This window comes from Siphateles boraxobius, unplaced genomic scaffold, assembly GCF_051911475.1.
Source record: "Siphateles boraxobius isolate OS27281-9 unplaced genomic scaffold, OSU_SipBor_1 9, whole genome shotgun sequence".
Taxonomy (NCBI): Eukaryota; Metazoa; Chordata; class Actinopteri; order Cypriniformes; family Leuciscidae; genus Siphateles; species Siphateles boraxobius.
This window is the reverse complement of record NW_027509219.1, coordinates 26,739,477-26,883,655: the sequence shown is the minus strand read 5'-3', so window position 1 is coordinate 26,883,655 and position 144,179 is coordinate 26,739,477. Positions and strand designations below refer to the sequence as shown.

The 144,179-nt window shown below is 40.6% G+C and overlaps 2 protein-coding genes across 3 annotated transcripts in view; one reads left to right on the top strand and one right to left on the bottom strand.

The window, feature by feature from the left end:
* Positions 1-64,927: 64,927 nt before the first annotated feature.
* skia (v-ski avian sarcoma viral oncogene homolog a) lies at positions 64,928-133,470 on the bottom strand. The gene is made up of 7 exons (XM_077222816.1): positions 131,935-133,470; positions 77,541-77,660; positions 76,895-77,010; positions 75,845-76,122; positions 71,258-71,586; positions 70,397-70,627; positions 64,928-68,882 (listed from the first exon to the last, which is right to left on the bottom strand). Exons 1-7 carry the CDS (start codon positions 132,844-132,846, stop codon positions 68,685-68,687), a joined length of 2,184 nt encoding a protein of 727 aa, XP_077078931.1. The 5' UTR covers positions 132,847-133,470; the 3' UTR covers positions 64,928-68,684.
* Positions 133,471-142,077: 8,607 nt separating this feature from the next.
* The window catches only part of LOC143732121 (uncharacterized), an 11,028-nt gene continuing 8,926 nt past the window's right edge, over positions 142,078-144,179 (top strand). For both annotated transcript variants that reach the window (XM_077222823.1, XM_077222822.1), the window contains exons 1-2: positions 142,078-142,307; positions 142,433-142,565. In XM_077222823.1, coding sequence (XP_077078938.1) covers positions 142,147-142,307; positions 142,433-142,565 — 294 coding nt within the window. In that variant the 5' untranslated portion in view covers positions 142,078-142,146. The remainder of the gene's footprint in view (positions 142,308-142,432; positions 142,566-144,179) is intronic.

Sequence of the window (144,179 nt, the reverse complement as noted above, 5' to 3'; positions counted from 1 at the left end):
AGTTTTACACACAGACCCTGCAGATGCACCTCCACAGTGAGTTACGATCAGTTCAGTATAGTGACTCTCCTCCTTTCCGTTCTTTCCATCCTACGTGAGACTGACTCAATCTTACAGCATGAAGGAGTATCAAAATAAACAGAGCAGACAGATGGCCTCTCCTCCAACATTTTAGCATGCCATACAGAGAATTTAAACCGCCAACTTGTTCCTAAATTACTCTTACAACCACATATGAGCTGATAAACTTTAGAGACAGACTGCCATAGAATGAGTATTTACACTAAAATACCTAAATGGTTTGGATAGTTGAAGGTGCTGAAGTTGTGTTAATGGCACTTTCTATGAATTGTGTTCGAATAGGTGCCTGAAAACTCTTTTCTTTTTCAACAAATGGTCTATAAAAAAAGGAGCTGCTTACCTTTAGAAAATGATGATCGCCAGCCTTCAATTTTTTTTTAACCAATAAACATTAAATAACAACATTAAACAGATTACATTTACACAGATCAAAAAAACAGAAAGGTTTCCGCATTTATACGAAATTAAGCTATCATCACCTTAGAAGCTGGCTAGTTTGGGACAAAATGTTTGTTTACAAATAAATTCACATTTGCCAGAAATGAAAGACTAAAACGATTTGTTCGACCATATTTTCTTAATTAGCAATCACCATCGCACACCTGCAGGTGATAGGTGCAAGGAAATCCCGCACACTATCATATTTTCTTACAATAACTTGAGTAACATGGTTCTATCTATCTATCTATCTATCTATCTATCTATCTATCTATCTATCTATCTATCTATCTATCTATCTATCTATCTATCTATCTACCTGAATACATCTCAAGTAAAACGGTCTAAAATGGCAGGAGGAAACAGATGTTTATCTAACATATCTATAGTTCTCAAAAAAGAAAACAAAAATATGCAGTTTCCTGAGAAAGGAAACAAGGCACTGCGTCCTCTAGAGGACACTATCGGGAACGTCTGGCAGGCAGGCCTGAGGTCTGCCTAAGTCAGAACAGAGCATGGAGGAACCAAAGAGAAGGTATCCTAGTAATGGGGAAGGTACCACTCCACGTTAGCCCCTGCAGTTGGGGGATCATCCCGAGCTCTCTCCTGAAAGCAGAGGACCTACTTACAGAACACCGAAGGGGAGGCCAAAGCTCGACCAAGTTATCTATCCCCGGAGCACACAAGGAAACTGCATGCTTATGGGGCCCGAGTGGGGGAGGCAGTTTCTACTTTGCTGCTTACACAAGGGAGCCGCTTGCTTAAGAACCCACTAAAGGGGAGGCAGCTACAACCTTGCGAATATGCTAAAGTTTGCATTACAAGCGAACTACCTATAATAAACCCCAAACACTGGGGGATGCAGTTACTACTTCATAAGTGAGCCACCTACTTAATGGACCCACATGAGTGGGGGCAGCTACAATGAGGGAACTTTCTACTTAGGAAACCCTAATTCTGGGGGAGCAGCTCCACCTCATATTGCACCTCACCCACATACTCACAAAAGTTCCTTACCGGACCTAACAGAAGGCAGTGTGTGCTATCAAAACACACTCCACCTGTTACCATATTAGTTCGGTTTCAGAAAAACCTCTGTCACCCGCCAAAGTTTCAGCTACTTACATGTTTCAAGTGATACGCCATATTTGAGTTCAATGAATGATAGGCAAATGTTTCGATTTCATAATGTTAACAATCTGTCCGTTACAGCCTGCGTGATTTCACAAATTTCTGGAAGGGTTTTTTCTGTGACTAAACGACCAACGACCTTTGGTCAACCAAGCCTCTTCTAATCAACTAACGGTTAGTCGACCATTATGGGGCAGCCCTAGAAAGAAGAGAGAACAGAAAAGACAAAGCTCCTTACCTACCTCTGTAGAACATTTTGCGAATGCATCCTACCCAGCACATCCAGCCTCTTCAAAGAGTCGAAGGCCACCCAAACACCCAAACGTCCGACATCCGTAGAGAATAGGGACGATGCGAACTTAGCTTTACATTGAGAAATCCTCACAGTGCGCGCATTCAGCTCCGTCGAAAGCACCAGACCCCCACGCTTCTTGAAAACGCTTGCCAGAGAGTTTCTTCATGATATTCACGTTCACATGTATGCAACCAAATGGATCCTGATGACAAAGAAAATTTATGACGTCTTATACAGGTGGCGTTTTATGCTCACGGTCACACCCGTAGTGACATAACGGACTGTCACCGGCCAATAACATTGTTGCGTTTTAAACACGTGCTTCAAACACCAGTCATGCTGGAGGCTTTCACCATAGTGTCCTCTAGAGGACACAGTGTGAGTTCCCATTCGGAAGGGAATGAAGTTAAATGTCATATTTAGTTCATTGTAATTACTGTGCTAAATAAACCTCAAATTCAGCTATATACTGTATATGATCAACAAACCTCAGGTTTATTGGTCAATCTAGTCTGGTTTTCTGGGTTTTTCAAGGTTTTGGGCACTTGTCAGCTGGTTAGGCTGGTATATCTCCTGGCGACCAGATAAATCAGCTGAACACCTGCTTCTGTAGGCTAGTAGAGTAGCTAAATCATAAACCAGCTAAGACTAATAAACCAGTTTAGGATAAATAAATTAATATACTGTACTTTTATCAAGCAAACAAGAAACTTCAGTGGCAACCGGTCCGGTCACTAATTATTTTTTTAGTTTTACAACCCAATTGCACAATGTCTTTTTGTTGAAGGATCTTTACAACGGCTCAGTTGCAGTGTGGGTTTGTGGAAACCCGAAGTCAGTACTTGGACAGGACTGAATGAGTGAGAATGTTGGTTTTCAGGGTGCTGCTGGGGTTTTAATGACTGTTTTTGTGCAATATCTGGCAGTGCTCAGTGTTCTCAGGTGGAGTTTAACCAGCCTTGTGTCACATCAGAAAGGTTTTTGGAGACAGGTGGTGTGGGATGGAGGTGTTCGATCCCTGTTTCCTCGAGAACAGAGACGCCCTGTGTTTCAGCAGCATCTGGACAAAATCAAACTAGGCCATACAGTGAGAGACCGAGGGCCTGAAAGAGAGCGAGGCCTCCACTTCCTTACAAATGGCTGCCGCTTTGCCACGGTCACTGTAGGTAAAGCATAGTTCAACAGGAAATTGAATTATAAGGGACAGAAATCATTGCACTCTGGCTAAACACTCCACCATGTTTTGTCTGCGGATGTATTAAAAAGCATGGCAGAACATGTTTTTGGACAGTCAGTGAGAAATGTCAGACTGACATGTTAGCTTTAATCCAAGGCAGACGTCGATTGTTTAATGATTTCCCAAACATGGTCTCGCATAGCAGATTAATTGCGCTGATTTTTGGCTCTGCGCTGTACCACATAAAGAGAAGGAGACATTTTCCCACAGTCTTGTATAACACCGGCCTATACAATTTCCACATGACAGCTACATGTGAGAGGCCTATCATTAAGCCAAGCACTATTTCCATGTTCACTGTCTCTAAATGTCAACATCTTTGGATTCTCAAGGCAGTTCTTTAACAATGACAGCTGTCAAATCTTTACGAATTAGAATGTCACGTTCAGCCTCTTGTTTGTCTCCTCCTGTTGTCATGGAGACAGAGATTTTACAAAGCATCTAATTCTTTGGAAGGTTTCCTGAGCACATCATATGAAAATTATATATTTGTTTAGCTAAATAATATTAAGCTTAATAAATTAATGATGACAACACATGAACTATTGCATTGCATAGTGTTTATTTTTGAGTGAGTCAACAGTCCAGAGATAATTGTACATGTCTATAAAATGTGTTTATCCCAAGACCTCTTTATGCCTTCCTTAAATTCACCCAAAAATACATTTTGACATCATTTACTCACCCTCATGCCATTCCAACCTGTATTTTTGCTTCAGTGGAACACTAAAGAAGATATTTTGAAGAATGTTTCAAAAGCAAACATTTTGTCCATACAGGACAATAAAAGTCATTGGGCTGCAAGATTTCCATTACACGAGAGTAGATGTTAAAACTTCATGCTGATTTGTACTCGGCTTTCGCCAAGATAAGCACCGACTAAGACATAGCTTTACAGTAACCTATGCTTCTCCATCCATTTACGCTTCTTTCCATATGGTGATGTAAATCTCCTTCTGTCTAGTGTTAACACGCATCAGCACACACAACGGCTGCAACAACAGTGCGGTCCCCGCATGACAACCGTCTGGATTGAGCTGAGTAGGGGACATCTCTAGGGTCTTCAAGTGGGCACCTTCCGTCCTCAGTGTTTTGTCGACTAGCCCACGACACCTCAAGAGGGCTCGACAGTGACTCTGGCGTCCCAGAGTCACCCCCCTCCGTCCCCCACTCAACTCAGCCCAGCTTACTGACCTCTACATCCCTCCTGCTGCTGAGACCTAACCACAATCTCACAATCTCTCCGCAACCCAACCATACGCGCCAACCCGTTTGGGTAAGGCTGTTGAGCCCCACTGGTGCGTTAATATGCAGTTTCAGTGGCAACGGTTCCGTATGGCATACCACCTACCGCAAAACACAATATCTGCCCAACCACCCATCATTCACGCAATATACACAGGAAAGTAATGACTGTAAATACTATACAACCTATACAAATAAACCAACAGACTCTTCAAGTTTTTAAGAATTCTACCAAACCGTAGCATGGCGGCCTGTACACAGCCAGCTAGAATCTTTCCGTCTCAACCACAGCCATTTGCTGCTCCTTTCTGCTGCTTCAAATAAGTTCTTTACTGTGCGACGCAACTCTTGGCCACTGAATCCGACGTCTCTGAGGAACCGGGTTGTAGAGTGTGCCACAAAACCTCGACAACCCACTTCCACTGGATAAACCTGGACTCTCCATCCTCGCTGTTCTGCTTCAGTGGCCAGATGAGCATACCACAGTTTCTTCCTCTCATATGCCTCATCTACCGCATCCTCCCATGGCACTGTTAACTCTATCAGTTGAACAATGCGTGCTAATCCAGACCACAAAACAATATCTGGTCGTAGGTTAGTGGTGGCAATCTCAGGTGGAAAAATAAGCCATTGATCAAGATCAGCCAGCATCTTCCAGTCCCTAGCAGCTTCCAGTTGTCCTGGACGAGAATTGGTGTTAGCACCTTTTCTTGGTGGTTGCTCGCCTCGGCGGAGGAATATTGTCTTCTGCGTGTAATGTTTTGCTAGAACAGGCGGCAACTTATTGGTCATACTATGCTTGCCTTCCAGTGCTAAAGCCAAACATCGCAATACTTGGTCATGGCGCCAAGTAAACCGACCTTGGCTAAGAGCCACCTTACACCCTGTCAAAATGTGCCTTAATGTGGCAGGTGATGAACACAAAGGACAAGAGGGATCCTCTCCTACCCAGAGCTTTAGGTTCTGCGGTGATGGGAGAACATCATATGTTGACCTAATAAGGAAACTGATCCTACTCTCTTCCATTGACCAAAGGTCTTGCCAGCCCATTTTATGTTGTTCCACACTCTCCCATCTCATCCACTCTCCCTGCTTGGCCTGGGAAATGGCCGTTATACATCTCATCCTCTCCTCCTGCTTTCGCACCTCGTTGACTACCAGGTTCCTCCTTTGAGCTGGGCCTGCCTTGTGCCATTTAGGAGGAGCTAAACTGAGCCCAAAACCCCCTCTTCCATGCTGTACCTGTCCCACGATATCCCCAATTTGAAGGTCAGCCTTTGCCTCTACTACAGATTTCTTTGCTGACCACTTTCTACCAGTTTTTACCACAGGGGCTGCCTCCCTTACACATTTGTCGCGTGACTCTGCTAAAGTCATTTCATGTCTGACCTTGGCACACTTAAACTCCTCGGTTAAAGCAGAGACTGGCAGCTGCAATACTCCTTTACTATAAAGTCCCACTCTGCTGAGGCAGCGTGGAACTCCCAACCATTTCCTGATGTATGAACTTATTAACGCTTCCAGCTTATCCACTGTTGTCAAATAAACCTCGTACTCAGTCAGTGGCCACAGCAACCTTGTAGTAAGCCAAACTGAAAGCACCAGGGTTTTAGTTTGCCTGGTAGAGCACAGCTGTTTATGCTCTTCAACCCTTTCACTGCTTGTCGTCTAACTTCTCCCACTCGAACTGTGTCCTTTAGATCCCCATCATACCATCTCCCAAGACTCTTCACTGGCTTCTCAGAAACTGTTGGTATTGCCTCACCATTAATGAAGAATGTTTTATCTACTACCTTTCCTTTAACTATCGAGATGCTCCTTGATTTAGAGGGCTTAAATTGCATTCGTGCCCATTCGATATTATCTGTTAACTTCCCCAATAACCGATTAGTGCAGGCTACTGTTGTAGTCATGGTTGTCATGTCATCCATGTATGCTCTGATTGGTGGTAGTCGCATCCCAGAAGCCAAGCGCTCTCCTCCTACTACCCATCTTGATGCCCAAATGATTACTTCCATTGCCATGGTAAAAGCCAGTGGAGAAACGGTGCAACAACATTTGACCTGGACATGGATTAGCATATGGAAACATTTTTGAAAATATTTTCTTTTGCATCCCACAGCAGAAAGAAAGTCATACAAGTTTGGACTGACATGAGGGTGAGTAAATAATGACAGACATTTTTGGGCAAATATTCCATTAAGTACCTTATGAGAAGCTGAATACTGAATAGATATGGATATGTAAACATGGGTGGTTGAATGTTAATGTGCTCATGGTTGTGATGTTATTACCATGACGATTTCTGATTGACTTGTTTTGGCAGCTTATTTTCCATCAATGGGTGGACTGGGGAGTCAGCTTTGCCTTGTGAATGGTAAATCAGTTGTTCTCAAATGTTTTTACTTCAGGGACCAAATATTACAGTTACATTTGTATTGGACCTAAATTTGTTTATTTTACTAAAAATAAATTAAAATTTCCATAAAATGGGATGAAGGCATGCCATGCAACCTGTCAGTTGATGGATGAATTTGTGGCAAATACCACAGATTTTGATTGGATGCATAGCCTGTGATATCAACAATATATTTTCCATTTAAAAAGCTGATAACTATAAAGATTGTTTTAGTTATCGTCCTTGGTGTGAACTGGCCTTTGGTCTGTTTATTTTCTGTCTACATTTATATGGTTGGTTGCATTTTATGATTTGCATTGTTTATGCGACCCATTTTTGAAAACCACTGTGTCAGAGTCTTTCTGCACTGTTCATTCAACTTTTATTTCAAAGGAGCAAGGAAAACATTCTTTCTAAACTTTGTGAATAAGGTGGTGTATCTCTTAACAGACAGGCAGACATTAGTTATTCAGAGAGTGGAAAGGGGTGTCCTATCCTTGACTTGTGTGAGCCCTTTTCCCGAATACTGAATGAGAATGGAAGCGCATTTGCCTAATCAGCAGAAATCAGACCGTGTTCACCCACAGCTGCTGCGCGCTGCATGCAGAAGAGACCAGACTGGGTTTGCTCGCCTTTAAATCAAAGCAAAGTAAGCAAGACACTTTTGTCTTTTGTATGTCTTTCAGCCCTCTGGCTCACTTTAATCTGATAACCTGATCAAGACCTGCCTCTCACTTTAATGGAACCCCTATGATCATCTCCCAAGGCACCCTGGGATTTGTAGTCAGCACTCCTTTGACATCGTCTTTGAATGTTGCTGTTGTCCCCAGACTTCCTCTGCACAGTAACAGGATGAGGTTAATGAATAGCAAAGTGAATTAGTCCCAGTGGATACGGATTCCCTATTGGGTTGCTTCTCTCATTCTCTCTTCCTCACTCACACACAAGCAGAAGCACCTTCTCTTTTGTACCACTCAACTGTGCAGAAGATTGAGACACGTTGTTGTCCCAAAGAGGCTGATTACTCTAGCTGTAACCCAGGGGATGACTCTGTCCTCGGCCAGGAAACCAGGATGGGAGAAGTGACAGGAAGTTGGGAAGGGGGCCACTAGCTAATTAATTACAAGTGATCTTGTGGGAATATGGAGCCTAAATGCAAGTCATCTCCCTAGATGAGTGTGTGTACGTGTGAGAGAAGTGTGTGTTATAACCACACAGGTCCCTGCCCTGTGAAGGGATGCAGTTAACAGTTTGAGCCCAGGGCACCTTGCAAACCAGTGGCTGAGGGGGTTCCGGAGCAAAGCTGTGCTCTGTAAATGATGCAGATGCCAGATGTACCACAGCTTGCTTCCTGTTTAACCTTATTCTGGTGAAGTCCTTTATGCTTTATAATCTTCTGTCTATAGTTAACCCTCAACTGGCAGAGTTTTCAAATAAACATATGATAAACATATTAAACATCCGCTTTTCTTTAAATGTATAAATATTTTTCATATTTTTCAAACGTATTATTTATTATTTCTTCTGTATTAGATATTTAATTCTAAATATTGTACATTTACAAACTATTAAGCATTATAGAAGTCATTTTAAAAGTAAAAATGGTGTTATTAGGTAATGTTCCCATGGGAATATTTCTGAATGAACAGAAATTAATCTAATAAACCAAGAGTAAAAATAAGCACTTTTAACCCTCTACTGCACACCTTTTAGTCTTTTGGGGATATTTACTTGATAATAAAGTCAATAACTTTATATATTTTTGACCACCCCTACAAAATATTATTTTGTTGATTTACTATATTAAAGTCAAGAAAAAGGCCAGGATGCAAGGGCATTACAAAAGTCATCTGATTATATGATAGATACTTATTTTTCCTTCATTCATGAATTTCTTTGAATTTTTTTTATATAGATTACAGAAACCCTTGTTATTACCGACACGATATGCTCACGGCGAAGAAATGTTTAGTTCTTTGCTAAGAATCCAATTACCTTTGCAGCGATATGCTGTCAACAAACATCCCGGCGCTGTCCATGCTGCTGAGAGCGACGAATGAAGCGACGAATGAATGTTTAGATGAATATGTAAATATGTGCTGCACGCTTTTCAAAATAAACACAACAAAAATTACAGTGGTGAGAAAACAGCAGTTAAGAAAGCATCTGATCATCAACAGAAGAGGTAATTAAAATTACGCTGTTACACTGTAAAATTCCAAGGCTTATATAGTATAGATTATATAGTATATATTTGAGATTTTAGACTATATAGTTCTGGCTATGTGAGACTATAGTTTGAATTAATCCCTTTTCTTTGCATGACAGATTGACATTACAGAATAGCTATTTTGGCATTATTCTGAACAACACTGTATAAGCATTAGTTGCATGTGTCATAGAATGGAAGAGAGGCTCATGGGAGATTGTGTAAACATCACATCCTTTCGATTTTCCCGGGAAAAACGTCCAGAGTCCTTCACGTAAAAATCAGTCTACAGGCTTTCATTGACATCATACGATGAGAGGGAACGACTCATTTTTTAAAGTTTCTTTATAAGCTGTTCACACTTCTGCAATAAAAAGGAGATAATACATGAAGATTCTTACATATAGCTCCTTTAACAGTTATATATTTTGAAATATTTTCTAAATATATTTGTAGTTATGTTAGTGTATTGCTCTACTGCATTAAAAATCCCTAATTAAACAATTATATTTTTCCTATATACATGTTTATATAGCAATTGCACAAAGGCAGTTGATGGTAGCAGTTGACTCCCATAGTAGGAAAAAAATAGTATACCATATATATATATATATAGTATATATATATATATATATAGTATATAGTATATATATAGTATATAGTAATAGGCTACCGTCAACTCTCTGGTTACCAACATTCTCCAAAATATCTTACTTTGTGTTCAACAAAAGAATGAAACTCAAACAGGTTTGAAACAACTTGAGGGTGAGTAATTTATGACAGAATTTATGTTTTTGGGTGAACTATTCCTTTAAGCAACAAAATCATATTTTCTTGGGTTGGCCAAAAGTTGAAAAAAATCAATCAAAAATCAAAATCAGGGAAATGTTCATTTTTTTAAAATGAAAATCTAAAAGCTCTACTGTATTTATTTGCTCTATTACTTTGTGAAGACTAAACAAATAAAGTTGGCTCTCAGTTTATTAATTAATTTCTGTTCATATGCTCTGAGGAAGCTTTCAAAAGCAAAATAGAGGCCTACCATCTTTCCTATTTTCGAGAAAGGCACAAAGAAAGGCATTCCTTGGCACATAGTACAAATAAATACATGTGTACACACACAGAGATAGATTTTATGCAGACTGCCACACTAGTCCTTGGCGCACAGTTCTAATACATGCATGCTCGAAGGCTTGTCACTCTTCTTGTTGTGGTTGGTGTCTCAGAGCTTTGATGAGAGTTAATCTTCTGATTTTCACACACATACGCTCCTCAAATCTCTACTATACAGCCTCCTGCTGTGGCACCAGACTGTGTGTGTGTGTGTGTTTATGTGGTTGTATGCAGGTGTCTGCTGTCTGTACAGGTGTTTCATTAGTGATTAAAACTGCAGAATAAAGTAAAATAAAGTCATTTTTTACAACTTAAAAAGTTTTAAACCTCAAGGAAACAATAGTATTTTAACAAATATGTTAAAACTCAAGATATTATTAGTGACCCAGTGCTAAGTGACCCAGTTTCATAGCTTAAAACATTCTCCTACATTTGCATAAGCCATGACTTCCTCCTGCGCAAGACACATAGTTATACATCATCGCACCATAAGCCCCTCCTACTGGCATTCAGTCAGTAGCGTAAACGGCTGGCATTTTCCTACACTGGATATGATCGTTGCGTTGCGTCAAAAGCAAATAGAACGCATTATAATCAGTGATGCTTTCTACACTGGATAAAGTATACAGATATACTAACAGTGGCCATTTACTGAAATGCGTCACAAAAATTAACCGACACTCAGCGTATACTTGCCTCACCTCGATAAACAAAGCATCAAGCTTCATCAGTTTCCTTGCTTTTCATCGTTTTTGGGAGAAGTCACGCTGTGAGAAATAAGCCTTAAATTTACCTTAGAAGAAGAAACGCGATGCGACGCGCAGCTTAATCCAGCAGAGGATTTTTTTCTGATGAGTAAGTCATTTATTCTTACATTAGTTAACTTTTAACATTAGTTAAACTTGTACACATTTTAGTAGCTGGACTTTCCCCAAACAATATTGCTAGATTTAATGGGATAGTTACCCCATTATTTACTCATCTTCAAGCTTCAAACTTTCAGATGAATACAATCGGAGTTACAGGTCCTTCTCAAAAAATTAGCATATTGTGATAAAGTTCATTATTTTCCATAATGTAATGATAAAAATTAAACTTTCATATATTTTAGATTCATTGCACACCAACTGAAATATTTCAAGTCTTTTATTGTTTTAATACTGATGATTTTGGCATACAGCTCATGAAAACCCAAAATTCCTATCTCAAAAAATTAGCATATCATGAAAAGGTTCTCTAAACAAGCTATTAACCTAATCATCTGAATCAACTAATTAACTCTAAACACCTGCAAAAGATTCCTTAGGCTTTTAAAAACTCCCAGCCTGTTTCATTACTCAAAACTGCAATCATGGGTAAGACTGCCGACCTGACTGCTGTCCAGAAGGCCATCATTGACACCCTCAAGCAAGAGGGTAAGACACAGAAAGAAATTGCGGCGTGGCATCGAGCCAATCAGCCTGTGGCACTGCTGAGGTGTTATGGAGGCCCAGGATGCTTCGATAGCTGCCTTAAGCTCATCCAGAGTTTTGGGTCTTGCGTCTCTCAACTTTCTCTTCACAATATCCCACAGATTCTCTATGGGGTTCAGGTCAGGAGAGTTGGCAGGCCAATTGAGCACAGTAATAGCATGGTCAGTAAACCATTTACCAGTGGTTTTGGCACTGTGAGCAGGTGCCAGGTCGTGCTGAAAAATGAAATCTTCATCTCCATAAAGCTTTTCAGCAGATGGAAGCATGAAGTGCTCCAAAATCTCCTTATAGCTAGCTGCATTGACCCTGCCCTTGATAAAACACAGTGGACCAACACCAGCAGCTGACATGGCACCCCAGACCATCACTGACTGTGGGTACTCCAGTGCTGCTTCTCTGTAGCCCAGGTCAGGCGCTTCTGCCGCTGTTACTGGTTCAAAAGTGGCTTGACCTGGGGAATGCGGCACCTGTAGCCCAATTCCTGCACACGCCTGTGCACGGTGGCTCTGGATGTTTCTACCCCAGACTCAGTCCACTGCTTCCGCAGGTCCCCCAAGGTCTGGAAGCGTCCTTCTCCACAATCTTCCTCAGGGTCCGGTCACCTCTTCTCGTTGTGCAGCGTTTTTTGCCACACTTTTTCCTTCCCACAGACTTCCCACTGAGGTGCCTTGATTCAGCACTCTGGGAACAGCCTATTTGTTCAGAAATTTATTTCTGTCTTACCCTCTTGCTTGAGGGTGTCAATGATGGCCTTCTGGACAGCAGTCAGGTCGGCAGTCTTACCCATGATTGCGGGTTTGAGTACTGAAACAGGCTGGGAGTTTTTAAAAGCCTCAGGAATCTTTTGCAGGTGTTTAGAGTTAATTAGTTGATTCAGATGATTAGGTTAATAGCTCGTTTAGAGACCCTTTTCATGATATGCTAATTTTTTGAGACAGGAATTTTGGGTTTTCATGAGCTGTATGCCAAAACCATCAGTATTAAAACAATAAAAGACCTGAAATATTTCAGTTGGTGTGCAATGAATCTAAAATATATGAAAGTTTAATTTTTATCATTACATTATGGAAAATAATGAACTTTATCACAATATGCTAATTTTTTGAGAAGGACCTGTATATTAAAAAAGGTCCTGGTTAATCAAAGCTTTATAATGGCAGTGAATGGGAGCCCAAACTTTGAAGTCCAAAAAAGTGTATCCATCCATCATAAAAGTAATCCACACGGGTTCGGGGGGTTAATAGATAGATAGATTTTATTTGTCATTGAGAGGAAATTTGTTTATAATAAAGGCCTTCTGAAGCGAAGCGATTTGTTTGTGTGAGAAGAAAAATCTATATTTAAAACATTATTAGCTATAATAACTAGCTTCCGGCAGGTGACCATACACATAGTGCGCAAGTCGGCTGGCACCACAAGAGTAACCCCTGACGCGATGATGTCTGATGTAGGAGTAGGCTATCATAAGCTTAGGGCTGTGCAACAAACTCAAACTCCTCTTCTCTTATATCGAAATCCTCAGACATTTCTCTTTAAAATTTCTCATTTTAGACTTCTAATTCGTGGCCAGTGTTTTGTTTTGCTCTATCCTCAGCTCTTCCGCGTATCGTCATTTCCTCATGCGTTGGGTCAGAAGTCATTTTTTGCTGCAAATCGATGCATGCAACCGTCCGTTATAGCAAGTTATAGGCAAGGCAAGGCAAGGCAAGGCAAGTTTATTTATATAGCACATTTCATACACAGTGGGGATTCAAAGTGCTTTACATAGAAGAAATGGGACTGGTTTGATCTGTTCATATTTTCTGGTTCTGCTCAGAATCCTGGCAGCAGCGTTCTGTATGAGCTGCTACTGTCTTATGGTGTTTTTAGGAAGGCCAGTGAGGAGTCCATTACAATAATCCACCCTACTGGTGATGAAAGCATGCATAAGTTTCTCTAAGTCTTGACTGGAAACAAAGCATCTAATTGCATTATAGCTAATCAAGTTTTAAATATAGACATTTTTCTTACAAAAACCCATCAAAGCAAATATCAATTAATTGATTTATTTATGTTACAGTGACCAGAGATGAGACCTGCTGACTTTCACATGAGGGTCAGCATGAAGGTTAAAAATAACCGTTTTTTTCACATTTTTTTTTTTTTGTGTGTGTGTGAAAAAAACTTTATTAACATTAAGTGAACCTCAAGGAACATTAAAAAAATCTATTTCATGACCCCTTTAATACTTTTATGTGGCACTAGAGATTGGAGCGGAAGACTACTGAAATTCAGCATTGTCATCACAGGAATCCAATACATTTTAAAATATAATAAAAGAGTGAACAGTTCATTTAAATTGTAATAATATTTTACAATATTACTGTTTTACTGTCCTAAAATTTACAAAATAAATGCAGTCTTACTAAGCTTAAAAGACTTCTTTCAAAAACAGTACGGTAGTGTAAATGTCATGGGAGCTCCAGATCTGGCGAGGGCTGCAGCGAGGCGAATGCTGTCACATAAGTTCTTTAGGGAGACCGAGGGGTCAAGGTTTGGCCAACAATGACCCCGTTTTCTCTGATGTGTCTGCAGCTTCTGGCAATCACATTCTGCCATGTGCCTGTTATTTACTGCTGCTAACATTTTGTAGTCTATAATAATGGCCTGTTCTCCCTCTTTTGCTCAGTGTCTCTGTTTCCAAAGAGGGACTCTTCTTTTTCTACTATAAGCAGATGGAAAGAAACAGATAGACACAGATCTATTTTCAGCTCTTCTCTGCTCCCTCTTCATTATAATTCCCTGTGATAAGACGTAGACCATTCTGAATGGCCATTTCTAAAGGCAGAGTATTCCAGGAGTCGATAACTAGAAGCAGATCAGAAGATCTGGCCAATGTTTGATGTGTAACGGATTCAAACACAGCTCTGTGTATTTGAGACTGGGCTTAGGGGCACTGGCTTAATAAAAATCCAAAGTGGACCCCAAAGACATATTCACATACACACTCTTTCCTTCAACATCGCAGCTCTCAGTGTATCGGTAACAAGGTTGAAATCCTCTCCAACCCTCTTGGTTTTTGGTCTGTGGTTTAAGAAGCTCCTTCACAGCAGCAGCTCATTTTTTAAAGGGTTAGTTCACCCCAAAAATATAAATTGTGTCATCATTTACTCACCCTCATGTCATTCCAAACCTGTATGAGTTTCTGTTGAACATAAAAGAAGATATTTTGTAGAAGGCTGGTAACCAAAGAGTTATGTAATATTTTGTCCATTCAATGGAAAAATCAAAACTCTTTGGTTACCAGCATTTTTCAAAATGTCTTCTTTTATGTTCCACAGTTTTCATTTTTAAGGTGTACTATCCCTTTAAACTAGAAACTCCTCGGAGAGGGACCTGTCAGTTTTGTGAAAAACACAATTACCGTAATTAGCATTATGCGTTCAGCCCTTCTACACTGTCATAATTTATGACAGCACAATATCTAATCGATTCCAAGATGAATGGGCAGCTGTGTCTCGTTACTGAAACGAAATTAATGCTAAATACATGCTGTCTGTTCTTACAGCCGATAAATGCTGCAGTTCGCTTTCAGGTCCTTTTGTGTCCTTTTGACTTCCTAAGTGCCGTGTAGAGCACTCTAGGACATTTAGTACTCATCTGTTGCTCTATTTGTATGACAGAATAGGTGTTTCCTCTTTGTGGATTGTGACCACTGAATATGTCTTTCTACAGTGCTTGATATGAATGCAAACTGTTAGTCTTGTCTAAGAGCTGAAACTAGCTGTATTTTCCGCCAAGATGGAAGGTCTGGCGGTGGAGAGAGACTTGTCCACAGCAGTCATCTCTGCACTATGGGGCATCACAGATGGCTCTCATTTTCTCCTCTCATCCCTTTGGCTCTGGGGAGGTGGATGCCTTCATTTAAGATGGACAGACAGCAACAAAAAAAAAAAAAAATAGAAGCTGAGAATGATGTGTCCATGACCATCTTGTCATCTTGTTCATTTATGTCTTTTGAAAATGAACAATAGGAAAAGAAGGTTTGGGGCAGAGGAAGGGAGGGCTGGGGTGCCATCTCAAGGTTTCCTTCTTGTTCTTTCTGTCGAAGCTGTTTGAGAGCTGCCATCTCCTGTCATTCGTATAAAATTAGGCCTTTTCATTATGAGTCAGGGTTATGAAAGACAGCTGGAATCATTTTTGCTTGATTTCTGTGTTCCTGAGGGACAGTGGGTGGCGTGAATAAACTATCAACGCTTTAAAAGAGATAGGAAACAGGATAATGAAAGAGAACTAGCTACAGGTAATGTCACTTCTCCCTGAGCCACCTAGTGAGTTCAGAGACTGAGCGTCAATGGAAAAGATGACTTTGGCTACAAGTAGATTTGATGTTAAATCCAATTGTACCATTTTTTATTAAAGCTTAAAATGTTTTTCATTTAACTAAACAGCATAACTATATATTCTCAAGGATTTGGACAAATGTAAGTCAATTCAATAAGAAAAGAGTTTTCGGAGGTGTATAAAGAGGTACCTCTTTATAATGAATTTTTAATTAAGTAGGCCCCTTCATTATATAATTTAATTATAGTATATATATATATATATATATATATATATATATATATATATATATATTCTTGTTTTTTATTAGCTGCTTAGTTCAATTAGCAAAATTTAAATTAGCAAAAAATCAAAGCCCCATTGTTTTGTGTAAAAATATATGGAATGGTCGTAGATGATCTGTCCTTTTAAAAGTCAAACTAAAATGTGGCACAAGACACAGCCTGCAGTCAGTACAAACACAGTCTGTCCAGCCTTGCAGTTCTTTAAAGGATGGATCAGCTTGGCAGATCACCATCATTCTCTTCTGGAGCCACCACAGGTCCCTCGCCAACTCTGCCCTGATCACAGGAGGTTTGCCTGGGACTACAGGCGGGTCAGAAGGATCTAACTGTACTAGGAGGGATAGCAGGCGTCCCTGGGGCCCAGGAGGGTCCGATGAGGGCCCGATGAGGATCATAAGAGATACTCACAGATGCCAGCTTGTTCATGGAGGGGGCATAGACTGCAACCACAACCCCCCTGGCATGACCATAGGCATTTTGACGGGGCACCGAGCTGCTCCATCTGTTCCGGAGAATCGAGCTCTGTGTTCAGAGCAGAGAATGGAGCTTAACATGCCTATTCTGAGACACATCAGATTCCATCCCTGTCTTGCATGGCAGAATGCCAGTTTAGCACCAGGCCTGACAGACAGACCATGACCGAGGGCGATGTCCTATGTTACTTGTTCACATGAATCTGCTAACAAGTTCACAGGGCAGTGAGGATTTGTTTGCTGTTGATAGTGCTAAATACATCTTTGTTGAAAAGGCAAATGGACTAGGAAAGAAAAACACAAAGTTTTGTTAAAAATTTTAAGGAATTTAGAAAAATTTAAATCATTATATAGTCAACCCACTTTGTTCCAAAATATGACTCCTTTGTGGAGGTATATTTTAGAAGAATATCTGTTAATGAGACTAGCAATATCTGATACGTAAATGATTAATTTTCAATAAATTGGTTGCTCTGGTTCAGAAAACTGGACTGAATAATTGATTATCGAATCAGTCTGATCTTGTTTAACCATCCAGACCCACTGAAGTGGAAGATTATTTAAGAATACCTAACATTTTCTTGGTATGGACTGCTTTTAAACAGCACGTGCATCCCTTTTTCATGTATTGTATATAAAGCGACAAATTATTTAAACTTTCTTCTTTTGTTTTCCCACATAAGTCAAACAGGTTTGGAACGGCATGAATTACGAAATGTCTTCTTTTTTTTGTACTAAACTTTTAATTACAAAAAGAAACATCAAGCGTAGCATCAGCAGGTCACGTTAGTCAAGCTCGCATCAGCTGATTCTCACCTGATCCACATCTACCTATATGAATATGACGCCTATCACTGTATACATATATAAGCTCCTTCAGTATTATCAGCAGCTATCGCGTTTTGACGATAGTGGTCTGACAGAAAAGCTGATAAGTGACTGGCAATTTCAGCCCAGGCTCATTGGAAAAATGTACCTGTGGCAACATTTTTGCAAAACGCAAAATATGTTGCGTCGTGCACGTTTCGCGACAGTTTCAAAGTGAAATGGCCAATGAGTGTGGCGCTAAAAGCTAATCCCCAAACCTATCCGATAGTGTAAACAGTAGCAAAAGTGACATACAAACGTAATTGTAACCATGGCATTTTAGCTTGTTTTTGAACTCTTGTCTTTGAGCTCTTTTGTCGTGACTCATCTTTCACGGGATTCATAGCCACGCTCACCCTATCACAAGTAGGCTACAATTCTGTCGCTTGTCGCGGACGTCGCTCAAATGACTCTGGGCACAATTGGATAGACCTAAAACCAATCAGAGCGATGAAGGAGATGACGTACAAGTCTGCTTCAACGTCGCTGCACTATCATCATTGTGTAAAGCCCCCCTCAACGTTTGTGATTGATGCCTCGATTTGGAAAAATTGGAAATCGACTTGAATGGAATCTTGGCTAGATGGACTTGCAGAGCAAATCTCAAATTTGCCGGAAGTTCGTCAGGGTTTTCCCAGGCTATCTCTAGTGTTCATTTCTGTTGGAAACTGCAGTCATTTGTACGTATTGGTACGTATTTTGCATTTTGCAAAAATGTTGCCACAGGTAGGCTACATTTTTCCAATGAGCCTGTGTTGGCCAATTTAATTATTTTTACTTGAATAAAACACATTTAAATTACAGTCTTTTAGTTGCTGCCATCTGCTCTCTGATTTGATGACTATTCTGAGCCAGCCATCTTTAAACCCATATTTGCACACATATACTGTATGCATAAGTATAAAGACACACACACACACGCACGCACGCACACACACACACACACACACACACACACACACACACACACACACACACACACACACACACACACACACACACACACACACACACACACACACACACACACACACACACACACACACACACACACACACACCTTTCAACTCCATCCAGGTGGACAGGATGGAGCATGTCGTGGCTTGGAATGCAAAGGTAACAGAGAGAAAAAAAAAACATGTTCCTTTTCCCAGCCCAAAGTAACACCATTTACCACCCAGAAGCTCTTGGCTTTTTTTAATATATATTTTTTGGAAGTAGCTGTCAAAAATGACCTCAGTTTTAAGGCAGCTTTAAAGAAATATTTCAGTAATTACTGTGGGAACCCTCAAATGTTTTTAAAATGATGTGGCCATGACAGTTTCCCAAAGAACAGTTGATTAACTATTTATGTTACAACATGAGCGGAGAGGAATAAAAAAAATGTAAGCTTTACGGCCAATTTAGGACCAGTTTTCGACTGAAATGTGGAATTCAGGTGAATTATTTTTCACACTTCCTACTGTCAAAGTATAATTATAAGACGCAGATGACAGAGTGCTATAGAAGAAGTATGTGTCTGTTAATGAGGTGCTCTTGATTTGTATTATTCTCTTAGTTTTGTTGTATTTATGTATATAATTGGTCAGTAGTGGTTATGAATTGTCATTCTCGCAGTTAACGTTGACTTCCCCAATAAGGGTTATGCAAAAATACATATTTTCAAAACTAACTTGGTTTGACTAATTAGTTTTAAGATTGTGAATAATTATGCATAAAGAATAATTTTGCAAGTTTAAGATTTTAACTGAATGCAAGTGAATGCTTTTCTTATGGATTTCAAGATTTGTAGAACTTGACATGTTGGTTGTCATGCACTTACACTATCATTCCAAAAATTTTATGGTTGGTAATATTTTTTAATGTTTTGAAAGAAGACTCTTACGCTCAAAAAGGCTGCATTTATTTGATCAAAAATATGTTAAAAAAATTACAAAATACTCAATTTTAATATAATTTGAAATTTAAAAAAAATCTGTAAGGGCAAGGCTGAATTTTCAGCATCATTTCTCCAGTCTTCAGTATCACATGACCCTTCAGAAATCATTCTAATATGCTGATTTGGTGCACAAGAAACATTTCTTATTATCAATGTTGAAAACAGTTGTTCTGGTTAAAATTTTTGTGGATACCGTGATACTTTTTAAAAAATCATTTGATGAATAAAGTTCAAAAGAACATCATTTATTTACAAATGCAAATCTTTCGTAAAATTATAACGTCTCGGTTACGTATGTAACCCTCGTTCCCTGAGTAGGGAACGGAGACATTCCGTCGTGGCGACAAATGGGGTTTCACTTAGAAAGCCTATCAACTTCGAGTATACAAAACGAGCCAATGGCAAGGAAATGCCATGGGTCTGCGGAATTTGAATGGTGCAACTCCGCCCCACCTCGTGGGTATAAAAGGAGGACGCCGGCAACATGCAGATATGTTTCTTCGCAGAGGAGCCAAGAATGAACTCGGGCGATCCCCGTGGTACAGCGGAAGTGGCAGGAAGATGGAACGTCTCCGTTCCCTACTCAGGGAATGAGAGTTACAAACGTAACCGAGACGTTCCCTTTCGTTGTCACAACGGTTCCGTCGTGATGATGAATGGGGTTCCAGTCTAATCACGCCACCTTCACAGCTGTCTTCCAGTGCCCTGAGTAAGTCTGATCTTCCTGTCGTGAGACTGGCATGGATGAAGGACTCCTACTTAACACAGGAATACCAAGGTACACTGGGAAGCATATCTCATATCTCAGAGGAAATATGCAAATAATGCCAACCCGGGGGTGGCAAGGTGGCTTTCCAAGGAAAAGACACATGCTCAGAGAGGCTTACAGTGGAAATACACATGTGGGGGTCGCCCAGAGGGGGGACCATGCACACGGAGGCACCTAGCCAACGCGCAGGCAATAGACACTGGTGTCGACATCAGCAGTGCTAAAGGAACTCAGGGCTTGTCGGGGAAGCTCACCTGAGGGAACGTATCCAGTCCATGGAGTGGAATGGCGAGCAAGCGAAGACACCTGAGCGGGTCCTTGTACTGGCTGGTTGAAGCGAGTACATGAGAGGACACTGGAGATTGTAGAATCTGGCGAATGTGTTGGGTGTCGCCCAGCCTGCAGCTCTGCAGATGTCTGTTAGCGAGGTGCCATGCGCTTGAGCCCAAGAGTAAGCCACACTTGGCTGTCACACCAAGGGGGCACGGTCGACCTTGCTGCTGGTATGCCAAAGCAATGGCGTCCACTATCCAGTGAGACAACCTTTGCTTGGAGTGAGCCTTTCCCTTCAGCTTCCCACCATAACAAACAAAGAGCTGGTATGAGGTCCTGAAACACTGCGTTCTGTCTACATAGGTGCGGAGAGCGCATACTGGACAGAGCAGTGCCAAGGCTGGGTCTGCCACCTCCGGGGGCAGCGTTTGCAGGTTCACCACCTGATCTCAAAAGGGAGTGGTGGGAACCTTGGGCACATATCCAGGCCGGGGTCTCAGGATCACGTGAGAGTAGGCTGGCCCTGAATTCCATGCATGCTTTGTCAACGGAAAATGTGTGCAGTCCCCTGCCCTCTTGATGGAGGCCAATGCAACCAGGAGCACTGTCTTCATTGACTGGAACTTAAGCTCCACTGATTGCAGAGGCTCGAAGGGAGCACTCTGCAGGGCAGTTAGAACTACTGAGAGGTCCCAAGAGGGAACAAGAGGAGGGCGAGGAGGATTCAGTCTCCTCGCTCCCCTCAGGAACCTGACGATCAGTTCTTGCTTTCCTACGGACTTACCCTCGACTGCGTCATGATGAGCGGCGATAGCAGCGACATATACTTTCAGGGTGGAGGGAGACAGCCTTCGCTCCAACCCATCTTGCAGGAAGCAAAGCACGAGACTAATCAGGCATCTCCGGGGGTCTTCTCGGTGAGAAGAACTACAGTTGACGAAGAGTTTTCACTTCAACGCGTAGGCATGTCGCGTGGACGATGCTCTAGGTGAAGTGATGGTTGCCACCGCCGTTGATGGTAGGGTGCTCAAACCTGCCTCGTCACATCAAGGAGCAACACGTGGAGGTTCCAAAGATCGGGACGAGGGTGCCACGGGGTGCCCCGTCCCTGAGAAAGAAGGTCCTTCCTCAGAGGAATTGGCCAGGGAGGTGCTGTCGCGAGGAGTACAAGTTTGGAGAACCAGGTCCAGGTGGGCCAGTGAGGCGCAACCAAAATGACTTGCTCCTCGTCCTCTCTGATCTTGCACAGGGCCTATGCAAGAAGGCTCACTGGGGGAAACGCAAATTTGCAGCAGCCAGCTGTGCACCAGTGCGTCCGTGCCAAGTGAACCCTCGGTCAGGGAGTAAAACAGGGTGCAATGGGTCGAGTCGGGGGAGGCAAACAGGTCTACCTGTGCGTCCTCGAACTGGTCCCAAATCAGCTGAACCGAATGGGGATGGAGTCGCCATTCTCCAGGGAGGGGCTGAAGCCGTGAGAGCTCGTCGGCTGTACAGTTCAGGGCTCCGGGGATATAAATGGCTCGAAGCGACTTCAGATGCTTCTGACTCCATAGGAGGAGGTGGCGGGCGAGTTGCGGCATACAGTGGGAGCGTAGACCACCTTGACAATTTTGTATTGTCTGATCGGACTAGTACGTGTTGACCCTTGAGCAGCGCAGGAAAGTGGTGCAGAGTACCGTACTGCCAGTACTGCGAGGCAATTGACAATTGACATGCCAAAGGCGCTGGGATCCTGTACAGGAGCCTTGGACAGGACCCCAAGCTGCATGGACATGGCGACCCTGTTGATTTCGATACCGAGAAAAGAGATCCTCTGCACAGGGCAGAGTTTGCTCTTCTCCCAGTTGACCCGAAGGCCCAGACGATCTAGTTGCCGGAGTACTAGGTCCCTGTGTTCGCAAACCTGGTCTCGAGAGTGAGCTAGTATCAGCCATTCGTCGAGATAGTTCAGGATGCAAACCCTGTGTTCCCGTAGAGGAACAAAGGCTGCCTTGACGACCTTCGTGAAGACGCGAGGAGAAGGGCTAGCCCGAATGGGAGAACCGCATACTGGTATGCCTGCCCCTCGAAAGCAAACCGCAGGAACGGTCTGTGTCGAGGCAAAGCTCATTAAAGAGCCCTGGGTCAGTCCTGCCCTCGTGCATGTCCCTGAGCATCTGGGCCTGGTAGACCAGCCCAATGGCCATGGCATGCAGTGAGGTGGCTGCCTATCCTGTGGCTCTATAGGAGTTCGCCACAAGCATAGACAAAAAACTATAGGCTTCGGACGGGTGCTTAGGGTTGCGCTGAGAAGAAGCACTCTGAGTACACAGTAGCATCGCAACAGAGCGTTCAACCGGGGGAACCCCAGAGTACCCATGGGCAGCGGCCCCGTCAAGGGGAGGAAAGGCGGAGGAGATCAATGAGGGATTGCGGGAATCGACATGGGGGTCTTCCACGATTTCGAGATCTCCTCATGCACATCCAGGAAGAAAGGTATTGGGGTTGGACGCCGACGGGTGTCAGCGGTCGCACCCAAAAACCAATCGTCCAGCAGCGAGCGCTCAGGACAGGGTGGAGGGTTCCACTCTAATCCGATGCTCGCGGCGTCCCGGGAAAGCATCTCAGGCCGCCATCTCAGGATCCGACTAGACAGATGCCATATGCACACCCGAAGGTGGCAGCACTGTCGAATCTTCACTTCCTGAAGATTCTTACCCGCCCTGTGATGCTGCGATGGACATCAGACCCGATTCTGGAACTCTGGAATTTGAAAGTTCTTTTTCTTGTTTTTAAATCACTAAATGGTCAAGGACCTCTCTATATACCAGAGATGTTTGAAACATATAGCCCCTCAAGATCACTTAGATCAGCTGGAAAACTCCAACTGGCACAATCCAGCACTCGTACTAAGCAGGGAGAGGCAGCCTTTAGCTGTTATGCGGTCCGTCTTTGGAACCGTCTTCCTATAGACATTAAGACCTCTCCCACTAACTCCATTTTTAAATCCAGACTAAAAACAAAACTTTTCTATGATGCCTTCTACTAACTTTCCCTTGTATTTATATTTATTTTTATTTTGTGACAAAATGTGACATTTTAATTAGTTTTAACTATATCTTAATTGTTATGATTATGTAAAGCACATTGGGCTACCATACTGTGTATAAAATGGGGCTATATCAATAAACCTGAACTTGAACTTGAACTTGGAACATCATAGGAAACCTGCGGGGGGTCCGAAGACGGGCCCGCGGGCATCCCGTGATCACTCACAGGTTGCGTCAGTGAAGAGGGGGGCGTGGGCCGAGGATGAATCGTCAGCGTTTTGTTCCACACCATCACCCTCAGGTCACCCTGGCCATCATCCGAAGTACCACCTCTCGTGGAGGGTGTAGATCGGGGTGTGGATGAGAGGACTCTCTCTCTAACGAGATCATCGAGTCTCAACTCGACCGTAATGACGCGATGGTCATGTTCCCACCAGTGCTCGAAGTGGGGCGGTACTCACCGGTACGCAGTACCGGCACTTCTACATTTTACTCTTAAGCGTACCTGCACTTTTTCTTGCGTACCGCTACTTCTCACATGTAGCCGGTACTTGTCCACTGACAGAAAAGGCGCCAGTGTCACGCCCGTTGATATACTTCGTTTGCAGTGCGTATGCAGTGCGTATTTTTTCCGCACCCATGTTAACAGGTTCGAGCTTTCACACAGCACGCGCATTTGGTCCGTCAATGCACTCCTGGTGCTGGGCGTATACAGCAGTGCAGAGATCGTTCCGAGTCTATTTTTGCTGTGCTGCACGCGGTGAATTAAAGTTACAGCTCAGGGTTCGTGACAATGCAAGAGAGTACCGGCACCTTTCTTTTCCCACTTCAAGGACTGGTTCCCACAGAGAGAACACGAGTCATCCACGAGCGCTGCTCTAGCGTGATCAATGCCCAAACACGCAGAACAGCGATCATGTCCATCAGATTCAGAAATAAGTCTACCGCAACCAGAAGTGCACGGGCAAGGCATCTTTAAAAAGACTTGCTGCGTGCAAAGCTTTTGTGAGATGAAAACTCCACGGATGTTAAAGCGCCCAGGGAGAAACACACTCACTGGCAGACCACTGCACAGATCAGCAGGCAGTGTGCACTCGCTGGAGATCACCGTCACACCAACACCGGAGAGTCGCTCGTCTCATAGCTGACAGTTGATCAGAGATGGCTTGTGAAATGAAGAGATGCTCTTGGCTCGGAAGCGAAAACATATCTGCATGTTGCCAGCGTCCTCCTTTTATACCCACGAGGGGGGGCGGATTTGCGCCATGCAAAGTCCGCAGACCCATGGCATTTCCTTGCTACTGGCTCGTTTTGTATACTCGAAGTTGATAGGCTCTCTAAGCAAAACCCCATTCGTCGTCACGACGGAACTCGTAGTGACAACGAAAGGGAACTATTTTCACAGCCACTTTACTTAATCTGTGCTGAATAAAAGTATTAATTTAAAAAAGAAATCTTAGAAACCCTGGACTTTTGAACTGTTGTGTAAATGTATGTGACCACAAAATACACCACAGTTCTCATGCAAGTAAACATGTGTGCATATAAATGAGAGTTAAACCCCCGGCAGTCCCAGACTAAAATGCATGTTTGAGCTGTTTTAACTGAAACCAACTTGCACTGGCATATCTTAAAAAATGTCAGTGCCGTTGTTTTGTCTCAAGATGTTTTTTTTTCTAAGGTACATTTATAAAACCTACTTAAATGTCTAATGTAAACTAAGGCCTAATCCTGGCTTAATCTAAGCCTTGTCTATGAAACCAGGCCAAAGAGTATATCAGATGTTCATGGAAAAAGGAACAGGATGCAGTCATTTATCTTGCTAAGACAGTTAAAGAGAACACAAGGCCTCGGGTGCATGAGAGAGCGGAAATGAAAGGGGGGCTTTCTCATCTTCATTCATTGTACAATATTAATATATATGAATCATATATCATATAGTAGCCTACTAATGTTCTCTCTGACCCGTATAGTTGTCTGTGTAATTTTTTAGTATTTGTTCTAAATGTTGCCACTGCTCCACGGCGGGCAAAAGTAGAGTAGCGTTGCATATCCCTGTTGTGCCTGTGGGTGTAGTGTGACCTTTGCCCTCTCGCAACGGTGCTGTGGCTGGCGAGCTCCTCAGGGACTCGAATGGAGTCGCATTCATTACGCCTCAGTGCTTAATTAGCTGTTTAACGCAGCCGAGTGGAGAGCAAGCTGTTACTACTCACCACAGGAGGAGCTGTCTGCCCTTCACATTTATCAACACACTGCTTTTCTTTTTACTTTCCTTTCCTTTCTTTTTTGTAACACAGTTTCTTCTGTCTAGTCAGCTCTTATTAAAGCAAGCCAGGCCTGACTGTACTTACTAAACTGATAATTACCTCATTAGATCTTTTAAATTTCTGCTTAAAAAGTCTGTTTCTAGCGTGCAAGCAAGCGTCTGTGCAGCCCTGCAGCATTTATCCTCTCAGTTTCATCTGGCTTTGAATAGACAAACAAACATAGAATGGTTGATTGATTTCGTATTGACAGTCTTTGTTACTGCTTGCCATTGTTACAGCTGCAGATCAATCGCACATATCAGACAGAAATCAGTCCAGCCGACATCCCAGTCAGATACACACAACACAAAACTGATAGCTTTTATGTATACTGCTTAGTTTATGTATTTCAGTGATCAAATCACCTTTAGATTAAAGTGACTGGATCTGAGCGCTTCCATTGTAAACAACTTGTCAAGACCTGATTGTATGTGAACATTGGCTTTGGCGAGAAAATGAAATGTTACACTGCAGTTGGCGAGTCATTTCTAAAAGCACTGAAACATATTACATGTTTTAAAATGAACTGTAAGGATTATAGTACGACTTCTGTAAGCGATACGAGTAATTCACATCAAAGACATAAACATAATGAGGAAAACATCTGTTGCAACTTGTGCATAAGTGTGCATGTGTGTGTGTTTAAGAACCTGTAATCAGACCCTTAACTCAGTACTTAGTTGAAGCACCTTTGATTACAGCATCAAATTATTTCGTATATGATTGATTTAATATCATATTGTTAGATGCAGGCATGTGGGTTACTTTAAAATCAATAATTAAGATCATTTTTACTGTAGAAAAAAGGAATTTGGTAAGGTAATAATGAGTCTTCTTTGCGTCTTATTGAGAAATGTCCTTTCAGCTGTTTAGAGCAATCTTCTTTTCAGAAAATGCAGATGTTCTTTTACTACAACTCAAACAAATGTGATCTTTATTGAGTTAGAATTGAACCTGTCAATTCTGTAATGCTTGTTAATAAAACACACTACTGAATAGCTGCCAGTTTGGAACACTCTAATGAAGTGCAAAGCACCTGCCTGAAGGGAATCTGACTTTTAGAGTTTGTTTCCAGGGAAACTATAGATTACAGAATGTTGATATCTGTTTGTAGGTTGAATAGAGTGTACTGAGCAATTCAGCATCCTAAAGTAAAAACGAGAGACAGAAATATGCATAGGTGATGTGTATAATGTTTTTTTCATACATTTTTCGTGATGCAAAATGACAGACAGCACTATCAAAAAATTGTTTGTTTAAGCATTCTGAAAGGCTCAACCAATGCCACGAGTTTGGGGCAGTCAGTGGGACTATATTTTTGAACAACCAATGGCAGAGGGGAAGAATGTGAAGCTGTTGTTATATTTGCTGTGGAACTTACACACTCCTGTGGACTTAAGTTTTTAAGGACAGGTATAAAGCCCCTTTCAAACCTTATCTGAGAAATCAGAAAGATCTAAAGACACAGAGAGAAAATGGCTTAAAGTCCACAATCTAATCCAAGATCTCTGAGTAAAGTTGCAAAAATGTAACAATTTAAGTGTTGTCACTTTGATATTGAAGTATGAAGAAGTTGTATGACGTAATAATTCCCAAACCTGGAGTATCTGTTTACTTGAATGACTTGATTTCCAGGCAATGGAGTGGCAACAGTGGAGATGAGAGCTGATCTGTGTTTAGAAAGCTGGAAGTCTGTGTATGTCGACCTTGTGACTACAAGATCCCACTTAACTTTTGTTTGTATATGTGTGCTTGTATTAGAGGGGAGTGTATGTGTCTCTCTGGTCCAAACCTTCCAAATCAATACATTGTGTGTTTGTAAGAAAACAACTTAAACTAGCCGGTTTCCTGGTGTTAGCTGGTTTAGATGAGTGCTAGTGGGAGACAACCTGGCTTGTATTTTTATTACTATTATTATATGTGTTTAGTTTGCAAATATTTTATTTTATTTTTTACATTGGAAGTGCTTTTTTTAGTGTTCCAACATAGCTAGCATGCAATAAAATATAGGCTACACCAAGAAAAGGTGGGTGTCTTAATGTGGCATAATTGTATTTACACAGGAATCACAATTGAGGGAAGCAATCTATCATGTACCTGAATGTTACTTTTTTGACGTTGCACCTGTGAGCTTCAGGGCAAAACAAACCTAACGCTGTTTTTAGGCAACACCCATGTTCTTCTTCTCTTTTTTTCTTTTTCTTTTTTTGTTTGTCTGCTACAAATAACAAGTACAACTGGATTCCTCTGAGAGAGATTTATTTGAGAAGTTTTTTAAATGTAAATGGACTGAAATAAAAATTGATTGTGCTCTGTCACAGATAAGCATGACACACACTCTCTAAAACAGCAGTGTTCATCATGCTTGCGCACACTACAACATCTCCTAAAATGCTTTACAATATCTACAACGTGTTTGTCATTAAATAACTTAAAAAGAAAAGTAACATGCTAAATCTTTGAAAATGTGACTCCGATAGTATTGCTTAATTTTGACAAATAACATTTCTTAACTTGTTACATGAAAAAGTCTATGTAACATGGCTTACTTGTGGTTATAAATTCAGTATATACACTACAACAGATTTTTTTCACATATAAAGCAGAAGGTAGTCTTTCTAATCCTATCCCATAAAATATGCTTTCTTGTAGGTATTATAACCTACTTTTATTTTCAATGCTTAAGATTACAGAACTCATGAATACTGACACCCACAATGTTGTGATGGGAACAGTAAATCCCTCAGCGGTGCCTCACCCGAGAATCAAACAGGCACGATGCCAGTTCCCAACGGCCGGCACATGGGAACACATCTGAAGCCTCAATAGTTGACAGCCAACCACACCTTCATTTGTGAAGGACATGGTCCTGTGAGAGCCATTAGCCTCGAGGAGGAGAAAGACAATGGCTGTGACAGCGCACTGTTGGGATCCAAGTATTGAATAGTAGTCTAATATGAGCTGAATGTGATTATACAGTGTAGTGTGACAGATAGAGGTGTGAAAAGGTAAAAGAAGCCGAGCTTTTCTGTCTCCGGTCAGCAGACTGTCAGTGGAACTGAAAAGAAGTGCATAACTGCTATTAAATCACTTTCTGTCAAGCTGCTTGTGTTTAAAGACAGCAAAATAGAATCACCATTCCCATGTGTGACAGACATCTCAGCAAGGAATAGCCGTCAAGTCACAGTCTCAATCAACTATAGGCCCGATATAGTCCGGCTATGAGTAACGAGCTTCTAGCCAAAATAAGCTTGAATTTGGTTACATGTCGTTTTTGCCAAAATATCTTGTGAGATGTATAATATTCCATCATGTAAGCAAAGTCAAAAGTGATTACAAGGTGTTTGGTTTCATTTCTTTTACATGTTCTATGCGTAGTCTGTGTGTCTATTCTTGGGCTATGGTTAGACCTCTATTAAATTTTTACTGACCCAAAGTTTGCCTTGTTTTAGCCTAGACGTCAGGGCTGTGTTTGGACGGCTATTAGACATCTTTTAATTGCAAAATTGCTTGCTGGGATGAAGGTACGCTAGCAGCTAATGGAGTGACATAAGTGCATGTGCCTGTGAATGCATGATCATATTGAGTGACCAGGCATTCTGATACAATCAGGACAATCCTGATTTCATCCTAACAGAGTTGCCGTTTGTCCTGATAATTATTCTTAGCTTTAGTTTGATTGCTATAAATAAACTTACATCACTGACTTCTTCTCTAATGAGATGTAGAGTCTTAAATACCAAGAGTGGGTGGGTCATGTACTTTGACCCATTTTTGAATGGTATGATGACTATACAAAAAAACTACTTATCTTCTCCTCACAATATTGAGATAAGTTGACAACATCAGTTGTGAACATGCATAATTTTGCAAATGACAATTTTTTTTCTGGACACTCATTTTATTGGCTCCCATTTCAAGTAATCAAATATACAATTTACAATAAGGTCTCATTTGTTAACATTAGTTAATGCATTAAAGGGGTGGTATAATGCCCCTTTTTACAATATGTAAAAACAGTTTCTGTTGTCCCCAGAGTTTGTATGTGAAGTTTTAGCTCAAAATACCCCACAGATTTTGTTTTTTTACAGCATGTTAAAATTGTCCCTTTTGAGGGTCAGTAAAAAGCGCATTGTTTGGTGTGTGTCCCTTTAAAAGCAAATGAGCTGCTGCTCCCGGCACAGAGGGCGGAGCTTCAAGGGATAAGCACCAAAATGTCAGAAACAGTTCTGCCTTTTATGTTTAAACTGAAGTCGGACAATGATGGAGAGACTCAAGAAGAAGTGACAACATGTAGAATGCAACAGGACGTTTCTGAATGGTTAGTTGATGAATTTGTGTTGCTGATGTGGAGTTAACTATCTTCAATTAGCATATTCTGTCATAATATCTATAAAATCACTTGTGTGGGAACTGTTGTAAGATGCCTACAGAGTGACATGCTATTGCATTTGTGTTATGTACTGTATTGCATGTGAAAAGTCGGATACAAAAGCTTGAGCAGACTCACAAATGCGCTCTACAACAACTCTGCCTCATATCAACACTGTTTGCGTGTCCCCAGGGGTTTATGTAAATTTTAGGGTTAGGATGTCACTAACCCGGGAGGAATGTTGTGTAGTCCCTACCAGCCTTTTGTTGTAGTCCTTAAAAAACAATTTATTTAAAAGCAAAATATTCCTTTGCTTTGAACTTTGAGCGTTTTAGGGAAATTAAACTAACAATGACCAACATATTTTTACAGAGCATTTGTTAACCTTTGTTGATGTTACTTAATAAAAATGTTCATGTTATTTCACAGTGCTTTAACTAATGCTAACAAATACAACTGTTGATCTTAAAAATGTCTGAGTAAATGTAGGAGATTAATACATGCTGTAGACGCATTCTTCGTTAGATCATGTTAACTAATGTAAGTAACTAATGTGTAATAAATTAAACCTTATTGTAAAGTGTTACCTAAATATCTCACTCTCTTTTTCTGGAAATCATTTCCATTGCCACTCATCTTTTTAAAAATGTATTAAAAGGGGAATATAAAGAAACTGAAGCTGATGTTTGCTTTGTTTTCACTTTGATTGGTAAAACTTTGCATTATCATTGACACTCTTTTCTTAGCTGTCTGATTTTAAATTAATAAGCAAGCATATAAATAAAAAATAAATCAAAGTGTATATTTAGCATGTATATATATTAAGTGCCCATGAAGAAAAGATGTCAGTTTTGAAAAGATTAACTGTTTTCAAAGAGGGAAGTGATTTTTCTGGACATATTTCAGTGATATCTGTCAGGTAACAGGGACAATTAAAAGATCATGCCAAGTATCTCAGCCAGTCACATTCAACCTGCTAGCCGCTGTTTATTAAAGGCAGCTGATAATTTAAGTGTCATCGCTTACAGATGGTCTCCACGCTGTCATCTGATAGAACGCTTCAGATCGGCACCTCTACTGCAGCTGTCAGTCACCATAGTTTACTGTAGGCATTTGTGGCCAAGTGGAAATTGATTTATGAATAAGGGTTATTAGAGAGAGTCTCTCATACTCTCAGGAAGAGGGAGGGGAGGAAAAGGCAGATGTAAGGGTCGGATGTGTGTGTGTGTTTGTGTGTTTGTGTGTGTGTGTGTGTGTGTGTGTGTGCGTGCGTGCGTGCGTGCGTGCGTGTGTGCGTGCGTGCGTGTGTGCGTGCATTCATGCGTGTGTGCGTGCGTGCGTGTGTGTGTTCTGCCTGAGGGTGACTTGGGGGTGGGGTCATGATTTGAGAAATGTCTAGAGTAGCGTTTCTCAACGGGGGCGGTACCGCCCCCTTGGGGGCGTTTGGACAGTGTCGGGGGGCGTTGGGAACGAGGCAGCTGAGAGGGGGGCGCTCAGGCACAAATGGGGGGCGTTATGTCTGACTGTGGCACTATATACTCACTGTTATTATCACAACTTTTTTAAGCCTCTGACAACACATACAATGTTAATTTGAATGCATGGGCGTTTTAGGTACAGCATTGATTTCCACGCTGCTGCTCAAATCCATTCCACCTTCATTCGGAGTCCCACCAGGCCAGACGATCTAATACGCACGTGCAGTCCCAAGCGCGAGTCTCAGGTTCCTATGAGAATATTAATATAAAATATCATATCGTAGAACATGTAGCCTACCGGTATATGAAATAGTAGCCTAGGCGTCATTTAGCCTACAGGGCGGGTTTGAAACACTTTTAAAACATCTCGCGGCACGGATGTACCAATACAAATAAAACATATCCAGTTAACTAGCAGCATTCGTTTCATTCGTTTGTTAAATAAGAGACGATCTAGCGCTGAAATGTGTTGTCTTCACTCGGACGCGCACTTCAGTCCGTTACGGAAAGTGAAAGTCTCCCTAAAAGATGTAAGAAATAAAAAAGCGAAACGGATGTATACTATTTTTGAATCCCTTTCTTTTTGGATTTTTTTGTAATGTTTCCCCTTATAGTTTTTTTTTCTTTCTGTCTATTGTTTCTTTGATGCTATTATGAATGTAATAGATATAATACTATGTGATCCTCCGTATGTGTATGTTATATATTGTTCTTGTTATGCAATAAAAAAAAGAGAAAAAAAAAAGAAAGTGAATCAGGACATCATCACATCTTTGTATACATTTTTATTTATTTACATCAGTAAGCTAACGTTACAAGACATCGTCTTTCAAAACATTACCTGCGCAAAAGAAAAAAAAAAGAATGAATGAGTCATTCGCACTTTTGAAAATGCCCTTCCGAATGCGTCTCTGTCCGACATAATTCCATAGCGTCCATGTTTTAATGTAAAATAAAATTATGTCTGTGTTAATTAATTAATATTTAAATGTTGCTAGTAGCCCACTCTGACTTGTCCCGGCTAGTTACCGGCAAATTATCTCCATGGCAACGCTTAAAAACAAATGCCGCAGCCGGCAGAGTGGTAGAAAGAATGTGTCCAATCAAAATGTACACAAGCTTCGCGGTTTAAGATTAATGTGTCCAATCAAAATGCACACAATCACGTAAACTAAAACAATTTTGACATCAAAACACATTTAAACATCATGGCGGAAAACAAGAAGAAGTGCAGACAGTATAGTGTCGAGTTTATTAAATATGGATTTATTCCCTCACCCACGAACATCCAGCTCCCTATGTGCCTGCTTTGCCAGCAGGTTTTTTCTAACGAGGCAATGAAACCGTCCCGTCTTAAGGAGCACCTTACTAAAATTCAGGCATCCAAGGATCGCTGTCGGCTGAAAACCTCTCCATCTCCGCTGTAAAGCGGATGCGCCTTTAGAGAGAAATGCACCTTTCATACGGGTATTTGCTTTCGATCAGATTTTTTTAGTTTAAAAGTGGACATTTCAATATAGGTAGGCTATATTTTGTTTGTTCATATTTGAGACGCGCTCCAGTTCATCAAAGTGCGCCTGATAGTTTGATTTTATTTACAAAAGCACATTTTCTTGTTATTGTGAGTTTAAATAAAAGTTGCAAATTATGTTTTTTTTTTTTGTATGACCAGAAATTATATAGCTAGTATTTTCAGTTGTTTCCACTGTTGATAGGAAAATGCACGTGATCGTGCCTGCATGCAGCAAGCGCCACACTCCGCACACACACTTGGATATGCGTAAACATCTTGTGTTTATTTGTGATAATCTTACTACTAACTACTAACTTGTATTGTGAGAGACATTTGAAGAATTGCTTTGTTGTTCTTCTTTTTTTTTGGATAAAAGCGTCTTCTACATAGCCCAAATGTAATAATAATAATGGTAATAATGGTAATTATTATTATTTGCGTTTATAACTATAAATTAGTTAACTGAAGACATAATATGTTAACCGACGCCTCGGTTGAAAACATCTCAACTTTTCAGAATGCCGCAAGTGCACAGCAAGTCATAATGACAAAACCCATCTGATCAGCTTCGGCCTTTCCGTAACAACATCGAACGCTCGGCCGGACAGCTGATCATAGCTGTACAGGGCAGGTTTTGTTTTTCTCATCTCCATAAATATATCTACTAGTAAAGCTAATGCAAGGGCTAGAAATCAATCAATCCTTTGTATCAAATGCAATGAATCCTCGTCATCATGTCATGGAGAGCGCAGTTCATGCTTTCTTAGCAACAACAGACGGGAGCGCAAGCGCTTGTGGAAAGGAGAAAACGATGCGGCCCTTATGTACACTTATTAGGTGTACTTTAGTAATTCAGAATAAGACAAAAGCACGGTTTTGAAAATGGATATACTGACTCAATACATAAATGTTTCACAATTTAAATACTTAAAGTTACGGATTTCATAATAATAATAATGATAATTATAATTTTAAGAAGAAAATAAGGACGTCAATCATACACATTATTATTGTTTTTATTATTATTATTATAACAGAATGATAATCAGCATACATTCAATAAAGACATTTAGCCCTTTTTTGGTGGTGGTGGGGGGCGGTCAGGGTTCTGGATCTTGGAAAGGGGGCGCTGGGCCAAAAAAGGTTGAGAACCACTGGTCTAGAGTCTGGTCATTATTTACAGCTGTCATTTTTAGAACTGACGTGATGAATGAAAAATATTTCAATTTGTCATGAAGTTGACTATGTTAGTGTATTGAACTATATTGAGCCCTTGAGTAAGACACTTAACCCTAAGTTGCTCCAAGGGGACTGTTCATATAATAAGTGTAATGTGATATATGGATAAATTATTTGGTAAATGTCTACTATTTCAGGCAATAAACAGCATCTCTGCATAATAGTGAATGTTATGATGTAGTATTGATCCTGTCCTGGTCGCCCTATACATTATGAATAATAGTGTGAAAAAAATTCACCTTTTAAAAATGTCTTCCATAGTATCCAGATCTGTTAAAGTAAACAACTGTGAGCATATCTGAGTCAGCATTTGATTTAAGAGACACATCTGAAAGAATCTGCTTCCTTGAGAAGCAGACATTCTCACCTGATCTGGTAAGGACAACAGACAGGTGCAATTATATCTGATAATGAGTCCCTGAAGAAACACGAGGAGAATAGAGGACCAGACATCACTGCTGATCATATTTCTGACCCACATTCTCACAATACCCTTGTACATTTACCTTTTCTGAGCAATGTATGCAGACAGGTATTGAAAGCACACAAAAAAGAGCATTATTAATGAACACTTGAGAAAGACCTGAGATCACTGTACATGTAACAGTTCAGAGCGATAGAGATGAACTTGGTGATTATATATCCTCTGATTGTGTGTCTGCAGGAACCTGAAAGCTTAGGACAAAAATGAGATATAGCCGTTCTCACACAATATTTCAATACGTTTGATAACTATCATCTCTACAGGGAGTTGTGCTGTCTATATAGAGAGATTTACAGTATATGTGCATATTTAATGAGTCTGACCTTCTTAGACACTTTTCTGCTCTCTTCTGAGTTTTGTACATTAGGGATGTTACTTACTTACTGTAGTTGTGGCACGATCACTTTAAAGATCTGTATTGATGTTAATGTGACTGTGGCGACCCCTGTTAAATGAAGCGGGTAACACAAATAAAACCAGTCTAGTGTTTACACTCACACGAGCTGCATGTGTATTACTCGACACTCTACACTTACCTATGCCTCATGGTTCCCTACAGAAATGAAAGCTTTAGCTTAAGTTCTGTCAGGAAGACTCAATCAGTGCGTCATGCATTACCTCATTCCTATCCAATCAGGTGTTAACAGTCACAGTATAACAGTCACAGTATAAAAGGTTGGTACTTACACTTGTCTGAGTTCGCAGATGCTGACGCTGCCATTCACCTCCATCCTCCCCAACCACCACCAAGATGGTACCTTCCCCTCCATTCTCCCCATCACCACCACCAGGATGGTCCCTTCCTTACCTCCAGGGGGTCGGCTGCGCCCCCGCCTTCATCTCAGGCGGGACATGCAGATTCAGCTAACCTCGCTTTGCTCGCTAAGGACGGGGCCTACGCCAAAGAACTTATAGATTTATGCTTGCTGAGCTGTCAATAAATGTATACAGCTTTTCAATTAATCTCCCGAGTCTTTCTGGTAGAACTAAAAGGCTGTGACAATCAGCTTCCATCTTTTTTTATCCTTGGCAGCAGTGCTTCGCCCCATGATAGATGTAGTGCTTTTAGTTCGTTTTTAGTGCTTTCAGTCCTCCTCTTTGGCCTTCCTTGCTTCCTTTTCACAGGTGGTCTCCAACTCATAGAAACTTTTGAGATAAGGTTCAGGTCAATCCAAAGGCCATGTCCAAGCCATTTAATCCTAAAATGCTTGATCTCTATCACCACACTGCAAGTTTGTCTTCTTATATAACTCAGCATTTGAGATCTTCTCTGGCCAGAAGATGTTGCAAATCCTCCTCAGGCAATTGTTGTGGAATACCTCAATATTCTTCTTGCCACTCTTAAGTACACTGCAACATTCTGACCCATGCAACAGAACACATTTTACATTGCTAAGGCTGTACTGTGCAGATTTCCAGAAGGGCTGGGGTCTAGCGAATGCACTGCAGGCTTTACTTAGTCTTGGTTTAATGTCCTTAGCTGCAGCATTGTCCTTGCTCAACAGACTGCCAAGGTTGATGAACTTCTCGACATCTTCAAGTGAAATTCCATTCAGAATGATGGGTTCACCAGATCTTACGTTGATGCACATCATTTGGGTTTTGGTGGTGTTTGTATTGAGGCCTATTTTCTTGGCAAAGTTGTCCAGACTGTCAGTCTATACTTCTTCACCTCCTTATCTTTGGATTTGTAGGCTTTTTTTCTTTTCTTTTTTTACATTAGGGATGTAAATGGATGTACATATACTAAAAATTCTGTCTGATATTAATCAACTATTTTCAGGTAATGGCAAATAAGCAATAAATTATAAATATATAAATTGTTTTAAAGTTTTGACACATTAAAATTAAACAACATACTATTTTGTCAATCCTAAAGATTAAGCGCATCTCGGGAACTGCACTCCAATGGTTCAAGTCTTACCTCTCAGGTAGGTCCTTTAGGGTGTCGTGGAGGGGTGTGGCATCTAAGACCCACATCTAACTACTGGGGTGCCTCAGGGCTCAGTGCTTGGGCCACTCCTCTTCTCCATCTACATGACATCACTAGGATCTGTGATTCAGAAACATGGCTTTTCCTATCGCTGCTACGCTGATGACACACAACTCTACCTCTCATTCCAGCCTGACAATCCGACGGTAGCTGCTCGTATCTCAGCCTGCCTGACAGACATTTCTGGCTGGATGAAGGACCACCACCTTCAGCTAAACCTTGCGAAGACAGAGCTACTTGTGGTCCCGACCAAACCAACACATCATCACAACTTCTCCATTCAGCTAGGCTCATCATCCATAGCTCCATCAAGGTCAGCCAGGAACCTTAGGGTTGTAATTGATTATCAATTGAGCTTCACAGACCACATTGCTAGAATTGCCCGGTCATGTAGATTTGCCTTATACAACATTAGGAGGATCAGGCCCTTCCTAACAGAACATGCTACACAACTCCTTGTCCAAGCACTTGCTCTATTCAGACTGGACTATTGTAATGCTCTCCTGGCTGGTCTTCCAGCTTGCTCTGTCAAACCTCTGCAACTGAACCAGAATTCTGCAGATAGAGTGGTCTTTAATGAGCCGAAGAGAGCACACGTCACTCCTCTCCTCACAAAATGGCACTGGTTGTCAGTTGCCGCTCACATTAAATTCAAGTCACTGACGTTTGCCTACAGAACAACCACTGGCACTGCTCCATTTTACCTAAACTCATTACTTCAGACGTATGTGCCATCCAGAGACTTGCTCTCTGCAAGCGAATGTCGTCTTGTGGTACCATCTCAAAGAGGCACAAAATCTCTTTCTCTGACCTTTACCATGACTGTTCCCTGTTGGTGGAATGATCTGCCTAACTCAACCAGAGCTGCTGAGTCCGTAGCCACTTCCAAGAAACTGCTGAAGACGCATCTTTTTCGGCAGCACTTGATCCAGTAATACTAACACTTTCTCTTCTCTTCTATTTTCATTTATTAAAAAAAAGGGGGAAAAAAGACTGTGTTAGATTAAACTGAGAGGGGTTATAGCAATTAAATATTGTCATCCTACTGTTAGTTTAACTGTTTCTATTGTTCTCATTTGTAAGTCGCTTTGATTAAAAGCGTCTGCTAACTGAATAAATGTAAATCTAAATACATTTTGTCTAAATAAATGATATTTTAAAAATGCTAAAAACTATAATAATCAATCATTTTAAATGCCACAAGTGAATTTAGGCATCATAACAATTTACAGTATATAAACATTTATATTCATTTAGAGATTTGCTAAAGATTACATTTAACAGTGTCAATAAAATATATTAGTATTTTTAACTGTAATTAAACATTAAATTAGATGACGTTAGATAATGGAAAATGTAAATTAATTGTAAAAATAAGGGAAATGAGCATACACAATTAAATATCCAAAAACAAATATCAACAATACCTATACATTTAAAAATCTCTACAATAGCTGTATCCCGTCTCTGAGCTACCTTACATTCCAAAGCATACATTACCAATCAGATGATCTTTTCCTTCACTTTTCATTCTCAGCAGGGATATCACTCAATCTCATTTGCATAAGGAGAGTCAAGCTCAGCTTCTTAGAGCAGCGGGAAATTGGACGCTTCTATACTCTCTGTGGCTGTCGTACAAAAATCACTGTGGCAGAAAAATCTGATAATTTAATAAGATCAGGCCTCAATTATAAACGTTGCGTACGCACAAAAGAAGGTTCGCCGCTCTCTATGCAATAATTGGTATTTATAAAAAGCAAACTTGACGGTAAAATGTGCGGTCCTTCACGCAAGCTCTGACCCAGGTGTACGCACAAAAACGGGTGAAATGAGAAATGGCGACACCGTCGGCAGATGGAAGAAACACGTGAAAGTGTGTGAAACTGTAGACCGTTGTGTAAAATAAATGGCAATACTGCCTCTCATAAATAACACGAAGACTTCACAACGCAAGTCTTACAATTAAAAGCCTACACGAACGCCCGTTTGATCGATCTGCAACCGAAATGCAAATTAACACATAGGGTGAATTGCCCTAATGTGGGACACTGCCTAATGTGGGACACCTAAGGTCTAGTGTTTGTAGGTCCCCCATAAAGACATGAATGACTGTGAAACTATGGGTGAGACAAACCTGTGGTGTCATGTGATCAAAATCACATGACCTCTCAAATGTCCAATCATATTTGAGGGTGGAGCAATCATCAAACAGGAGACACCTTGTGTGAAAACTCTATGAAGGTTAATGACAGAGAGTTTTAACAAATTTGATGTTAAGGAGTTAAATAGATTCTAAACAAAGCAATCCTGCTACTTTTTAGCCTAATATGCTTATGAAATGTTTGTCCATCAAAAAATAGTGTAACTTTATGTGTATAAACTATATATTTTATATTTTTATCAAATTTCCTAGTGTCCTACATTAGGAAAGGTGGCTTCCAAATCCGGGACAGCATGATCAGCCTAATGTGGGACAGTACTTCAATGAGTCCAAAATGTGTGGTGGGGCATGGTTTAATTTTTTTTTGTTTTAATTTTAATACAAATATTAATAATGTTTATATTAGACAAATCTTAACTAAAGAAAAAAAAATCACCTTAGGCATTGATGAAATGGAAACAGGATTTTCATTACCCTTTTTCAGATTCTGTGATCAGATATGAATAAATATGTAATTCCTAATAAATAAGTCAAAGAAACTCACTTTAAAATAATATTATTATCCATATATAATATATATATATATATATATATATATATATATATATACTATTATTATCCAATATTAATATTATCCATGTAATGATTTTATCAGTAAGTTTAAAGAAGGGGTTTCTCCATTATGCTGTTTTTGTAAAGAGGAAACAGAAACAATTGTACATTTATTTTTTTAGTTGTAAATATACCAATTTATTTTGGTCCAAAGTTTCTCTGTTTATTTGTTAGGTGTTTTAGAAATTCATCACTATAACTGATATAATGGTCTTGTTTATGGATTGTGATACTGGTTTACTGGAAATGGATAATATAACTAAAAATGTTGTTATTTTACATGTTTCATCCATTCATACCAAGACAATTACTTAACTAAGATTTAAAAAAGAATCTAAAATAAAATAAGATTACGGTATACTATTCTACATGTAATGTGATTTTTGGTCTTTTAACATAGATTTTTCAGTGTCCCATATTGGGAACACAACTGTCCCACATTAGGAAGCTGCAGATTTTCTCAGACAACTCGCAATAAGAGCACTAATATGTTTATAATTTCTCTTATGAATGGGTTATCTGAATTTTCCCTTTTGATTTGATTAGGACACATACTGGGGTTTTTAAAAAGGTATTGGGTGTGGATATAATGTTTTGGTTACACATTGCAATATGTCACAGAAGTCTGAATTGCAAAAAATGTCCCACATTAGGGCAATTCACCCTATTTGCAAAAAGAAAAGTGAAATATATTCTGCAATAATATTGGCATGTTATACAATTCATCCCCATAAATAAGATGATAAACAGAACGAAATAATGTACAAAACTGATATTCTCGCCGATGTGTCCGTCTGGCGGAGCAGATATAGATGCAATTAGATAGTCAGTCAGATAGATAGATAATTAGGGAGATAGATAGATAGATAGATAGATAGATAGATAGATAGATAGATAGATAGATAGATAGATAGATAGATAGATAGATAGATAGATAGATAGATAGATGTAGGCCTATTATTTGTCCACTGGGGAAAGTTGTTTTCATAGTAAAAATGTCTTTTTTAAATGTCAGTGTCCCCTTTCCCCCACCCGTGGCAGACACACTCTGGCGATTTTTTGCCTCGACTTTGATGTCCGACCATTTCTTTTCTATTTCGGCCACAGTCCGAGGTTGTGAGGCTACAGCATTTACGGCGTCTGCAACCTTTTGCCACTCAAATGCCTTTTTGGCATTAGTAATGCCCACACCGTGCCCTCCAAACAACATGTTTCTCCTCTTTTCCACCTCGCCAACGATAACGTCTCGGTTACGTATGTAACCCTCGTTCCCTGAGTAGGGAACGGAGACGTTACGTCGGATGACGACGAATGGGGGTTTCGCCTAGAAAGCCAATCATCTTCGTGTATTACAAAACGAGCCAATGGCGATGAAATGCCATGGGTTTGCGGAATTTGCATAGCGTATCTCCGCCCCACCGCGTGGGTATAAAAGGAGGACGCCAGCAACATGCAGATATGTCTTCGCTGAGGAGCCGAGACTGAATTCAGGCGTCTACCCAGCGGTACAGCGGAAGTGGCAGGGAGACGTAACGTCTCCGTTCCCTACTCAGGGAACGAGGGTTACAAATTGAACCGAGACGTACCCTTTCATAGTCACTCCGAGTTACGTCGGATGACGACGAATGGGGGTCCCCGTGAAATCACGCCACCTTCACGTTGTCTTCCAGTGCCCTGCGAAAGTCTGACCCCCCTGTCGTGATACTGGCACGGACGAAGGAGTCCTACTTAACACAGGAATACCAAGGTACACTGGGAAGCATATCTCAGAGGAGATATGCCGCAGCATGCCTACCCGTAGGGAGCACTTAAGAACACACATATGGCCGGAGGGCTTCATATGGAGGAACGCTGGAGTGACCAGCCCGGGGGGTGGCAACTTTCAACTCCAGGAGTGGCAAGGTGGCTTGCCAAGGGAAAGACACATGCTCAAGGAGGCTTACAGTGGAAATACACATGTGGGGGTTACTCAGGGAGGAACCATGCACACGGAGGCACCTAGCCGACGCACAGGCAATAGACACTGGCGCCAGCGTCAACAGTGCTGGTGGAACTCAGGGCTTCAGAGAGGAAGGCTCATCTGAGGAATAATCGCACGTATCCAGTCCGTTGAGTGGAATGGCGAGCAAGCGAAGACACCTGAGCGGGTCCAGTACTAGCTGACTGAAGCGAGTACACGAGAGGACACAGGCTCCACTCGGAGATTATAAAATCTGGCGAATGTGTTGGGTGTCGCCCACCCTGCAGCTCTACAGATGTCTGCCAGCGAGGCGCCATGCGCTAGAGCCCAAGAGGAAGCCACACTCCGGGTGGAGTGGGCTGTCACACCAAGGGGGCACGGTCGGCCTTGCTGTTGGTAAGCCAAAGCAATGGTGTCCACTATCCAGTGGGACAACCTCTGCTTTGAGAGAGCCTTTCCCTTCAGTCTCCCACCATAACAGACAAAGAGCTGGTCTGAGGTCCTGAAACACTGCGTCCTGTCTACGTAGGCACGGAGAGCGCGTACTGGACAGAGCAGTGCCAAGGCTGGGTCTGCCTCCTCCAGGGGCAGCGATTGCAGGTTCACCGCCTGGTCCCGGAAGGGAGTGGTGGGAACCTTGGGCACATAACCAGGCCGGGGTCTCAGGATCACTTGAGATTGACTGGGCCCGAATTCCAGGCACGCTTCGTCAACGGAGAATGCGTGCAGGTCTCCAACCCTCTTGATGGAGGCCAATGCAACCAGGAGCGCTGTCTTTATAGACAGGAATTTAAGCTCAACTGATTGCAGAGGCTCAAAGGGAGGCCTCTGTAAGGCATTTAACACCACAGAGAGGTCCCAAGAGGGAAAGAGAGGAGGACGAAGAGGATTCAGTCTCCTCGCTCCTCTCAGGAACCTGACGATCAGGTCGTGCTTCCCCAGAGACTTACCTTCAACTGCTTCGTGATATGCGGCGATAGCGGCCACATACACCTTCAGGGTGGAGGGAGACAGCCTTCGCTCCAGCCCATCTTGCAGGAAGGAAAGCACGTCAGGGATCGGGCATCTCCTGGGGTCTTCTCGGCGAGAAGAGCACCAGTTGACGAAGAGGTTCCACTTCGACGCATATACATGTCTCCTGGACGATGCTCTAGCGGAAGTGATGGTAGCCGCCACCTCAGGTGGCAGGGTACTCAAACCTGCCTCGTCCCGTCCAGGAGCCACACGTGGAGCCTCCAAAGATCGGGTCGAGGGTGCCAGAGGGTGCCCCGTCTCTGAGAAAGGAGATCCTTCCTCAGAGGAGTTGGCCAAGGAGTGGCTGTCGCGAGGAGTATCAGTTCGGAGAACCAGGTCTGGGCGGGCCAGTACGGCGCGACCAGAATGACCTGCTCCTCGTCCTCCTTGATCTTGCACAGGGTCCGTGCGAGAAGGCTCACTGGGGGAAACGCATATTTGCGTAGGCCCCGCGGCCAGCTGTGCGCCAGTGCATCCGTTCCGAGGGTGCCCTCGGACAGGGAGTAATACAGGGCGCAATGGGATGAGTCGTGGGAGGCAAACAGGTCTATCTGTGCGTCCCCGAACTGGTCCTAGATCAGCTGGACCGACTGGGGATGGAGTCGCCATTTGCCGGGGACGGGTCAAAACCGTGACAGCTCGTCGGCTGCAAAGTTCCGATCTACCGGAATGTAGATAGCACGAAGGGACCTCAGGTGCTTCTGACTCCATAAGAGGAGGTGGCATGCGAGTTGCGACATACGGCGGGAGCGTAGACCACCCTGACGGTTGATGTACGCTACTGTCGCGGTATTATCTGAACAGACTAGGACGGGTTGACCCTTGAGCAAGGTGCGGAAACGGTGCAGGGCAAGGCGTACTGCCAGCAACTCGAGGCAATTGACATGCAGAAGGCGCTGGGGTCCTGTCCAGGAGCCCGCGGCAGCATGTCCGTTGCACATGGCGCCCCAGCCCGTGGAAGAGGCATCTGTGGAGACAACAACATGCCTGGAAACTCGTTCTAGGGGAACACCGGCCCGTAGAAAGCTAAGGTTCCTCCACGGGGTGAAGGTCTGACGGCAGGTCTGAGTTACTGGAACTCGGAGCGTGCCATGATGCCATGCCCACCTTGGGACTCGATCGCGAAGCCATAGCTGAAGCGGTCTCATATGAAGCAATCCGAGCGGCGTTGCCGCGGCTGCAGATGCCATATGCCCCACGAGCCTCTGAAACAATTTCAGTGGGACCGCACTCTTGCCATCGAACTGTCGAAGACAAGTCAGCAGTGATTGTGCGCTGGCTCGTAAGCTGCGCGGACATAGCGACCGAGTCGATCTCCATACCGAGAAAAGAGATCCTCTGCACGGGGCCTCACAACTCTTCTCCCAGTTGACCCGAAGGCCCAGACGGGCTAGGTGCCGGAGCACTAGGTCTCTGTGTTCGCAAACCTGATCTCGAGAGTGAGCTAATATTAGCCAGTCGTAAATATTTACGACCTTCGAAAAGACGCGAGGAGACAGAGCCAGCCCGAATGGGAGAACCGCATACTGGTATGCCTGCCCCTCGAAAAGCAAACCGCAGAAACGGTCTGTGTCGAGGTAAGATGGAGACATGAAAGTAAGCGTCCTTAAGGTCTATCGCTGCAAACCAATCCTGTGGCCGCACGCATTCGAAAATGCGTTTGGCCGTGAGCATCTTGAACGGCAGCCTGTGAAGGGAGCGGTTCAAGACGTGCAGATCCAGGATCGGCCGTAACCCACCGGTCTTCTTGGGGACAATGAAGTAGGGGCTGTAAAACAATGACTTCATCTCGGCTGGAGGGACAGTCTCGATTGCACCCTTCGCCAGCAGGGTAGCAACCTCCGCTCTCATGATAGGGGCATTGCCACCGACCATAGTGAAGTGAACTCCCCTGATAAGGGGGGGGGGAGACCTCGCGAACTGAATCGCATAGCTGAGCCTGATAGTTCGGGCGACCCAGCGGGACAGGCTGGGAAGCTCTAACCAAGCTGCCAGAAACTGAACCAGCGGGGTCATGCGAACCACAGGCGGTGGGGCGGAGATACGCTATGCAAATTCCGCAGACCCATGGCATTTCATCGCCATTGGCTCGTTTTGTAATACACGAAGATGATTGGCTTTCTAGGCGAAACCCCCATTCGTCGTCATCCGACGTAACTCGGAGTGACTACGAAAGGGAACTTCTACTTCACATTGAGTGAAGTTTAATTTTTTTTGATTTCCTCTCTGTGTTTGCCATGATTTCGCAATCGATGAATATTAACTTGTGGGTGTTTCACGAACTATTTATGGGCAACTATGGGCGTGACATGAAGCCGCAAAAGCTGCGCTACATTTAGAATTTATTGTGATTTATTAAGGGAAAAATGCGTAGGATGTGCGTGCGCACGGTTTTATAAATCCGAATGTTTCTGTGCGTACGCACGTCCTATGTTTCATCGATACGCCACTTCTGACGTAAATCCTACGCAAAGTTTTATAAATGAGGCCCCTGGTGTTTAGGGATATGATTAATATTATATTAATGCAGGTGTGCTAGCATTTTCCCTTCAACCGTACAAACACAAACACACACAGAAACACACCATGCAGATATTCTTCTCCCTCGCCAGCCACCTCATCTTTGAGACATTAACCTCTAAACACTCAGCCCAAGTTATGTCTGACAATATAAAAGCACTCAACTCAGCTAAATTCAAATCCACTCGACAGCATGGACTAACTAGCTTAGTGTGTTTGACAGCAAGGGCTGAAACCACCATAGACACTGAAGGGAATTTGATTCCTTAGTTTCCCCTCAAGTGGAGACAGAAATAATATTATTAGGCTACAGTGCTGTATTTAAGTAATATTAAGATGTTATATAAAGCTTATAGACTATTAATGTAAAGGTTTACATAATAATAATTATTATTATTATAATTAATACTACAGATACCATGGCATACGGGTTGTGTAAAAGTAATGCAGGTGATGCACACTACAGCATAAGCTTTCAAAACTCTTTTTTTCTGTTGAACGCAACAATAGAGAGAGAAAATTAAAATCTAAAGATTGTTTTTGTGTCTTTTACGTATGTTTCCAATGTAATTTTTGTATTCATATATATATATATATATTATATTTGTTCATTGAAATAATCTCAAAAATCTTTATAAAATATACGTAAAAATATACGCTGGCTGATCACTTTTGCACTCTATAGCTGATTCTTTATGCGCTCTATAGCTGAATGAAGCTTTAAATGTGCCGCCCCCAATCTTAAATATATGGCAACATTCTTGGTGACTGTCTGTTTGAGAGGCCATTTATTCACTTATATGACTGTCTCTCAGTGTAGAGAATCAGTCTACCTTTTGAATCGATGCCCACATGTTCATGTAGGAGTATGACATTGTTATCTATGTGCTTAACTTCACATATTCAAACATCAAGTGTTCATTGAAAGGAGCAGAGCACCACTCATTTGCGATAGAGGGATGACTTGTCTGTCTTTCCTGCTCTCAATAAAGCAGGGAGGGCCGGGACTCGGTTTGAGAACCCACTCTCCCTCTCTCACACTTTTTGATGTCTATCTGTCTCGCTGTCTTACACACACAAAGTCCCACAGGCACTTATATCCACTCATATGGTGGGTGTAGTTGAATTTTGGCCATTTTGGAGTAGATTTTAAATGCAAAGAGGTGGTGACTTGCCTCTGCCCTCCTCCACTGTTTTTTGGGCGTGTGTGGGATGGACAGTCACATCTTTAAAGACCTTACATTGCAATAGGGGAGTGTGATGATGATGTCATAGCTCTTGTTCCCACATGCAGGGCTGTATTTATGAATTCTAAAAGCCCTGACTGCATATTATGCTGCGCTCCTTACTTATTTAAATGTAAGGTGGCAATGTGGCCTGATGGACGGGCACGTTGAGATATATATTGAAATATTCAATATTAATATTATATTAAATATAGATATTATATTACAAATAGGTGGATATTAAACAAATTTCTACCAATACTATCCTACCTTTTATCCTCCTTCCACGACGACACTTTACTTGAGTAATCCGCACAAATCACAAACTTGCTTATTTTAGTTCGACGAGCCCCCAATTGTTACACTCCTACTGTAAGTAAGGAGTAACAATAAAGGAGGAAATAAGGCGTTTAGACAGTTACAATAATTCTTTATTTTCTCAAGAACTCTTAATACGCCGCGACGCCAACACTCGCTCGGTCCTGGCCAGGGATCGACAAGGTAGAAAGGAACGCTCTCCCGAGGATGCCAAACAGGACAGCTCTTAAAGGACGGCCACACCTGTCCGCCCGGTGTCACCAATCCGCCTGATCAGCTACTCCTCACAACTCCACAGTGCACCTGTAGAGGGAGCATACACACACCACACACAAACAAACACAGAGGAAAAGCACAAAGCCCAGCCGTAACCAGATGCATAAATTAAATCAAATTACATTAATATATTTTTATATATTTTTTATGCTATATTTTGATGTAAAATACAGTATATTGAACCCTACAATGATCCTGCTGGACCTGTTGTATGCAAGACAAACAGTTATTCAACACTCTAAACACAAAAGGCTGTATATCTCTATTGATTATGGAAACTGATGCTGGAACATTATCTATGTTCATGAACATAATTCCCAACACTCTGCATGACACAGGCATGGATCAAATATGTCTCTCTGACAGCTTCGTGGCACCAACTGACTTGGACTGCATTATTTATATCTCCGAGTTATGCATAGGATGGGATCAATTAATAGATATCTCTAATGATAACAACTCTAGGGATTGAAAGATAATGCTTATAGCTCATCAATACCTGTCACTCATTGGCTCTAGATCCAATTTATCAGTTTGTTATAAAGTCACCATGAGCTCAGTCCATTGTGTTCATTGACTAACTGACTAAAGCTTTAAAACAAACGTTATTTCACATGCTGTCAAGAGTAGGTGTAGTGGAGGATGCTTGGCTTGTTTTGTTATAACGAGACTGTCACTGTATGCTTGATTATTTTGCATTTAGGCACCTTCATTTTTTATATTCATTGTTGTAATGAGAATCATTGATGCAAATGTTTGTTTTATATACACATAGTCATTGCCGTTTTTGAAATGCACAGTAAGTATGTGGTTTATGCTTCAATATAAAAGATACCAACAATGTCATGCTAGAAAGTATTTCTTTTCTCAGAGCCAGAGTTTTGACTATTGGTATAAAGTCCACATCTCAGAACAAAGCAAGCTATAAAGGTATGTTCAAGCTAGCAAAACTCTCGAATAACTCTCAATTTTCAGTGCCATGTACAGTACTTCACAAATTGTCAAATCCAAGAATTAGTTCTTCCTTGGAAGTGCTCATAGTCATTATATCAACCTAGTACCTATAAACATGACTTTGTTGTTGATGGAGGGTTAAAAACAGTTTTGAATCCTAGAAATTGCATTTAAGTCTGCCAATCAGATTAGAACTGAAAATTGACTTGGATTTCAGCCAGCGTTTGCCATTTTTATGTGCGATGTGTATCAGATGGTCCATGAATGATACATTGGCAGTCTGTTCTCATGCCGTCGGAGGCTGATACGAGAAAGCTTTCTAATGGTTCTTCTTATAGCATCATTAATGGGCAGGGGCATCATGACTCATTTATGCATTTGTTTTTTGAGTGTGGATAGGCAAGATAAGACATGACCAAAGCACAGAAACAAACTTTTTTTACTACTGTACTGAACAATTCTGAATTATTTGTGTTGCCAATCTAGTACAGTGACATACAGTTGTTGTTTTTTATTAGAGAGGAAAAACCAACAGCAAAAAAAAAAAAAACCCAAAAAACATTAACTCCACTATAGATTGCAAAAAACAAAAAAAACAAACACATAATTTAATCCAAGGTTTCGGTCATATAACGTTTGTCAGTCATTACAAAAACAAAAAAGTGCATCTCCAACAAATTTAAAATAAATCCAGTTATATTTATCCAACAGTATATACAATGACAAAACGTCTTTGTATATAGATAGCTTAAACAATGACAAATTGTATATGCTCTTGGATAAATATACAGTTGTTTTTTACATGACGAAGTTTGGCTGAGCAAAGTATTGAATATTTTATGTTTTTAAAAAACTATAGTGTGCAGGATTTTTTTATTTTCTATTTATTAGCTGATGTCTTATGCATGTACTAATTTTAGGTGTGGTAAATTTCTGTTAATTTGTTTTTAATAGGTCATTTGTAATTGAACTTTGTTATTCAGTGATTACAGGACATATTTCTTTTATGAAAAAAGCAGCTTTGACTTTTTGTTTTGCAGGTAAAAAACAAACAATAGGACTGGCTGAATTTATGCGAATGTGTGAATCTACAAACACCATTTTGAACCTACAAAGAGTCATGTATGAGTGTTCGTGATTGTTCTGATTATCGTTGTAGACAGTGAACTTTACAGGAAAACCCTTTTCTGAATGCAAATGTTATTTGAGAAATCCTGTCATTATATCATGGCTGCATATGTTCCTGGCACTGTGACAGTAATGAGGAACAGAGCTGGTTTCTATATGGTTTCTGTGGAAGCGGTTGAGGGCACAGACTGACACCGGTAATGATTACTGACACTCATCCAACCAGGAAAAGAACAGCAGCTGTATGTGTGTGTATGTGTGTGTGTGAGAGAGAGAGAGAGAGAGAGAGAGAGAGAGAGAGAGAGAGAGAGAGAGAGAGAGAGAGAGACGGACAGACAGCGCATCCTCAAGAGCTGTCAGAAAGTGTAGGGAAAAGAGAGACAGACAACCTGAGAGAAAGAGAGGGCGACAGGCAGACAAGGAGACAGACGTGACAGTCAGAACTAATGGGTATACAGCGTATGTGTAACTCTTGCCAGACACTGTAGTACTGTGGCTAATGATGCGTCCTGTCAGTCCATTATCTATTAGAAACCACACTTTCTGTCTTCAAATATACAGTATGCACACATGCTGATCTGGCTGCCTGGCAGGACAGCTGCTGTTATTAACAGGGTTAGCCTACCACATATGTGGCATTCTGTATATGGAGACAGGAAAATAAACAAGTCTGAATTATGCGAAATAATGAATAGAAAAGACTGCATACCTGCTGAATGATTGACAGCTACAGTATGAGCAACCAACTGACCTGATCTGTTTGTGGCTTCCACAGCTGAAGATCCAATTGGTTATACATACAGAACACAGCAAGACTTACAGTCATATTATTAATTATTTTATGATAGTTGGGGTGAAAAAGACGAACTGTTAATGTATTAAAAAATGCATTTGTATTGTACTAAAATATACTCAAGTACATTTTTAATACATTTAATAGTACGTCTTTTTCACCTGGGGTAGCCTACTCATATAACGCAAATATATGTGTGTGACTTTCTGTGTCCCATGATAAAGCTGAAACAGGTTTGATCTCAGTCTAACATTATTAAGAACCACACTGATGTCAACTACACATCAACATTCAGGCATTCATTCATACAATAAGAGTTAATAGCTCCGTTACTTAAAGGAATAGTTCACTTAAAAAATTGAAATTCTGTCATCATTTACTCACCTTCAAGTTGTTTCAAACCTGTATGAATTTCTTTCTTCTGCTGAACACAAAAGAAGATATTTTAAAGAATGTGGGTAACCAAACGGTAGATGGAACCCATTGACTTCCATAGTATTTTTTTTTCCTACTATGGAAGTCAATGGTGTCTAACGATAACTATAATAACGATAACTCTAAAGTTATGTATGATGATAATAATGATAACTCTTAACTATAAAGTTTTAATAATCATTCTAATTCTATGAGAATAGGGAGCCCCTTGCCACAGCTAAAATGATAAGGACACAGAGGATCGATAATAAAAATAATGTCGGTGTCGACGCTAACTTTTTCATATCATAAATATGATTAATGTACAATACACTATACTAAATCTCAGCATAAGCAACTTACTTTTTGCGCACAGTCGAGCTCTGGTGATCACTTTATTCACAGTTTTTTTGTGAATGAATCGTTGGGCTAATTCAAAAAGAATCGGTTGAAAAGAAACAGTTGTTCAAGAATCGGCCACAGAGCGGATAAAGTTAAAAACAATATGTTTTTATAACATATGGATAATTTTTTTTAAAAAATGCTTTGGAATGTAGTGAAATAAATGTAAAATGTTTCCAAAATAAAAATGCTCTGGAAAGAACAGAGAGCCTAATGGACCTTAAGTAGGCCTAGTTACCATAAAAAAAATTAAAATAAAAAAAAACCTATTTGTTATTTATTTGTTCATTAAGGCATTATTTGAGCCACAATTATAAACTGTGAGTGAACAGAACAAGTCAAGACTCAAGGCTCTTAGTAAATACAGTCCCAAAAACGGCACTGATATATTTCAAGAAAAACCGAAGACCGAACTTGTGTGTAGTCATTTCAAACAAAATCATGCCAAAACTAAGTTTGTTTGAAGTTCGTTTCGGGAGATTGAAACAGTTGGCCAAAGCAAACTTTCCGTAGTTCGATCTGGCTGGTAACACCTTCAAACTAGTATTGAGTTGAAATCCTCTCCAGCTCATTTTATCTGCTCAGTCCGTTGAGATAGAAAACATAGCCTAAATACACTGGAGAGCTGCTTTGAAGTGGAAATCTAAGTTGTAATTCTAAGTGAAAGAAACACTGACTCTATTTTTCATGTTTAATACTGTAAAGCTGCTTGCTTTAAAAACAATTATTGTATAAAGTGCTATATAAATAAAAGTGACTTTACTGGAGTGCCGAATTGCAGAGCTTGTGCAAACATATCCACATCGATCGCTATTATCACATGCTTTCTTAACTTCTGTTCCCTTTCGTTATTACTCCGAGTTACGTCGGATGACGACAAATGGGGTTTCGCTTAGAACACTTCGAGTATTACAAAACGAGCCAATGGCAAAGAAATGCCATGGGTCTGCGGAATTTGCATAGCGTAACTCCGCCCCACCTCGTGGGTATAAAAGGAGGAAGCCGGCAACATGCAGATTTGTTTTCGCTTCTGAGCCAAGAGTATTTCTTCACTCCACAGTCATCTCTGACTTTGCTCTACGAGACGAGCTTCTCTCTCCGGTGTTGGTGTGACGGCGATCTGCAGCGAGCTCACAGTGCCTGCTGATCTGTGCAGTGACCTGCCAGTGTGTGTGTGTCTCCCTGTGCGCTTCAACATCGCAGAGTTTTTTTCTCCTCTCATAAAAGAGCTCGCACGCGGCACGTCTTTTTAAAGACGGCTCGCCCGTGCATTTCAGGTTGCAGCGGACTGCTATCGGACTCTGATGGGCACGAGCACTGTCTAGTGTGTTTGGGCTTTGATCATGCTTGAACAGCGCTCGTGGGTGACTCATGTTCTCGCTGGGAACGTGATCATCGCGTCATATATAGGTCGAGACTCGGTGAACTCGCAAGAGTGAGAGTCCCCTGATCCACCCCGCGATCTTCGGCTGGTGGCCAGGGTGACCTGAGGGTGTTGGTCTGGAACAAGGCGCAGACTCTGTGTCCACGACCCCAGCCCCCCTCTTTTATGACGGTGCCCGCTAGCGAACTGATGATTCCACGAGTCTACCCTCGATTGGCCCGTGTGTTTTCATTTGAAGCTACAGAGGATGATGCTGTGTCTGTAGCAGCATCACTAGGTGGGCTTGATTCTTCTGGAAATGACGACTCGTCACAGCTGCCACCCTCTGGTGTGCATCACAGCCGTATGCACACCAGAGGGTGGCAGCTGTGACGAGTCGTCATTTCCAGAAGAATCAAGCCCACCTAGTGATGCTGCTACAGAGTCTGAAAAAGAGCTTGCACGCGGCACGTCTTTTTAAAGACGGCTCGCCTGTGTATTTCTGGTTGCAGCGGACTGTTATCGGACTCTGATGGGCACGAGCGCTGTCTAGTGTGTTTGGGCTTTGATCATGCTTGAACAGCGCTCGTGGGTGACTCATGTTCTCGCTGGGAACGTGATCATCGCGTCATATATAGGTCGAGACTCGGTGAACTCGCAAGAGTGAGAGTCCCCTCATCCAGCCCCCGATGAGTCTGATCCGGAGATGACGGCCATGCTTTCCCGGGACGATTGGTTTTTGGGTGAGACCGCCGACCCGAGTCCACGGCAAACCCCAATATCTTTCCTCCCGGACGTGCATGATGAGATCACGGGTCCGCTCGTTGGTCTCATCCGCCTTTCCTCCCCTCAGGGGCCGCTGCCCATGGGTACACTGGGGTCCCCCCGGCTGAACGCTCTGTTGCCATGCTACTGTGTCCTCAGAGTGCTTCCCGGCGCAATCCTAAGCACCCATCCAAAGCCTGTAGTTCTTTTCGTCTACACTAATCTGTGGCGAAATCCTATAGTGCCACAGGACAGGCAACCGCCTCACTGCATCCCATGACCGTTCTGCTGGTCTACCTGACCCAGATGCTCATGGACATGCAGGAGGGCGGGACTGACCCGAGGTTCTTCAGTGAGCTGCGCGACGCCACTGACCTTGCTCTCCGAGCGACGAAAGTTGCCGTACGCTCTCGGAGTAAGGTGATGTTCACCATTCTGGGGCTGACCGGTCTGATGTGCACGATGTCGGGCGGACCCGTCTGCTCGACACCCCCATCTCCCAGGTCGGCCTCTTCGGCAGTGCGGTTTAGTGCTTCTGCCCAACAGTTCTCAACAGCCTGTGAGCAGATTGAGGTTATTCTGCCTGACGGCCCCGCCGTCCGCTCAGATCCCTAAGTCTGCCCACCGCCGAAGGCGCCCTCCCACGGTTCCAACCCCGCCCGTTCACCCGGGCCTGGCTCTGGAAGACCGTAGGGGGGCTGACACAGCCCTCTCTAGCCCCGCCCCCCGCTAAACACCTGGTTAAGCGGCACTTTTGAGATGGGCTGCTCAGAGATGAGACTCAGTTCTTTCCAGGAGTTGGTAGCAGGGCCACTCCTTTCCCCGGTGGAGGGCTGGGGAAGAATCCTTATTCAGAAAGAGCTGACTCTCTAGTCTCTGAGCATACAGAGTTCTCGGACAACACAGAGCGCCGCCCACAAGCCGTGCTCTCCTCGTCCCCCTCTGTCCCACAGGCGGTTGACACGGCGTGCCGTCCACGGACCGCTTCGCCCCTGTCCCACTCTGATGCCAGACCCCTGACAGAGCAGGCCCCCGTGGAATGCTGGTCCTTCCCTGGCCTCCTCTGTCATGGTGCGGTTTTGACCTTGCCCCCACACCGGGCCGCTATGCCGTCCAAGTCTGGGCCGGTCATTCCGCTTCGCTGCACCACCGGGGGGACGTCTGTGGTTCTTGACGCCGCTGGCACAGTTGGGAGCCTGCCTAGAGCTTCCCTATCTGTTCCGCTGGGTCGCGCGAACCATTGGCTCGGGTTGCGATTCAGTTTGCACGGTCTCCTCCCCGCTTCAGAGGAGTCCGCTCCACTTTGGTCGATGGCTATGCCCCTATCATGAGAGCGGAGGTTGCTACCCTACTGGCGAAGGGTGCGATTGAGACTGTCCCTCCAGCCGAAATGAGGTCCGGGTTTACAGCCCCTACTTCATTGTCCCGGAGATGTCTGGTGGGTTACGGCCAGTCCTGGACCTACGCATCTGAACCGCTCCCTTCACAGGCTGCCGTTCAAGATGCTCCTGGCCAAACGCATTTCTGGATATGTGCGGCCACAGGATTGGTTTGCAGCGATCCACCTGAAGGACGCCTACTTTTATGTCTCCGTTCTCCTTCGACTCAGACCATACCTAAGGTTTGCTGTCGGGGCGCGCGCATATCAGTACGCTGTTCTCCCGTTCGGGCTAGCCCTGTCTCCTCGCGCCTTCACAAGGTTGTTGAGGCAGCCCTTGTTCCTCCATGGGAACACGGGGTTCGCATCCTGAACTATCTCGGTGACTGGCTGTCTTAAGCTCACTCCTGAGACCAGGTTTGCGAATACAGGGACCCAGTGCTCCGGCACCTAGCTCGCCTGGGCCTTCAGGTCAACTGGGAAAGGAGTAAACTTTGCCCCGTGCGGAGGAGCTCTTTTCTCTGAATGGACTTGGTCGCCTTCTCCACTCAGCCATTGCTGACTTGCCTGAGACTATCAAGCGCAAGAGTGCGGTTCCACTGAAGTTTTTCCAGAGGCTCCTGGGGCATATGGCATCTGCAGCCGCGGTACGCCGCTCAGATTGCTTCATATGAGACCGCTTCAGCTTTGGCTTCGCGACCGAGTCCCGAGGTGGGCATGGCAACACGGCACCCTCCGAGTACCAGTTACTCCGACCTGCCGTCAGTACTCACCCCGTGGTCGAACTTCAGTTTTCTACGGGTCCGAGTGCCCCTGGAACGAGCTTCCCGGTATGTTGTTGTCTCAACAGATGCCTCCGAGGGCTGGTGCCATGCGCAATGAACATGCTGTCACACTCTCATGCTGAGCAGAAATGCTCCTGAAAAATTCAGTGAGATATATCACACCAGGTGTTGAGCAGAAATGCTCCTGAAGTTCAGTGAATTTCTTCACACTTAGGTGTTGAGCAAGGTTGCTCCTGAAGCTCAGTGATTCTCACATGTAGTGTTGAGTAGTATGGCATGTCTATTGCCTCGAGTTGCTGGCAGTACGCCTTGCCCTGCACCGCTTCCGGGCGTTGCTCAGGGGTCAACACGTACTAGTCCGATCGGACAATACCGCCACAGTAGCGTTCATCAACCGTCAAGGTGGTCTACGCTCGCGCCGTATGTCGCAACTCGCCCGCCACCTCCTCTTATGGAGTCAGAAGCATCTGAGGTCGCTTCGAGCCATTTTCATTCCCGGAGTCCTGAACTGTGCAGCCGACGAGCTCTCACGGCTTCTGCCCCTCCCTGGTGAATGGCGACTCCATCCCCAGTCGGTTCAGCTGATTTGGGACCAGTTCGGGGACGCACAGATAGATCTGTTTGCCTCTCACGACCATTGCGCCCAGTTTTATTCCCTGACCGAGGGCACACTCGGCACGGATGCTCTGGCGAACAGCTGGCCGCAGGGCTGCAAGTATGCGTTTCCCCCAGTGAGCCTTCTTGCGCAGACCTTGCGCAAGGTCAGGGAGGACGAGGAGCAGGTCATTCTGGTCGCGCCGTACTGGCCCGCCCGGACCTGGTTCTCCGAACTAGTACTCCTCGCGACAGCACCTCCCTGGCCGATCCCTCTGAGGAAGAACCTTCTTTCTCAGGGACGGGGCACCCTATGGCACCCTCGTCCCGATCTCTGGAACCTCCACGTGTGGCTCCTGGATTGGACGAGGCAGGTTTGAGTACCCTTCCACCAGCGGTGGTGGCTACCATCACTTCCGCTAGGGCGTCGTCCACGAGACACGTCTATGCGTTGAAGTGGAACCTCTTCGTCAGCTGGTGCTCTTCTCACTGAGAAGACCCCCGGAGATGCTCGATCAGCGTTGTGCTTTCATTCCTTCAACAGGGGTTGGAGCGAAGGCTGTGTCCCTCCACCCTGAAGGTCTATGTTGCCTGAGAGGAGCGAGGAGACTAAATCCGCCTCGCCCTCCTCTCGTTCCCTCTTGGGACCTCTCAGTGGTTCTAACTGCCCTGAAGAGTGCTCCATTTGAGCCCCTGCAATCAGTCGAGCTTAAATTCCTGTCTATGAAGACAGCGCTCCTGGTTGCACTGGCCTCCATCAAGAGGGTAGGGGACCTGCATGCATTCTCTGTTGACGAAGCGTGCCTGGAATTCGGGCCGGCTTACTCTCACGTGATCCTGAGACCCCGGCCTGGATATGTGCCCAAGCATCCTACCACTCACTTCCGGGACCAGGTGGTGAACCTGCAAGCGCTGCCCCTGGAGGAGGCAGACCCAGCCTTGGCACTGCTCTGTCCAGTACGCGCTCTCCGCGCCTATGTAGACAGAACGCAGTGTTTCAGGACCTCAGACCAGCTCTTTGTCTGTTATGGTGGGAAGCTGAAGGGAAAGGCTCTCTCCAAGCAAAGGTTGTCTCACTGGATAGTGGACGGCATTGCTTTGGCATACCAGCAGCAAGGTCGACCGTGCCCCCTTGTTGTGACTGCCCACTCCACCCGGAGTGTGGCATCCTCTTGGGCTCAGGCGCATGGCGCCCTCCTAACAGACATCTGCAGAGCTGCAGGCTGGGCGACACCTAACACATTCGCCAGATTCTACAATCTCCGAATGGAGCCAGTGTCCCCTCATGTACTCGCTTCATCCAGCTAGTACTGGACCCACTCAGGTGTCTGCGCTTGCTCGCCATTCCACTCCACGGACTGGATACGTGCGATTTCTCCTCAGGTGAGCTTCTCCGAAAGCCCTGAGTTCCTCCAGCACTCCTGACGTCGGCGCCAGTGTCTATTGCCTGCGCGTCGGCTAGGTGCCTCCCGTGTGCATGGTCCCTCCTATGAGAGACCCCCACATGTGTATTTACACTGTAAGCCATTCTGAGCATGTGTCTTTCCCTTGGCAAGCCACCTTGCCACCCCTGGGGTTTAAATATTCCACCTGCGGCTGGACACCCCAGTGTTCTCCATATGCATCTCTCCGGGTCATATGTGTATTCTCTAAGTCCCCCCCCCCCCCCCCCCTCCCTCCCTCTGCCCTCTGGGTTTGCAATAATTGCATATTTCCTCTAAGCTATGGGATATGCTCCCCAGTGTACCTTGGTATTCCTGTGCTAAATAGGAGTCCTTCGTCCGTGCCAGTCTCACGACAAGGATCTCAGATTTACGCAGGGCATTGGAAGACAGCCGAGAAGGTGGTGTGATTAGACTGGTAACCCCATTCGTCGTCATCCATTACGTCTGCCTGCCACTTTCCGCTGTACCGCGGGGATCGCCTGAGCTCAGTCTTGGCTCCTCAGCGAATAAACATATCTGCATGTTGCCGGCTTCCTCCTTTTATACCCACGAGGTGGGGCGGAGTTACGCTATGCAAATTCCGCAGACCCATGGCATTTCTTTGCCATTGGCTCGTTTTGTAATACTTGAAGTCGATAGGTGTTCTAAGCCAAACCCCATTCGTCGTCATCCGACGTAACGTCTCCGTTCCCTACTCAGGGAACGAGGGTTACATACGTAACCGAGACGTTTTCTTACCGTCTTTTTTGTTGTGTTTATTTTGTTAGTGACAGGAAAGCACAAAGCGTTCATTTACATATTCATCAAACTTCTTTTTACTTCTAAGCAAAAAAAAAAAGAACTTTGTCGTATTTCAGAGCCTTTAGAGGCATAGACAACAAAGTTGACCAAAACTGTAAATTCTATCGTTATTTAATCAACCTCTTGTTGTTCCAAACCTGTACGATTTGAAGATATTTCAAATTTTTCGAAATTAGAATGAATAAATTATCACAATTATCACACAACTACCCACATTTTCTTTAGAAAATATAAGCATCTATTTTTAACTTACATTATTGCTATCAAGAGATTGTTGTGTAAATGTATGTTTAGTGTTTGTGTATGTATGTGTGGGTGTGGCTGTGAGTGCGGAACAGTCGTGTGTGTGTTTGTGTGTGGGTGAGTGAGTTCAGATGATGTGTATGTGTGTGTTTATGAGCATGAGTGTCTGTATGTGTTGTCAAGTGGGTGTAGGTCATGTGTGTGTGTATGTGTGGTGGTATGTGGGGAAAGAGCAGGTTAGTGGGTTACAGTCGTGTGTGTGTGTGTGTGTATGTGTGTGTGTATGTGTGTGTGTGTGTGTGTGTGTGTGTGTGTGTGTGTGTGTGTGTGTGTGTGTGTGTGTGTGTGTGTGTGTGTGTGTGTGTGTGTGTGTGTGTGTGTGTGTGTGTGTGTGTGTGTGTGTGTGTGTGTGTGTGTGTGTGTGTGTGTGTGTGGGTTGCTGTAGCTCTATTGGCAGACCTCCAGAATACTTGAGTCTGTGTGGTGATCTGTTCTCCTTTCTGAAATATCGATCACACCAGCAGCCAGAGGCAATTCAGACACACTATTTAGACATACAAAAATACAGCCATAGAGTCCATTAGCAAGATACGGTTTTATAATAATGTACGGCAGAAGTCATTTTACATTTGCAAAGCAAATAAAACAAGATTTATGGTCATAAAAACCAAGAAATAATGTGGTACTAAGGTTGTTTGGAAATTTACCATTGAAATACCACATTTTTTAATATGCATTGTGGAAATGTCATGCTGTTTGGTACCATGGCAATACCATGTTTTTTGGATATGTATCATCATGCTAATACCATCTTGGTTGGGGCATGTACCCCGCTAATACGATGTTTTTTCACATACCATGCTGTTCTGTGTGAACGGCCCCCAATGCAGGTATTAGAGAGCGTGAGAGAGAGAGAATTCAATGTTGCCATCAAAGGAATACATTTTATATTTGTATATATATATATATATATATATATATATATATATATATATACATACATACATACATACATATTTGTGTGTGTGTGACTAATTAGAGTATATGTGACTAATTTTGATTAATTATGTCAATGACAGTTATCACAAATGAATGCATTTTCATCCAATGAAACGATGAACAGTTGAAGGATGGAAGCACCGATAGTTGTGAGGCAGAAATAAAAGTGTCAGTCTGTGGGTTAATTAGTGAGTAACTGTGTCACTGCATGTGTGATGATGGGTGTTCATGACACCACTGATAACCTTTCTCATTACCTTGTGTGTACGTGAGCAAGAAGAACCTCTTAATTTGTGTTACACACATCCATCTCACTTTGATACATTTTTAATAGGTCTCTGCATCCTATCCAGAGAACTGACTGATTCTCCCCTCAATTCTTGTCCTTCCCAATTAATCCTCTTTTCATATTTGGAGTGTTTCTCATCTGATCTCTCTGTCTCTCGCTCTTCATATTCCCTGTCGAGAGTATGCAGCCCACGTTCACTTTTCTAACTCAGAGTCTGTGCATCCCACACGTGGAGAGAAAGATAGAGATGTAGGAGAGTTGAGCGCAGCGTGTGGTACGTCCCATGTGACGCATGGAATGCCAGACAACAGGATTCTCAAATCTGCAGGATGAATCTTCACAGGAGCTTGTATGCATTTCTGATTAAAAACTGAGCAAAGAAATGCAACTAACGCTGAAAAGATGTGAAAATATTTATGAATGTGGTTTGGTGTGTTGGTTTACCATTTATTTGATAGAGATGAGTTTGACAAACATAAGACGGACTGGGCAAAAAAAAAAATGTAAAGTTATATTTCACCCCAAAACTTTTTTTTCCATTTACCAGCACGTCATTTCAAACCTGTGTGACTTTTCTCTAGACTTTTTTTCTCTAAAGCCGCATGAAACCGAAGTTTTGATAGTAGCCTATTTCTTCCTTTACTGTGACACATAGCCTATTCGAGTTAGCAGCTTATCTAACAAGAAAAAGTCCTTGATTTTGTACATCAGGAATTGATAGGATGATTGTGGTTTGCTGTTGCTGTGATCACATGTGAGTGACAGGTTTTCCAGCCCTTGCACTGAAAAACATCATCAGAGAAGAGAAGAGATAAAGAAGGAGGGGAAGTTATTTTAATTAAAGATTTCGAAGGCATATAAAAATAATGTTGTGCATGGATGGGGTGTACTTTATAATCAGTACTGAAATATTCCATAAAAGAAGATGTCAATTTTGATTTCATTGTGACTTTATGTCAACATACCACATTGAGTTGTAAGACGTTTGTGTTTGATTTACTATGAAGGACTGAAATACAATACACTGGTCCGAGTCATTGACCCTCATTGAGTAGAGCATCATTGAGGGATCATCAGGGTCAGTGAGTTGAACTCTTTTTCATGAATGAATCATTCAATGCTTTATCAACCATTCAAACTATTTAAAGAATAGTTGACCAGCTCTTTGACTCAATGACTCACAGAAGTTCTAAGTGTTGGAGGGGAAGATTATCAGAAAACAACATGAATTTTTTCTTGAAAAATTCTCCTTTTGTGTTCCACATAAAAAAGAACAGGATTGTAACAACATAATGATGAGCAAATAATAACTTTAAAGAATTAATTTTACTCATATATGTAGTATAAATGCTTCCTATTGCAGTGCCTGTTAAATAAAGAGAGAAGCTCCCATACACACACACACACACACACACATACACAAATACAGACATACAGACACACCACCTCCATCCCACTCTGTCTGACGCCCACGAGCCCCTCCTGCTGTGTCTTCCTCCTGTGAGCTCAGCTCTTGCTTTCTGAAGCCAGTGGGAGGCTCTTTCATCTCCATCTCACCAGCGGGAACCGCAGTGCCAGCCTGGCATAATCGTCTCTTTTAGCCGGTCTGTTATTCCTGTCCACCTGATGGCTCTCTGTCTCACTCCATCTCACTGGGTCACCAGCCCTTCATAGGGAAAAACAATAGAAACCTGCTAATTCTGTCAGAGCTGTGCATGTGCACCAGACATGATGAGATAAGAGGTTTAAATCTGACCTGTGTCATGTCTAGAGACCTCTTACAATTTCTTGTCTACTCTCTATTGTATCTATTAATAAAAAACATAGAACATAACAACAGTGAAACATCAACATGCTTCTGTAAAACCCACATACATACATACATACAGGGATTTATTTCTCATCATGTTGTTGAATGTTTATGGCATTATTTTAGCGTCATGTACCATGATGGTGTTTTGTATTGTTTGTATGACCCATGCAGAGTGAACTTGAGTGAAAGTACAGATACTACTGGTCAAATATTACTCCGTTACAAGTAAAAGTTGTAAAGACCGATTTTTACTTAAGTAAAAGCACGGAAGTAATACGTAAATGTCAATGCATTGTTTTATTATGGTTGCATTGTTGTATGTAATACTTACAGTACCTTATGCTTCTGAATCTATGCCTGCCTACCTCATATCAATATCAAATTTATTTCTAGAACACAGTTCTACCAGAAAGACTCATAAAGTAATATGATATCATGATGTCATTTATTAATTAATAGACAAGAAAATGAAAACGATGAATGATAAAGTTCTTTGGCTCGTATTCAGAGGGTAGCGGAATCTGCATTTCCTGCCCGAAGATGGAGGCAGGGTCGCAGCCGACCCCCTGGGGAGGTGAGGACAGGGACCATCCTGGTGGTGGTGGGGAGGATGGAGGTCAATGTTTGCATCATCATCTGTGAACTTAAAGATGTGTAAGTAACGATCTTTTATACTCAAGGTATTAGATAGTGTTTTGATAACCAGAAGTAATGATGACGTTACATTGTGTCTTCCTGGCAGAACTTTACGCTAAAGCTTTCATTTTCAGTAGTGAAATTGAATGTGAGATTGAATAACACTCAATAACGTCCACAATGCTTTTTGACACCCAAATGGATGTTCCCTCGAAGAGTGCCCTATTTAAAGTTGTTTGGCTTTTAGTATGAATGTTAGCCTACTGTTATCTATAAGCTAGTGTGCTCCAAAACAATGAAAAAATTCACATTTAGAAGACCAAACCCAATGTTGAAAAAAATCAAGTTGATGTCAGAATCCAACGTCAGATTGACATTAATCTCCAACGTTGCACAGACGTTGTATTGTGGTTGAAAATAAAAACGTCAGTTTTCTGAACCAACATCAGTCGGGTTCTGACGTCAACTGGGCTTTCATGTCCAACCAAAATGCATTTATTGATTCAGGCTTTCTGCTTTTTTGTTGTTGTTGTTGTTGTTATTTATTATTTCAATAAATTATTTATTTATTTTTGTTATTTCATTTTCAGGTGTTTTCAAGTGTATTATATACAGATATAGAGATATAGACATAGATGTAAATTTGATCCAAAAAACTAAACAAACAAAACTAACAAAAAGTTAAAAAAAGAAAAAGAAATTGAGAGTTACAGTAGAGTGCAAGATTTTCACTGAGTAGTGACTTTTGCCTTTTTCTCTCAAAAACATCCTTTGAACAATTTTGTCTTTAATTTTTTGTATAAATAATCTCATATTGTCGTTTGAAATTATTCTCTTTTTCCATTTTTGTTACACTAGCCACTAATCTCACCAAGGTTAAACTCCAAGGTTTAACCTTGAGAAACACATTGCCTTTGCAGTAGCTTCCACTTGTTTGCGTATATCGCTTGACTTCAGAAACCATCATGACCGGTGTTTGTTTGTGTGTGGTGAAATCCTGCTCAACTGTCACACATCTCTCATTCTCAGCTTCATTTAAAACCAGCTTCCAAACCAGGGATACTTTTAAGGTGCTAACTGGCTTGCTATCTTTATCCTGTAAAAGCTCTAAGCCCACAGTATCGCAGTATTTGTAACCCTACTACAGGCAGGTTCTCCCATCTAACACGTTCATACACTTACAACCACAGTGGGAGTTTAATGGCTCCGAAACGTAGCCCAGAGGGGCCGTACCCTGCAAACTGTGGGATCCAACAGGAAAGACAAATGACTGCTGAGGAATCGCCAACTGTGAATACAATTTCACACAATATCAATATAAAAATATTCAAAAACAACTATAAATTACATAAATGGGTTTTAGATTATATGTAAATATACAGTATACACATGGAAACATTACAATTATTTTATATGTATGAAATAAGTCTCTTATGCTCACCAAAGTGGCATTTGTTTAATCTAAAATACAGTAAAAAAATATTTTTTAATCAGTAATTTGATCCTGTGATGGTAATGCTGAATTTTCAGCATCATTGCTCCAGTCTTCAGGGTCACATGATCCTTCAAAAATCATTCTAATATGCTGATTTGCAGTTTTGATAGATAATTATATATATATATATATACTGTATATGCATAACGTTTGCCGCTCATCAGCATACAGAATTTATCAAATCCATTGCTAATACTTAAAGAAGTTTGAGTAACTTCCTGGATGATGATCAAGTAAAAATAAATAATAATAAAAAAATAAAAATAAAAAAACAGAAATAGAATAGAAGATTAAATTGTAAACCCAAGAAATCTCTATTCGAAAAACATTTAAGTTAAAATCACCTATAATTTTCATTGTTGAGTATTTTGGTCAAACAAACTTTTTTTTATATATATATACCTCTATGTTTACTTAATTGTGATAATACAAAACAGTCACACTGTTTTTTTTGTTTTTTTAAATATGAATATGTCTGAATACTAAATCATTTCCATCTCTCCCTTTAGAGATCAATCCCAGCAGGATGGCCTTCTGGTTGATGGGTGCAGCATCCATTCCTGGTGCTTGTGATGGAAACACATGGGGACAACTGGGATTTTTGTCCCAGAATTTTCTGGCTGGTTAAATTATTAAAGAGGGCTGCCGAACAACAGCTATTAAAGCATCAGTCTGTAGAGCAGCCATGAACCACATGCAAGTATAAATCAAATCTCAGTCCAGTGCTTCCCACAATAAAATGCTTTATACATGTAGGAGTGGTGAATACCTGGCAATATAAGGACTTTTCTAGGAGCAGTTAAAACAATTTTTATTAAAAATTGGGTATGAGTTTGTTCATCTCAATCAATCCAAATTTGAATCAATCCAAATTCATGTTTGTAGTCATTCTCCCAGGAGATAGAAGAAACTACATTACCAATAACATCACTTAGTCTTCAACAAAATCGAGTCTGTCGGGCCAGACATCCAGTCACACACAGGGTCAAATGGAATCGACTGATGCTCATCCCCCGAGGTCCACTGATTCAATAATGCCATCACTGTTCAATGACACGTTCAAAACGGAGCACTTCTCCCGGCTGTCCGACAAGAAACATCCGTCTAGCAGTCTTATTGCAGAAAAACAAGGTTTGACAAGAAAAATTGTATTCGCAATTTTACATAAACCAAATATATATTTTTTTTTATAATTTCACTTTTATTTTATTATTTGTTTTAAATAATAATATTATTGTGTAATTGTGGGGTGTCTATTTTCTATTTTCATGAAAATGAAATAAATTATATTAACAATTATTTAATTATTACTAATTTATTAATTACATTCTATGTATATGTAAACATAAATATATATAGTATATTTCAAAAATCACAAAAATCTTGTTTTGTGATTATTTGACAGTGTTTCACTTTGATAAAAAGAAAGGATCACCCCCCCACCCACCCCCCACCCCCCCCCCCCCCCCCCCCCTCAATTCACATTGAGGTATGTCTAGAGACACTTCTAAGTGTGAATAGGTTAGGTGTTATTTCAAAGAAACTGAAAGAAAGAAATTAAATAACAAACAGAACAAAAGACTTCTGGACAAACAACTTTATTTTTGATTATGGGTCTATACACTGTACATCCTGACACTGCAGTATATAAGCCGAACTACTTTCAACTCTAATCTCGTAGAGCTCTCTATCTTACATTATAGTCCTTGTGAGGGGAGAGGAGAGGTCTAAGAGGGAGAAATTGGCCAGATCTAGGTGAATAAGTGGCATCAGTAGAAGAAGAAAGCATACATTAATCTCTTACATAAAAATAATTTCAAGAGTTGCAAAGTTTATAGTATATTGTTATAGCAGCAGTGAAGGGCTAATATGATATCGGCATGGGACGAAAAGAAAACAGACTGTTACAACTAGAATCTGAATGTCTGATTCAACCAGAATTGATGTATTTGATATTTAGTTGAACGTAACAAAACATTGATAACTGAAAAAAAGAAAGGCATTTACCATAAAGATTCTACTGAACATTGCTATCATTTTTTGTAGCACAAAAAAGGGAAAAAAGCAGACTGAATATGCTTGCATTGGGAATACAACCTTTGAAATAATTGTTTTAAAAACATTTTCTTTCTTTTTGTTTTTAAAAACACAACATAAAATATAACAACTATTATGTAAGGTTTTTTTCTCATTCTGAAAAAGAAAAAGTAACACAATATACATTTATGATACAGTTTTTGTAAAATGAAAAAAAAAAACAGCTATATACATTGGTGAATTTGTACTTTCATCGTCAGACTGGCTAATCCTGCTCATTTATCAGTGATGTTATGTCATTATTGCTGTGTTTTAGCTTTTTTGTTAGCAAAAATGGCTCTTTTAGAAAAAAAATCCTCATTTTTTATATTATATTGGGAGCAAAGGAGCCTCTGTGATCAATTTCTCCCTTTTTCATAGAAAACCGCAAACAAAGTAAACCACATATGAATTTGCGTGTAAAAACAACTACAAAACAACCCCATCTGAAATAATTTTTTTCATTTTTTTATTAATTTATTTTTTTGGTCTGTAAAAACGGACAGCCTCTTGCTACTGTTAAGACACTGCGCTTCCTTTAGACCGCTGTAGCCTGCAATGTACAGGTCAGGGCATATCATATCATATTTCAAAGGCTCTTTTTACATCTATAGCAAAAGTAACCTCTTAAATATATTTTTTATTCCTTAAAAACAGAGAAAGAAAAGTTTATTTATTCTGACTTACATTTAAACATTACATTGTCTTAGTGTAAGATTTAAATTCTTTACCAGTGGCAATTCGAGCATTAAATTCTGCTATGCATTTTTCTTTTATTTAATTATTCATCGATTTTTATAAGAAAAAACATCTAAGGAATACTGACAAACTGGCATTAAAATCTATCAAATAAGCTGCGGCTGCTCTTAAGCAATGATAGTCAAGTTCATTCTGGCAAAATGGGATGAGCAAAAGAGTGCAAAAAAATGCACCACTGAGCTCCCCCAAATGACAGTGCAAATGGGACGGCCCGCTTTCATCATCTGACTGCTGTCTGAAGCAATTCAATGCACCTTACAGTCGGTCACCGTGGAAACGGGCTCAATAATTGTTCCTCTTCTGGAACCCCAAGGGCCCAAAGACAGGCACTTGAGGGTCTCCAGCATTGCATATGCATGTTAGGTTTGTATTTAGCCCATGAGTAATACCGTTAATGTTGCGTTTAAGGTTGTTAAGAGCTGAAATTTATTGTTGAGAGGGTTTTGTTTTCCTTTGTAGTTAAAACAAGTAGTTAAAATCGCTTTATATTGCATAACATAATCAAAAATTACATATACGGTTTTAATGCCCAATAATGAATATATGAATGGCAGACTTTATCTTTTTCTTTTAAATTCCATGCATATGAAAGAAATTACATAAGCTTGCTATTGAAAGAAGGAACGTAAGCAATAAAATATTCACACAATCTGAAAAAACATCCGTTATAACAACATCAACAACAAAATGAAAAGAGCCAAAACGTAACATACATTCTGATTGCATTGTACCCAATGTATATAAATCACTTATAAAATATATGTATTTTCAACAAAATCTATCTCAGCTAAGTGTGTGAGATTTTGAAAATGCATTTATTACGTTCATTCATCCATCCTCGTCTTGTTTGTACACAGTAATACACTCTTGCTCACAGTTAAGAGGAGCACCTGCATTGATATTTTGACTCCCTTTTACCAATGCTAGACAATTTGTGTGTCCTATTCGTTCTGAACGGCTTTAAATTTGATTCAGAAATGTTCAAAACCTGTAGGAATCCAGGACAGTAACAATAACACTTTAACAACGATTATAATCATATATCGATAACTATGATAAATGTTGAATCAAAGTCAGATTGAGGGGACGGCAGTGTGCACCATCCACGTTTCAGCAAGCAAGCATGTAGAACCTTTTTTCTTTTAATTCTTGCGGTTTTATTTACAATAGTTTGTCTTTAACACATGATTACATTGCATTTATTAGAATGGCATATAATTAACAAAATTGTTTATTTCATTTTTATACTTCGGAATACTAAAAACTCTCTGAGATAAATGTGTGGGAGAATGTGGGAGCGTAATGCATTTAGACATTATTTTGTAATGACAAAGTGCGATTCATTATTGTAAAGTTAAAAAACAAAGCGAAAAGAAAAAAAAAACATTTTCATATTTACATATTATAATTTACTTAAAAAGAACAATTTGTGGTTCTTGATCACATGATACCTCCTGCCCTAGAAGCTGTATTTTTTTATTCTTTTAGTTTATTCCTAAAAAAAATGGCCACCCACATTCGTGAGCAGTGCCAGTTGTAAGCACCTCAGCCCACGGAGAAGCTGTACACGAGTGTGACGAGAAGAAAACCCAAACCGTCACGGAGAACAAGAGCCACAAACCTCCAATTCCACACCAAGATCCGCACTGGTGGCGTATCACACAACAGCTTGTGATGGGGAGCATTTGTTTGCCATTAAAAGAAAGTGCTCATGGCTTGATCATAACACTTATTTGAATACAAGTATCTCTCCCTTTCAACAGTGCTGAACTTCTTCACCTCTAGCTCTCCAAAGCCCTTCAACACTCTCCTGACCAGTATCTCTTTAACATTGTTAAAGATACAAGTGTGTGTAACTATTTGTCTCCATGGCTTTTTTTAACCAGCATGACATGTATGTACATGTAAAAAAGGGGTAAATTTGAGGCTCTGATAAGTCACTAAAGTTTTTATCTCACACACGCTCACTAACAAGTCTCTTAAATAGCTTATTATGAAGTGATTTTCACCATACTTCCTCGAAACGAGCGAGGAAACAGGAATTTCTGATGGGATGATGATGATGATGAGTCCTTGTCTCTTCAATAACAATGTGGGGTGGACAGCATGCTGTTCGGTCATCATAAAAATCGCTGTGTAAAATTTGTCGTTGTATCACCAATTTGTTTATCATAGAAAAGTCTTAATTTCAAAATGTATTAAGTTTCAGGCACAGTTAGCTTTTGTGCTATTGGCTTCTTCCTTTCCATGTGGACTTTTGCATTTTTTTTCTTCTTTATTTTTATGTCTGGTTGGAGGCGAGGTGCATTTTTAGTACTCTCAAAGTAAAGCATTTTTTTAGAACGTGTCTAAATTCCCTCAAAAAACGTTCAGGAAAACTCCGGTTTTGCGCTGGCTAAGAGGCAGATGGGCGGGGCTCACCCGCAGACATGATAGGGCGATTGGTGCTGTCAATCAGGGCGGTGTTGATGTGGATTGGGCGGAGTCAAGAGATAAAGAGAGGATTAGTTGTTGGAGTCTTTGACGGGTGGGGGTGGTGGGTCTGTGCCGTTCTTGCTGGAGCTTTTGGGCCACAGCTGTTCCTGTAGCTCCTTGACCACGCTCTCCAGGTGCTCCCGTGCCTCCCGCTCCTGCATCAGATCGGCTCTCAACTGCTCTCGGTCTGCCTCGGCATGCTGCAACTTTACTTGCAAATCCTCAATCTGAAAATACATCATATAAAGATGATAAAAGATGGCCACAAATTGCTACAGCACTGTCTTTAGTTACATCGTATTGCACAATTTATTAAAACATGTATTCTCTCATTGGAAAGATTTGTTTTTGTGAATCACTGCTAGTTCAGTATTCATTATATACTGTTAAAGTAATTATTAATAATTGGATTTTCCGTTATTTTAATTTTAGTTCAGGTCATTTTTTGTGCATTTGTCATTTTATCTTTATCTATTTCTATTTATCTTTAATTAATTTTAATTTTAGAAATGAGTACTTCTGCTAACACTTAATTTTATTTCAGGCTTTTTAAAAAGTTTAACTCACAATCTAAGCTTTATTTCAATATACATTTTAATCATAGGTTCAGTTCAGATGGTTCTTGTAAACTAACCAGTTTTTCTGCTTGCAATTTTAGCAATTTTATTAGTTTGTTTATATATGTCATAGTTTAATGCTATCATCATTGCTGTTCTGATTGTAAAAATAAATTATATCAGCTGCTATTAATCGTTTTAGATTTAAATAGCATCCGTGTAGCTACATTTTGCAAGTAGCCTGTAGTGTAGCTTACTACTTTTTCAAAAAGGCAGCATGCACAACGAAATACAAAAATACCAACATCCATATACCAAATATATAGCGTACAACGTCAGTTCAGGCAGGCCGCATAGTCAAGCTCAGCTATCAGCTAATACCCAGAACTATCAGCTGATCCGATTCTTAAGCACTTATTGGTTCCTTTCAAACAGGGTGCCTTATTTAAATGCATTCTCAGTCTGCCTGCTTGGCTGCTTCCACTGCATTGCTTGCAACCCACCTCCACCCCTAGCTCTTCCTTTAACTCTGTTTAACTTAATCAATGTCATTCTGTTTTCATTGATGCATGCTCTGTTCTCAAGGGGGATTTTTGCTGCTTTCCCAGTTTTAAATGGGAGATTGTACCCAGAAGCTGCTGCTGTTCCCTGAAAAAGGATGGGTAATTCAGAACAGAGCCACACTGCCAAATGTAACTTTAACAATCATGCAAATAACATTTTTAAAATTTGACTAAAGATTGTTTATGGTATTATTGACTCAAGTGGTCCTGACTGAAATACAAACATCTCAGTGATGTCTCTCTCTTGTTTAGTCTGAAGCACACATGCCTGACAGGAAGTTACCCGGTTTCCTTCTGAGAAATGAAATGTATCTCATTAGACTTGCAGGGCCACACCCAGTCTGAGAGTTCATTTGAAAGTGTGTGTGGGAAGGGTGTCATGTTGCATCAATCTAAGCACACTTCACATTACGCATCATTAAACAGACAATTGTTTATCCAAAGCCACTTCCAGTACATTTATAGCACAGGGACAGTCACCGTGGAAGAATCTGTGGTTTAATGGTTTGCTCAAAGGCATAATAGTTCTGAATCACACCTTTGAACCCACAACCTTTCGGTTACTAGCTCAGGTTTTTAAACGTTTGTTTTAGAAACACTGTATGTAGGGATTGAACTAACCTGTGCAGAGTACTTGGCACGCAGACGGCCAGCCTCACAGCCCTTGTCACACACTCGTAGCTGTCTGGCCTGCTCCAGTTCTCTCTTCAGCCGTATGCGTGACTCGTTGGCCTCTCTCATCTTCCTCTCACCTTCGGCACGCAGGCGCTCGATCTCCTTGCGCAGGTTCCTCTTCGCCTCAGTCGCCTCACGGAGCTTCTCCTTCTTGGCAACTCGGAGAAACTCCAGCTCCTGTAGAAGGCATGGGAATAAACTGATGTTTATTCACTCTTCTAATGAACATGTGATGAAACATATATAAGAAATAATAGGGCGTATTTATGAAACACGAGCATAATGGATGTCTGTGTAAACTCAAGAATGGTGTTGTTGCACTACATAGTTGAAAAAGAGTAGCACCCTTTTCAGTTTTATTTGTCTGGTTAATATATTAAAAAATGTTTGACTAATGCTAAAACAATTTAGTGCTTAGACTTTCACTTGTAATACCTTGAAAAGTTAATTATTTATTGTCATAAAATATATATATATAAAAAAAACAATAATAATCCAAATAAATTCTAATTATATATATAATATTATATTAAAAAATGATAAACTATTACATCTAAAATTAATAAACTGAATATTTATCAAAATTATATATAATTACATATATATATATACTATATGTTCAACATCACATGAATGACTTCCAAAGTTGAAATGAAACCTCCAGTGTGCTGTTGTGTAAATCAATTCTTACATAAATTGTTGAATTAAATTCAAATGGTACAATTTACGTAAGAATGGATTTATAAATGATTTAAAAAAAAAAAACGTTTGCCTTCCGTTTCATGAACAATGTCCGTGTGTTTGTACCTGCTGCAGGCTCCGTTTGGCCTGTAAGGCGGATCCGAGCTTCTCTTCCTGTTTTACCCTCATCTTCACTATCTCGTGTAGAAACTTCTCCTTTGACTCTTTTGAGTCCAGGCCGTTGTCCAGTGCCTGCCTCAGCGTCTCCAACTCCGACTCCAGGTTGGTTATGGCGTGCACGTCCCCTCCAGATACCAGGGGGCCCTCAGGGGGACCGCTGGCTGGCGTCAAAACTGCTGGTAAGGTGGCTCCGAAGCCGGAGGGAGAGCTCAAGTCTTTGGCGGAGCTCGAGGATGTAAAAGATGGGGAGGAGAGTGAGGAAAGTGATGAGGTGACTGGTAAGAAAAAAACAGAGAAGAGGTTTTGAGTGGCAAATCAGACTACGTGGGTTTCATTAATTCATGTCGGCAGCAGTAGGATTGTTTTTTCAAGCACCTGTCAAATACACAAGACATGCTTTAAAATAAGCCATAAAGGATGAGGAACGAGAGACCACTCATTGATTTTCTGCCGCATTCACACAAGAGCTGTTACTGTTCTAATCCACCTCTCTCCAGAGCGCTCAAGGTTGGCTGAAAATGAACTGTGTGCAAATGAAGTGTGAACGAAATCTTAATGTATTTAAACGAGCACTTTTGTTTCACAACACACCGGCATAATTGGGTGTCGCAGTTGCCTTTCTAACACACTCTTCATATACATTAAAAGAATGTGACATCCTTTCATTAATTTGAAAGAAAAGTATTTTGACTAGTGCCTCAGTTTATAGAAACTTGAGCACGGCATTTCAGAGGGTTTAAAAGCAGAAAAGTACATTTTTGTCAAAGCACAAAAATAAAATCCTCTGTAAAAAAAATTGTCATTTAGTGTTTAAGCTTGTCTAAACCATCTTGTTAGTGTTGCTTAACTGTTAAAGGTGGAAAAATCTATGGAAAAATAGTACCATTCTGATATCCTTGTGCATACTGTCTGAAAGTTATTGGGTTTATCGGATTACAAGTTCTTAAATTACTTGTTTGCACAGACAAAGTTTGTAAGTGATTTTACCACACTACTCTCACACATGCATAATGTTAAGAATTGTGACTTTACTTTCTAAACAGGTGTGTATTTTTCCACATAGACTTCTATTGGGATTGCATTACTGTAAAAGCAGTTTCTGATTGTTTTTACAAACCAAGAGACAAGTCGAAATTACATTCTCCGATATTACAAATTGCATTAATCTATATAAATGATATACTGTTATTTAAATAGAAACATTATTATTGTGGAAATACAACCATGAAATGCTGATTTGGTGCTCAAGAAACATTTCTTATTGTTATCAATATTGGACAATTGTGCTGCTTAATATTTTTGTGAGATTTTTATACTTTTTTCAGCATTCTCGAATGAATAGAAATGCCAAAAGTATTTGAAATAGACATTTTTTGTAACAATGTAAAAGTCTTTATTGTCACTTTTGATCAATTTAATGCATTCTTGATGAATTAAATTATTAATTGTCACATTATATGTATATATACAGGTCCTTCTCAAAAAATTAGCATATTGTGATAAAGTTAATTATTTTCCATATTGTAATGATAAAAATTAAACTTTCATATATTTTAGATTCATTGCACACCAGCTAAAATATTTCAGGTCTGTTATTGTTTTAATACTGATGATTTTGGCATACAGCTCATGAAAACCCAAAATTCCTATCTCAAAAAATTAGCATATCATGAAAAGGTTCTCTAAACGAGCTATTAACCTAATCATCTGAATCAACTAATTAACTCTAAACACCTGCAAAAGATTCCTGAGGCTTTTAAAAACTCCCAGCCTGTTTCATTACTCAAAACCGCAATCATGGGTAAGACTGCCGACCTGACTGCTGTCCAGAAGGCCATCATTGACACCCTCAAGCAAGAGGGTAAGACACAGAAAGAAATTGCGGCGTGGCATGGAGGCAATCAGCCTGTGGCACTGCTGAGGTTTTATGGAGGCCCAGGATGCTTCGATAGCGGCCTTAAGCTCATCCAGAGTGTTGGGTCTTGCGTCTCTCAACTTTCTCTTCACAATATACCACAGATTCTCTATGGGGTTCAGGTCAGGAGAGTTGGCAGGCCAATTGAGCACAGTAATACCATGGTCAGTAAACCATTTACCAGTGGTTTTGGCACTGTAAGCAGGTGCCAGGTCGTGCTGAAAAATGAAATCTTCATCTCCATAAAGCTTTTCAGCAGATGGAAGCATGAAGTGCTCCAAAATCTCCTGATAGCTAGCTGCATTGACCCTGCCCTTGATAAAACACAGTGGACCAACACCAGCAGCTGACATGGCACCCCAGATCATCACTGACTGTGGGTACTCCAGTGCTGCTTATCTGTAGCCCAGGTCAGGCGCTTCTGCCGCTGTTTCTGGTTAAAAAGTGGCTTGACCTGGGGAATGCGGCACCTTTAGCCCATTTCCTGCACACGCCTGTGCACGGTGGCCCTGGATGTTTCTACTCCAGACTCAGTCCACTGCTTCCGCAGGTCCCTCAAGGTCTGGAATCGGTCCTTCTTCACAATCTTCCTCAGGGTCCGGTCACCTCTTCTCGTTGTGCAGCGTTTTTTGCCACACTTTTTCCTTCCCACAGACTTCCCACTGAGGTGCCTTGATACAGCACTCTGGGAACAGCCTATTTGTTCAGAAATTTCTTTCTGTGTCTTACCCTCTTGCTTGAGGGTGTCAGTGATGGCCTTCTGGACAGCAGTCAGGTCGGCAGTCTTACCCATGATTGCGGTTTTAATGAAACAGGCTGGGAGTTTTTAAAAGCCTCAGGAATCTTTTGCAGGTGTTTAGAGTTAATTAGTTGATTCAGATGATTAGGTTAATAGCTCGTTTAGAGAACCTTTTCATGATATGCTAATTTTTTGAGATAGGAATTTTGGGTTTTCATGAGCTGTATGCCAAAATCATCAGTATTAAAACAATAAAAGAGCTGAAATATTTTAGCTGGTGTGCAATGAATCTAAAATATATGAAAGTTTAACTTTTATCATTACATTATGGAAAATAATGAACTTTATCTCAATATGCTAATTTTTTGAGAAAGACCTATATATATATATATTAGTGCTGTGCGTTAAACGCGTTATTAACGGCGTTAACGCAAACACATTTTAACGGCGTCAATTTTTTTATCGCGAGATTAACGCTCTTTTTGGCCTAGCAAACAACATCACACCGGATAGCTAGACCGGAAACAAAACAACAGGCACGCCGCACGTACTTGTTTGGGCTTGCGCGCCGGCCAAAGAGTAGTAGGCTAACGGTACGTTTTGAGTGGATGGCGCGAGCGCGAGACGCCGATCTAGAGACGTGCACTCTCAACGCAGTAGAGTGCGGCGCGGGACTAGATTTGATGGCCGAGTGCGAGGGCGGGCTCGAGCGGTAATGCACTCACTCTGTGTGCGGATACGGGAGAATAAAACGATTCGCGGGACTCCCGCAAACTAGAAATATCTATGAATAAAACATAAAAACTAATACATTTTTATTCATATGTTGCAGAAAAGCAACAAGAACAACTAAAACAAAATAGAAACGATTTACAGGCCAGAGTTTCTTTTTATAACATGTTTGCAGCGTTGAGGGATGTAGCGAATCACAGACATATGAAGAAGCATTTAAAATAGACTCCCCTCACCGCTCAAAACAGACTTTTTGTTCAGTGCTGAATTCTGTAAGCTGGCAAATCCTCAAATTATAACAAACAAAGTGTATATATTATGAAAGATGCATTGTGCAGTCAGCTTCACTGATAATAACAGATGTGTGAGATTGCGATGAACTGTCAGCTTTTTAGGAATTATTAAGGGAGCGCACTTTGCGCGCATTCAGTCATGCCAAACCATGCACTCAGTAGCCTGCTTGCTTTTATGTTATAACAGTGGTTTGTGTGTTAATGCTTTAATAACAAATAATTTATCAGGAGCATTTATGCTGATGTGTATGGTGGCGACACGTAGGCGAAAGTATTTGGAGGTAGCCTACAAAAAAAGAGTGTATTTGCGGGCGGGAGCGGGACAAAAATGTTGCGGGCGGGAGAAAGTAACATAGAAAATAGTTGAGAACGTCAGTTATAACGACCCACGTATGAAAAAAATTGACGGGTTTAAATCGGGCTTGGGCTCATAATTACAGTTTATGTGTCGGGCCGGGCTCGGACACAATGCGCACGGGCTCGGGTCGGGCTTGATTTTTTTGGGCCCGATCTAAGCTCTACAATGGATGACTTCAGACAGAAGCACATGGATACCACAGCTAAGAACAAACTTACTGCTGATCCACTTTTCCATGTTGATAAGAGCATTAAAATTAGAAAAAATAATGAGACAAATAGAAATCAAGGGACATTTAGAATAGATAAAAATGTGCGATTAATCGCGAGTTAACTATGGCATTAATGCGATTAATCGCGATTAAATATTTTAATCGTTTGACAGCACTAATATATATATATATATATATATATATATTTTATACTTATACATAACTTGCTTTGAACCTGGAACATTCCTTTCCTGAGCAACAGTGAAAGGGTGCGACTGTACTCACATTCCTCACGGCTCTCCACTTCCACCTCCACGTCCGAGTCTCGCTCCTCCGGAGAGGGTGGCAGAGGCTTGCTGGCAGTGGCCGAGGGGCAGGGTTGTGGGCTGGGGTGGGTCTCACCCGTCAGCCTCCTCTTCCTCCCACGGCTGGCGCCTTCGCTTTCTGCCCCATGTGGGTGTGAGCTGCTGGGGGCAGAAGGAGAGGCCTGTCCTCCTTTCTGGAGGGGCGTCAGAGCAACATTGGGGGCCACAGCACTCTCCAGGCTCTTGTAGTTGTAGAAGCTGCGGAAAAGGATTTGGAGTGAGTAAGCAGACTACGCATGCAGAGATGCTCATTTTTAGTAACAGTTCACAGACTGAAGTAACAGCAGTGCAGACTGCTGCTTGTGCAATGGTGTTACCTAACATCATCTTAAAGAGTATGGGTAGAAGTGAATAATCTAAACCAAATGGCAGGTTGACAGGAAAAAAAAGCATCTCTGCAACCCACAAAAGAAGGGTGGGGAGAGAACAACGACTGTTGCGAATGGTTTCAGAGAAACTGATCTGGGCTCGACATGGTGACTCACCCAAACCCTCTCTAGTTATGATGTAAAGTTAAAACCACATATATCTAAGCAATTAACAGCCAACAAGCTTGCATCATTGTCAGAAGATCCAAATCTTTTGCTGAATTACTTTAGAAAAACCGCAGCCAAGCATGACTTACATGCTGGTTTTATGCTGGTTTCCAACAAGTAAACATATATGCACACCCTTTCTTAAAGTTACTGTTACAATCTTTTATGCACTTTATCATCTTTAATAAAATGATGGTTGCAAAATCATTTAAATTATAACGATGCAGATTTCACTTCTAACAACAAATCTATTTGAGCAGATGTTTTTGCATTGCAGCAAAACTAAAATGATTTTGTTGAACTGGTTCATTTACATTTGCCGTCTGAACAAACCAATACAAAACAACTGAACTGATATGATTCTACTCTGCAATGAGTATTGACCAATCAGAATCAATTATTTTAGAGTGCCAATATTTGTTGTCATTGTTTACCTGTCACGTAACATGTTAGCAGGTCTGCCGGCTCCCTCCTTATCGCCAACAGAGATGTTTGGAGACCATGGCCTGAAGGCAGACGGTCTCTGTCTGGGCTGGATGCAGTTGAGCCCCTGCAGCATGACAGAGAGAAGATCATAGATGTCGGTTGTGTTACTTAAAAGTTTTCACAGTAGAGAACACAAATCAAAATGCATTCAGACATGAAGCAGAGAATAGGGACAACCTGCAAGTTTAGCATGGAAAACATTATTTAAGAAATGCTTGCTAAAAATCTCTCAAATTTAACTGAGAAAGTGAGAGAGACAGATAAAACAAGCAAGTACACCGAGGTCACTGTGTCTGCTTGAAATCGGAGAACTGTGCTAGCCTATTTGCAGGCTCTCTTCATTTTAGGAGAATTGATTTTTTACAAAAGAACATCAGTTATTTTGGGTTGAGATCTTGTTTCAGAAGAATCTGATTCTCTGTGGCAAGAAAGCGGTTGCTTGGCTCCAAAAATCTTTTCAGGAATGGCCAAGTTTCGTAAACAGGCTGGTGTATAATCAACATATAGACATAGATAAATATATAACTATCTGAAATTTGTACTCTCATACAATTAAACACATGTATCCACTAACAGAAAAAAAAGCCTTGTAACCTTATTGGCTGATGCAGAGAGGGATCGTAGCCAATCGGGTTGCTTGTCTTTGTCTCCTGAGGGCGACTGTGCTGGAAAGTCATCGTGTTTGGACTTCTTGGCAGGAATGGGATCAGAAGCCTAGAGAGGGAGAAAAAGAAAGCCGAAGAGAGAGAAATGATGAGTGTTGCTCAATAAAGAAAAATGAACTCATCATCAGTCTGATTTGCAACATTTCATGTTTCTGCATTCGGTTCAGTGTGCATTGTATTGCCTAGTCAGGCATTCTGATGCCCTACAGCCCTCGAAAAAACTACAGTACAGCAATAGTAGGATCGATGCAAGCAGTCGGCCACATTAAACGAGAGCCGCACTAGAGGGTGTCTATCGCCTCAGACAGAATTGTGAACTGCAAGAGACAGGTGCAATAGGAAAGTATCAAAGGACTAAAACGGCGAACATTAAATGTAGTAATATGTGTGTTCACACTATGCTAGACTGTATGTGTGTGTGTGTGTGTGTGTGTGTTTGTCGGAAGGAAAAAGGTCCTTTGTATTGCTTAGATGCTTAATAGACTGACAGAACCATCTGCTTTTATGTTGCCACGTGAACACGCGAGTGCAAATACACGTCAAAGCAGTATTTGTTTAGTTTTGTCACTGTTTGTGCGATGACCTCATTCCCGCTGGATTCCTCACTGACTGCAGTATAATCCCTAAAATACACTGACCTTCCTTTTCTACACTCTCATTTACTCCAGAAAACCTGCGGTGTGCACCACCCACACATTTCCCGCTTATTAACACGAGCCGCAGACATTTAAATGCTAAAATAATGCAGAGCGACTGGACAAGCGGTATCAGCCTCCGGCTATAAATCTGCGCCAACTTTGTCTGGTGGATTTCGAGAGCCTGTGAGAGCTATTTTCGAGCAGGGCTCCTAGTGGGAACGAGAGAATCTTAACTGACAATCTGCAGCATCCCGGCCTAGTGCCCTAACTGGCCTCAGCAGCAGAGGCTTCTGGGTAAGATGCTTCCAACTGGGTTGCACGGTGTCTGGCAGGATTTACACAGTTAGCCAATCATACGCTGAGAGAGCGCCATGTTAAAGTCTCCTTTCTTGCAGTCAGAAATGCAAAATATTGTGTTTTTGAATGGAGGAGTGGAGGAGTCAATTACTGCATAAAAAAGAGTCATTAACGCAAAAGAAGGCGCTGATGGCCCAGCACTGTTTGCATACATGAACGATTGCATCACGCATGACCTCATTCGGCAGGCCGGTCTGCTTGGGCGTGGTGATTTTCCAGCTGCAGAGCGTGATTATTTGACCTCGAAAGCAGTCACTTGCCACGTGCCTGTGTTTATTCGTGGATCAGACCTCTGACATAAAGTCACCAAATCTGGGAGATCTTCCCTAATCTTGGCTATAGGAAAACGGAGAGATCGTCATCCTTGTGCATCTCTAACATAGAGGGATTACAAACGAGAAATACTCCAGACGGAGCCAGAGAATGAGATCAAAAATCAAATAATGAAAAACTGAACTGAATTGTTTCAAATGCTACAAGTGAATTTAGGCATCACAACATTGTAATGTATTTTAAGATGTACTAAATTCTCAATATTGACCAATAACAATAAAATGCAATAACAAAATATAGTGCATCCCCACTTGTGCCACAAAACCCCTATTGTAATGAATGAATTAACAGTATTCTATACTCTATTAAGCACACTTATAAGAACATGCCAACTGCAGACAGTCAGATGACCATAGTCAGGCCACACTGCAGGAGAGAGGAAATGACCAATAAACAACATCCTTCTGTCTTCTCTAAAGCACATCAGCCCACACCAGCACTCTGACACTGACTGGACAGCCTGTTGGGTCACTTCACTCAGATCATTCTCTCTCTCTGGGCTTGATTAGACGGCCTGCAGGGCGAACCGCTCTGGAACACATCGGGAGTTGAGAAGACGGGACAAACAGATGAAAAAGAGAAGCCAAGATTAAAATTTAATAGCGGACCACAATCTCACTAAAGTGTGGACTTGAAGAGGACAGCATTTGAAACAGGGCCAGTATTGCTTCTATTTTCTGACTTTGTATATCAGAGTCTTCGTCTATCAGTCTGTCGTTTTCACAGTCGTTGCGTCCTCATTCCTTCATCTGATAGGTGGCAAAGGGACCTCGTTTCAATGCCCCCCGCCCTTTTTAACTGTTCCCCAGCTTCCATTCTCATATCAAACAATGTGTTTAAGGGTACGAAAATGGCACCAACCCTTGCAGAATTTTAGCTTGTGTGTGTTTGTGTTAAATGTGACAGAAGCATGCTACAGACAGACATCCAAAGCACTGTGAGACATGCAGACAGGAAATCACACCTCTTGATAGGAAGAAGGATGCAACAGCATGTGAGAGGCGTACTTAGATGTGAGGTCAGCTCTGAAAAAATACACAAATACATTATCTCTATTTCGTCTTTCTAAGGAATCTCACACTATGCTTTCACCATGCTATCTTTGATATGGAAGACAGTGCAAATACGCCTTCAACTTGACTAACTATGACCCACACACTCTAAAAACAGGAGTACACGGGATGGAAAAGTTTCTGCAATGTGGTTTAAAACTGCAGGTGTCTGAGGAAGGGTGGGGTGACACACACACACACGCACGCACGCACGCACGCGCGCACACAGACACACACACACATACACACACACACACTCTGCCTTGTACATGTGTGAGAATGAAAGAAAGGTTTTTGCTCGAAGGTTTTTTGTTGCTTGCTTGAGGGATGACAAAGGAAATGTGTTAGGAAGGGCTAAACACCCATACGAACGTTCACTTCTTGCTACATTACACACAATTAGTCTACTGAACTAGCTAACTGAGTTGCTAAATCACCTCTCCTGTCTCGTCATCCTCACAATGCCACCCCTCCCTGTCTAGTCCTGTGTTTCCTTTGACACAGATTGCAGGATTTCCCTCCTAAACAAGCAACCGCGTTCCAAACAAACGTAACTTACAGACACTTCCTGATGTGTCGCTGGCAATGTAAACATCTTCCTAGGGTCCCTGTGATATTGCCTTGAAATAAATGTGATTTTACCACAGGTTAAGGGCATTTTAATGCCAAACATATAATAAAATATCATTATTAATAATATTAATACTTATATATAATAATAGTGTTAAGACTGCTCATCCAATCAGAATGTAGAGTCGTAAATATCTGCTAATGATTAAGTGGATTCAAATCGCAAATGTTGTGACTACCGTGCCGTGTTTTGTTCTTGTGTCTGAGAAGTTCTGCTGGTATCCACAGACAGGTTTGATTGATGAATGTTTCTATTTAACTGTGAGACAGGTTAAGACAATGAGATGTTTTCTTAGAAGCTTGTGCATCCACGCAAGTGTGAACCAGTTTTCTGTTTGTGTGTGCGCGATACTCCACCCTCTCTCTGACCTGAACATGGCCTCCCCCTTGAGCGAAGCTACAGGCCTCAGCCGGAAGGGAGGAACTTCCTGTAAAACTAACAGAGCGCAGCTCTCCCTCTCTCCCTGCATCTCTTGCAGTCTTCAAAACGGGTTGTCATATTTCTCACTAGGCAGTGACCACAGAAACCTTAAGCGTACAGGTGTCAGACTGAACATGATATACATGGTCCTCGATGTTGCATTACGTTGTTTATAAGTCAGTGATAAAAGAGTGATATCTCACATTTAACTTAAGTTAGATGGACAATTCTAGGCATGAACTTTCTTTGCAACAACGACGTATGTATGAATTATTTGGGGTATACAGTTCCTGTCATGTAATTCAAGGTTCTTCCTAAAGGAAAATGGTTCGATTGGTGGTGAACACGTGTTGTTTTGGGGAGGTAGAGGTGTAAAGTGAAACTGTGAAATGAGTCGTAGATCTGAACTCTGGGCCAGTTAGAAATGAGAATCTGTACACAACACTGCTAGACGAAACACCTCCCTAACTATGCCAACACACATACAGATGTCTCACTTTCCCAGACTATCAGATGTTTGGTGTGAGACTTCTGTGAGACACTTGATTGCGTTTAAGCGTGTTTGCTTACCTGTGGATTCAATCCACAAAGCCTTCACACAGAATTCAGTTTCAAATAGGAATGGGGAAGTGGAAATTATGAGAGTGTTGTTATTGTTAGAAAAAACTATTACAAATTGAAATTATTAGCTAATTATTAATTAAATAAAATGTATATGTATATATGATATTGAATATTGAAATGTTTAATTGGCAACAAACTGAAATGAGTTAAAAGTACTGAAATTGCTAAAACTAAAACTGATAAAAATGTATTAAAGCTATTTAAAAATATAAAAAATAAGTGTGACAGAAACAAAATTGCAAAAACTTGAACTAAAAAGAATTAAAAATATAAGCTAAATCAAAATATTAAAAAGTACTGTAATAGCATATAAACAATACTTAAATAAAACAAATGTTTCATAATTAAACATAACACAAAATAAGCATGCAAGTCATAAAAAGCATGCGTAAGACTATCAAAGAGATAACATATATACTTTTTAATATGTATTTTTTTTAAACTACCTAAATAAAATTATGTATTTAATGATTCATAATTAATATAATAGTATTATTAATAATTGGTAATATAAATAATACAAAATATATGAATAAAAGATGATTATTTATATTATTCATTTATTTTTAACATATTTGTAGTAGAAATGATTTATACATTATTTTTTGGGAGACTTCTGGTATACATATCACGTCTTGGCTATTTTTAGCACTCAGATTGCATGGTGGTTAGAAGTCTATCGCTGTACATTGTCGGACAGAGGTCTCAGCAGAGGACCCAGGCCTGTCATTAGTGTCTGTGTTGTGTATCTTGAGGTTGGACTTCCAGGAAGAGTCCAGTGGCTCCAGACATAACAAGGCCGCACAACACTGTGCACCACAATAAGGCAAAGCAACTAAATAAGGACCATCTCCAGCAATTGCACAAGCAGGGTCCAGCACGGACTCCATTTCCAAACTCAACACCACAGAGCAGCACACAAACACCGCCACACACACCAAACCACATCAAAAGTGAGTCGTTCTGTGCAGCTGCTTGCTTGCATATTCAACTAGAAACACACACACACACACACACACACACAAACCTGGTGTTTTCTAAACTTGGTCACACCAGAGAGGAGGGATAGGGTTCCACTTCCTCTCCAAATTTGCTTTGGCAACGGTTTGTGTGGGAACGCAGTAGACCCTGTTCCCTTCGGACACATAGGGGGCAAATCCGTAGTTCAGAGAAGACGGTTCAAGTCCTGCTTTTTTCATGACTGTCATCATCACACATCTCATTGTATTCTAAAACAAATCCAACATTCCAATCTACAAAACAAACTATTCAAAATGAGAAGCTGCCAATGCAACCGTACAGCAGTAGAAAGAGAGTGAAATATATATAGATAAAGGAGGATGGAGAGAGAGAGAGAGAGAGAGAGAGAGAGAGAGAGAGAGAGAGAGAGAGAGAGAGAGAGAGAGAGAGAGAGAGAGAGAGAGCCCTCTGGTGCATGCAGACGAGGGGAGGAAACAGAGGAATCCAGAGAGAGGCATAAATCTATGACTCATTTACTCTCAAAGTTAAAAGCATCTAAGAGCAAGATAATCACATTTCAATGTTTTTCAAAAGTTGTTGAAATTGCTGAGGCCGGACCCTAATGGAAGCTTATTGATCTATCAGTGTATGTATGTTGCTTTCTTCTATCATGTCTTACCTCATGTCTACTAATAGCCAGATCTCTAATCTCTTGTTACAATCAGATTTTTTTTTTGATTGAGAGGCGATAACCAATATAATAATTTCATAAATCTATTTGGTTTTGTCTGTTGTTGATTTTATTAAAAAGCAGTGGTTACAATGATATTTCAAATGTACAATTGTATTTTTTCGTTCAATGACTCTAAAAATATACACATATTTTTTATATTTTAATTATAAATAAATATTTTTTATTATGGATGATAAACCCACTGATTGATGGCTTAATCTATTGATAATAAACATTTAAAATATTATATTATATTTTAATGTGTATATAAGATTATATTATATTATAATTATTATATATGATTATATTATATTATATTGATTATAAGATTATAATATATTATATTAATAAGGATGATAATAACACACAGATCAAAAAAATAAATAAATCGAACAATAAGCCCTGGCTAAATCGCAACCTATACTAATACTAACTAAAAATGGAACTGTTTGACAATTCTGATTTTGTCACCAATAAATCGAGTGATTATAAACTTTCCTCGGAGTGTGAGACAGTAGTGAACTTGCTTTTCGGCTTGCAGATGGCAGTCGTTTCTAGCAAAGTTCAAACGCAGTGACAGTTTAAACCCCCTCAGGAGAGAAGCCTCTTTCAGCCAGGACTCGTTTTTTCCCTTCTGCCTTCTTTTCTCGCTCTCTTTTTAATGACTGCCTTTCAGCGCTGTCAAAGGAGCCGCCGTCGTGAGTGTGCTCATAAAAATATTCAGAGAGCCTCACCAAAAAATTCCAGCGTTTATGACCTCATAAAGTCAACCATAGCGAGATAGAAAGAGTCAGAGAGAGAGATTTCTCCCATTCCTCATATGAAGGGGAGCAAAGATAGACAGAAAGAGAAAGAGAAAGAGAGCGGGAGCAGGTTAGGCTGGGCAACGATCAAAATGACATATTTTCAAAATCGACTTCTTGGTGGGTTTTATGAATGACTAGTCAACTAATCGGTCCCTGTATAATTAGGCTGGTAATCTTGTGTCCCGATATCAAAAGAAAAGAAAAGAAAAAATCCAGTCAAACTCACAAGATGACTAGTTATTTAGTTCCAGTACGGACACATATCAATGACTGCGGATTAGTGTGCATGTGTGTGTGAATCTGTATGTGTGTGCAGGCATGTCCTGTTTCCAGACAGATGGCTTGCATGGGACGGGGGGCTCACACACACATTGGTGCTCAGTATTACTTGGGGGGCAGTGGAACACTGCGAGGTATTTCGGTAGTCTCTGCAGAGTCAAACACACATGTCTCTACATGTGACGGACCCGAAAGAAGCGCCAAAACAAACACACACTCGCACAGAATAGGAAACATATACACACACTCATTCAGGGAGCTGCAGAGGTCGCAAACTCTTGAAAGAAATGTAAGGGAAACAAAAGATGAGAAGAGAAATGAAAGAGTGATTGATTCAGAAGATGAGGATGAGTGTGTTTGGCAATGACTGATGCTGAGCCAGTTCAGACAAGAATGTGTGTGGGTCGTCTTTTTGACTTGGTAATCCATTTATTATTGTAGCTAGCCCCACTATTCTCTGTCACTTTCTCTACTCTTCTCTGTCACTCTTTTTTTTCAGTCCGAGAGGCCTGAAACATCTCAACCGTTGATTTGAAAAGACACTATTTTAGTCGTTATGCTATTTTCCATCATTCTGCTAACTTTAACCACACTTTCTCAACAAACCCTGACTTAAAAACATATCACAGCCAAATATTTGTTAGCAAGCCTACACAGAAACAAGCAGACTGCATTTCTGATGATAATTTTGAGGCAATTTTTTTTTTTTTTTCGCTAAGGTTAGCTTGTCTTTTTCGTTTCCAGAGCTTACAGTGATAATAACAGAGACAGATACGATTCCTCAAGACACTAATTTCATCTGTCTGGACATTTTATAAGAGGTATTTCAAAACAAATCACTTACAGACATGTTTTAGCAGCAATGCTAATGCAACGCTAACATAGCATACACAACTGTTCAAAAGTTTGGGGTGAGTAATAATACTATTACTAATATTACTAAATATTTCACAGTATCACTTTTTTTACTGTATTTTTGATCAAATAAATGCAGCCTTGTTGAGCATAAGAGACTTCTATCAAAAACATTACAAAATCTTACCAACACTTAACTTTTGAAGGGTAGTGTATGATGAAGTTAGTCTCCACTAGAATACATTTTTGAATCTTCTCTCTTTAAAATTCAGTACATTTTACAGAACGCTGAGAGACAAGCAATCTTTTTAACTCTCATTTGTGATTAGTCATTTCCTATAAGCAGGAAGTACAAGAAATATGAAAAACAGCAGTTGAGCAGCCGTCTATCTCCCCATCTGTTTCGTAATGCTCCATTTTCCCTGTTGTCCCATACTGTATATCCATAATACTTGCAGTCAACAAGAATTGTTGAAGAGAAATCAAGAAATCAATGGTCCGTTTACATCATATTCGGGTAAACACCAAATCAAATAAAACAAATAAATGGCCCCATGTTTCCGGCTTGTGGCCCGTAGAAACAATTGCGTTATTAATAAAGAAATAATTCGGAAGGGGGCCGTTAAAAATAGCTTAAATAGGGGATGACACACAACAGGACGAACTTGAACGACCCCACCTCCCGTGGCAATTTGTACATGTGCGTGCTGTGTCCTTCCCAGCATGCGCCGTCTAGTCGGAACACACAGGGACACGTCGGTCATAACTGGCTGAGAGTCATGAAAGCATTCGGAAGTGTTATGGATACCTGGGACCGATATGGAAAATAGGTGACCACCAGGGAATGCTGGGGACAATGCATGGCCCCTGTTCCTGATGCTGACCCACCCGGACCTGAGCGCCACACATACGGGATGCGGCTCAGGGGTGTGAGCCGGTTTTAATTAGCTGGAGCGCTCTTGTTCCGCAGCGGCAGGAAGGAGAGACTGAAATAGAGAGGGAGCTATTAACAGCAGGCCTGAATATAGCCGCCACACAACTGCCCAGCACCCAGCAGTCTCCTCAACACGGTTGGAAAAAGAAGAGATGACTTTACTGGTGGAAAGTACAGCTGTTAGAGAGAGAGAGAGAGAGAGAGAGAGAGAGAGAGAGAGAGAGAGAGAGAGAGAGAGAGAGAGAGAGAGAGAGAGAGAGAGAGAGAGAGAGAGAGAGAGATGACCATTGCTAACTATAACTTTCTCAAATCTCTCCCTTTTGCAGCTGTGATATACACTAGAATATTCTGTTCTTCTTTTTCCACTCTCTTCCACAGCAACTGCAACGCTGTATCCGAATAACAGAACAAAGACTACTTTACTTTCTTTTTCTCCCTCCCTCTTTCCTTCTATTTTGTCCCTCACTCCCAGGCCTCGAGATTCAGATGTATCCTTCCTTTAAGGGAATAGTTCATGCCAAAAAATCTAAAATCTGATATTGTTTGCTCAACCATGTGCTGTTTGATGTATTTTTTTTGTGAAACAAAGTTTTGAATAATCATTAAGCAGATTTTGCCATTCAAAACAGTATAGTATAAATATTATATTTATACATACAACACTGTTCAAAAGTTTAGGATTTTTTTTTTTTAAAGAAATTAATACTTTTAATTCAGCAAGGATACATTAAATTGATCAAAAGAGACAGTAAAGAAATTTATGTTACAAAAGATTTCTTGATTTAACATGTTTGTTGCGTAAATGAGAATGCTCTGTATGGATAAATGTGCTCAGGGAAAAAAGGATGGACTGCCGCTCTCTGTGAGGTCAATGGGCCACAAGTGCTGGATTGAGGTCGCAAGGTGGTGTGAACGTGGGACGCTGACCGGGACAGGGGGGCGGAGACAATGACCAATCGGATGGCACCACCAGGCCAGGGTGATTTAGCATGTTAATGCCAGGTTCATTTACAGCCAGGCTCCAGACTGTGGCAAATGAATGGTACATGGCCCCAGTCTAACACAATCACAGCTGACCCAGACAGTGCTCCACTAATGCAGACCTCGCTCTCTGGCTTTGTGCCTCACATGCATAACTGCACGCACACACGCATGCTTTTGGTTTCCGCCTTTGTTAACATTTAGCGCAGCAGTAATGTATTGTATCTTCATGCTAACACAAGCTTTAGCAGAGCTAAGCCTACACACCTCTCCTTTCAACAAAATCACCATATCAAGGAAGGAAGCGCTTAAATTACAACTCTAAATCCCTAACTAACAATCATGGCGTGTTCTTCTCTCCTACAGACAGACAAATCCTCAGTAAAAGAGCCATGCTAAAGGGATTTTTCTCAGCATGGCTTCATATCACCACATTCTGGTGGTGGCTGCTACAAAAGCAGTCCACACACACACACACACACACAGGCAGTCCAGACAGACCCAGACCGGACAAACAGCTTTCCTATCTGAGAGGAAATGGGTCGTCATCATCATCATGGGTGGAAATGGAGTAATGGCCTCCCGTAGACGGTGAGGAAAAAGAAAGCTTATCGTTTTACAACAAATATATATAAAGCCTAAATTCAATTTGTTCATGCATATAAAGTGATCGCGTCTCTTCAGAAAATTTGGACTAAACCTCTTGATTCATATGGATTTATTTAACGATCTCTTTATGAACTTTTTGAAGCGTATAAGTGGTAGTTGCATAGCTGTCAATGTAGGGACAGAAATCGCTCAGATTTAATTAAAAATATCTTCATTTGTGTTCCGAAACTAAAAGTCTTAAGGGTTTGGAAAAACATGAGGGTGAGTAAATGATGGCAGAATTTTCATTTTTGGATGAACTATCACTTTAAGCAAAATAAACAAAAAAGCGGTTGAAGTGCTATTCTCCACTTCGGTAAACACATTTTTAATTTAATTTTAATTGGTGTATGTATTACAGTATTTTGGATGAAGTCTTTCTATTATGACCCATAAAAATTTAAACCTTCTATCTCGCTCCCTTTCTTCCGAAGCATTTTGTGGAGGTGTGTCTGTAGCTGTGGAGGTGTGTCTGCAGCTGTACTGGTGTATGTGACAAATCAATAAAGAATGTTTCTGCCCACTAAACAAACCGATCCTAATTGATCCGAGACAAGTCGTTGGCATTGATTCTATCTTTAACTTGATGTGTGGGTTAGAAGAGTCGACATAAACCAGGCCAATCCAAAGATCCCCACCAGATAGTATACTGATTCCTAGAGGAAAACAGACTAACACACTGTGCTGGGTGAATTGCATGTGTGTTGCCGGCTCGGTTCTTAATCCGCGAGGTACGTTATCCAGTGACGGACAGATGGGATTATAATCCACTCGTATTAGTCGTCCCAACCCAAACAGACAGACTTTTAAATGAGTATCTTAAAACCATAATCCAGCTCCTTACGAATACCCATAGGACTAAAACATTTTAATTTTTTTCCCATTTGTGCAAAGGTTTGCATTATATATGGATATATAATGACGACTGCCATAATAGTTCACCTCATTCTAAACAAGCACGCACACATTACCCAGTTCTTTCTGACCATGTGCTACAAGGGCCAGTTATGGAGCACTGATCAGCTTAGTCGTATCCGGATTTCTGCACGTACATGCACAGAAATACAAAGAACTGCAGGTGGCCCACCTAGTATAAGCATCCCAGAGCAGGAGACCTTTCTCCTCTGAACGCAGGATTGGAAAGTGTGCCAGAAAGAGAGAAAGAGGAGGGTGAAAAAAAGGGGGCATGGGAAAAAATGACTCTGTTGCCCAAATGTCCTGTCCTACTTCTGTCAAACAACTCTTGTCTGTAATGCCTGTTTTGTTCTAGTCAGATGTGTTTTTATATTCGGTATCCGGGGCCACGGTGCAAGTTGCTGCTGTGTGCAACCTTGAAATCGCGTTCCCGGTGGGTTGGTTCACCCTCTGAGGAAATCGGTTTCCGAGAGGAGGCCCCCTCGGTTGAAATCGTTGGGGCCAGGGGCCCCTAGAATTGTCACCAGCTTTGGCCCTGCTAGCGACAGCCTTGGTCCTTCACTGCTGAGTTCACGCTTTGGCCCTCTTCTAACCAGCAATCAATTATCAGTCTAGCCAGAGCAAGGGCAGGACACATGAGACTTGGGTGGCTGTGTGTGCGTGTGTGTGTGTGTGTGTGTGTGTCTTGGCTGGTGTCCATAGCAGCTCGGGCAACTCTGAGCGTGTGCATATGTGTGTGCTCGAGTCATAAGGTTAAAGTCAAAACCAGCACCTGCTGCTCTTAACTTAGCACATTAAAGGCCTGCAACTCGAGACTTTACATGCGCACACGTGCACAACAGACCCATTTTCACACTTAACCTGAATTAAAGAAGTTTTTTTTTTAGGGTGCATTATATACAGGTGCTTATTTTCATTTATCATAATGGATAATATCAGAAATTCTACTTTTCCTGCTCTCAGCTTCTTCTGATTGCCCCATTGTTTTAAAACTGACACTGATGCACTGTATAAAAAGGGTCAAATTATTACTATATCATTTAATTTATTATAATTATATTATATTCATGTTTTGATTTAAATATAATTACATTTTTTTACAACCAAAAAAGACAAAGATGGGCAAGAGGCATCCTTTTGATACATCTTCTTTTTTTTTACAGTGAGATAATGCAACACTCTTATGTTTTACGACAGTGCCTTTAAAGCATCCATAGGAAACAGACCGTTTACTGATGGCTTCTTCTTAAAAACACAGTGACCACAGCGCTGATGGAAGGACCAGGTGTTAAACTGATAAACAGTGAAAACTGAAATAGAGTGGTAAAAGGAGAGGGGGAACAACAACTATGGGGTGTGAGGGATGAGTGCAAAGGGCCTATGAGGGCTGTAAAAAACAGGGCCTGTAAAAAAACAGAGGTGAAGTTGGGGTCGAGCGCTCTCTCTCTCTGTTTAGGTGGGTTCACTCAGAGGTGAGTGACCAGTCCTGAGTCGTAAACAGTCTGAAGTTTACAGCCATCATTCCGGTTGTTGTGCCCCCCCCCCCCCAACCCTAATCAGGCTGAAGAAAGCAAGGCCGCTATAAACTGCACGCGGAGAGGGGGACAACTGCTCGCCAAAGCCAGGTCAGGGCAAGCCAGAGGGGGCATGTGGAGTTCAACTGTCCTCCTGGATTCCCATGATATCTTTAATGTTTTGATGCCCTGAGCAAGCAACAAGTAAACGAGAAAATTCTGGATAACAAAAATATATATTAAAAAATTTCGAAAAGCATAAAATAAAATAATAAAAAGTAAATAGAATTAAAGGTGTGGATTTGGTAGGGAATTTTAAAATCAATCATACTAGCTATTTTAGTGTGAGAATTTTATTTAACAAAAAAATTATGTTCTTTTTATTCTGTTTATTGTCAACACCATACATACACACACACACACGTGTATATATATATATATATATATATATATATATACACACACACACACACATTTATTTATTGTAGAAAGCAAATAAATGGATTGCATTTTTTTATATAAATGCATTTTTTAATAGATGTGATTTTTCAATTTATATTTATATAGGGAAATAAATGCTTATATTTTAAACATATATTTCTATATACAGTTGCCTATTTTTCATAACTGTGATTACTAGAAATATTGGCAGATATGATTGAGGATTCTCTTCGCTTTGATTAGGACATATTGCTACCATTCATACCCCAATCTGGCAAACAGAAAAAGAAAAAAGTAGAGGGGGGGGGGGGGGGGGGGGGGAGGAAGAGATGTAAAGAAAAAGCAAAAGCAAGCGCCGAGTAGGTCGGGGGTCACAGAAAATCCTGATTCCATCTGGTCTGTATCAAAACAAACATGAAGGGTGAGAGACAGACACTAATGCTCTCCTCCTTGATGAGGGGAGGTGTTAAAGAAATAACAGCAATGAAAAAAAGAAGCGGGAGGAGGAGGAGAGAAGAGAGCGGTAAAAAGACAGGATGTTGTGGTAAAAAAAAGATAAAAAAATAGGAAAGGGAAAAAAGCTTGGCACTTTTCTCACTGGAGTTGGTCTTAATTAAAAAGGATTGGTTTTATGTGACAGCCGGAGGGGAGAGACAATTTACTGCAAACATGTTCAGACAGACTGAAAGAGAGAGAGAGAGAGAGAGAGAGAGAGAGAGAGAGAGAGAGAGAGAGAGAGAGAGAGAGAGAGAGAGAGAATATCTCAGTCTGGGTGGTTTTGTTTAACCTCATGTTTAACACAGGTTATGGACAGTGAATGTACATTTTTTTATGTAGGCAAATGTAATGGAAGCTGCATAGTCATAAATCCTTTTTAGCAGGTAGAAAGTTGTCATTATTTTTCAGGTTTGACAGGCTTGGTTTTTATAACTAGGCACAAATCTTTGACAATTATGACACCAATAATCAATTGTTGTGTTTACACTGACAACAAATCATCATGATTAAGAGTGACATTATTAGTTTGGTAATAACTACTCATGCACATCTTTTCGATTAAAGACATGATGGCAGCTCAAGTCATTTGACACCCAAGTGTGTGACCTGATTAAATGATGTCTAGGACAAACCATGAGCAGGTCAATTAAACCTGCCATTGTACCGTAATTCTGAAGACACACGTTTCTCACTAACCGTTTAGCGCAGACAGGAAGATGACTATTTCCTCAGCGAGAACAATCTCGCTTTCCTCATCGTGTATGTGTGTATTTGGGTGTGTGTGTGTGTGCAATCAGCGGTGGCAGAAAGAGCAATTTTACTGAAGAATGTGTCAATGCAGGAAAGTCTGTCTGACACTGTAACGGCACAGAATAAGGAAGCACTGACCTCGTCCTCACCCCTATCAGAAAACACATTTCAGTTATTCATTCACATCATCCACACGCGCATTCCCCGAACACAGTCTGCTTAAAAGCGCAAGAATCTTTTATCGCTACATTTGCCTGGAGTTGCATGAATTGCTACGTATACATGAAATATTCTGTGGATAAAATAAGGAAAAAAATACACAAAGAAGTTAGATGAAAAGTTATGAAGCACTTTATATGCTGATCCGTGTCCTGGCTAGACATGACATAATAAAAATACAAGACATTATTTGCATGCGAATAGTTTATGTACAAAGTAATAGGATGTTTTGTCAGTTGTTTGGTATCGAGCTCGGTAGCCCCAACCATAATGAAATATCATTGGTCAAATCTGTATCCGCATAACTGTATATTAATTTTTTACGTTTTCAAAGTTACAAAGCGCAAAGTCCATTCAATTTGATTACTCTCCATAACTCCTCGATTGTAGTCTTGAGTTTTCTTCCGGGAACATACATGCCACAATATTCCTCATTTAAATAATTCCCAAGGCATACGCCAAAAAGTGGCAAGGCTTGGTTGAGTTGCATTAGTATTGTGTCGAAACTAACGGTTATGGTAAGGGGTGTGACTTTTCCGAAACGCACTGGTCCAACCGACCAATCAGAGCACATTGCACATTTCGGAAGGTGACGTAATTGACAGACTGGGGAGAGAGGTGCTACAACAATGTAAAATTTGTAAAAAAATAAAAAAAAAATGTTTTTTTAAATTAAATGTTCTTTAAATATAAACATTTTCTTCTGATTGGCTGCGGTTTTGTTACGTTTGCATTTTACCTTTTAGTGTGACCAGGAAAATAACGACTAAATAAATAATGTTTTTGCCACTATAATGTTATGAGAGCAGTTTTGCTAAAAATGGTAAGCTAGATTCAGCGATGTTTCTTTAGAAACACAGAACAAAGGCTCCCCACTGATCTGAAGAAGATATTTTTCATACCTCTTTTGCAGACTAAACTATCACGCACACACAAACATGCACTAGACGAAACTTCGAAGCAAAGCCAAAAATGGCAACGTTATCCAAGATGTGATCTTAATCCACTGACCAAAACATAAGGGTCCAGACGAGAGCAATTCTCCCATGCGTCCGTGCAGACAGAATCCTGCCAGCTCTGCCGTGCCACTGACGTTACTATAGCAATTCCCATCACACCGCCAACCAAATAGCGGCCGTCAGTGCATGCTTATGTCTGTGTGTCAAGAGATTTGTGCCCTGTTTGCTCCAGCAGTGTAGTTAAAGGGAGTGCCAGCCTCGTAGATGTGTGTGAGCTTGTCTGCTGTGAGTTTGTTTGTGTGCACCTGACTCTAAAGGTGGGCATGATCATGTTGGCATTGCTCAAGTCCAATGCAGGGCCGCTGCATTCCTGAGCACACCTGAGCCTTGAGACGATAATCTGATAGCGGACGTGCACGTACAGACACGAAGATGGAAATTCCTTTCCCTCATTCACAAACCCGAGCAGAAAAAAGAGACAGGTCTTTCTTTCTTTCTCAGTCTCTCTCTGAAGTAGAGGCGTCTCCAACTGTACATCTGCGTGTCTGCGTATTTGTTTAATGTAAATCTGCCTTTCGAAAGTCTTCGGTGAGGCAGAACGAAAGCTTAGACTGACTGAGAAAGAAAAAAGACACCCTTACAAAATCAGCAATCTGTACCCACCCATCTAGTACATCTGGGCAATATATATTTAAAAAATATTATTTCTTGCAAATGAAGAATCATCATAAACATATGGAAGGAAAAATTGTATTTAATAATTTTAATTTATAAAATTTTTTACTTTCATATAATCTCTAATAAAACATTTTTATATATATAAAAAAACACAATTTAAATGAATCGTCGAATCAGAGTTCTACAATAAATTCATTCATTTCATGCAAATGCATCAGTTCAAATATTCCTTTTCAAGGGATTGATTTATTAACAATTAATTTTCCTCATCTCTCAAATTATTCAGAGTCCCCAAAAATCAGAGATGCTCTCTGTCTTAATCCTCTGGAACTCGACTGTCACTAGAAAATCGTCATGATATACACAATAATGCTAAATTTTAGATGGCAAGCAAATCTTATATAGCATGAATATCTGATATATCACAAAGCTCTTCCATCCAAACATGTGCCCAAATGTTCATATCGCCCCTCCCAAATCCCCCTTAAATTAAAAAAAACCCACACTAAAACTAATTTCCTACTCTAGGAGACGAGTGACTCTCTCTCTCTCTTTCTCACACACACACTTACTTACACACACACACTAAAACACACAGTAATTATGAAAGTGCCTTGGGTTCTAGAGCCTTGCTCTCTTTAAAAGTTGACCTTTGCCTCAGTTCAATCTGTCGAATAATACTCAAAGCATCAATCATCCCTCTCGGAGCTCTATCTCTCCTTTTCTCTCTCTTTCTGCCTCTGCTAATGGGTCTCATCCCTCATTCATGAAGACAGACAGGAGCGAGTTGTAACTCACCTCATAAAAGAGACAGATAGCGTGTCATACGCAGAGCATATGCATCATGTGAGAGGAGCAGAAGAGAAACGGCGGAGGGAAGAGGAGGAATAGAAACTTTCCTATCCTTTTATCTTGTTTCATTAACATTTCATATTAGCATATTTTGGGGGTGTCGAATAAAAAGAATGTGCGTGAGACTGTGCGTCTGCACATTATTCATCTTTCAATACTGCAAGATACCCTGTCCGTCTCCACACCCTAGAAATTCTTGGACAGACTTTTGTCTTTTTTTCCCACTTGCGTTTTCTTTTGCTCCCCTTCTCTCTCAGTTTGCTTCTTTCGTTCTTGTACTCTTCAGTGTCTGGCAGAGCGAGTGTTTTTCTCCATGGAAACCGACATAACAGTCTGCCTAAGCCAAACTCCAGCTCTACAAACAGAACCAAATCAAATCTATCATCCAGTCCTGTTATTCCTCTCTCTCCCTCTCTCTGTTTTTCACTCTCATGTTCAGCTCAGCCAGTTCTAAAGGATACAGTTCCGAACACAGACGTCATTCCCAAACTCCTGGGGATCGTTAATATTTGTATGATGAGGTTGCGCATGAAATGAGAGCGTGCGCAAGAAATATAAGGAATATAAAAGATGAAATCACTGACGCCATGCGAGGGTGTAAATTCAGTTTGAACGGTGCGGTTAACCTTCCTGAATGCTAACACAATTTAGAGCATGCATTCAACCAGAAAACTTTCCTTTTTTTGTTTCAAACCCACTTTCAGTGACAAAACCCACAAAAATGGATATTTGTCTTGGTTACATAAGCGTTTAGCACGCAGATGGAAAAGATGACGGATGTCAAGAGGTAGGCCTACTACATTTCCAAAGGCTTTCCCAATGAAACACATTGTTCTCTCTGGACTTGACAGATACATTTGATGGCTGAATTCTCACAGCAATGCCTATATGCATACGTCTGCATGCAGACAAGGTAGAGTGTATCTATCCGTCCTTAGCAGAGTGTGTTGAGTGTTTGATGTTAAGTTCAATCCATAGACTACAAGGTGAAAGGTCACGCACTGTTAAGAAGCTTAAAAATACCAATACAGCCAATTGACTCACTGGCTTCATAACTTCCGCATGCTAAGGGATTTGCGAGAGTGTGTGTGTTTGAGATTTCTAACCACCGTATTACTAGTCCAAGTCCACAGCTTCATTACAAAACAACATTTCGTAAAGTGTTGCTTTTCTCGCCACAAAACATTCTCTGTGCCATCTTGTTTTGTCTGTGGCGCTGTTAATATGATGTGTTTAAAGATACATAATAAAGAAGAACATATAGTTCACATTTAGTTCACTCTCTTATTCTTTTGTTTCTTTCAGCAAAAAAGATCAGTGAAATGTTCGCGCCAAATACTGAAGAAATTCTCATATGAAAAATACTTTGTATTTCCAACAAGAGCAGAAGCTCGCACACATAGTCATAGATTTCTTGCAAAATGCTTTTATTCACAGGCCAAAAAGGCACAAAAAAGTGCAACATACTAGTTTTTGATTCATGTCGTCATCAGTGTCACAACAGGAAATGTATGGAAATGATAGACAAGGTATCATTAATGTAGCCATGATCTCTCCCATTCGTTCTGATTCAGAAGTGCTTCTCAAAGTGACACAATCACAACTTTTCAATGACAGAAAGGCTTACTTAAACTGCCATTCACAATCACGTATAAGGAAAGCATTTGAAAAAAGAAGCTTTGCATAATTTTCCACATTGACTCAAAAGTGCGTTCCTTGGCTTTGCTGAGGCTTCCACTGTTATATTTCCACAGTCAGTCAGTGATGCAGTTTGTGCTCAGTAAAAACCTGAGTGAGAAAAATCAGAAGGCAGCTACCTCTAAGCAGAGAGAGAGAGAGAGAGAGAGAAGGGGGGAAGTTACAGCAGGGTTGGGGGTGTGTGGATGAGGAGTAGGATGTACCAGCATGAGTTGGCAAGACCCAGGATTTTCCACTGACATGCCTCCCCCAAGGTTCCCCTGTCTCTTCCACTCTCGGACACTCTCATATCCTCACTTTCTCCCTTCCAGTGTTCGCGGTCTCCAAGCAAGCGAGAGGGGCGTGTTTCCTGCTGTTCTCATTGCCTGTATCTTGGCTCAGAGGAGAGCGTTTTCCACACCAGGAAAAGAGATGGTGGAAAGGAACAGAAGAGGTGGGGAGGTTGAAATAAAATAAATCACAAAATGGAAGGAAGTCGCAATTCAACCCGTCTTAAGAGGGCCTGTTTACAAGAACTTTAAGACAAGAACTTTCGATTTAGCTCGGTGTAGTTTAAAAAAAGTAATTTTACAATATCAATCATTCTCAATAAAGATTGGTAGTAAGCATGATCGAATTAGCTACAATGTCAATGCCGTTCCGATTCAGAGTAAAGGGAAAGAAGCTCTGTGTAGGTCTTGTTATTGGTAGTTGTCTAATTAAAGTTAACATAATATTCTATCACCTCTTTCTGCCTTAATCACACATCTTTGCAATTTAAAGCATTCAAACATATGCATTTTCACCTGCAGGGCTGCATTTTAATAACCCTGTTCGACAGGATATTTTGGTCTCTGTGGTGTGTGTTTTGGTAACACAGATATGCACAGGCTCATCCAGCTACCACAAAATTTCCGTCTTCTTCAGACAGGTGTGTGCTGGCTTTGCAAAACAATTTAGACTCAAATCTGTTTTGTTGTTTGAAGTCTGACCTGCAACACGAACTAAAACGAAAGCTACTAAAAAAAGAAATTCGGTATTGATATAAAGCTGAACTAAAATAAAAATGTAAATACTGTATGACAAACTTAAGCTTGAAAAGCAAACTTGAGAAATGTTGCCTTGCAATCTAACTAAAATAAGTTTACTAAAATGACTAAAACAGAAATAAAAATAACATTAAATCTATAAATAGAAATGTAAAAAAAACCTAATAGAAATGACAAAAGAACAAAATGAAAATATAAAAATAAAATACTATAATATTACACAACAAATAGCCTACTAAAATAACAGTGCAACAAAACTTGAAATCTATTTGAACCAAATTGAAAAATCACATTCATATGTAGTTTGAAATCTGATTTTGAATGTAAACGGTCTAATCAAAGGCAGAGACCAAATGTCCACATAGCATCGCTATTAGAGCACACAGAACAAACAGATCAGATTTCATCACTTACAATATTAAAATATTTAAAGATCGGATTTCAAACCCAAATCTGATTTATATGCAGTGTGAACAAAGCCCTAGAGTCCAAGCCAACAAACGCAAACAAATGAGCACACTGCTGCCGAAGTCAACCAGCCAAAGCAGTGCCCTACTTGACCAAATGCTATAATGCAAAAGATTGCCTGTGCCCTGATTGCAGACATCTTAATCTCTCAAGGCATTGGCTGGAGCGTTTTGTGCCAGCAGTTCTCTGAACAGCAGTTGGGCAGCTGTGAACGTTTTAGGGGGAAGATTTGCACCAGGTTTCAACCATAAACAATGAGCTCATTCTTTTGCATATGCTCCCAAAGACGCCACTCACTTAGCCTGAACTCATGCTAGAGCTCTACAAACCAAGGCCGTTCGCTATTTGAATGCTTTGTTTTGATATTATACATGATTTAACACATTTCAATCGTACGTCAACATTGGAATAATAATTTGATGTGGATAAAATTGCCCTGCTATGTTACAACACTTTTCTTTTTGTGTGTGAGTGTGTGCGCTAATTCCTGTTTTTATTTTTCCATCCATTCACTTACATCACATCAAACATTCTTCTGGGAAAAACTGGCCTGAGATCAGCAGAAAAAGGGAAACATATATCAACACCCAATATGGAAGCGAGAAAAACGTCAAGCCATTTTGTCTAAGCCATTTCCTGTTTAAAGTAGGATGTGAAAGGATAAAAGCCTGTAAAGCTTTCCTGACGGGTTCTTTACTCTTTAACAGAGTCGCCTCTCTCTTTTTCTTTTTTTACAAGTTTTCTCTTGGTAAACAGCATTTCAATTAACTTGGCATTCGTTTAAAAGGGATGTTTTCCGACTTTGTTACTTTAATGTTGGAAACAAACTGGAGTTACGTGGCAAGGAAAAAAAAAATGAGATAGGGGGTGGTTACTGACAAAATGGACATTTCAAAATGTACTTCAAGGGCATCAAAAAAAAATTGAAGTAAATATAATCAAAGATATATGCATGCAAACATATCTATTAGCAATATCATTTTTGCCATTTGGGCTGTCTAGACATTTTTGTACGGTTATAATTTACTCACGTTCTAAAATGTAAATGTGGGTGCCCTGTTAAGGAATAGGCTTCGTGCTAAGTGAAAGCGCAGATAAAAAAGCTACACTCAACGGTTAAATGTGCATATGGGTTTCATTTGACTTAATTTGGGTCAGAGACAGAAAATGTAGAATATGTGCTTTTCTCGCTTTGTATGTGTATGTGTGTGTGTATACATCCCCATGCCAGGGGAGGTGCAGGGGGTCACAATGTGTTGTGACTGCCGAGGAGGAGGACAGTGCGTTTGTGTATGTGGGAGAGAGCAAATGCCAGCCATGCGGTGGGGGGTCTCGGCGCATTTTGACTGCAGTGCGAGGACAGACAGAGGAGCAGGTGGGGCTCAGGTGGGGGTGAGTGTGGGGTGTGGGAGATTGTGGGTAATGCCAGACTTCTCTGCCCTTTACGCTCCACATGTCTTCATACTGCACATGCTTCAAACAAGTGCACCCTCCCCACCAGTTACTGTGTGAGCCTACAGCACGTGTATTGTGTGTTTAAAGTCTAACATTTTACAGTCTGAGCTGGGTTGAGCAGTAATAAGCCATACTCAAATGCACTGTTGAAGCTCTGTGCAAGTGAAAAAACGCAGATGGTATATGAACGGCCCCTTACACGCTCTCATATCTGTTTAGCAGTCAGCAGGGTCAGTACGACTAAATTGTTGTGTATGTGTGTACGCATGCATGACAAAACAGCTCCTGACAACATAGTCATTCTCTGTGGAGTCCCTGAATAAACACTGAGCAATCAGGGCTAATTATCTCATTGGACACATGCTCAAGACAACAACTCACAGTCAATGCACACTTGAGAGTGATGAGAGCGCTGATTCGTCAACAAGTTACTTAATGGAGGATGTTTATTCAATGAACAATGGCAAGGTGGATTATGCGAAGGTTACAAGGATCTGTTAGAATGTCAATATGTTATAAAAAATGTATTAATAAGAAATGGATAACAAAAATTAAATAATTAAATTATTTAAAAAAAATAATAATTGCACATTTATATATATCAAGTGGTATGTAGCAAAACTTTATTAAAAACCGTTTCGGTCAAAAACCTTATCAGGCCCTTTTAAAAAATATATGGGACTTCTATGCGAGTGTTAGACGTCTATTTATTTGTTATTTAGCTTTACATATCAACAATAGCAATCTATTGCATTTCCTCATGTAGATAGCTATGTACACATGAGTATGTGTGTAAGAAATGGAAGACAGAAAGGAGGGAAGAAAGTCTGCATGTAATATCAGCAATATTGGCTACACGCAGCTGTGAACACAACTTCATTAAAACATAGACTCAATATCATGTGAAGTATATTAAAATAAAGTGTTTCTAACAATGTAAAATTGTCTCTTTCCTCTCAAATTTTCACTTTTGAAGGTCTCTATGCATTTTGCAAGCAAGGTCATTGAAAAAATGGCATTGGAATTAAGCCAACCTCTCTCTCTCTCTCTCTCTCTCTCTCTCTCTCACACACACACACACACACACACACACACACACACACACACACACACACACACACACACACACACACACACACACACACACACACACACACACACACACACACACACACACACACACACACACACACACACACACACACACAGGAAGTCAATAAGTTTCAGCAGTCTAGCCAGAAGGCTACAGGCCCAGACTACAGATGTTCCATCTTCTCTTTCTCTCTCTGCAGAGTTACTGCAGACAAGCCTGTTTTGGCTCTTAAAGTGACAGGCACCGTTTTTCTGGTCTTAGTTCACTTATGGTCGCCGCTAACCAGGAATACAGAGCGCCATTCTTCTCTCCCTCTTGTTTTATTCCTCATTTCCCCACATCTCTCTCTCTCTCTTTAAACAGAATGAGCAGAGAGGATATAAGGCTGACGAAAGCTTCCAGGAGTCTTTCAGGTGACGCTATCACAGAAGCCAAGACGGCTAGTAAAGTTCTCCTATAAAGATGGAATCACAGCAGCATGGCTTTCTTTATGAGAAAAGAAACCTTCTTCACCTTTTTTTTCTCTTAAAGGTGAAGTGTGTTTAAATACTTTCTCCAGTACAAAATAAACATAAGTTTAAACAATGTTTCAAAACATTTTTAGTTTATTTTAGTATTATTTAATAATATTTTTAATTAACTTGCATTTTTATATTTTCTGTTTTCATTTTAATCTTAGTTTGTTTTAGTAATTTTATTGTCTTTTTGGGGGATTTTTTATATTTAGTCTATGTTTTATTTTATTTCAGCTTTATTTCAAAGAACAAATACAATTGAATAGTTTCAGTTTTAGTTAACAATAACAACACAGGTAATCCTAACAATATAGCAACAATGGTTCAACCAGTTAGGTGAGTTTGGGAGCGGTGGCTATTTCTTTGTCTGACCATTGGGTGGAGTTCAAAAAACCAGTTTGAAAACAGTCAGTACTTTTGTAATTCCATTTAGTGGCACTAGTGATTTCACACTGTACTTTTATTATTTACTTTTAGTATAGATAGTATAGACCTTATGAGCCAGAGAAACAAGCGCGCAGCCATCTTTAGTATCATTTTGAAGTTCAGTTTGAACTTCCGTTTTTGCGGTAACTCTGTATATTTCTATGGCATCGCTGTTGAAGAGTAATTAGCTGGTGAAGTGGATTCACTTATTGTAGAGTTAACAAAAGTTATCATGGGCATTGTAATGTTTGAAGCGGATGTCTTAAGAAATATAAGTAGACCGGAAGATTTTAAAATGAGCGGCTCATTCATAAATCAGTAAAATCTTACCTTAATGCTGCGGAAATACAAATCAGAAGACAGAACACAACGAGTGCAGAGCTGGAAAAAGGGGCGGGGCTACATAAGGTCTATAGACAGAGATAATTAATGCCAGTAGGCTACTCAAACCTAAATTGAACCAAAATCAATGACTACAAGGCTACTGCTTGGACACACACCTTAACTTTAAAGAGAATATGATCAAGATATTATAAGTTGGATTTATCTTCAAAGCACTTGCTAGCCATTGCAGCCTTGAATGACGTCTATGATTTGAGCGTAGATGCATACATCACTGCTGAAAGTGCAAATCTTTACTAGGTGCCTGTTGAAAAGCGTGGCCTCAGCTGAATCAGCGGTGTCTCACTCTGCTGAAGCAGACGCTGCTCTCCGCAGCCAGACACTAGCATGTGCTGAGACTGTCAGCATTAGTCCTTCCTGTCCTTCGCTCTGATCTACCTGCTCAGTATGCACACTTGCATCTCTCTCACTCGCTCGCTCTTTCAGGCTTTTTTCTTGCTCGCTGAGTGAAAAGTGGAGCCTCGTGCCAGCCAGGAGAGGAAGCCATTAAAGTTTAATGAGAGCTGAGAGATACAGAAACCCGCAAGGGTGTGCCTACCTCTTTCACACACACACACGCACACTCCTCCACAAACTACCATCAGCTCTTTTTTTTTATTCTTCGACATTCCACGCATCACCATCACAACAGAAGTCAGCTTCACTGTACACTTGCTGAATGGTGATGAAAGGGGGGGGAAAGTCAACGATAGAAAGAAAGCAATTGTGTGATGTAGTAAGAGAGTTTTGTGGCTCTTCCTGACCAAAAATGATGATTCACATGATTTAGCCCCACACATTAAGCCCAGAGACTTTCAAGGGATAATAGATTTACTGAAGGAAGAGTGGCCTTATCAAATGTCCACTTAGTAGTGTGTTCAATCCCCCCATCATTCATGTTTTACCCCTGCATTTTGATGAAAATGCTCAGCAGAATGATTTTTGAAGGCATGTGATTCCTTTGCACACAAAGATACTCACTTCCCTTTCAGTTCGGCCTTTCATGAACCTTACAAATCAATTTGATCTTTAAAGGAATGTACAGGTCCAAGTAAGGCTATAGCAAGCATACAATTTATTACCACAAAAATTATTTTGACATCCCTTAATTATTATTATTTTTTAATTTAAAAATCACAATTCTAAATTACCCTGGAAGTAAACCAGCATTATGGAGGGTTAAAAAAGCCAAAATATGATGTTCTTTCTAAAATATTACATTCAAAAAATATTATATTTTTAATTAAAATTATTATAATAAATAATATTACTTAATAATACAAATTTATTTCATAATTTAAATAATATTATTATATGAAATGCTAATGTTGTAGTAGTAGTAGTAGTAGTAATCATCAATATTATTATTAATTATTCATAATCATTATTATTATTATTTAGATTTACCAATGCAATTCTTGTGGGTGGAGCAACATAGTAAAAAAAATTGAAAGACTGGATATAACTTTCAGACAATGTGAAAGCACAAGTTAATTATTTTCTGTGGTAATTCACATCAAGACGCAAATGATGACTATAGCGCTTGAACTCGGAAAATATTTTCTTACTGTAACCCTATTATTTTGAATCTCATTGTCTTTAAAAATACATATTTTTTTGGTTTGGTTTCCCCACAAAGAATTCAAAAACCAAAACCGTAGCGAGCTGTACTGCTGTGTACCTTTCAGATAAGCCTGTGTTGTGTGTTAGAGTCGGGTGGTAAACCGTCTCGGCCGCGGTAACAGTCAGTGTGGTGTGTGTCTCGGTCTGTCTTAAAGCCACGTTGGCCTATGCTGCAGTTTCACTACATTTTCTAAGTTTGTGTGTGTGTGTGTGTGTGTGTGTGTGTGTGTGTGTGTGTGTGTGTGTGTGTGTGTGTGTGTGTGTGTGTGTGTGTGTGTGTGTGTGTGTGTGTGTGTGTGTGTGTGTGTGTGTGTGTGTGTGTGTGTGTGTGACATGTATGTGCACTGCAAAAGCCGCTACCGCAAAACCATTTTACCCAGATCCTCCCTTGCTTAGGTCTAACACACCCACATGCATGCATCGCCATATTTACAACTTACCAGATAGTTTGTATCAGAAAAATGAATGACACTTACCTAGAAATGGTAGAAAGCAGGTCCAGAAACATAAAATAGAAAAGAAAAAAAAACCAAAAGTTAGTAAGTTAGTTAGTTCAAGATAGCACAACCCCCCAAATCGCAAAACACATACTGTTTTTTACCCCATAAAACTTGCACAGAATAAGTGAGAAATTGTATCTCTGAAGTTCAAACGAAGGAAGACAGCCTGAAGCCTGACTCAGTTAAGCACGTACATTTTAATTTGAAAAAAAAGAAAGAAAACAAATTCCGCCCACACAAAACCACAAGGCTGCATACTGTCACATAAACGCACACAAAACACACAGAGCTTGTGAAAAGTAAGACCTCTGCAAGTCTTTCAGCACCTATTTGCTGATCTCGCTCGATCTTTCTTTCTGTCTCTCTCTTTGTTGCTCCCTCTCTGTTTTCTCTCCGTGTAAGTGGCGGAGGGCAATGCAGTGGAGCTCATTAGAGGTAGTTATAACTGAGAGAATTTCAGCCCATAAACCCGCCGTCCGTTCCCCCCTCTACCCCAGAAAACCACCAATTACACACAGACACACACACACACACACACACACACACACACACACACTTTTTCAAAGATTTGTTGCACACATAGGCAAAATGGCACACAGCTTGTCTTTTAGAGATTTTTTTGAAAGACATATTTTATCCAGTAATTTCATGTCTCAATATCTTATTTCCAATTCTACAAATCCACAGAAGACCATAATTGAATTGTGGTCTTCTGCTTGGCTAGGCCGCATGAGTGATGTGTATTTAGTGTGGTCAGATAAGAGCCAAAATAGTACTGATAGTACAAAACCGATTTACTAATCTTCAAAGTGCAAAACCAAACCTTGCCTAACTAAGCTGTTCTTTGAGAAACACCGCACGTTTTATTTGTGCTGAAGGCAAATACTGCGCTAACACTAACGCTAAGCTAACGAGAACCTCATGGCTTGAGTGGAACTCAAGTGGGACCTTTACAAATAGACAACCTCGCATGCTCACGTAAGAATTACATGCGCGCACACACACTTCAGCTAATGAGGTGAAGCCTAGGCAAATCTGTTTGCTTTTCTCACCTCACCCCCTCATTACATCCTACTTCAGACATCCACAAACGATCATCATTCACCGTTATTTAACAGAAAGAGAGAGAGAAAAGGAGGAGAAATGGGAAAGGGGAGAGAGAGAAAAGTGTTCAAGCTCCTAAATCCTGAAAGCTAGCTTTTTGTGTTACTTTTGACAAAGAATGGATCAAAAAACATATTTCTTTTTTAAAGCAAAAATCACAATTGCAACACACTTACAATAGAAGTTTAAAGACCACCCTGTTCACTAAACCTGTTTATACTTTTAAACACTACAGTTGTCTAAATCAGGCCTTTTCAATCTTTTCAAAAAACACCACAGATCTCCGAATAGGATGATGATCTTCAATAATGATTATATTTACTTTGATTATTACATTAAGCAAAATTTTTATTCATTTAAAGTTGTATAATACTAAAATTATATCTCACTAATTTTACTGACTAATTCTAAGGTATTTCGCAGACTCAATTCCTCATCTCATGCTGGAGAAGCCTCAATCCTTGCAAATTAAAATGGGTCACCGAAGAATTATAGCGTATCAGTTTTTATGTTACGTCCTCAGTTGACAGATATGTTTGCTTTAATAGCCAGGAAAGAAACGCATTACCCTCGTTGAGGGATCAACTGTGAATATCTGCCGACGGATGGGGTGCAGACAGATCAGCTGAAATTTTAAGGTGGATGATTCCCTTCAAAGACGCCACTTTCTCATGGAGATTAATCACTTAAGAAGATTGTCTTCCCCTCTTTTTCAATACCGATGCTGTTAACAGGATTGTTTTGGCTAATGTTCCTTATTTAACATAACCCAGACTGACTGAAAAGTGGCACGTTTTCATCTGAAAAGGGATCAACCCAACAGACAAAGAGTGAGAGATGATAGTTCTTGACTTCTTTTTCTCTTTCCCCCTCTTTTCCCTGTGCTCTACTTTCTGTTTCTCAGCAGGCTGAGTTGCCCGCCAAGAGGTCTTGGTGCTAGCTGGGAGGCTAGGCTTTCTTTTCTCTTTCTTCCCAAGTTTATTTCTCCCTTTTTTCCCTCATAGCTCCAAGACCCTTATCACTGTATAAAATGTAGTCTCACTATCCCTGGTGGGACTCATTGCCGGCATACATAAGTGGTGATAGGGGGCTCTGTTGTGTTTATCTTTCTTTAACCTTTAAACCCCTAGTCACTAACTGTGAACGCCTAGTTTAGCTAAAGCCCATCTGAGAAAGCGAGCACGTTTCCTTTCTCACTACCTTATCGTCCGGGCCGCATCTGAAAGCCTGGTCTGACTCTAGTTCTGTACGAGCGCAATGTTCAGAGAGGAGAAAAGACACAAAAATGAGGCGAATAAGAACTGAGAATGGAAAGAGGAAGACGCAAGTACATACATTAGGCCCAGAATGCTGTTTTCGTGAAGCATCTGTCGAAAGTGTCAACCAACAAAACTCTCACTCGAACTGAGAACATTCACCTTCGCTCTGACTCTTCTCAACTTCTCAAAAGACTTTCTGAAACGCGCCAGACCTCGGAGGAAGTGTTTTAATTATGATTAGCAATTTGTTTCTGAAATTTTTGACACTTTCACCAATTGGTTTTAAAATAAACATGAGAAGTAGCCAATGCCAGGATTTTTAAATAAGTTGTGATGGCGATAAAGACAATGTGTTGTTTTTTATTATTTGCATATATATGCTCCACGAATAATCGTTAAAAGATCCGGATCTTGATTCAAACACCCACACTGTTTTTAACCTAAATGACAATGTTTCGCTATATTTAAATATACTACAGCACTTAGCATTTTGTCAGAACCTCTAGTAAATTACATCATTTTGTTAAGAGTTTGTGCAGAATCGTGGGAGGATCGTGATCTCTTTGAAACAAGAATTTGTGATTCATATATACACACACACACACACACACACACACACACACACAGAGATCTCTAAATATAATGTATAATATTATAAAAAAAGTATTAACTGATGTCAAATTATTTTAACTAATATTTATAAATATATCTCCCCCCCTCACCCCTATTAAGACCAAAGGTTAGGCGGCCATGCCACTTTATGGTTGCCAGATGTTATGGAACCCACATTATGCCTGTGAACTAGCCTGAGCCTCTGTTAAGAATGACCGCTTGACCCTGGTCACATAAACCGGGCATTCAAGACCTCAAGGCACAGATAGAGAAAAGACACAGTGGCATGACAACAACATTGTTAAAAAGCGAAAAGGAAAAGTGCTGAGTAAAAACTGTGAGAGACAAAACATGCTGTTGGCAAAACTGAGGATGTCTTTGGTTGCATTTTCCATTTGATCAAATTCTTGCACTTTTATTTTCAGGACAGTTGAAGTATTAAAGGTGACCAAACGTCTTCATCCCTTCATTATAAGCTACCATCCAATTAGTGCAGCTGAGGCAGACTGATGCTTGTTTTGGTGAGGTCGCGAACCCACGACCGCTCCACGTAACGGCTCACACCCATTTGGGTTTATAACCCTTCACACTGTAAAGTTTAGGAGGGGCAGTCTGGAGCCCTTTTAAGAATAACAGCCAGCCACTTTAAGTGCTATCTTGAAAAGTGATCAGCAAAGACAAATCAACTTAATGATGCCAAATACAGCTTAATGAGTGCAGGTCAGTCTCAGGTCAGGTTGAAACACAGGACGTCAACTAACCTATGGCAGGAACTACGGAGGGAGGGAATGAAAGGTAAAGCGGAAATAGGGCACGGATGGTTGGAAAGAAGAATGAAGGGGAACCAGAAAATCAGAGATTGTCTTCTTTAGAGGTTTTGTCGACATTCACAGAGCAAAGGTTGTTTGAAGAACACAAAAGGAGGTTTGAGTTCATATATAAACAAACACACATGTTTGTTTCACCATATTAGTGAGGACATTGCATTGACTTCCATTGATTTTATATCAGGTTATGAAATTTTCTATCACCTAACTCAAACCCAGCCCTAAACACCACCCATCACAGAAACATGCAAAACACCAGATTTAAATAAAAAAACAGTTTTGGACAATTTACAAGCCTTTTTAACTAGTGAGGACCAGTAAAATGTCATCACTAGTTGGTTGTCATAATATTTCACTATATAAGTTAGGACATGTGCCCCTCACAAGTATAGCCAAACCTCTACACGTTTAGTATGATTTATAAGCTGTTTTCCTATTCTTCAAATAAACAATATGTAACCAGTACATATTGTGCATCCCTACTAAATAGTCTAAATAATAGTCTACTGATACTACAAGAGCTACGATATAGAGACTAGCCTGCTAAGCTTTTGGAAACAATTTTGTTCAAAATATTACCAGAAAATATTGCAAAAATTGTGGTAAGCTTTCCACAATCCCTTAATTCACCATGACAAAAGCAGGGCATTCAATGAAATTGTAACTGTAAGCATTTTTGCGCTCCTGATAGGGAGGCCTCTCTGTTAAAGAGAAAGAGGGAATCTTTCTGCTCTTAACAATCTCTTAACAATCTGAGATTGTTAAGAGCAGGAGAGGAAAGAGGAAAGAGCAGGAGAGGAAAGAGGCGTCCATTTTGTTTTACAAGATCCTTTTTACTGCACGCTTTTATTCCCCTCTCTAGTTCTATTACACATCTGGAGAACAGGGAAGTTACCCCCTCCATCTCTGTTTCTCTCGCTCTCTACTGACGTCATCTTCATTCTCTGGGCTGATTAATAGCACATGAGGGTTCAGTTGATGGAGATGGGGGGACTGGAGATGCATAACCATTTTCCACCAGAAAGCCCACTTATCAGCTATACTCTACAGCCGACAACTTTTCTCAGTCCTTACAATTGTATATACCTAAATATACATGATACAAAAGTTATAAAATATACTCTCAAATTGAATCATTTATCCATAACCCCTGATATTTCTATATGTAAAATAAAATGACATTTTAGTAGAATGTCTAGAAATTTTTCCAGCTCTAGTTTCTGTAGTGTGTGAAAGCGTCAGAATCACAGAGGCAATAAAGGCCGCTTTGTTCCCAAGCGAGAATCACTCTCTCTACCTTAGCCATTATCACCAATTAGAGTGTCTGTCCTCATTTATGTGGGACGGCTCTTGTCTTCTCCTCCCCTCCCTTTGCACAAAGACCCATGCGCAGACACCTGCCTGAGGAAAAGCTTCATCGTCACTGTGTCCTTATGCCCTTCATTACAAAAGAATATGAGTCAGGATCTCATGTTTAAAGGAAATTGAGAAAAAGGGAATGAAAGAGATACAGAGTTGGAGGCGATTTTAGGAGACTTCAGAGAGTGAGCTGGGGGGTTTTGTTATAAGGAGAAACAATCTTAGCCCTGAGGTTCGGCCATTGTGGGGTAAAGATGCTCCTCCAATTTTGCCATACACTGTTAATGTGCTATGGTTATAATACCATGAAATCAGATGATGGAATCTCTTTCTCTCAAATCAATGATTAAGGGTGTTGAATGGCAAGCACTTCATATTTTCGAAGAATACAAAAGTATTCACTCTGTGAATTGTCTGTGGATGCCTCTCAATCTCTGTGCTGGATCTTTAGATACATGTAACAGCTGGCTAATGCTATTAGTTTAGGATATTAAGGTGGCGGTGGGGTGGGGGGTGGGGGCGATCATTACACGCTAGTTAGATAAGCCTGCGTAATGAAACACAAAAACACCCCGTGGTCTGCAATGCAGGTCAGCGTGTTTAACCCATTGAACGCAGACTGAGCTTCCGAAACTGAATCTTAATATCATTCGTATGACTCATGAGAACGGAAATAAAACTTTGATGATAATGCTACACACGCTAAGCTGAGGTGAGCCTCAGGGGACTGTGGTCGAACACTAAGACAGATGCTCTTCCAGTGAACAAGAAGCGAATGTTCCTATACAAAAGGCAGTTAAAGTGAATAATGTACACTTTGCGGTTGATAAGCCTTTCGTGCCAAGACGAGGTGCTGATTACCCGTTGTTGACAATAATCTGAAAAGCGGCTTTAGGGGGTTTAGAAATGCAGAGAACCGGCTGCTGCCGCGACCTGGAGAAAGGTCTCTCTGACTGGAGGTGATATCACGGGTAGGCCGCAACTGAGATGGATTAGAGAGAACGATTGATTAAACCTATTGATTATCTAATCTTCTTCTGATTGTCATTTTAACTCGTTTGTGAGTTCCACCCTTCCTCTGAGGACAAACACCCCGTAAGTGATGATCGTGGTGTTGTGGAGAGCCTGACTGAATCTAGATTTGCATACTATCTGTCCTAAAAATTATGAAAATTAGGATTGGTGCTCCTAAAGCATAGTAGGTTAAAATAACTAGCCTACCCTAAAGGTGCCCAGATTGTGATTGTGTTTAAAGTGGGTTTTTAAAGTCTGAATGCATGCAATGGGGTAATATCCCACAATCTTGCTCTGTAAAAGAGAGGTGGCTTGTGAGCGTAAGAATTGGAAAGGGATGTAAAGCAGATGCTCCAATAACAGTCTTAAAATGAATTTTGAGTTTGGCTTTATGCTAACTCATCAAATGCTGATGGGTTTGTGATGTCAAGATAAGATGTGGTGCCGTTGTTGTGCATCTGTTCAAAGTAATCAAAATAACTTTTCTTAACCAGTTAGTGCTATGCTAAGCTAGTAGACTAGACTATTAGCTTGCTAACAGAAGGCTGAGTGAAAACACAAAGAAAGATAAATGTTTTAGCTCTGGTAACAATGTGATTTGTAATTTAAACAACCAGGCTCTTTGGAAATACGATGAAACATTTCATCAAATTTAAATTACATTGCTTCTTACACGATACACAACATTTTCAAAGAGATAAAAACATACCGGAGCATTCCACATTGCAAGCGCAGTGCGCAATGCACTACCGATCAAGATTACTACATTAGAAAAGTCATATGGAGCTGATTATGTGATGCAAACACAAAAATGTATTATAGTTTACAAATCATGTACTATGAGAAATTTCTTTTTGATGCATTAATATAGTACTGTGCAATGAACTGCTAGAAAATAAGTCTTTATCAATTGCTAATCTGCCCCCGTAATCATTTTTTTTTTTTGGTGCCTCAAGTGTTCATTTCAGGTGGAAACTGCAGTGCATTGTTCCTATAAGTACCTTTTTGGAGTTATGCAAAAATGTAGGTAGAGGCATGTTTTCCCAGTGAGCCTAGTTTGAATTTAAAAGATATTTTTATGACTATTCATAATTAATAAATAATAATAATTAAACAATTTTCTTTCAATTTCCAATCAAATTCCAATTCCAAATAGTGCCCGACTTTCTTAACTCTCCCACGACAGGAGCAGCCACAGAGTCACAAACATCACCAGAGAGGCCAAAGGTTCTTTGCTAGCAGAGCGATAAGCTAAGACTAGCGACGATGGCCTCTTTCTGAAGCTGAAGGAAACTGTTTTGGCCCTATCTCAATGACAACAGAGGCCTCTCCTCTTCCCCCTCCCAGCCCTTCATCTCTCATCTTGTCCCTCAGAAAAGATCTCTCTTTAGATGATACGGTGAAGAGTGCTATATAATGCAGGCTAATGTCACACTGGTGAAGGTACTTGGAGAAATGAGCCCTGCCTGTTCAGAACTGGCATGAGTAAAGGAGCAAGGGCTATCTTCTGGCACATAAAAGGAGACTAAAGGGGTAAAAGAGCCAGAGAGAGAGAAAAAATGAGAGAGAGACAAAGAATGGTGGGATTAAAAGAAAGAGAGTTGAGTAATTGGGAGTGACAAGCCAGTGGTGGTGTGTCAGGCCTTCAAACAACAGGGTTGAGTGAGTAATAGATGGAAAGAAATGAGAGAGAGAGAGAGAGAGAGAGAGAGAGAGAGAGAGAGAGAGAGAGAGAGAGGGAGAGAGGGAGAGAGAGAGAGAGAGAGAGAGAGAGAGAGAGAGAAAAGAAAGGGGGGTTGAGCTTTACTTCTGAAACCTTCGATGTACAGGAAAAAAGGGAAACATTTTCTTCTGAGATTGCCAAGAGAGAGCAGCAATTTAGAGGTGACCTGTGATCAAAGCCACCAGTGCATCCCAGATCCCTCCTGATGGGAATAACCTAACACTCTTTTTCTCTCCTCCTCGGATCCAGCATAATCTCACCACATCTGCCCATTAATATCACAGATTATATCAATCTTTAAAAAGGGGACACCCTACCTGGGCCAGTCACTGGGAGGAGGGAAGAGTAAGTGCAGCCATGCGTAAAAGCATTACGATAAACTAGGCATTGCTACTCTGCATGGCACTGCAGAGCCTGTCAGGCGTACCGTTATGCAGTCTGATCCATAATAGAGCGAGCGAGAGAGAGAGAGAGAGAGAGAGAGAGAGAGAGAGAGAGAGAGAGAGAGAGAGAGTGAGTTTACCACACTTAGCTGAATCAGGTCACACACTAGCAAGCACACAGATGCAGACTCAAAACTCCACCTATGCACAGACACACGCATACATTAATTGATAACACTTTCACTCTTAAACACTAACTAATATTAAAAAAATCGGAATATTCAAACTCTTCAAATCCTTTGATTATATTTAGCTTCTTATTCTAAAAATATGATGCCATAGATATAATAACAAAATAAAAGCATGACGTCATATATATATATATATATATTCCTATATATTTCACCCCAAAATCAAGTGAAAGAAATTACATATTTAACTACATATTTAATAATACTTTATTTTTAATAATTGGATAAAACTTTATGATTTATTTTTGCATTGTGGCAATTAAAAAAATAAGCAAAGAAAATACGTAACAGGACAAAAAAATATGAAGGGTCTTAAAATAGGCTTTATTGTATTTACACAGAAAGTCATTTCATATTTTTTATTTTGGCTTTGGGGTGAAATATGATCATGGAATCATTATCAAAACTAAATATCAAAAATGAAATCAGATACTAATCACACGTCCATTGCAATAAATAAATAAATAAATAAATAAATAAATAAGACTTCTAATTTATGACTTTTATTACTTACCCAGCTAGCTCAGATCACCTGATAAAATGCTAATGTCCTGCAGCATACTATACACCCTGATCTTTGGTCTAGCTCCACTGCTTCACTTCTGTAATTAAAGAACTTGGACGCTATGAAATCTCACTCCAGCATGATGGACAGTTGACCCACGGCATCAGGATTGGCTTTCACGGAACGACCGGCTAGCCGTCTTGAGTGTGAGAGACCATTACACACATGCGGTTTACATGTCTGCACGGCTGCACGGTGGAACTGTAATGTTACCTTACAGGGTTACACATGCCTACGTAACCCCATGCTGTAATGGCCAGTGTCATTTTAGTGTTGGCAAGAGTTGTAAAAGGTCAAAGGGTCCAAATTTAAATAAATTACCAGGAAAGAAGTGAATTAATAGACTATCAAATCTTATATCATCACAGAGATCATTTAATCTGGAAAATGCTAATTTCCTGTCAAATGGATGCAGCATGAAAACAATGAGTTGGGCAACCCCCCTCAGTAATACAATTATTCTCTACATGAGCACACTAGCAAAGACCCATTTACACTGCATGTCTGCAGCAGGGTAGGAGTATGCGTGAGCGTGCCTTTCCAGCCCACCAGCCAGGAAGCAGTCAGTAGAACTCTTATTTAGCACAGGAAGTGCAGATTTGCTTAGCAACCACATTAACTCTCCTGTCACTGAGGTATTTAGAATTATACCTCTTTAGTGACAGCCAGGCGTGCACGAGCAAGCATATTACACACAGAGATGTGCGTTTTCCTGATATTTGAACTCACAGAGGAAATACCACTCCTGAGACGCTTGACAGGAAAAGGTCTGAGTGCTGCTGTGCACAAACCTGGAACCTACCCTTCAGCAAATTCAATTTATATGCCATTCAGGACTGTATTTTTTATTTACACTCTTAAAAATGAAACATTGGCATCTTTGGTTCCATGAAGAACCTTTAACATCCTAGGAAGCTATCCACTGCACAAAATGTTGTTTAGAGTGGAAAAAGTTTTTTAGATGATTAAAATCATACAATAAGAAAAAAAAGGTTCTTTTTAGAACTCATCATTGAAAGTTTTTTTGGGGAACCCTAATTAAATGGTGCTTCTATGGTATTGCGGCGAAAACCCCCTTCTGGGACCTTTATTATATACGTAGACAGCCAATCAAAGCTCAGATTGAACCCAATTTCAAAGCCGCTAAGCCATGAGAACGCCACTCTGTAGCTCCCACAGCCAATCTATGGGGTCTTTGACTGCAATCGACTGATAGCTTGACTCTGATAGATTGTTTCTATCGCGGGCTGGAGGAGATTAACGAGAGAGAGACAGGAAGTCGAGCCAGTTCCACTCAACAGAAGCTGAAGAGGCCGGCCGATATGTTATCAAAAACTAAATAAACATTTATCAGCGTGCATGCTCTGCTCGGCCCAATCACTTCCCTGTCTCCGTGTCTGGGGCCCCAACTCAGGTTTCAAAGTTCAGCCGCACAATTTACTAGCCAAACATATCCAGAACTCGGTTGCTATTAAATATGAGCATTCTCGGTCAATCACGCACAATGGGTGCACGCACAACGTACGTGGTGGGGTTTGGTCGTTATCATTAGTCAGTTTTCACACAATGATTTCACAAGAGAGATCACCTTTGGCTGAGAGGATTACTTGTTTACACAAGCGTCAATGGGAAAATTAACACATTTCATGTGGGCTTTTTATTCACCAGGGCTTTTGAAATGAGAACGGAGAAGAAAAACACTAGCGCACTCCTTTTACTGAATGAGTTTGCTTTACGATCTGCTCTTTTGATTCCTTTCAAGTTGGTTAACAGTGTCGAAATGTTCCAACAACCGACTCCTGAGCAAATTCAACAGTTCCTGCTTGGTGAGGGGTTTTGTGGATGGCGAATTGTTGCGCTTGTTGGTGCTGCTGATGTTGTTTGGCAGCCCTTGTCTTTGGGAGAGGACAGTACAAAGGAGCTTTGATTGGAGTGTGTGTTTGTTCGAGTTGTGCTGACATCAGTGTGTCTGTGTGTGTGTGTGTATGTGTGAGCCCATGAGTCTCAGAGTGGTGTTGGCCTCACTGAACACTCAGCAGGTTGACTAGAACATGCTGGCTCTTTCCCTCAAAGCCGCCAGCGTTTTGTTCCAAATGAGTTCAGCTCGGGGAGAGCCTTCGCTCTGGGGCACAATCACAAGGCTTACTGTTACAGGCATAAAAGAGGGGTGAGGGGGATGGGACCTGTGAATGGGCACAGGAGAGATCCAGTCGGAATGAGAATTAGGGACAGAGAGACAAAGAGGAAGTGATCGATAATATTTTATCTGTTACTTGTTCTAAGGTTTTACTTCAGAAGTTAGTTTAGGACTCTGGGAAACATAATTAAAGAATTTACTCATTATATTCATGATACCTATCTACCCATCTCTCTATCTACCTTTCTACCTCCACCGGGTATGACTTGGCAGTCAAATGTTAGACCAGTGCCAGATTAGCCTACAATGACAACATTCAAGATCCCCGTTTCAGATCACTGTGTAGTTCATCTAGAGCAAGACTGACAAACTGAGTAGACCTTAGGTAAATGGAGAGCCCCAGGAAGTGGAAGAACTGGCTGAGACCCAGTGAGAGCGACTACACCCAGGCAGAGGAGCGATCTGGGCCTCCTCAGGAGACAGTTTGAGCAGCAGAAAAGAGACGGGGTCTGATTTCATCTGATAAGCAGGCAGAGCTGGAATAAGGTCCCTGCACAGGGGACGTAGAGAGTGTGTGTTCTTTTGTCATTGCTGCCAAAAACTACACACTCAAGAATAGAACCTGCTGGCTTAGATTCTCTCCTTTACTTTCCTTCCCTCTGTCTTTTAGACTATCTATCTATCTATCTATCTATCTATCTATCTATCTATCTATCTATCTATCTATCTATCTATCTATCTATCTATCTATCTATCTATCTATCTGTTTATCTGTCTATCTGTCTACCTATCTATCTATCTATCTATCTATCTATCTATCTATCTATCTATCTATCTATCTATCTATCTATCTATCTATCTATCTATCTATCTATCTTTAGGTTATCCAGACTTTATGTTAACAATGTTATGTTCTTAAATTCACATTTAAATTGTGATTCTTCATCCTCTTTGCTACCTCAATTCAATTCAAAATCAGGAATCGGAATTTAAAAACACATTCTCAATTCAGTTATGAATGGTGCACTACCTGGTATGTAACAAAAGTGTAAGTTGTGAATAAGGCATTTCATAGGCTAGAGAATGTGGCAGCTCTGTTCTGGAGTGTTATTCAGTAAAAGACTGAGCCATAGCCTATTATTGTGGGCAAGCAAGAAAGAAGTCTGTGTCATTGGAGAGCTGTTGTGTCTTTAAGCAAGGACAGAGGTTGAGCTGTTTTGTCTCCTTGTCTGAGGGGAGGTAAGGATACTCTCTCTCTCTCTCTCTCTCTCTCTCTCTCTCTCTCTCTCTCTCTCTCTCTCTCTCTCTCTCTCTCTCGCTCTCTCTCTCTCTCTCACACACACACACCCACACACACACACACACACACACACACACAGTCAAAATGCCTTCACATATGATGTCTAAGGAGACGGCATCAAATTCAGGAAGCCCAGTGTAACATCAGAATGTGCTTCCTGCAGCAATCAATAGATCTCAGGGCCATACACCCCCACACATGCACAGACCTTAACAAGGGCGTGAGTGGATAAACAAATTGCCCTTGCACTTTAATCAGACTTGGAGAGAAACAACAAGCCTTTTGCAAAATGTATGTAATCGTTGCTTGAAGAACGTCTTCGCTATTTCACTGTAGTTTTGCTTTAAAAGCCACTTTGCGATCGACCAACCACTTAAGCTAAGCCAAAGCCAAATCGCAGTCAAACTGAAATATTACCAGCTCTAAAATACACTCATCTATATGTCTTTGATAGCCATCATATTTATGATCATTATAAAGTATAAAGTGTTTAAATATGCTCGTACTTTGAATACGAATACTTTTGAAGAGTCGGCCGGGTCCGTGTGAAATCGTTCAAGAGATCCATTGAGTTGTAGATCGATGCAACTCCTCGCGGCCAGAGAGAGACAGCATTGAAGCTGATGCTAATTGAGACAGAAGTGAATTGATAAGGCCTAGGCTGCATAATAAGCTCGCTTGAAGCTAACACAGGCTAATGTTTCCATTAGCGTCTGTGAAGAGATGGATGGAGCAATAGATGGTAATATGGAAGGCCTAGTGGGTAAGACGGATGAGACAGGAGGACACTATTTACCGTATCCGAAAGTTCTGGACAGATTTTTATGGAATAAAAAAATTAGAGTAATAATTAAAAAAAAATCTCAGAACGTGCACTTAAATTCAATTTGATTTGAATAAAGGTAGCAAACAGGATGTAGAATTGCAATTCAAATTATAAAATTGAGAAAGTAGAATTAAATTAACATTCAAAGGAAGTACATTTATTTTCCTGTCATTCCTACTCAAATGTCAAATTTTGAATTTTGCACAATCCTGGATTGGTAACAAAAAATGGTTGGCTCTCCAATGGAGTATGAACATACAGTTAAATGACAAGGGAAACCTCCACATTGTTGGCATTTTCTTGAAACTAAAGCTCTTTGAGGCTGAGTTAATATTTTGAAAAGCATGTTTGTTGGGCTCCATCCATACAAGTCCAATTAATTCAGTACTGATGCAAATGCATAGTGTATAGGATAGTCTGGACCTTTGTGTTTTAAAGCACAATGTTGTTGACAAAGAGCTGCAGAAAACAGCAACCACCTTGACCTACTGATACGACGGATTCTTAGAAGCCAAGGTAAAGAGATAATTAAACAGACTGATAGGCCTAATAGTGAGATAAAGGTCAAAGTGAAGAGAGAAAAATAGAGGGGGCAATACATTAAACCATTACTACAAAAGTCTGCACAGCGCAAATGTAAATAGTAGTAACCTGTAATTAGATCCCTCTATTGGAGCGATTTATTTCAGACATTGTACTTCATCGAGACAGTCTTATAGAGAGCAAACAATGAAGTATTGTCAGATATAGGATGCCCCCTTAAAACCGGGCAGGCTAGTTGGAGGGTACAATTATCTTCAATTTCCTCTTGGAAAAAAAGAGCTGGCAGAGATTGTGTTCGGCTTTCTCTCCGATTCCATGTCTGTGTGTGCTCGTGTTTGCATGTGAGCGTGTGTGACAGTCCTTTTCAGAACAAGATTACATGCGTAGGCAGGCGAGGAGTGGCTTCAGACAGTAAATCAATGGATTCAACTGTAGTAGTGTTGTAGAACGTCTACAGGTTAGCGCAGAGCGCAGGGGGAGCCATGCGGCTTTAACCTGAGCCTTTACCTCCTTTCGTGGGCACACACACACACACACACACCCACATACACAGCTCTGGTTTCACACACATTGTTTTATTTAGCATGTCCGCTGTCAGCTCATTTGGAGGAGTGGTACTGGGTTGGAATAGTATTAATTGCGAGGGATCTATGACCTACGATCACTAACCTGAAGCACCACACTATCCTGGATGCTAATGGTATTAAATGCCATTGTTTCCGACACTTTTAATTCACATAGAGTAAGCCGAGAACACACACACATCTGTCTATACACATACATACATGCTCCTTAAATCCATAAACCTTGTGGCCTTTCTGAATAACTTCTGATTGGTTAAGAGGTGTGACCATTCATCCAATCACTTCTCAGGGAGTACGTATCCACTTACTCTACTAAAGTCAAATGAAATTACATTCACAACCAAAAATGTAGGGCATAGCCAGACTTGATTTTGTCCATTTGTATGTGGCTGAAACAAAATAGATATTTACTAAATATTTTGATGAAACAGATATTTAATAAAAGGCGTATAATTCAAGATATTTCTTTTTAAATACCACATACAATGAATTGCTCACAATAAGACCAGTAACAATGACACCTGATGTGGTGGACTGAACTTGTCAAATTTGTAAAACTGAGAAAAAAATTCACTCAATTTATTTTAAAAAAAGATTTGTGAATCTGAAATCTCAATTCGACAAATTTAGACTCAAATTTAGACTCTACAAATTTAAAATAGCTACAAAAATCCATTAATGTGTATTAGTAAATCACAAATAAGCAACAGATCATGTTCCTGTACTTTAAAGGAAAACATACTGTTTCACCATTTAATTTATTTCACATTGTAGAAAAATGTCATTCAGTCAGAACTCTGATTGGTCCTGCACCCCACCAGCAGCTGTCTCATAAATCAATTTAAGTAATTATAAATTTGAAGTTATGAAGTTATTTGCTAACCACAATGTGACATCATTGGAAAACCGCAGCATGATTCATGTGGGCCACCGACTAGTGTGCCATTGTTTGCGCTTAACAGCAGAGTCTCCGGCGAGAGAAAGCACGGGGGAAGGGTGCTGTTGAACCGAGACAGACATTCTTTTGTTACCTGTTCAGCAAAACCAAAATAGCCTGCGGACTTTAAGGCTGGAACTGATACACCACGTCCCTTAATTAAAGAACAAAATGACAAGCTTTCTGTGTCACGCCTAGCACTGCCTCTCCTCTATAGCCACAGGGCTTTAACTGGCAGCCATCTTTAGCAACGGCAAACCAGGAAGTGATGAAGTGATCATATTGTTGTGTCTGTTGAAACCGCAAAGCGCTCTATTAAAAAAAAAAAAAAAAAAAACTATTTAGAAATTTTTTACAGAACATAAAAAATAAATCTTACGATTAGCATAGGTACTGAACTACAATCTACATTCCCCAGAGAGCACACATACATTTGACGAGACATTTTTTGAGGAAAATACATTCCCTTGCTGATGTTAGATCAACATTAACTGAATGTTTACACAACATTTGTGATTCAAAATTTACGTACAGCTGCCTTTTTTATGTTTTTATGTTAATATGGCACTTAAGACAGTGCACAATGCTGTCTAGATTAATAATTTAGCAGACATCTTGCAAACATATGTGTATCTACTTGTTCTGTACATTGCGTTTCTCTCTCTCTCTCTCTCTCTCTCTCTCTCTCTCTCTCTCTCTCTCTCTCTCTCTCTCTCTCTCTCTCTCTCTCTCTCTCTCTCTCTCTCTCTCTCTCTCTCTCTCTCTCTCTCTCTCTCTCTCTCTCTCTGCATTACACGTTACATCTTAAAGCAACAACACGTTAGCTATGCTAGGCTCAAGGCCCATTCACGCCAAGAACGATAACTATGTTAGCATCCACAACACACAATAATATTGTCTATTCGAAGCGTGCACTGCAGTTATTTCATCTGCCACTTTAAATGCTCAAGCTGTTTAAAGTCGGGTGGACTCTGATAGGCTGTCAATGTTTCATTCTGAAAGTGATTCCAATTATATCTTTCCTCTGTGCCGTTACAGTTGTGGACTTCCCTATTCTCATTGAGTTAGACGATTATTAAAACTTTATAGTTATCGTTATAGTTATTGTCCTTGATGTGAACGGCCCTTTTGGTCTGGAAAAAAAACAGGACAAAAAAAACGTAGCATGGCTTATGAAGACCACAGCCAAAACAATAGTCTTAGGCCTGGGCTTTGTCTTCTAGTCTTAGTCCTGTTCCTGAGCTCCAGCTGATCCTTTTTAAAGATTTGAAGAACAAAGGGAGCCCAGTTGAACTTTAGGATTAGAGGTGGGACCTTGGCGTGCTCTCCCTCGACATTAGGTCTGCACCCTCTCTTTATTTAACATTCACCAAGACATACTCACGCATGCACAAAAAAAGACCCTGATTTGCCTCCCGATGCAATGCAAACACGCAGAACACATTGATGGCAGAGCCGTGTTGCGTTTCAAACCGCAGGGTTGTGGTTGTTCATTTTAGACAGGGTGTGAGCACAGGCCTTTGTGTGGTTAGACTGGTGTCCACACACACCAGCACACACTTGCCCTCTGCCCCAGTTGTGTGGCCTGTAATCTTGTAATTCTTGGCCTGTGGCCTGTAAAAGGTCAACTTTGAAACAAGATTACTATGTGTTCTGCGGTCAGGGTTTCACCTGTATGATGTCATAGTGTAATGTACACGTCTGCTAACTCAGATGCTACTCACCATTTAGTAGACCAAAGCATAAACTCGTTTTCACAGAAAGTGCCGGATATCTTTTAATATGTTTCTACCCAAAAAAAAATTTTGATTTGGGGCCTGAAAAAAAGGCTGCACCTCAGTCAGGAGAGATAGAAGTGAAAGAAAACAAAATGGTACAAAACTGTGAAACATTGCATGATAATCAACAAAGCTACATTTGAAACGCAGTATGTTATGCTTTATTTCCACATATTTTATTTACAAATATCGTGTGTGCATTGATTTTATTCATTATCCCTGCTGATTCATGATTACATAAATGTACTTTATTAGGTCTATATCTTTTCAAAATTGTGGCATGTTTTTTGTGGGCAGGTTATGTAGGCTTGTGATTACATCATCATTTAGCTCTTGAGTCGAGTGTGTGTGTGTGTGTGTGTGTGTGTGTGTGTGTGTGTGTGTGTGTGTGTGTGTGTGTGTGTGTGTGTGTGTGTGTGTGTGTGTGTGTGTGTGTGTGTGTGTGTGTGTATGTGTGTGTATGTGTGTGTGTGTGCGTGCGTGCGTGCGTGTGTGCGTGCGTGCGTGCGTGTGTGCGTGCGTGCGTGCGTGTGTGTGTGTGTGTGTGTGTGAATGTTTGGATGTTCTGATTCAATGATGAAGCATCTGGGTGGGTGACAGACAGTGTTATGAGTGAGTAAATGTATTTACCTTTTTACGCACATTCACACTGAATTGTACAATTAATATCATCTATGCCCTGCTGCCAGTCTGGAACTGACATCAGAACAGCAGTCACGATAGCAAACCCATCATCTGTCTCCCTCTCGCTCTCTCTCTTCTCTGTAGATGTAGCCAGAGCCCAGACAGCAGTGTTTCACCCTACCCTGCGATTCCACTCTCAGCAAACATAACTAGAGGATTTGAGTTGCATATTCCCTAGCCGTGTACTGTAATAGTATGTCTGTCTACTCATTTCAATGTCAAATTACACATTATAAAGTAGACTCCTTCTGTGTAGGGCACGCTTCAAAGAACGGCAGTCTGACTAACCAAACCAAATTATGGTGCATCTCAAACCAGTGCCACTGGGCCCAGACGAACTCTTCATTTAGAACGGGGTGAGGAAGGATGTTGCGTGTCTATTTCTTTCTTTCAGAGGCTATGTTTACAAGGCTTTACATGCCAGTAAAAAGTCTTTCAGAACTTGCAAGGTATGAAATATATAGAGCAAGATAATTTCTATATTCAAAATATTTTATGCAATATACTCGAGTAACATGGGGTATTTATGTAGGTCTACAAACACATCAACTGTACGATACAATCTTTCCCTCAAGCTATGGCATGCAGATTTATAGATAGCTGCTATAGGGGCAGTGTGACTCCAAAAGGGGCAGCATATTTTTTTGTCATAGTCATTCAGTTTGAGGAAGTGTCGCTGTCTCTCAATGTGTGTATATGTCACGCTGTCTCTGTCAGACAGCCATCTGTCCGATGGGAGCTGTATGGAAGCATCTGATTGGTAAGTCTGCCTGAATAGAGAGGGGTTTGATGGGAAGGGTCATGTGTCGCACTGCTCTTAGACACACAAACACACACTGCCAGCTAAAGTGTGACTCACTCCGTCACACAAAGGCAAAAGGGCTCAGCTGACATTGCAGAAAATCCCCACAAGACAAAAAAAACACGTATTTTGCTCAGCGATCTTCAATCACAGTAGCAGTCTAAAGAACTGCTGTGAATTTCAGACAGAAATTTCACGTAGGATGCATTATGTGTGGCCCTGAGAAAAGAACTGGCCAATCAGAATTGAGTATTCCAGAGAGCATTGTAAAATACAGCTGGAAATCCCACACAAATTGCACAAAAAATAAATGTATGATCTTAAAAAACAACATAAAACTACTCACTTAAGTAATTTGACATATTTCAAACTGAATACTCAACAGTAAATAACATGAATTGAATAAATAACTTGAATGCATCCATCTGCATTAGATTGGATTGTGAAAAGTAGACTTTTTAGGTAAATATAAATTGTCTCCCCCCCCACACGGCCTTGGCTACATCTGAAGAAAACAAAAACTGTTTCAGAATCATGCACAATACAACCAAAATGTTACAGAAAATAAGTTAGGTCAAATTTTAAAGTCATGAAAAAAAAATACATTGTTCTTTTTTACCAATACAGAACAGACAGAAATCTTACAATCTTTATGTCAGAGCACCGAGAGAGGCTGACAGGCGATTTAGTTGCGCGATTAATTTTTCAAAGCCAAACTCATCCAGTAATTTGTCGTCATGTTTCTTTCTATCCGTGCTTAACTGTCATTAATAATACATATCAGTGCCATGAATGAATGAATGAATACAAAAAAAAAGTAGGAATGCATGAGGTTTTATTTGTTTAAAGAGTGCATGTCGCAGATATAAAGCCAGTTAGAACATTGGATCAAGTTCCTTTCTTTCCTACTTCAGTCATTCTTTCCTAATTCGTTCATTCACTTGTACTTGTTATTCAGATATGACTAGTACGCAGGAGCCCATTCTGACAGTCTGCCTGAAATGAAACGTTCATAATGTCTTTCATTAAATCAAACATTTACCTCACACTTTATATATCAGCAAATTAAGTTTCAGATTGACAATCACAGTAACCCAGGAAACCCCCGAAACGCATCTATTTTCCCACCCCTCCCCCTGTTAATGCCAGACAGAAAAAGCTCCCTCCTCCATCCTACACTCTTCTGTCTGCCAGCCCCCCATCACATCTTTCTCCACCTCCCCCAGTCGTCCCTTTCAGCCAGGTATATGAATGCTTTCCCAAAGGCCAGCCAATACAAACACACACACACACACATACACTGAATGGGCTGACTGATGTGTGGGGGCTGGTGGAAGGAGTGTGAAAAAAGAGGATGCCCTGTGATGAACCTCTCTCTTTTATCTGTGTTTATCTCCATCTGACATTAATGAGATTTTAGCTACTGCATCCTGGGGGAGGGGGTGGACAGACTAGGAGGCTTAGCAGCGTGTGTCTAAGAGGGTGTGATATAATGTCACAATAGAGCTTAAGCTATGACGAGGGGAAATTATGTAAGAGGGTATAATTTTCCAAAATGTCTTCTTTTCGATTGCAATATAACTGAAATCGCAACGTTTCTAAGTTCATAAGAATCTCTGTAACTGTGTAGGCAGTAAAGGCATCAGGTTAGCTCTCTTGAGTTATAATGCTTTGAGCTCCAAACCTAGTGAGCTGCCTACTATGCAGCATACTTACTACATTAGAACTTCACTACTGACTTAAAATTATATATCTTATACATAGCACTTATTGTACTGATACTTAGTTTCAATATTAAAGGATTTATATTTATAATCAATATTTCTCTCATTCTTAATTTGGCCAAAATAAGGCAGCTTTATTATTTTAATGTGGGATTTATATATTTAAATGATTCATTTGTATTAATATGCTACCACGTATACATAGCATATTTAATTTGATGTGAATTAATATGAGGCTGTTAGGCATTTAAGAAGTTCCGTCTCTTCACTGTGTAGTACTATCATGTACATGGATATCAATTGTTCAAATGACAAAACATTGGTGATTTGCCGATATAAAACAACTAGGGATGCAACAATATGAAAATGTTGGCCGATAACCAATAATTCTTTATATTTGAAAGCCGATGACCAATATATTGGCCGATAAATCAAATTTCTGAGAGCCTGATAACAAAAACAAAAGTCTCACCATTAAAGCCATGTCCCAAGCACACAATTATAATGTTCTCATCATAATTTTATGTAGCCTATATGACAGACTTGTGCTGTGGATGTTGCACTTTTAACTGTATTTTCCTTTTTTTAAAGTTATTCCAATCATATTTAAAGCTATTCAAAACCATCATGGCTAACAGTGTGCATTTGAGGTATCTCAGCTGAAGAAAATAACCCATTATTTATCGGCTTTAATATATTGGCTAAATTTTCTTATCGAGCCGATTACGATAACATAAAAAATTATCATATATCGGTCAATACCGATATGGTGGCCGATATATCGTGCATCCCTAAAAAAATGGTTGTGATATTGCATATTGAACGAACTGCATTTCCATCCCTCACAGCCTCGCTTTTGCTTGCATCAAATTAAATAGAGCACCTAGTGTGAAGGAAGTCTATTTCTTAAGTATATTTGATCTCTCAAGCATATTTTAAAGTCAATGATGGCAACAACAAAAAAACAGAGAAAGACTTGACTTACTCCCTGCTGAGGTTGATAAATAACGATGAACAGCAAAGCAGAATAAGTGCCATTTTGATTTGAAAACTCAGCTCGAGAGGTGAAAAACTGATCAAATTAGCAAGGATGTGGCTAATAAGCCAAGCATGAATGTTCACACAAGAATTGAACTGTTAGTGTATAAAAACACTAATGAATTGACTTGCATTTGCATTACAGAGCCACAAAAGCAATTAGGGTTTGAATTGTTCCAGGGAGATGTTCGTGTCTTATCTCTAAAGCAAAGCCACACATTTTCTCTCTTTGCCCGGTTAATCACCGTTATGATCCATCAGTTTGGGCTTGTCAGTGACGGACTATTCGAAAAATCTTAATTAGCACCTAAAGGAGACTCGTTAGAACACTCAGCTGCTGCTCACTCCTGAAAAAACCCTGTCGAATTAAATAACCACCCAGGACTGCACATGAGGGATTTTTTTTTAAAACCAGGATCAGTGGGAAGAATGAGCTTTGTTATGAAAGCAAGCGATTACCGAGCTTTTTCACAGAGTTTCATACTTTGTAAAACTGTTCGGGTTTCTCGCCTGGCACTCTTACGCAAAAATAAAAAATGACCCTTGCGGATATCCAAACAAAAGCATGTTCATATCAGTAACCGACTGAACAACACAGGGTCCGTTTCACTGCCTCGCAGGTCTTTGACCTCACGAGTCCAAGTTCTGGAACATACTTAGGAAGACTTTGACCAGTGCGGTCTCAGATCAGCCGTTCGACTCAGTTCTCAGACGGATCCACTGGTGTGTATTGTCGGGGCAGCTGCAGGACTATCCGTAGACCTACCCGTGAAGCCCCTCGCATTCTGAAGGGGAGGCAGAGAAATGCGCAAATGCAGCTTTTCGCGCTGCAGCCATTGATATGCATACCAGGGGCCAGCTGCTGCTGAGTCGAGTTGAGCCATCCGCTGTGCGTGTGTGTGTGTGTGTGTGTGTGTGTGTGTGTGTGTGTGTGTGTGTGTGTGTGTGTGTGGCTTAAGAACGATATGCCTGGCGAATGAGACGGGACATACCTAATATCCCCTTAGGGAACTGGCTTCCTCTCCCAAAGCTCTTGCACCCTCTCAGTTCTCCACCAGATATCCCAGAATTCTCTGAGGCGCTGGGGATGGTAGAGAGGGGGTTGGAAAGATGCCATTCTCCCTCTCTCTCTCTCTCTCTCTCTCTCCAAAACAAAAATCACAAGTCAGCCGAACCAAACGCGGAGGACGGAAGAGAGAAAATGAACACGCAAGGTGTTCATCAAAAGCATTTTCAAGGGCGTGATTCGGAGAAAATTACGTAGCTTTGTTTCCAAAGAGCGAACAATTAAGCGAGAAAACTGCTTCAAAGGCTGAGAGCGGTTAAATTATGCTTTAATGACTGGATGATTAGAGAGGTTTACAGCACACTTCCAGCACCTGACGGGAATTAAAGATCGAGAGAAAGGGAAAAAACAGTTGATTGTAGAGGAGACGAGAAGTCAGCAGGAGAAGGGTTCTGGTACCGAGCAGGTGTGTGTGTGTGCGTCTAAGTGTGCCGGCAGACACGGAGCGAATGCGAATACGAGAGTGAGAGGGCACGCTTCATTCATGGCCATTCATACAGACATTTACATAATCAGTCTCTCGCTGTACTTCGGGAGTGGCTGTCCTGGAATGCGACTGTCGCAACTCTCCCTTCCCGTCACTGAGCTGTGGTTTTCCTGCACTGGCGGCAAGAACACGCCGTCTGCCAAAACTCTCGAAATAACCCCTGATAAAAACGCCTCCACATTTAACAGGAAACTCAGAGGGGGAAATCAAATGCATGACTACGTGGGAAATGCTCATGATATGTGCCTCCTTGTGCTTACTGCTATGAAAAATGAAAATGCCAACTATTTTCATCAAGTAGCCTAGCCTAGGCATAATCTGATAAAATAAAATGTACAGTGAAAAAAAACATTATTATAACAGGGCAGTTATTAAACATTCATTTAGTGCAAATAATCCACTAAAAAAAAAAAAAAAAAAAAAAAAAATATATATATATATATATATATATATATATATATTTCACCATACATTATTTTGGTTCATGTTTAAACAATTTAAAAATAGTGCAGACGAAATGCAAAAATGCTTCTTGTGTAGGGTCTACCTCGATAGAAGAACTCAATTGTCAAATGGATTTCTGTGACCTGTATGTTAAAGATAGGCCACTTCATGCTTTCATCAGCCATATTAATGTATGAGCATGATTTTCATTTTGGAGATTTCTCATCAAATATTGATTATTTTTGTTTTACTTAATTTATTCATCAGCGTACCATGTAATAAATACATTTTAATCAATTGAAATCTCAAAAATTGAGTCTCATTAAATGCATTTAGTCAATTGTTTACAATATAAGGGTACGTTTACACAACAACAATGTACTAAAAATGGAAACGTTTTTTCTTTGCGTTTTTCACAACGTTGTTAAAGCGATCCCCATTCACACGAATCCGCAAAAAACGATAAAAAACTCTATCATGCATGCCAGACCAGTAGTTGTAGTGTTTGTAAAGAAAAACTACATGCCTATAGACATAACACATTATACGCAAATGCATGACCGTTTTCACAAATGTGCATTTTTGTAGTTCACATGGAGTCAATAACGGTATCATTTTAAAATCTTGTACTTTCAAACCCGTTTTCAAAAGTTTGCGTTTTCAGGCCCCCAAAACGCAGTTGTCGTATAAATGAAGGCTAAAACACATAAAAAAGTTTTTAGTGCGTCATGTAAATGGCCAGTCAACCTATTTTGTCTCTAATCCACCTAATCATTCATCGCCACTCCTGACAATTACATCCAGACATTTTTATCAGTATAAAGTAATCATGATAGCTCATGAAGCCAACTCAACACCTGGACTTACACTTTGAACCTGTATACTACAGTTCAGGAAACTCAAACCTTGTTTACCAAGCTGCCAAACTCTTTTGAATCCTTTGAACAAGATCTCAGACAAGCGTAACACAATTTTCTTCATCACAGAGTATTAAAAGATGATGCGTTTTGGACCTGAGACAGCTTGATCATAATGACTAGGTACATTTTACGCTTAATTATTGACTGTGTCTGAGCGAGGGACACAGAACATCCTGTCTTTCTGTGTCTTCCGGCTGCTGACTGAAAGCACCAGACAGACACGCACTCACAAACACTTATATATACACACACACATGTATGTCGAGGGAGGTTGAGCAACTACACAGTCTGTGACCTTCCCTCAGCAAGCAGCAGAGAAAAAGGAAGTTCCTTCACCCCACCCAGAGACAGAGAGAGTGAGAGAGAGAGACTGCCAGACTACTTTTCACAGATGAGGAACAGTAAGATCTGTAAATAACTCAGCAGAAAACAAAACGGCTTGGTCACAATCACACAGACAGCAACAGAAACACATTATACAAACATACAGACTGTTACATCTACATTACTCGCATGTGGAATGCTAGTTATGCAAGGTTGCAAACACATAAATTAATGTAAATGTGCACATATGACCGTTTTCAACATTGATAATCATAAGAAATGTTTCTTGAGCACCAAATCAGTATAATAGAATGATTTCTGACGGATCATGTGACACTGAAGACTGGAGTAATGATGCTGAAAATTGCCATCACAGGAATAAATTACATTTTAAAATATATTCAAATAGACCACGATTATTTTAAATAGAAATAATACTTCACAATATTACTGTTTTTAATGTATTTTTGATCAAATAAAGACAGCCTTGCTTAAGAGACTTTTCAACCATCATTTGAAATCGAGCTTGAGTAGCTCAAAGCATTTGCATCAAGCACGTTTCAAGCCTCAGTCTTATTCTACAAACATCTGAGTGGCAAATGAAATTGTGTGGAAGCCATTATGAAGTCATCAATATCAAATCGCAGACTCTTCCTGGCAAAGGAGTGACCAGACGGTCGGGCATATGTAAAAATACACCGAATCTCCCTCTCTATGGATATAATGATGTATTCCACTTCCGTTTCCAGACGGTTTGAGAGTGTTCCCTCTTGTGTGTGGTGAGAGGAAGGAAAGCTCTTGAGATGAATAAAAGCCTGCTGTGGGGGGTCTGATAATGTGATAATCCAGAGAGCTCCGGGACATTTTGGGCTCACTCGAGACCGAGGGAAACAGCTCGATGTTAACAAAGCGATGTCATTCACCGTAAGGGACAATTCAATCTGCAAAGAACTTATGACACACATCGTTCGTGCAAAAAGAGACAGAAAACGGGAAATGTGTGTAAACACGCTGGAGAGCAGGCCTCAGTTTACATTCTCTCGCTCTATTCATACAGGGAAAGTAAGCTTGAGGTGGTGGAGGGCTGATCAGAGAGAGATGGGAGGGAGGAGATGTTGGTGAATGCACTTCTTTGTTGGTTCATACTCCGTTTCCACCACAATACTCCAATCCCTGCATCATCAGCTCCATTCAAGGGAAACAGTTCATGCAAATGACCAGGCCTGTCATTCATTGAGTGTTTGTGTGTGTGTGTATTGGAGGGGGGCACATTACTAAAAAACTTTTCCTCTAATCCTCTACCTCAAAAACAGGACCGTGTCTGCAGCAAGAGTCAAACATTAGAGCCCCAGGGGTAAGATGAGCCACCACACATGCGAGTAACCCGAGACTGGAGACAACCCAAAGCAGATAAACACAAAACAATCAGCCCGAGACTGCTTTATCGCATTATTCCTTCCAAAAATACCCAGAAATGAACTTTACGATGCATATTTAAGCAGCAAACTTGGTTGGAGTGCAGCTCAGAAAGCATGTTTTTTCCCTCAGCAGCCCCGTGATTAAACCCTCAATGGCCTGATCATTAAAAACACATCCACTGTCAAGTACCTGTGATAGCTAAACGGCCCATTTCAGAATTACCATAACATGACGCCATTGCCGTGGGACATGTGGAAGTCATGCTGAGCTCGAGAGAGAGACAGATGGAGGAATGAGATGATAAAAAACAAGCACTAGACAGAGAGAAAGAGAGAGAGAGAGAGAGAGAGAGAGAGAGAGAGAGAGAGAGAGAGAGAGAGAGAGAGAGAGCGAAATGAAGACTACAAGTGCCCTGGCCTTTAATGGCTCTAAATGATTGTTTCTTTACGCAGTCAGCACTGTATCTACAGTAAAGGTTAACGGGACAGAGGTTGTGACACTGAGGGTTAGTTACTGGTCAATTAAATTCAGCAAAGCCCAAAAAGCAACCAAGAAATGCTCTCTGTGAGAGATTGCATTTTTTGCATCGGTCTTCTTAAGTTAAATATTTCATGCCATTAAATTTAGGCCACTGCGATGGCTATTCTATCTTGACGACCGCCCACAGATTCCACATCTCACCCCCCTCCCGGATATCAGGTTGTAACATTTGGACTAGGAAACCAATATCATGATAGTCTCTGGAGTCTGGAGACTGGGTCACCAAAGAACTGACACTCTTGGCCCCTTTCCAAGCACTCATCTAAGGAGGGAAGCTGACACTACTTGAAATATGCCAACGCAAAACTTAAGACATACAAATTTCACCCTGGTGGTGTGGCTTAGCAGTTAAAACATTTAGTCTGCCAACTTTAAGATTGTTGCTTTGAATACCAGCAGAGGTGATTCATGAACACCACCACAGTGCCCCGTCACACTTAACCTCAGGTTGTGCCAAGAAGAATGTCCCTATAAGAAGTGCACTGTACGTCTGCCAAATAACTACTTACTGTTGAGTCTGAAGTTTGTGTCACCAAAAACTGACACTATTGGCCTTTCTCCAAGCATTCATCTGAAGACGACGGTGGTAAGCCATTCAAACAACATCCATTTTTTAGGTTTCTAATATTTATTTTTGAATTACTAACAAAATAATCCAAAAGTAAGGATACAATGGTGTCTAATAAAGTAGTATGATCCAATTAGTTCCAGGAAAACCGTCACAGATAGCTACTAGAAGCCAAACTATTTCTAGTAAGCCAGATTGAATATTAATACATATTAAATATAGTTAGCCTACTAGTAAATCTGAAATAGGTGGAAAACATACTAGTTGGAAGTGAACAGTTGATGTCTGAAGCACTGAAGCAAACATTTGTGTTACACTTCATTTTAAGGTGTCTTTGTTACACTGTAATTATACATTTAAATGCTGAGTAATATTAAGTAACTACATGTACTATAGGGTTAGGATTAGGGTTTGGCTTAGGGTTAGTTGCATGTAATTATCCACAATTTACAGTTATTACTATAGTTACTACATGTAACATGTAACAATGACACTGAAATAAAGTCTTACCAATATTTGTCTCTACCAAGATAATAGTAGAAGCAAAATAATAAGTAGTTTGCAATGAATTACTTGATACCTGGGACTAATTTTATAGACACCAGTAGTCACTATCAACTGGAGAAAGTATCTAATGAAGTTATTTGTGAAATTGGTAAAGATCTATTGGCTTTCAGCTAGTCATTAAAAAACAAGCAGCAAAATAGGCACTAGTTAGTTTAAAAGGATGAAACGGCTTGTCATAGACGTCTGACACATGCAGTCCACCACAACAAAACTTAATCAGTTCTCCCTGCACTAGAGCAGGGGATGCAGCGCAAAATGCAACAAACTGGCTCACCCGTGATGCTTTCCGCTTGTATTTATTGGCGAAGTCAAATTTCTCCTTAATGTCATCCAGGAGCTGCTCCAGACGAGCTTTCTCCTCTTTCCCCGTGTAATCCGGGCTCAGGAGCACATACGCCCTCCAATTTGCCGAATCAAAGCCCCAATGGCAAGTCCTGTTCTCCAGCGATTTGTGACTGTGCACCACGAATTTCTGGGTCGGGTACATGAGCCTGCAGTCCATGCATTGTATGCAGGGCGCGTTGGGATTTGTATAGAGCTCCGGGACCAGAAGACCCTTACACTTCCCGAAGCACTCGTGATAGATTTTGAAGCTCTTTTCGGTGAGTTCCAGTTCGATGGAGCCGTACAGCTCCTTCTTGGAGTGCGGCGGATACGTGCCCCCGTAGATGAGCGCGTTACACAGGCGCTCCGAGTCCGTCTTGGTGATGAGCCCGCAAGACGGCGCGGAGAACGGCAGGATCCCCATCACCTTCAGGATCTCCAGCTGGTCGGCGGTGCAACGCGAGCAGTAGATGTGCAGATCGTCGCACACCGAGTTGATCTGCTGGAGCGAGAAATCCCGCAGCACTGTGTTGAGGATCTGCGGCAGGCACAGGCGCTTCTCGCCGCCCACCACGAAGCACGAGATGGTCTCGCCCTCCAGGACCGTCTCGCACCTCTCCGTGGAGCGATCGGACGGGATGAAGAGCGGCCCGGGCATCACCGGAGGCGGCTGCATAGGGGGGAGATGCAGCACGGGCTCCGGGACGTCTTTGCCATCCTTTTTGAAGATCAGATCGTGTTGCCACCTGGCCGAGAAAGCGGCCGGTCCTCCGAGAGAGCTCATGGAGCTCAGGTGAAACTGTTTGAGAGTTTGTTGCAGTCCCGGGTGAGGCTGGAAACTCTGGCGCGTTATTGTTTCCATGTTTCTCGCACCGCGTTGTCGTTGAAACCTAGCGTCTGACGAGAAATACGACTCAAAGGTCCTGGTACCGTGTCTCGAAATCCAAGTCTGTGAAAACAAGCACAAGAAGGCCGATAGGGCTTCATGAAATCCCCACTCAGACGAAGGTTACCACCGGCGTGTCTTCTTCCCCTGCAGCGGGCTCTCTCCTGTCCATATCAACAGACAGACGCATAGACAGAAAACTCAAGTGTAACACAAGCAAAAGCGCGCAAGTCGTAGAAAAACTATCCCCCGGGGGAAACGAACTCGTCCCACGTCAAATTCAGGAGTCAAATATACAATCCACGAACTTTAAATCCGTATCTTCCCCTGCGAGTAGAGATCGCTGCAGCCGGACACGGCGCGTCGGCTCCGCTCCTCTGCCCCTGCAGTTCAGTGTGACTGAGTCAGTGAGCACAACCTCTCTCTCTCTCTCTCTCTCTCTCTCTCTCTCTCTCTCTCTCTCTCTCTCTCTCTCTCTCTCTCTCTCTCTCTCTCTCTCTCTCTCGGTGTTTGTGTGTGTCTGGCTCAGTCATTGAATCCCAGCCAAGAATGTGACTGACTCCGCAGGCTGTGGCTCTTCCATGAACCAGCCTTCACTCCCCACTGCTGTAGAGAGAGACCGTCACTGACTGTAGGCCTACATATAATATCTATTTATAATTGAAATATTTATTGTTATTAATATTAATATTTATATTTATAAATACTTTTTACGTTTTTATTATTATCTTATTTTTGTTGATTTATTACCTTATTTTATATTTAGTTATTATAAATCTAATTCATTATATCCAATTAATTATACTGTTAATGATTAAATAGTAGGCAATTTCTTAAATATATATGACAGCTTTATTTGTCACCATTTACAATATTGTCAAAGTGTTAACAGTACTTAAAATATTAAAATAGACAATAGAGATAAAAAATAAATAGGGTGAGTTAAATAAAGAAAAATATGAAAATGAAGGGAATAATAAAAGAAAGTGAATTTTTAAATATTTTAAATATTTATTAAATTAGCCTACTAGTTCTATTTTAGTTCTACTTAGCCACATTTGTTCTATTGTTATATAATTTTTAATTTTTTGCACTTTGTAGGCTACTTAAAAACCATAATGCAAATGTAGGCCTATATGTTTTCCATAAACATTAAGATTCATAATAATGGTATGTGAGCATCTTTGTTTCCATCGTCATTTCTGTTATTTCAAATGTACTCATTTCATTTGAAAAATATTTTTCGTTATAAGTTAACAAAATTCAAAGTGTTTGAAAACAATGTATTTGTCATGGGTTCTGGACTCATTCATCTTTACTTTCACTTTCATGGACTTTCAGTTAGTTTTCATTCATTACATGTGTTCCTTTTTTTTGATTTTCCCGCCACTCATCAGTAACCATGGACACTAGTCATCATCACAGCTGCTCATCATTCAGTTCATCACCATTATGTATTTAAGTTAAATTATAAATTATTATAATTATTATAATAAATTATTATTATTATTATACATTTTGTTTATAGCCGCCTTACAAGACACTCAAGGACACATTAAAAACACAATAAAACAATCAACAATAAACAAATACTCATTATTAGCCTGGATACCAGTATTAAAATGTAAAAGTAATCACATAAAAATCTATGTGAAAAAGTTAGACTGACTGCAGTCTGAGTTTGTAAGCTTTGGTGTTCCTGAGACTTCTAGACTGAGATGAGCACAGCAGACTACATGACTAACAAACAAACATTTGTATGGTATGATAAATTAATTTTAATATTTTGCCATTAATATCAAACAATCAGGTCAAGCAAATCAAGTAATAATAATATAACCCCTTGCATCATCATTCTCCTCATAATCATCATGTTTATATTGTAAATGGATGTTCAGTATAATATCACAGGTTCAAACACACAGTCAGACATCCAGCTCTTCCTTTCTAATGCTGTGACCTATTCAAATTCATATCTTGCTGTTTAAATCCGTATATGTATGGATGTTATGTCTATCTGTAGATGGGACTAATTTCATTCACATTTCCTCTAACACTACAGTGCTGTACATATGCCAGTGATTTATTAATAATTCTCTTAACATCGAGTCCAACAGAGGTCAATGTAATTTGTTGCAGTAGCTCCCTCTAGCTCCAAGGTGATGTTACTGCAGGTGAAATACAATAGGACAAATGGCCTTCGTGCATTGAATCAATTCACCAAACTGCCAACCATTTGTAGAAGGGGTGTAAAATTAAGGGAAAAAATTGAATCTCTGAAATATGAATGCACATCATGTACATTTAAAATAGTAAAATAATGTAAAACGGAGAAACAGAACATTTGATCTTGCATGTCTTGCTAAGAAAACATAGTTTAAATTAAACGTGAATAATGTGTATAAATCCCTTTTATCTATATTGACTATACAAGGCTATTGTGCTACCAGTTCTTCATTCGGATAGCTTTAGCTTTTTTTCCACAAAAGTCTGTATGTGATCTGGTCTTACAGCTTCGTGATAATGTGATGAGAGAAGGGAATTCTTTTTAACAGCCTTAGATTCCTTCTTTCAAAAGTTTTATTTGGATTTGCGTCATGGATTTTGAAAAAGCCCAAAATCCCAGCGAGTTTGACCAAAATATGATCATTAGGCCTCTGCTGCCTCTCACATTTTTGCACATATATGGAAATATATTCAAATGGGTGGTGTGAACACGAACTGCTGACCCAAACTCTTTTTAGATGAGTTTTTTTTAGACCTGTTTCAAATGGCCAAATATTACTCATCCATCATAATGGATGTGCAATCAAAAAATGAATAACAATAAAAACTTTTTTCATCCCATTAAGGCTACTCGCATTAGATGTTTTAGTATTTCTGTCCTTGAATAAAATTCCTTTGTTGGCTACCAACACTAAATAGACTAGTTAGTGTCAGATAAGCACACACAAGCTTTATTTAGACAGCTGTAAAAGCATATGAATAGAAAAAAAGAAAGAAATCCATTTCGTGACTATAACAACAGGTTTGTAAATGCCAGACCCCTAAAACGCAAATGCACTGGGATTGGTTGTTTTTTGTGTAGGCGTCGTGACATGTCTGCAATAATTACATTGCAGAGTCAATTACCTATTTAAATTTATGCAGTGACAATTTAAATGGCAGACGCATTACGGATATTTGTTTTTTATGTGTGAGAATCAATGAATCAGACTTGCTAATTCATTTATTTAATCTATTTACTTAAAAAAACACACACTTGTTTTTTTTTTCTCTCAAAGTGGACAAAAATTGAACAAAGAGGTGTGAATAATAATATTTGATCAGGTGGGTTGCCATTAAAGGGTTAAGAACTGCATGGTTTAAGATAGATTTGGTGTGTGTGGTTGATGTTGACAGGCAGTTTTCTCTGCCCAAGCTACAGCACCACCACCCTCTTAACAAACAGCATCAACATATATCTGGTAGGCTCAGATAAGAAGAGACTAAAGATAAATGCAGCATTACTGCTATTTATTCAGCTTTTAAGACGCAGAATGATATGCAGTGATACATGCTGATGTTTTGTAAACACACGGATTAGTGGTGGGCATAAGTCTCCTTTTCTCAGCACTGCCAGTGCAACCTGTGCCAGCTGTCTGACAAGTGGAACCCGTCAGAGCCGTGACCTTTCTGAGAAAGGGCAGACCTGCAGCTTAATCATTCTGGTGAGAGGCCGTGCCCACATCTCTCCCTGAGGAGACGCCACTCCTCCGGTTACACACTGGCAGCTTGGCAGGCGCAGAGCTATGGTAACCGATACTGTCTGAGAAGATTTCTGTCAGACTCATTTTGTGAACAGTGTCTTAAAGGTGATGTCTGTAGTTTTGGTAAAAGTTACAAAATACTTCCTACTAACTTAATATGCAACTTTAGGTAAGCAAATTGCTGGTTAATTTCCCCTTAAATCACCTTGAAATCAAAACGAACAATTATTTTTTCTTTTTTTATTTATTATTGAATATTGCAGTATTTGATATAAATGAATCTGTAACAAAAATAACTTTCCCTCCCTCTTGAGGTGGACTCTAAGTCCGAAATTCGTCATTCCGTGGCTCTGAATTGTCAAAACACCTCTCAAAATGCTTGCTACGGATGCAAAACACGCAGAAAATCGAATCTTTTTTCGTCTCAGAAAGACGAAATTTTCGGAGGCAGTGTGTAAACAGGATTTCTGCAACTACTGCAATGTGAGGTCGTATTTATTTTTTAACGTGCGAAAATTTCGGAGTCATCTCTACTCTCTTTTCTGATGATGCGTTTACTGGCGCGAGGGCGGGACAACTTGTCATTCAAATGACTTCAGAAGAAATAGCAAACCACAACAATCCAATCAATTCCCGATGGGCAAAATCAAGTCCCGCCCTACATTTCTTTGTGTTCGAGAAGCTTCCTGTTTGACTCAGATATACGTCACAGTATAGGGAAGAAAAGACTTCCGTTTCATGCCAACTTTAAAAAAAGTGTACATTTCAAAAGATTGCACTAACAATGAGTTTGGGGTGGAGCTATCAGTTTAGCTGACCAATGGCAGAAAAGAGGAGTGTTTAGGAAGCCTCTTTAAAGGGTTAGTTTTATAAGACCCAAAAGGTGGTGTAAAATCAGTCCATATAAATCAAGCGGTTTAATCCAAGTCTTGTAAAGAGATACAAATGCTTTATATGATGATCAGATTTAATTTTACACTTTTATACACATATAAACCCACATACAGAGAGAGCATGACCTATAATAAACTTCATTGTTGAACAAGACGCATGTTCGAGATTCCTTGGCTGAATCACCTTCACTATACCCTACATTAGTCCACTTATACTGTTCACTTGAAGGAGTGAATGAATGAGGAGTGAAAAAATTCAGAGTGCCGTTGAGCTTACATTGGTTGTACACTCATTATTGCAGTGCAATGTGGGATTGAAAAGTGCACTCAAAAACGTCCACTATGGTTTAGGACACCACTACAAATGTCTGTCACCTCAGATAACGCCCTATTTGAGGGTATATTGGGCAATTTCAGATTCAGCCTGTGTTTCATCTTATATCTCTCCACAAGACTTGGATTACACCGCTTGATTCATATGGATTCGTTTAATGGTGCGTTATCACCTGTTTGAAATCTCCTAAGTTTCAGTTACTACCTGTGCTTTTGAAGCGGGACAGAAACCTCTCATGTTTCATTAAAAATATCTTAATATGAGTTTTAAAGATTAATCAAAGTTTTATGGGTTTGGAACGACATGAGAGACAGTTTAATATAATACAATTTTTATTTTTGGTTACACTATCCCTTTAAAAACAATTAATAATTTTGACATTTTGTTTGGTGGCACTATGTAAAAAACAATATTTAAATTAATAGTTTACCAAAATGAAAATTCTGTTATTTTAAGCATCACACAAGCACCATTATTTCTATGCATTTAAGCTTAAATTTATTTAATCAGATATATCCTGAACCATACAGCAAACATAAGAGGTTCACATTCTCGCATTTGCAATGACAAAACAGTGATTTGTCCAGTGTATTCACTAAAGTCTTATCATTGATAAAATAAAAAAACACAATCTACTACATCTACACAACGTAATATTTCTATACATCTGATAGTCAAAGTCCAAGCAGAAGAAACCGACAGATCAATATAATAACTTCACAGTATAGCAGAAACAGTATGCATTTATTGTACTTTAATACTTAATTTTTCTTTTGTACGTTTTTACACTCAGATTTTTAAGTAAATTTCACATATCGAATTAAGTAAAATCTGCTTAACTAAGAAATAAGTAACCAGTTAAAGTTTGTTGAGTAATTTCTACTTTGAAGTTTACTTTGCTATACACTGTGTCAAGTACATTTTACTCAACATAACACTGAATTAAGCCACATTTTTACAGTGTATGCTTTACTAAGAACATTTAATTAAATTATATAGTAGATACTAAATAGACAACAATTCTACATACTAAAACTGATGTTGCCTACTCGAACACAGAGATCTCAATACTTGGTACACAATAACGGTAACATTTCTGAGTATGTTATGAGTATAAAATGAACTCCTGAGTTCATTTTCATATAAAATGAACACATTAAATGAACATGAACACATGTTACAAAACAGCAAGTTACTAAAACTAACAACAAAAGCAATAATTAAATAATGTAAATACAGCTGGAAAACAGTGAAAACTTGCAACTTTATTAATTATTCATGCCCCAGTGCATGATGGGAACACCAGTATCAGAAAGTTGAGTAGGTTTAGTAGCCTACCTAATTTTATAATGGTGATATTTACGCTTTAATTTCTACAAGCTAAATTAAGTACTAATAAAGAATTGACTTTTGTTTTTTTAAATTCTTGCCTGAACTAACTTATTCAGGTATAAATAAAATTTGTTTTTTCTGTATTATTTAATTCACCACAGAATATTTTTTTATCAGTGATGATAGCACCACAGCAATATAAATTCATGTAGGCCTATGAAGCATGTGGACATAAAGTGATACCGATCGAAAACTGCAAATATGTTGCAATTAAGTTAATCGCTGTGACTAGCAAGAAAATATAACAGCCAATAAAGGCGAGGCGTACCGTCTGCCCGAAATCAACACTAATAAATCGGTTTCTTACAGAATTGTTAGGCATATCAAATATGAAATATCTTGTGACATTAAGGAAGTCCCCTTTAACGCACTGGATTTTCGACAAAAGCTCATGCACACTGGCCATTCTTTAATCTCTTCACCTCCTTTCCTATTCTCCCCTCACCATCTCACACTTCTTCCACAGTGCATTGAGAACGCTTACTTTTGGAAGGACTCGGGTAGCGCCCGCTATTTTTACATTTTTCATCAGGCAACCATGGCGACGGCTCACAACATTGCCTCACACAAGTCCTAATGACATAAGCGCTCTTTCCTGGATGCAGTCTCCCCGGCTCCATCCCTGAACAGACTTACTCAAAACTCATCTGCTATTGTACTCTCTCACTGTGTGGCTATGGAACCATCAGTGTCAGCATTAGAACCTTCTGGAATACTCATCCAGGGGAGAGAGATGGTTCCAAACCTTGCCTCAGTCTCTCCAGGGCTCAGAGCTAAGGCACCTCGTATGGATCATTTATTTTGGTGGTGGCCACCAGAAATTTGCTCTGTTTTTTTCACCCAATGTGTTTCTTCATAATGCAATGGCATTGATAGTGTGCATCATGTGTGGGTTTTTTCAGTCACTGGAAAGCTTTTTAGTTGCTATTTTGGGTTTAGCCAATTCCAATTATAGTGCTTGTGTATTTTTATCCTAATTTATGTAATAAATTAGTCATCCAGGACAGGTTGGTTTATTTCCACAGAGGGATTAGACCAATAGAGCAACCAAACAAAAACAACAAAACTCCCTAAGTTACGACTTGTTGATTTTGTGCACCCATTAAAAAACAAACAACAACAACAAAAAAAACTTTACTGACATCATTGTTTTACATACAATATTGTCAACAATACACAATAATGATTTACATTTTTATGCATTTGGCAGACACTTCATCCAAGTGACATTGCATTCAGATAGCATAGCCTACATTTGATCAGTTATCAGATGCTGCTGCTGATAATAATAATAAAAATAATAATAATAATAATAATAATTCCACTGATTTTGTATGTAGGCTATTAGTCCAGTCATTTTAAGCCAAAATGGGGGTCAACCTTGAACAAATTGCAACCGAAGCAAACTCAATTGATTTTGTATCCTCAATATGCCCAGAGTAAGGAAAAAAAGCCCATCACAATCCCATTAGCGGAAAGTTTAGAAAAAGACCCAAATATATCCCTTTCATACGCCTATTCATTCTTTCTCTCACGTTAAAAGGGTAAACATTTTTACCTTTAGATATCACCATGAAAATTACTGAGTTGATAACTTACATCAAGACAAACAAAAAATGTATTACAAGTTTTTTGAAATTGTTTGTTAACATGGACAAACGGTGCATAATATAATTACGTATTAGCTAATTTGCATAATTACCCAAACAGTTCTAAACATTGGGTATAGCCAGGTGAAAATGTCTTGTTGAATCTTGTTGACATATAACAGTAAACTATTTAATATTAAGGTCTGAATGGAACCCATTTAGGCTACCCATGAACATTAATACAGGAAGAAGTACTTTAGAAACCCGCCTTTATTAATTATTATTACAGAGATGGGGTTTGGGGCTGGGTCAGTGGGACTGTTTCTGGGGGATGAGTCTGAGGGAAGAACAGGAGACACGGGTAAGGAGAATGCAGAAGACAAAAGGTAGGTGAAATAAAAAGTGTCTGGATCAAAAAATCTAATTACGTACACAATGCACTCAATGCCCAAACCCCATCTCTGCAATAATAATTAATAAAGGCTGGTTTCTAAAGTACTTCTTCCTGTATTAATGTTCATGGGTAGCACAAATGGGTTCCATTCAGACCTTAATATTAAATAGTTTACTGTTATATGTCAACAAGATAAAAAAAAAACATTTTCACCTGGCTATACCCAATGTTTAGAACTTTTTGGTTATGCAAATTAGCGAATACGTAATTATATTATGCTCCGTTTGTCCATGTTAACAAACAATTTCAAAAAACTTTTAATAAATTTTTTGTTTGTCTTGATGTAAGTAATCAACTCAGTGATTTTCATGATGATATCTAAAGGTTAAAATTTGTACCCTTTTCACGTGAGAGAAAGAATGAATAGGCGTATGAATGGGATATATTTGGGTCTTTTTCGAAACTTTCCCCTAATGGGATTCTTCGGGGCTTTTTTTCCCTTACTCAGGACATATTGAGGATACAAAATCAGTTGAGTTTGCTTCTGTTGCAATTTGTTCAACCTTTTTTCATAAAATGACCGGACTATATGTGTATTGTTGATTTGACAATACTGTTAAACAATCATGCCATAAATAGCCTAAATAAATAATAATAATAATAATAATGTTCAAATGAATAATGGAAATAAATAAAGAACGTTTCCATAACCACACTAAAGTTCAGTCAATGCACATCTTTGGTTTTATTATCAAATAAACAATACAAATCCGATGAAGGTATATTTCGGCAACTAAATGTCCAACTGCGCAATCAGTGCGCAACTTTGACGCAGTAATACATTTGTGACCGAACACGGAAGTAGTTCAAAGAAACCCCCGCGTAGTTCTCATTGTTTTGGATAAGCCATGTGGTTCTTATAGAGATGCAGAGTGTGTACACCCGAATGACTACGATGTCTAAACTGAAGAGGAAGAAATTATCAGTTGAAGAGAGTAGATTCGAGCAACACTCGAGGATCAAGAAGTCAAATGACAGGTTGTGCACAGTACAGGACAGTAGCTGCAGCAAAACATCTACGGGCAGGTAGGAAGCCTGATAATGCATATAATACTCATTAAAGAAGCTCTCTTTATAATAATATAATATAAAATTATTCTGTAACAGTTGTACTGATATTTTGACATACCTATTTTATATTCAATCTACAGGGAGAGATGGTGGGAGAGTTCTGAATTAAATGATGCGGAGAGACTGTGGGCTCTTACCTTGAGAGCTCTTTGCCCAGCTCTACAGTCAGATCAGGAGGAATCTATTCCACAGCTCCCCCCACCTTCATCCACGGTAATACAGCAGTGGGTTATCATGATGAAAGGGGAAGGGTTGTATGCTTGTATAACCTAGGAGAATAATAAATGGTTTGACGTGCAATATAACAGATATTGTAGTATTTATGCAATACAATCTCACAAAGGCATAGGTTGTGTGGGGGATGAGGGGAGGTACCCCCCCCCCCCCATAACCACAACTAGCAAGTAGCCTACATATACATGACAAAAGGAAGAAAAAAAGTTAACATTGGCTATAGCCTGGCAACGAGGAGCCATCAATGGTCTTACCTGTAATTATGTCCTTATTATAACAAATGCAGCCTTATTGTTAAACAATTACAAGACCTATGTCACTTTTTAGGCCAAGTACAAGTTAGAATGAAGAGGACCTTATTGACCAAACAATTGGTTTTCCCCAAAATGTGTTCTGCTAATAATGACAGATATTAGGAAAAACTTGGCTTTCAGATATTCCAAGAGTTGACAAGAAATTTACATTTTCAATTTAATGTTAAATATAGTTATAGTTTGACCCCATGGCACTTTGATTTTAAAAATTCTGTGAAACTGATACGTTTTTAGGTGCTTGAATGAATTAAAATTCATTAGTATCCTATGTAAACAAGTAAATGCTAACTAGGCTATTACTTTATTGCAGTACATTATGCATACAGTCACATTATGAGGCAAATGCACTGAACACTTCATTCCCTTCATCAAAATAAGATTAGGAGGGAACATTACTTTTTTTTAAATAATGATGTGTACGGATATAAATGCTGCAAAATGCCATAAAAAAAAATTGTCCATTTTGATTTCACGGTGACTTTAAAAGCAGGACCCACCCTCTGAGACCGCAAATCTCAAATTTTACGAGTGCTCACGCTTACTAGTAAACACCTGGCGCTGCTCGCGCATCACAAAGTTATCTCAAAAAGTTCCCCGTTCAAAGCAACCGGGACGTCACATGTGAAAAAACCAGCCATCGCTTTCAGCGAGCCGCCGTATTCAAGCACCGAGTGCGCGCGTGCCGCGCCCATACCTCCGGTTCAGTTTTCCGAGCCCACGAAGTGTGGCGATCGGAACCTGGAGGCTATTCTGCCATGGCTATGAATGTAAGTTACGTGCCCGCTTACGAGCGCTCACGCTTACTCATAAACGCCCGGCGCTGCTCGCGCATCACAAAGTTATCGCAAAACGTTCCCCGTTCAAAACAATCGGGATGTCACATGTGAAACAGCCAGCCATCGCTGTCAGCGAGCTGCCGTATTCGAGCACTGAGGGCGCATGCGCCGCGCCCATACCTCCGGTTCAGTTTTCCGAGCCCACGAAGTGCGGCGATCGGAACCCGGAGGCTATTCTGCCCATGGCTACGAATGTAAGTTTACGTGCCCGCTTACAAGTGCTCACGCTTACTAATAAACGCCCGGCGCTGCTCGCGCATCACAAAGAAGGGTATAATGTCTGGTTATCCGGCTCACGCCGATGGTGTCATAAGTGTAGAAAAGGTGCCCACATCTCAGTGTTCACCCCTACACACAAGCACTATACCGTGTCTCTCGCTCTCACAGAGCCCATTCTCTTAAAGCTGGCGAATGCCGCTCGAGCCCCCAACTATGTGCCCACG

Bases quoted from the DNA above. Each gene is read 5' to 3' on its own strand.
- skia (XM_077222816.1), bottom strand. From the start codon at position 132,846: ATGGAAACAATAACGCGCCAGAGTTTCCAGCCTCACCCGGGACTGCAA. The intron at 77,661-131,934 runs GTGAGCCAGTTT...CTCCCTCTCTAG, and splicing joins ACAAGCGGAAAGCATCACGG to GCTTCTGATCCCATTCCTGC. The intron at 76,123-76,894 runs GTAAACAATGAC...CCTTTTCCGCAG, and splicing joins GCTAACATGTTACGTGACAG to CTTCTACAACTACAAGAGCC.